Below are 129,126 nucleotides of genomic sequence, written 5' to 3' on the forward strand. Positions count from 1 at the left end.
TTGTCAAACTTTCATTAAATGTTCTTCAATAGAACTTTGATTACGTTTATAATGTTTTCATTTCAAATCCACAAGAACAAATCACAGGTTTGTAGATTTCAAATGAAGCTCAGGTTTAATCAGGAAGACTCGAGCAGCAACCGGCAGTGACGTCATCCGTCGGTTATTGAAGCCTTCATCTCTTTTCCCACTATGATGAATTTCCACAGGTTGTCTAAAGGCATTCTGGGAAATGCAGTGGTCACATACAGTTTTGTACATTCAGCCTACATGTTCCCGGTGATACACAAATGAAACGGATTTGATCTGAAATTACTGTTGAATGAATTTATGCTCAGAAGTTTGTGATTTCAGTGAAAGTTAACAGAGCAGCAGCGCCTCCTGGCGGCTGGACAACAACATTACATCAGGACATGTCGGGCTGTCGAGATGTTTGTGAATCTGATCCAGAAACTAGTGTTCACTGGAAATACTGAACATTTACAGGCAGCGTGTCATTTATTGTTTATTAAGTTAAATTTATTCATGTTTTTTCTTGGACTGTATCTGACAAAAAAAAAAAAGCTTTTTATTATCATTTATGAGCCTTGTATATATATTTCTATCTGGTCTACTTTAAATTAAATGATGTAAACAAGAAAGTGTATGTTCATCTTACTGTTTGGCATGTGTCCAAACATTTCATGATCCTTTATGAGAAGCTCCGAAATGTATAAAAAACCGCTGAAGGTTAAACTTATACATAAAAGCTGCTATTGATGTTTAGCAGGAGGCTGATGGGAACGTCATAAAACAAATTCATCTTCAGGACCTGATGACTTTATTAATATTATAATTTAAGCTCCAGACACCAAAGAGGTGGAAGGACTGAACATGAACTGCAGCAACTTGTGTTCTTGGTGCAAACGGATATTTCAAATGTTTTCTTCTCAGCTTCTTAAAGCTGTGAAGAAGTCCGAGCGGCTTTAAACAAAATCCTCAGTGACCAAACAAACCGCACCGACGACGCTCAAAGTAACGCAGCTTTCATTAGTGTCACGTTACATCACAAGAAGCTCCAATCTGAAGCTGGAAAACGTGGTTTGTTACTTCTAGTTTAGAAAAAGTTGAAGTGTAAAATGTGATTAAAAACGGATGATTTGCAAATCATTTAAATCGATATTAAAGTGGAAACGGACAACGACAACATGTCAAATGCTGAAAACAGAAATCTGGTTGTTTTATGACAAACGTGCTTATTTTAAACTTTTATTTTGAAAGGGAACAGATGCTGCAGGTCAGCGGTGGAAGAAGCAGCGGTAGATTTGGCTCCATGTTTCGGGGATGAATGAAGACGCGGAGGTCGAGCGCCGTTCCACCAGCGACAGGTTTAATATCAGATCAACAACAGTAGAAAAACAGAGGCAGAGGCTACCAGACAAAAAGAAGAGTAGGAAATCCAACATCCTCCAACAGGCTCTTAAAATAATTCCTCTGTACAGTATTTACACACACACACCCCAACACACACACACACACCCCAACACATACACACACACACACACACACACACACACACACACACATATACACAGAGTACATTACAGCAACACACTGAGGAGGCGGAGCCTGAGGCCGCTCCACTTCCTGCCTGTCAGTCAGTCGGTCGGTCATCCCGACGCCGTCCTCTGATTGGTTCGTCCTCCTCTGTCCACAGTGTTTGTTTTATTTTCTACGAGGCCGGGTGGAGGTGTGACGGGATGTCCGGTGGAGGCCGGAGCCGAAGTCGCTGCTTCCCAGAGAGGTCAAAGGTCGCTGCAGATAAAGTCTTGGGGTTAAAGGACAACGCTGACATGAGGATGAAATTAAAAAAACTGGTGAGATGACCGCGTGCTATAAAACGACACCGACGTGACAGACGGGGGAGCGTCCGTCTCCTCCTCACTGCAGAGAGGCCCCGCCCCCTCCCCCCACCATAACACCAGCTGCTCCGTCTTACGTCCCAAACAGCTCCGTCAGCACCTTTGTGTGTCTCCGCCCACCAGGTCCACTCGGTCCTCAGTCTGTGAGCACGGACCTTTGCAGCCTGCTCGCCTCAGCGCCACCGGTACCCGCCCGGTACCGCCAGGACCAGCAGAACCAGCAGAACCAAGGCTTCAATCCCCTCCGGGCCGGTCCGGTCCAGCGAGGGACGCAGCGGCCGGCCGGACATCCAGGCAGAAGATATCAAACATGCACAAAACACCATTGAACTGATGTTACAACAGATGCCTCTTCATGTGATCCGGTCACATGACTCAGAAGGGTGGAGGTCAGCCAATCAGGTGTGCCTGCAGGAGGAGACAGGACGTGATTGGAAGACCTGCTGCTGGTTCAACACGTCATGACTCATTGTGTTTAATTCAGCTGCTGTGTTCGTGTTACATATTCATATTAAATCTCATCATCAATGTTCATGCACATTTTTAATTTGATATTAAAAACCTCAGAAGAAAAGACCGCAAGCTTTTTTCAGGATGTCGTCTCGTCCTCTTCTTCTTCTTCTGTGGTTTATTGGCAGCAGATCAATAGTTCCCGACACTTCCTGTTTACGACCGTTTATACGTGCTGACGGCAGCATAAACAACGTTTACTTCATTTATTTGTTGTGCTCCACTGCAGCACAGCTGGCCTCGCAACGAGTTCGTTTTAGACTTTTAAAACCCACACGGGGTCCTTTTCATTCAAAACACAATCACATCATTTCCTCTCCGGATGATTTTGGGACATTTTGAAGCTCCAAATGTTGAAAACATTTAAATTCACAGTTCTTCAAAATGGCAGCAAAATCTGAATCAGACTTATTTTAACGTGTTTCGTGCCAACGTGATCGGTTGAGTTGTGTTGGGGCGTAAATAAACATGTGAATAAACATGTGAATAAATGTGAATAAACATGTGAATAAACATGTGAATAAACATGTAAATAAACATGTAAATAAACGTGTGAATAAACGTGTGAATAAACATGTAAATAAACGTGAATAAACATGTAAATAAACATGTGAATAAACATGTAAATAAACATGTAAATAAACGTGAATAAACATGTAAATAAACATGTAAATAAACGTGAATAAACATGTAAATAAACATGTGAATAAACATGTAAATAAACATGTAAATAAACGTAAATAAATATGAATATAATCATGTAACATGCAGGTGTGTGCAGAGTGTGCAGGAGTGTGTAGGAGTGTGCAGGAGTGTGCAGGAGTGTGTATGAGTGTGCAGGAGTGTGCAGGAGTGTGTAGGAGTGTGCAGGAGTGTGTAGGAGTGTGCAGGAGTGTGCAGGAGTGTGCGCGTATGTTAATGTAAAATGAAGGTGTGTGTGTCTTACCGTTCTCACCTCCGTGCGGGGGGGTACATGGACGGGGCGGACGCTTGCTGACTGGCTACGATGGCTGAGGAGGAGAGGCCTGCAAGAAGGAACGTTTGGACGTATTACCCAGAATGCATCAGTGCTACGTCCACAGACTGTAAAATGTGTGGACGAGGAACATCTGTTAGAAATATGACACCGTCCCCATCAGCTGGTCGGCTTTTACCTTCTAGTCCTCAGTTTAAACCAGGAGGTGACGAATAAAACATTTAATTAAAGAATGGATCGATATGGTTTAGTGGCACCTCATCGACAGCGTGTTAGCAGCGTGTTAGCAGCGACTTTTCAACACGGAAGTTGTGGCAGACGGTTTATTTCGTGGACCGTTGTTGTCGTCGTCCTGATATCTCGGTATCGATTCTGCTCATTCTGTCTCTGAAAAATGACATCATCACCGTGCGACGCAAGAAATCCGATCTGAGCCAGCAGAGCGTCCGGACTGAGACGCATCGGTAGAAATCTGACTGGATTCACATTTCAAACCTCCAGATGTGGTTCTGGATCAGAATCACATTTCATGTGGGTTCGTTTTGCTGTTCAGACTTTTTTAAATGAAATGTGGAGACGACAAATCAGATTTTTGCAGGCAGTTTGAACAGAAGAAAAGCAGATGTTCTCCTGAACTGAAGTCTGCTGGTTCTGAAGCTGAACGCAGCGTCTCTACACTCGGATGAAATAGTGCCGAGTCGTGAGAATTCCTGATGAACCGAATAAACTCTCCTGCAGCGTTTTCACGACGAACAAACCGCTGAACACGAACCTGCAACTGGAATCTCGAGTCTCTGAAGCAAACAACAAACAACAAACAACAAACAGGTGTCGTCCTTGTGAAGTCTCACCTGAGGCGTAGGACAGGTCGTACTGTCCCGACAGCAGAGGGTATCCCAGGTGATGATGGGACGGCAGGATGCGCTGGGAGGGTGAGGCCCGCGGCCGCTCGCCCTCCCGCTCCCTCTCTCTGTCCCGCTCGTGCGGGGTCTTGTTGTCCGGGATGGACGGGGATTTGCTTTTGTAATGGCTGGCGTGCTGCTGCAGCAGCTCCAGAGCTTTGGCCTCGTTCGGCGGCTTCACGTTGGGACTGGACCTGGAGGGTTTCTCCCCGTCCTCCCCCGACTGCATCTTCCCTCCGTAGGCGGCGAAGGAGTAACCGGGCGGCAGGTACGAGCCTGAGGACGAGAAGTCAGAGTTCAACCGTCTGAGCGTCGACGGGAGGAACGTGAAGCTTTTAAACCACCAAGTCTGATTATCAACCTGCTGAGTCGGCACACCTTCATCAGTCCCTCCAGGAAATCACTCATCAACACCAATTCATACAATCTGCACAATACTTGCAGGAGCTTGCAATTTATTTTAAAGTCTCTGCTCCTGTTTTCATCACCAAATAAAACTCTGTCCACCGGAACAAGAGGAGAAACAGGAAGTGAAACGTGGTCTTTGTGATCAAAGGAAGTGATTAAATGTTTATGATCAAAGGAAGTGATTAAATGTTTGTGATCAAAGGAAGTGATTAAATGTTTATGATCAAAGGAAGTGATTAAATGTTTGTGATCAAAGGAAGTGATTCCATATTACTGGATGTTAAATGAGTTTTCTCCACACGTCCAGTTGTCAGAGACGTCTCTTTGTTTGTTTCATCCAGCAGGTCTATGTGTTGAATGAACATGAATTAAACAGCATCTAAAGCTCTTATTTTGAAAGGCTGATGTAGTCCTTGTTTCTATATTCCAGTCAGACGATCTGTTCTGGAAACATATGCAGCTTATAGGACCTTTTATTCAGTAGATAAATAAAAACTGATTAGAACTAAACTATTTCTGTGATGTGCAGCAGGATTATTATCACAGGAAGTGATTACAGATTTATTCCTTTATCAGGTAATGCTAACTTGTTTTTTTTTTAAATCACTTTTTTCTAATTCCTGCAATTTTACGCAAATAAAACCTCACTTACAACTCTGCTACTTACGTCGCAATTTTTGAGTAATCCTCTGAAAAAACAAACATTTTTAAACAACAATCACAACAAAAATCCTGGAGGGAGCGATTAATACGGCTGAAAACTGGATGCACTTTTCTCAACTTTTTAACAACTGCTCGACTCCTGAATGGGATCCTTTAGGAAGTTGGTTTATTGCTCAAAGAGAGAGCCGAACGACGTAGAGCCGAACGAGGTGACCTCTCCTCCTACCTGGGTAGTTCTGCATCATGACGGAGGGCATGCCTCGGTACCCGGGGTGGCCCGGCTCGAAGCCCTGGCTGTAGGCGTAAGGTCCGTGCATGTAGGGCATGTAGCTCTGGTGCTGGGCCAGGGGCGAGGGGAACTGCATGTGGGGGGGCCGGACCTCCTTCCCGACCCCTCGGTGCTCCTCCGGGGGCAGCGGCGTCCTGCCCTCCGCCCCCTCCTTCGCCTCCTCTTTCTGAAGCCCCTCCTTCGGCCACTGCCGCTCCTCCCGGCCTTTCTTATCTCGCTCCCGCTCCCTCTCGTCCTTCCACCGGTCCTCCTCCTGCGGTTTGGGGGTTTCGGAGTATTTGCTGGGGTAGACGTAGGGCCACAGGCGGGAGTCCGGTTCCTGCAGAGAAGAAGACATGTGGCCGAGGACCGTGAGGACGAACCGAACCGCGAGGACGAACGTCTCACTGCTGACGTGCAGATTAGAAACACTGAAGTTGTTGAATAAACTGAGACTTCTACGTCTCCATCGGGTTTATCAGAGCTGTTAAACACGTCACAGTTCAAACGAGGAGATGGTGAAACAGAAACATCTCAGGAGCCGGAAATTATCTGGTGAATAGAGATCATATCATAAAAAACTAAAAATGCTTTTATTGCTAATCTACCTAAAATGTATTTTTTTTTAAAAGATGGACTCACTCTTTCAAAACAAACAAAAATAAGAATTTGAGAGAATAAAACTCACTTAAGCAAAAAACTGTAAAGTAAAACTTGCAAACCAACTGTGTGTATAATTGTGTAAACTGTTGGTCTTTTTCTTGATATTAGTTATTTGTCCTTTTGTTTAGTTCCCTCTGATCAGAACTTTCTGGTGCGCTGTGGGAGTTTACCTCCTGGGTCAGCGGGTTTTTCAGGAGTATGTGCACATTGGCAGATGACATTTTGAGTGACAGCTCAACGGTTCTGGTGGAGGCGCAGCAGAAGACGTTTTTAAGATCACTGACGACGGGAAGTTGGTAAACTGCGTTGCGTGAAACGGTGAGACTGGTGAGCTTTGTGCTCGTTGTTCTGTTACGATACGTTTTCTCTGAGCAGCTGTTTATAATCTCAGATATCTGCGTGACTCCAAACCTGCAAAGGGAAACAAGTCTAAACATGAAAATGTGTGTTCACTGCTGTTTGCTAAACTGTATAAAGGTGTAAAAGAGAGATTACCGAGTTCAGATGACCTTCACTCTGACAACATGCAACAGTTTGTCCTCCAAAAGAGGAAAACAAAAGACATTAAATCAATTTTAATTGTTCATTGTAGACGGAGATTTAAACTCATTTCTTTTTTCACACGAGCAACAGCTCGGTGAGATTTTGTAGAAAATGTGTAGAATCTTTATTGATTCCTTCCTGATCATCAGATTTACTTTTCAACATTTGTCTAAAACTCTACGATGAGTGGTTTCCAGTGTTGTTATATTTGTGTAATAAATATAATATATATATATATATATTATAAATGTGTCAGCTGAAGAACAGAAGAACTCCTTCTGAAAGTTTTGCAGTGATTTGCTGACTCAGCTGGAACGGACCGCCACATCTTATATTCAACATATGACGTAGTTACCTGTCTGTACCACATGGCGGGCTCTACGCCAGCCATCCTGCCCGACTCCACCCCCGGCTTGGCCTCCTCTTTCCCATGATGCCCTGCTTCACACAGCTTCACCTTTAGACCTTCGGCCTGGGCGGCGGGGGCCTTTGACTCCTCCCCCTTCGCCATGATAACTGACTTGGCCTGTTCTGAGGCGGCTGTCTCTTTGGGCTTGGCCGGGTTCGGCCCCCCTTTGGCAGCCAGGTCGGTGAGGCTCGGGGGTCGGGACAGGGTGGGGGGCACCGACATTTTCTGCTTCCACTCCTCCTTCCCGTAGGCCTCGCGCTCTTTGCCCTCCGCCTTCTTATCCGCCTGCCGCTGCCTCTCCTCGTACTGCTGACGGTAGGCGGGGTTGGAGGCCAGCAGGTGGGCGTGGTAAGCCTGGTCGGGGGGGTAGGTGTAGGGCGGGACGTAGTACTGGTTGTAGTAGAGCGGCTGGGCGTACATGTTGGGGCGCTGCTGGATGACGGACGGCTGCTGGTGGCTCGGCTCCATCTTCCTCTCCTCCGGAGGCTCCGTCTTCACTTTGCTCTCCTCCGCCACCTCCAGGTCCTCCTCCTTCTTAATGTTCAGCTGCAGTCCTTCCACGTGGGGCGGAGCTGCCGGCGCCGCCCCCGGGCTGGGGTAGCTGGGGGAGTAGTAGGAGTCGTAGGTGGGGTAATACGGTAACTCCTTGGAGGGGGCTTGAGGGGGAAACAGCGCCTTCTTGGCGGTCTCTCGAGGCCCCGAATCCGGCTCCGTCTTCACCTTGACCCCCTCCGTCTTCCCCTCGCCGTCCTCGCCGGCGTCGGAGATGTCGGAGTAGGCGGGGCTGCCGGTCTTGACCGACGTGTTGTCGGCTCCGTTCTGGTTGAGGTGGAGCGGGGGGGCGAGGCCGGCCTCCATCCTGCTGGCGACGCCGATGGACGGGCTGGGCGCGTTGTCCGAGAAGCTGTAGACCTTGTCGGCCTCGGCCTTGATGCTGGCCAGCCGGCTCTGGTGAGCTTCCGTGGAGCCGTTGAGCAAAGCGTCGTCAGAGTACGGACTCTTGCCCTCCTCCGGCCTCCCCGCCTTACCCGCTGCTTTCGGACTGTCCCCCTCCTTCCCCCCCTCCTTCTTCTTCTTGTCTTTCTTTTTCTTGTCCTTGGCGTGGGCGGGGCTGGAGGCGGGGTCAGTGAGAGGCTGCGGTTTGGGCTGGATGCTCTTCAGCTGGGGGCTCTTCGGTACGGACTGCACCACGGAGCCCAGAGCGGGGGAGGAGGCCTGCAGGGAGTAGGGTGAGGGAACCCCCCCTGCGGCGGGGCGGGCGGGCTTCAAACCTTTCTGATTCATTTTATCAGGTTTCCCTCCGGACGCCGTTTTCTTGGTCTTTCTGTCGTCCATCCCGTCGTTGCTGGCCTCGTCGGTCAAACATCCCCCTTCCTCGCCGCCGTCCGTCACCTCAGGCTCCGCCTCCCCGGCCTTCTTTTTCCCCTTTGATGCCTGCTTGCCCGACGAAGGGGAGGGAGCGTCAAAGCCCCGCCCCTTCGGCGTGGTGGAGCGGGCCGGGGAGATGGCGGCACCGTTGCAGGAGGCGGGGTCAGGATGGAGGGCGGAGTCATCTCCATATTCACTGTCTCCATCTTGGTCCAATCGGACCTCGTGGTCGTTATGGGCGCGGGCCTGGTGGTACTTCAGCCCGTTGATGTGCTTGTACCGCTTGTTGCAGCTGGGATGGGGGCAGTCGATGAGGACGGGGGAGGAGCAGGTCTGGTCCAGCTGCGGGGGGGGCAGGGGGTCCGTTTTACCTCCGGAGGGAGGAGGTCCAGCACCGGTGGAGTTAGTTCTCATGCGCTTTGAGGCTTTGGTGTCCTCAGAGCTGGAGGTGGGTTCGATGTCGGAGGCGGGTTTGGTTTTCCTCTTGGCGGAGGACGGGCTGGCCTTGGCGTCGTCGGCGCAGCTCGTCGTCTGGCTGCCGCGCCGACCTTTGCTGTTGGCGGCGGCGCCGCGTGTCTTGCTGCTGCCTTTGCTGTCCGAGGAGTTGCTGTTGTCGTTGAGCGGCGTGTTGCTGCCGGGACGCATCCTCTTTCCCCGGCCACGCCCACTCCGCATCTCCACGTCGCTGGTGGGAGACTCGCAGAACCTGGAAAGACACGCAGAGGAAGATCAGAGAAAACCTCTTCAACAGCGTCACAGTCGAGGTTTCCACCTCATGTTTGAAGTTCAAGTTGAAATGGTTTTTTTTTTATACTTAATATTTTATTAAGGTATTTTTACAGCAATAAGAAACAAATCCCTTAAAAATAAGACAAAATGTAAATAATTAACCATGCAACTGACAAAGAAAGACCAAAAAGAAAAAACAGATTAAACAAATAAATAAGTAAAAATAAAAAGAATTCATCAAAACAACCATAAAACACGACAACAACGTCGTCAGACAATCATGTCAAACATAAATTCAGCCCAACAAACAGATAGAAAAAAATATATATTCAGAGGGTTCTTTACACAGCATTTCTTAAACTTGGATCTAGACTTCCATACCTGGAGTAGCATCCTGCTTGAAGAGAGTACTTGTCTTTTTAAGAGATAATGAGCATCTACAGCAAACTAAATCCATAAGCTTGTGAGGTTAGGGAGGACAAGTCTCCTGCCTATTTCCTTGTTCTGACAAATATTTGCTCCATTTTGTCCACCTTGCTATGAATGTGTCCTTTCTTAGTCTCAGCAGGAAGGTCAATCTTTCCACATCGTGGATTTCTTTCATGATGTCAGTCCAGTTTTCTACTGAACGTGGGTCGGGTTGTAACCATTTACAAGTGATTGCTTTTGTTGCCGCTACTGTTAATATTTCCAGGAGGTACCTGTCATTTCCTGTTATTCCTTCTGGTAGATCGCCCAAATAAAGTGGCTTGCGTGTGAATAGGATCTGCTGCCCAAGAATATGCTGCATAATTCTCCAAATGTTTTCCCAGAATATTTGTATCTTGGGACAGCACCAGAAGATATGGTGGTGGTTTGCACTTTCCTCCCCGCAATTTCTCCAGCATGTATGGTCTGTTGTAGTTAAGTATGTCTTCATTTTAGGGGAAATAAAGAAACGAACAAGGTTCTCCCAGCCAAATTCACACCGATACATAGAACAGGAAGTAGAAAACGCGGTTTCACACATATTCTCCCATGCTGACTGGGTATTTTATCTTCTAGTTCTTTCTCCCATCTCTCCTTGATATATGTTGTGGTAGTTCCTCTGCCCTTTGTAAATCCCTGGTAAACTTCTGAAATTACTGATTTGGGACGACCTATATATGCCCGTACAGTTAATTTCGTTAGGTTCTATAGTTACCTCATGTTTCCCAATTTATTTTAAAAAGTACTGCTGTAACTGTAAATATCTGAAAAAAATCATACTTTTCCAAATTGTATTTTTCCTTCAATGCCTGAAAACATTGTAATGTGTTTGTCTCCATTATTGTGCAGAAGGCAGTAATACCTTGGTTTGTCCAGTACCTGAGTCTAGGATCTATACTATTGGGTTTAAATTCTGTATCATATACAAGCCATCTGAGTTTTCTTAACTGGTTCCACAAATTGAATTGCTTTATAACTTCAAACCAGGTGTGAAGGGTAAATGAGACGATGGGGTTCAGGTGGTCACGATAAGTTAACACTAGTTTGCGGTCTGCGATCTTCGCTCGTCCTGGGATACTTTTGCATTCATTTTCCATCTCCTTCCACTTAGCCTCGTAACCATTATCACACCAAAGAACTATACTGTACTACAATTTCATATTTTTTTTTTAATTTTTTTTTTATACAAGTCACTAGTACAGTGAGTTAACCAAATTCCAAGGTATTTGATTGCTTTCTGAGACCAGTTAATGAGTATCCTTTGCTTTATAAGGGGTGATGGATTGTAGTTAAATGGTAATATTTGAGTTTTTTGCAGGTTTAACTTGTATCCTGAATATGTACCGAATATGTCGAGGAGATCTAAAAGGTTAGGGAGGCAGGCATCTGGGTCACGGATGTATAGTAATACATCATCGGCGTATAATGCCATTTTATGTTCCTTATTATTTATCAGAATTCCTTTTATATCACAGCGTTCTGTTATTACTTGTGCTAAGGGTTCCATGTAGAGTGCAAAGAGGGTTGGTGAGAGCGGGCACCACTGACGAGTGGATCTTTCCAATTTTATTTGGTCAGTAAGACGTCCATTTATTTAGATTCTTGCTGTCGGGGCAGAATATAGAGCTTTAATACTGTTAATTGACTTTTCAGCAAAACCAAATATTCCCAGCTCACGCAATCAAAAGCTTTTTCAGCATCTTGGTTGACTAACACGGCATTTGATTTGGTTTTCCCGATATTTTTTATAATATGAAGAGAGCGTCTAATATTATCTTGTGTTTGCTGGACAAAACCAGTTTGATCGCTGTCAATTAGGTCAGAAATGAAGGAATCCAGTCTCCTGGACATGATGGATGCATACAGTTTGTAATCTTGATTTAAAATCGAAATCGGTCTACATGAACTACATAACATTTTATCATTTCCCTCTTTTGGGATGACAGAAATTATAGCTTCACTCAAAGAGAATGTTCAAGTTGAAATGTTTAAGTGAAGCGCTTTCTGTCAGATAACCCCGACTTGAATTAAAACAAAAGCTCGAACTTATAGCAATCTCACAACGTGAAATAATATTTATCGTCATAGAACATTCAGTTCTTATTTCTGACTGGGAAAACAAGTCCTGTTCATTTCCCTTTGAAGTGGATAATTATTATTTTCTGTTCATTCAACAGAACCAACAGGAACATCTGATCGTCCCTCGTACAAGCTCTTTAAATCAAAAGATTGTTTTATCACATTTTGTGTGTGTGTGTGTGTGTGTGTGTGTGTGTGTGTGTGTGTGTGTGTTTGTGTACCTTGGAGGCGCCCAGTCGTGTCTCGTGCAGTCCAGCAGGGTCCCGACATACGTCTTGTTCCTCCAGGTGACGTTGACGACCAGCATTCCTACAGACGGACGGACGGACGGTTAAACTCCACATCAACAGCTCTCAGACCCGTTTAGGGTCTTTGAGGAAGTGAGTTTTCCTCCAATTCACTTCGGCACACATATTTTTCAAGTTGCTCGGCAGGGACGACGTTACGAGCAGAACGTGGATTTATTCAGCGACGCGACGTTAAACAGCGACGCGTCTTTTCAGCTGCAAACAATCAGACTCGATGTGAAGCCGATTCAATCTTCTGAATCGTTGGCTCACTTCAACCAGAGAAAGTAACAGTGAGGAGCAGCTGATGTCACTGTGACCTGGTCTTTACTAAAGAGGACAGTGTCCTGAAATTAAAGGTTGGATAAGAGGCTCATTGGTGTCGGAGCTGAATAGTATTCAGGTTTTCTGCAGACTGGGAACTGAATCCAAACGGCTGTTGGACTGATTTCTATCCGAGCGTCTCACAGTTGGTTCCGACCTCCACGACCGCTGCCGGTTGTGTTGGTGGTCCGAGACCGGAGGACTCGCGTCTAATTAAACTACGTCCAATTCCAAACCTAAATCTGCTTTTGCGGCAGATTCAATGATAATTTACCAGTTTTAAGAAGATGCCGTCTCCAACAGTGGAAACCAACACGCATGTTAACTCTTGTAGAGATTCAGCTGCCGATGCGTCTCAGAACTTATTCTGTCTGTCAGACTGGATGCTGCCACAGTTTCTGTGTATTTTTGAATGAATTTATTGGAAGTTAAATACAGTTTATCTCAAACTGATTATGAGAAACTTCTATGAGATAATCATTGTTATTTGCAGGTTTCTACTTGCAAGTTAACAATGAAATGAACAGAACTAATTTAGCTTGATTGGTCCTGAGAGTCAGCGATATCCAATTATCCAACTTCAGCAAACGATCAAATGAGGACTAAAGTCTGCCGAACAGATGAATGAACCGAACACATATTTGTAGTTCTTCCCCTTCAGCTGGTTGTGGTCAGGTAACTCGGGTCAGGTAACTCGGGTCAGGTCAGCGGTCGCTGGTCTCACCGTCCTCCGTCTCCTGCCACACGATGCCCTCCAGGTTGACGCTGGTTCCCGGCTCACACGGTCCCAGACACTCCGGCTCGGTTCCCAGCGCGGCGTCGGCCGTGTTCACCGCCACCGAGCGCGTGCGGACCATGATCTGCTCACAGGGAGACGAGATGTCGCTGCTGTTGGCGACGGGGCCGAGGAGGTGCAGAGGAGGAGGAGCCGGGGTGGAGACCGGAGACTCCATCTGGAGGAGAGCAGAAGAGCGACGGGCCGAATGAAGTTCTTTGTAACAGAAACAAACGGGTGAAAACAGAAAGCAGAAACATGTCTGATAGAAAACTGTTTCACTCCACTAAAAAAATACTTTGATTTCCAAGTACTTTGTGACAAATAACTCACTTGACACTTTGTCAAATAATAAACAGGTTTCTACTGCTGCACTTTAACAGACTGCAAAGCTGGCACTCATCTTTTACAGGATTTTCTGAACAGATATTGAATGCCACAAACTGAGTACACAAAAATTTGAGTGAGTTTTGACTCGGCACTACTTGTTGTCCATCACAGCATGCTAGCAGGGTTAGCCTGGAAAGCTAGTCAAACACGGGGTCCGTTTTATTGAACATGTACCGGGATTGTTCCTTAAATTTTAACACTTAGGATCCGAATGAGCACAGAACACAATTTCTGTGAGAGTGTGAGAGAGTGAGAGTGTGAGGATGATGGTGACCTGCCAGCAGGCAGTTTGTCTGTAAATAAATGCTCCTCGAGCCCAAAGCCAAGTTCCCGTGTGTTAACGCCATCTAAAGAGGCATAACAACAGCAACTGGATCGTCTGCAGAACTTCTCGATATTAAAATCTGAGAAAAAGACCAGAGTTTTTTGTCTTTTAGAAGCGACCCAGTCGGGGAGACCCAAACGGATTCTCACTGGGCTGCACTGATTTAAAATGTTCATATCTGTAACATTAAAACTCAATAGCACGTTTCAATCTGGCTTTAAATGATCTCGGAGACAAGGGAAGGAAAAAAAAAAAGTAGATATACAAAAGGAGAATATCGTTGAAATAATGAAATCCACAAACGGACCTATTTTACCGTTTGGTATTTAGGTTGTAAGAGCTCCTTTAAACACCTCTAACAATGAATACAGAACTGAACAGGACCAATTTCACCTTTTAATTAGGATACAAATGGAGCAATTAAATTCTATAAACACCTAAAACAAACCAGCTCCTCCCGTTACAAACTCTCCAGTGCCAAGAGGAGAACATAAAGAGCTGATCATGAGGCCTCCTCACAGATGACGCTCATATAATCTAAAGAAAAATGACGTTAACCATCGGACACCTAACCTCAACAGACTCTGCGATCGCAGCCCGACAGACAGACCGGTCCGCCCCGAGAAGACGAGCCGTGTCGGACCGTCCACACAGCAGCACTTAGGAAAACATCACAACTAAGATATTTACAAAAATTAAATACAAACCCCAAAATTTGAAATGAATTCTCCGCAACATGCAACATTTACTCAGTGAAAAGGCAGCGAGATGTGTTACAGCCTGCTTTACTCTAATTTCTCTTGTGTACGTTTTGATCTGTTATCGCCGACGTCTCCGGAGCAGGTTAGAGCTGCAGCATACGTTACCATGGCGATGCATCCCAGTGAGAAGTCAACCAGCTAAATTCAAAATATTGGACAAGACGGCTGAGCAGCTTACTGCGAGGTTTTATAACGACGTCCTACCGCCGAGGAGGCCGCTCAGTGAAGCTGGTTTTACTTCAGGGTAGAAACTGATGTACAGAGATCGCAACTAACAAATGTGCTTTTATTTTTTTTTATTGCGTTATTTTATATTTTAACTCTATTTGTGTTTAATTTTATTTCTTTTCTACGTTTTTGAATGTTCCTCTGTGAAACACTGCATGTCATTTTCTTGCTGTGAAGCACTTGGAGCTGCATTTCTTGTATGAAAGGTGCAGAACAAATAAAGTTTGTTACTATCATTATTATTCACAACTTTTTATTCAATCAACTAAAATCCTTAAGTCAATAAAATGTCAGAACGTAGAGATAAATAAGTCCATTCCAGTTCCTAATAACATCCAGAACAGCGTCTCCAAAAGTCTGATTTTGTCCAAACAACAAAGACGCTCAGTTGTTCTGGAAAATAATCAGAAAACTTTAACAATTCGATTATTACAATTGTTGCAAATGATTTACTGGCTTACTGAGGGATGTTAGATTTACTGTAAAACATGCTGTAGCCTTTAACTGTTACTTTAATCTCTCTATTCAGGACAAACATATCTGTTTGCATGTAAATGATTTTGCAGAGATCTTGAGAAAAGCTCCTCCCGTCACGGGGTGTGAGAGCTGCCGCTACACCGCAGTCTAGTTGTACTTTCTCAAAAACACAAGTTGTGGTCCATAAAGAGGAGGTCGGAGGTCACGGGTCACAACACAACTCCTGAAAAACCAGAGGAACTGCGTGAAGGATCTCCATCCAGACGTACGACCAGCTACTGAACACACGCACCTTCTTCCTCAGGTTAAATGTTCTCCTCCATGCAGGATCGATGGAGGACTGAAGTATGTACCAGACATCGGTCTTTACATACTGACAAAGTTTTTTCAAACATTGCAACACTTTTTTTTTTTGACACGTTGAAAACAACTTTTGAAACCGTGACGGAGCTTTTTACAACACTGAAATGTAGAAAAACATGTTTTTAGGTCATTTGAAGGTTGTTGTTTTTTTTAATAACACTGAAACTACTTTCAAAAATATTGACACTACATTTTGCAGGATGTAACTAGTTAGGCATCACAGTTCCTGTTCTCACTCTTCGTGTGAGGGAACATTCGTAAATTGTAGCATCTAGCGATAACATGCCTGTGAGGCCTTCAGGGGACATCTGTAAATTGGAGACAGAAAATAATCTGGGTTACACTGCCCCTCTAAAGTGCATTAAAACTGAAGATTCCTACAGTAATGTGTAATGTAATTTCATTTTTGTTGAAAGGAATTTTATAAAGTTGGTATTTTAAACAGCGATATCGTTTCAATATCGATCCCAATCCAAAAAAAATCTTCACTTTCGTCACCATCTCCAAGACCTTAAAAACACCCCGAGGACTACTTGGACATGTCTCCATGTCCTCCTTTGTCTTCCACACACTCAGACAAATGTTATCAATGAAGAACAGGTTTGGCAGTTAGCAGCTATGTCTCTACAGGAAGACACACTGAGGACACTAGAATAACTCTGAGGTCTCAAGGTTTAATAATGTGCGTACACACTGCAGGACTCCACAAAGCAGAAACCTAAAAGTCTTCTTTATACCCTTTAAAAGCTGCCTGGAATTCAATCTAAGACTTTTAGAACAAATGAATAAGGAGAGGAAGAATATGTTTGAATGGATTTGACAGTTTTGAACCCGACCTTGGATCATTACTGAGACAGGAGGTGACGTTCTGGTCATTCATTACCTGCAGTTAAACTATGAAGGACAATTACACCAGTTTTCAGCCTCCTGCTGAGGGAGTATGTTCCAGAAGAGGAAGCAGTCGTCAGGTTCAGACGTGTGACTTCTTCTGCTTAACACACTTTCAGCAACTCTGGTTACAGAGCTGAGGAGTCAGGGGGTACGATAGCCGTTTCAGATGCTTTAATTTACTTTTTCAAACTAAAGCACTTTCACCATCTACTGTGGTTTCCCAGAAAGACTTGTAACGTTCTCTGTTGGTTTCTGCTGTGAGATTTATGTGCAGTTGTAAAGCAAAAACAGGTTATTTCACAGCAGTAAACATAGTAAAGTCCTTACTGCAAAAGAAGGAAGGAAAAACTCTCTTGACAGGAAGAAACCTCCAACAGAAGGAAGGAAAAACTCTCTTGACAGGAAGAAACCTCCAACAGAAGGAAGGAAAAACTCTCTTGACAGGAAGAAACCTCCAACAGAAGGAAGGAAAAACTCTCTTGACAGGAAGAAACCTCCAACAGAAGGAAGGAAAAACTCTCTTGACAGGAAGAAACCTCCAACAGAAGGAAGGAAAAACTCTCTTGACAGGAAGAAACCTCCAACAGAAGGAAGGAAAAACTCTCTTGACAGGAAGAAACCTCCAACAGAAGGAAGGAAAAACTCTCTTGACAGGAAGAAACCTCCAACAGCAGGAAGGAAAAACTCTTAACAGAAGAAACCTACAACCTCCCATTTAATGATTTCTATTTCATGTTTTTTGAAATGACGGATGTGTTAGACAAACAGGTTTTAGGCGTTACGCCACATTATATGAAAGCAGAGCAAAAGAGCCATTTTCATGCCCAATGTTGCTCTCAGACGAGGTGAGCAGCTCTGTGCACCACAAACTGACACTTCCTGTGAAACATCAGGTCAAAGGGGAAACTCCAATAAGAAACTGTCATCTTGAGGAAGTGACGTTGACCACTAAAAATAATCACTGAAAGAATCGTTGGCCATCAAACTCCACGAGCAGCTGGAAACACCCAGATATGTTATTACCTGGTGAGCTCATCTCTCTGTAATCGTTCCTCTAATGTAAACCGTCCAATGGGAAGAGAGCCTCGCTCCTTTTCCAGCCTTTCCTCTGTTTAGTCTGAGTTGTCCACCTGTTTCTGTCTGTGGTGTCGACACACTCTCCGGTCATTTGGCTTCACTGGTTTTCCAGAAAGTGTCTCTCGGAAACATTTTGCAGTCTGAAATCAAACCAGCAGTCAGCTGACGGCTTCTTGGCTTCAACACTCATTTATGTTTCATAAATCAAACTGTTAATCAAATGAAGATTTTTGAACTTCTTTCTGGGGGCTGCACTTTGTTTAACCTGAAATCAACAGCCTGTTTATCTTTAAATCAACAGTTCATCTTAAATTAACAGAAATTTAACCTTTAAATCAAGAGTCTAACCTCAAATTCACAACTATTAAACCTTTAATTAAAAGCATATTAAATCCTTTCATCAACAGAAATTGAATTCTTTATACGACAGCCTGTTTAACCTGCAATCAACAGCACATTCAATTATTTTTGACATCTTGAAAATCGTTTAAACTCGTACGACCTTCAATCAACCAATAAATCTGAATTTTCCCCTCGAGTCAACAGTCTGTTAAACTTTGGATCAGCAGCCTTCATCTGAATCACCTTTAACTCACAACAGCACTTTTAGCCTTGAACCAACAGCCTCCTTAAACTCCACTCACAGTCGGCGTTTACTTTAAATCAACCGTGTTCGAACCCTGGAAAGAAGAAAGTGTGACCTTGATGCACTGGTTGGTGAGGTGGCGTCTTCACGGGGCTTCAGGTCAAAGAACGATCTAAAAACAGAACTGCGTTTTTCGCAGCTCGTTCTCAGATGATGCTCGTTGGCCAGCGAACACGACCTCATCTGTTCAGCTGCACTGTGCAGACACACACGTTTAAAAAGGAAGGTCTGCGCACGGACGCTCGTAACATCAGCGACGCAAAACCACAATCACTTGACATTTATTAGTTAAAACTTAAAACTGCTCATAGACTGCATATAAAGATCGGGAACAGAGACGCAGACCAAATCTGTCAGGAGTCTCTGGTGTGTCGTACCGGTGACGTCATCCTCACCGATCGTCTGCCGAGCAAAGAGAAGAAGAAATCTCAGGTGGGAAAAGCAGGTGAGCTTCACCTTTGAACCGCAGGTCAAAGTGATGATGTTCTGCACACCCCCGTGTCTGAGATGACAACCAGTTATTTAATATGGAGCATACGTCTGCTCTATACTCTGCTGCTATAAATGACCAAGCTGAAAAAGGTAGAAAACAGCTTTCCATTTGTAAACTTTCATGTCAGCAGACCTAAACAGAAAAACCATAAATGTGAACCTGTGCTGCCACCTGGGAACCAGAGAGCCGAGTCAGCAGGTCTGAATTAAAAAACAATTCCAGGTTGACTTTTCTCATTTCCTGCTTTACATGACTGTGTGGCGGTTTGACTTTTATTACCAGATTAATCACTTTCTACGCTCGGACTGTCTTTATGTCACATAGATCAGCAGCAGCTAGTAGCTGTGAAGCTGGACAATTTATCCAATTCATTGTAATTAGTCAATTTTGAACATCGTAAACACATCTGTTTGCAGTTTATGGGCCCGACGTGACGGCCGGCGGCCAGCTGGTCGCAGCGGTCGACCGGGCAGCTGATCCTTCCAGCTGTAGTGTCTTCCTCCTCGGGAGCTAACGTAACATTCAGGCTGAGGTCTCGTCAAGAAACACCGGAAGGAGATGAAATTAGTCTGCAGACAATTCAAAACGTATTGAATATATATAAAACATAGGAGGGAAAATTGAATAAAGCGGGAAATAAACTGTAATTACTGCTGCACAGCCAAAACCAACGTTTCCTGGTGCGTTGCTTGTGTGACTTAAATGTTCAAGGAAGAGTTTATCCTGAAATTCACGATGTAATAACCCAGAAAAAGCTTGTTAGCCTAAAAAATAAAAAAAAAAAATCACTGAACCTCTACAGAACCGAACCAGACCCGATACACAGTCTGCATACATGTTGAAACAGGTTTACTGCATCAACACATGAGCAGCAATTTATTCAGACAATAACAACACCGATGTCAGCATATTTTCCGAGGGAGGAGCTGCATGAACCTACTGATACGAAGCTTTTTCCCACGAGCTCTCCACACCGCAGACTCATGACTTAAAAGGGAAAATGGAGCACAAGCTGCTTTGTGTCTTCGGTGTCTCGAGGAGCTCCAGCAAGCTTTCAGAAAACCTACGTGATGTCACAACGAGAGGAAAGTAAAGGATCATCTGGGCTTCGTATTTAATAACGGCCTCTGGGGTGAACCTCAACAGATGTGAGCATGAAACCAGTAACATGCGAGGAAGAACAAAGACAGGCCAAGGACCGTCATCTCCTGACAACGATTATAATCCACAAAGCAACAAATCTGGTGGAAACAAAGGGAAAGTAGAAACGGACCTGCAGCAGCCGGAGTGTGCAAACGTTTTAATGCGATAAACATTAAAGCCTTCATCTTCTTACCTTCTCACCGCCGCCGACTTTCTTCATGTTCCGACAGTCACCGCTGTCGACCTCTTCCTGCTCCGTCGTCATGGCGACAGCCTGGCCAATCCCCGCCGAGTCCAGCGCCATATTCCCGAGGAGCTCGGCCGGGGCCGAGTCGGGGTTCTGCTGGCCCTCGAACGGGTTGCTGCGCGGGGCCCCTAAAGGCAGGACGGGGGCCCCGGACTCCTTCTCGGCGTTGACCGCTCCGGTGGCCACAGCCTCCATTTTATCCTTCTTCGTTTTCCCAGACACCCCGTCCTTGTCCTTTTTCACCACAGGGAGGATCCGGGAGGGTTTACTGGACTTGTCAGTTCCCTTGGTTGGGGTAGAGGTGGGGTTCTGGGGGGGCGGGTCCCCGGGGGACCGACCCTGAACCTCCTTCTTAGCTCCGTCTGAGACCGGCGCCTTCACGCTCTCCTTAGAGTTTTTACTACGCTTCGATTTGGATTTGCTCTCCTTGCCTTGTGCGCTGGCCACAGGACTAACAAACTTTATGTTGTCAGGTAAAGCAGCCACGGCGCTGGGAGGGGTGGCCATGCCCCCCCCCTCCTTACTGCTTGACATCTCTAGTTTGTCCTTCTCTAAGTCAGCATCCAGGTCAATGATCAGATTGCCAACACCGATATCCCACTCATCACCGCTGTCGTACGTGTCCACCGCGTTGGAGTCCACACCTTTCCCGCCTGCAGGGCCGCTGCTGAGGGACATCTTAGTAGGAGCGTCCCAGAGCGCCACAGGAGGGCCGCAGGAGGGCCGCGCTCCTCCCAGCCGCAGGACGCCTCCTCAGGGCTGGACCCCGCGCCTCCTCCCTGCTCCCCGCATCGCAGCCTGGACACAGGAACAAGGACGTGTTAGACGGAGCAGCAATAGGCTGACCAAAAGAAAAGGACTCGTCTATCATCCGTTATTGTCGCATGTTTTTGGTTCATGATGATTGAAAAGGTGTCAGAAAAGAGTGTCACATTCACGTCATAATTTCCGACAGCTCAGGATTCAGTGTGTAATGAACCAAACCAGGTATTCTCAACACTAAATGTTTACATATACTACATCCCTTTTGCCAGGTATTTAGTAGCCATTAATTTCAACAATATAAGAAATACAAGTTCAAGTTAATATTCACCCTAAAAACCAGATTACAGTAGTAAACGCATCCCAGTGAGCTGTCGCTGTAAACGTGTGTATAGATTATTTTTGAAGCCTTTCAGAAAGCGTCCTGCAGACTTCCAACATCCTTCTGTTGTGGTCAAAGAACAGATCAATGAGGACATGAAGGGGAAATGAGGGCGACTCGAGCCGGAGCACATGAATCCCGACTCTGAAAGCCACTTATCACATTGAACAGAGGGGTGTGACCTCTGACCTCTGAGCCACGGGAGCCTCCTGATGTCGGACTGTGGGTGCAGACGAGAGGAACTTCACACTGCCTCTGTTCTTCACGGGCTACTCTACTATTTGTGGGACTTTTTATATGAACAACACGCCCACCTCCTCTGAGCCGGGTCCTGTCATGGTTATACGGTTTATTCGTGGCCATGACGTTTACATGGATCAAAGAACAGTCTGGTTCTGATTACTGTTTACACAGGCGCCTGTAAATTTAGATAATCAGTGAAATGTATTGCCAGGTGAAGGTGCTCCCACGTCCAGTTAATATTGTCCCCTATAATATTCTATATTTCCAGATAGGAGGTGCCGGCCTCCTCCGTGAACCTTGAAGCAGCAGACTGTCTCCGTCTTTAGCCGTAACAGACCTTCACTTCTGCACCACAGAGTTCAGAGGGACACGGTGACCTGATGAGCCGGCGAAAGCCGATGAGACAGAGACCTGATTAATGAATTAAAAAGTCGGGATACCGGGAACCTGCTCCAAAAAGCAGGTTTAACAAACTTACAAACAAACAAACAAACAAACTCAAACTAACCCTAATCTCTGAGGTGATTAACCCGGAGTTTGAAGTTCCAACAGAAGGTCAAAGTTAAATGGATCAGTATTAACTCGGAGAGTTAAGTGCATGACAAAAAAAAAGCTGACATTAACACTTTGTTGGCAGAATAAAGTTGACATAAAGCTGACTAATAACAGCTGAAAAGACATTTTATCTTTAAGAAACGTTGAACATCTCAGCACAGACTCCTCCTGAGAGATAACACGTCACTGAAGCCTTAAACATGACGTGCTGCTGGATTCTGATCTGGTTCGACACATTTCTACATTTCTTAAGTGTTCTTTATAATAGTAGTTGATCGGTTTTAACCTCCATCGCCAGCCCTGATACACTCACTACACACACACACACACACACACACACACACACACACACACAGGGAGGCATGTTTGCTTTCACCATTGAGCGTTTCTGTCAGTGGAAGCAGTTTGAACCATGTGAACAGATCACCATGAAATTCCTTTGATAGGAGGCTTTTATCAGAGAAAGAGATGATTAGATTGAGGCCTGACTGGGATTTCCACTGTTTGACAAAGTCCTTTATTTATTTATCCCAAGCAGACAAAGATCTGATTCTGAATCCCGAGGGACCGTTTGACAAGGACAAAGAATCCATTTTGAATACTAAGTGATGGCACTGATGTATTCGGCGGTCCCTCCAGGGTTTCAGTGATTGTTGAAATCAAAAATGTTTCATTTTGCAGTGGATTTTCTCAAAAACTGATGTAATTTGTGGAGTTTTAAGTGAGTTTTTTGCGTGAAATTGCAGGAATTAGAAAAAATTGTATGTCGAGAAAGAATAATGTGATTTTTTTTTAAAAGCAGTATCTGATAAAAGAATAAGTCTTTAATCACTTCCTGTGATAATAATCATGCTGCACATCACAGAAATAGTTTAGTTCCAATCTTTTTTATTTATTTATTTATTGAACTTAGAGAACCGTGGAGCTAAAAGTTACAAACAATAATAAAAGCTGCGTATGTTTCCAGAACAGACCGTCTGACTGCAATATAGAAACAAGGACTACATCAGCTGTCAAAATAAGAGCTTTAGATGCTGTTTAATTCATGTTCATTCAACACATAGACCTGCTGGATGAAACAAACAAAGAGACGTCTCTGACAACTGGACGTGTGGAGAAAACTCATTTAACATCCAGTAATATGGAATCACTTCCTTTGATAAGTATTTATTTAGATAAATAGATTTTGGTAAGTAGGGAGATATTTTTGTTAATAAAGCGAGTTTTGATTGAAAATTCATACTTTACGCAGTAAAACTCCCACAAATATTGTGGAGTTTGCGTTAATTAATTCCAGAATAAATTCCACTGATGAGGTGGAAGCTCATGAATTAAGGAGCTCATGAATGCGTAAATCTTCCCAACTATTAAATGTCTACTTCTGATCAAGTTGTGGGTACTAAAAACACTTTCTGCAGTCTGAATGAACTACTTTCCACAGCAGACCGAGCAGGTTGACCTTTGACCTAATGTGTCAGGAGCGTTACTTAACACTTTAATTGCCCGGCCAGTCGTGTGCTGAAGTCAGCTCTGCCTGCACCTGAGTGGCCGAGGAGCCAGATGGTCAAACAGGAGGGGGGGGCAGCGCTAATCCTGCTGCTAATAACACGACTTGAAATGCTCTGACAAAACACACTGAGCAGATACTGAGAACACGGACACAAACTAAACACACACACACTTCAAAGACAAAGCAAACACAGCATTATTCTCTCCTTCAAATCAAGAAACCAATTAATCACTCGGGTCTACAAAAATAACAATCTCCAACTCATTATTATATTCAGCTTCCCATCAATGCAAATATTCACATATGAACAGCAGATTTTTTTTTTTTTTTTTTTTGCACGATTTTGTTTGAAAAGAACAAATTATGCAACAAAATTGTTGCCAATTATTTTTCTGTCTGTGGAGGAATGATTGACTATCAAACTGACTGAAATGTTGGGCGGCACAATTAATTGTATCTCAATCACGATCTCGATTCATGCCGCCGTACGATATCATTTCTAAATGCCAAAGATTGTGCTGGTTTTCACTGAGGACGTCAGCTGCATCAAAACAAGCACTCCTGCACTTCCCCATAACGGATGACGACGCAGCGTACCGCCACGCGATGCGGAGCAGCACAAACCGGCGGGACGGAAAACAAACCGAGTGGGAGCAAAGGAGACAAAACTAAATCGCACAGAAAATACTTGAAAGGTTGTGTTTGATCAAAGAAGACGAGAGACTGAAGTTTTTTTGTTTTTTTTGTTCCCTGAAAGCTGATGTTTCTGCGTCGGGCCGAGTTCTGCCCGCCCGCTGAGAACTGCATGCACCCGCAGGACCGCGCAGCCACAAGGAAAACCACTGATGATTTGGCAAAGTAGCAGGTTTACTGATTAAAACTGAAGCAATCTCTTCGTCAGGTTCACCAATGATGATAAAAAAAACATTTCATTGCATGAAGTTGGTTTTGAAGTGTCATTATTGATTGAGAAGGGAGAAGATCTGGTTGTAGCTGCTGGGTAATGCAGCCACGTGTATTTCAGATCAGGTCAGAATAAAATGTGTGAAATTTATGCTGCCTCGACAAAACGGCCCAAAATATAGGAACATCTCGCCAGGTGGATGAAATCAGCATAACACTGGTCCGGTATCAGGCACTATTAGATGTCCGAGTTTTCTTTTCTATCAGATAAATGAGTGCACTAAACATTTTATTAAAAAAAAAAAAAAAAATCATCTGAGAATCATGATCTCCGTTTTAAGCAAAAAGAAAAAGGTGCAGCCGTATAATGAAGTGTGTACTTTATTTAATAGCTGCAACTATTGATTATCGTCATTAGCAACTCATCATCTAATTACTTTCTGAATCAATTCAATGAATCTATAAACTGTCAAAAGGAATAGAAAAATAATGTCTGGGACATTTCTAAAGATCTCTTTAAATGTGTCACCAAGCCACAGTTCAAAACCCAAAAACATTCATCTTATATCCAAACACCAGAAAAATGACAGCCAGAGGTGGTTTGATATTCATGCTTAAAAAATAACCCAAAGTGATTTGATCAGAAAAACTAGTTTGCAGAATCAAGAAGTGTCTGTTGACTGATGGATGAAACCTGAAAACTGAATGAGGAGCTCAGACTGAATGTCTGATCATATTTCTAATGTAGTTCAGCTGGTCTTATGTCACCGTTTTAATTTTGAACTATTTAAAAAGGGTTAATTGTAGTGTATCTGTAAAGGCAGCTGTGCGGTTTGTTAACAACGAGCATGACCAACTCTAGAGTCTCCCTGCTGAGCCTTCGGTGCTCCAACCAACGCACTAATTCCTAATCTGCTTGTGTAAAAATTACTGAGTGGATTAGCTGGTGGCTCCTAGACTGCAGAGCTGTTCTCAGATCAGACGTGCTCAACTGCCTCTAATGCCACACTTAATTAAAGGCAGCGTAGTGGCAGGAAGTCCACCTCCCACCCCACCCCACCCCCGCCCTGCTGACAGCCTCTGAACATGACCCCGAGATGCTCCGACACAGCCCGGTTTCTCACCACCAGCAGGACACATCACCGCGGCGCTGTGATGGAAACAAGGCCAGGACGGGTCCACAACTCAACACCGACAAGCCTGAACGGTAGCAAGCATCCTCTGATTCTGCTGTAATCAGCCACATCATTAAAACCACAGACCAGTGAAGTGAAAAACACGGATTATCTCGTTAAAAAGACACCAATCACGGGTGGAATATTAGACAGCAAGCTGATGAAGATTGTGTGTTAGAAACAGGAAAAGCTTTCACTGTCTCTCCTCAGAGGAGCAGCAACTCATTGAGAAGGTGATTCACTCATGTGCTCAGTGAAGTACTATTTTCTGTCTGGGTTAACATGAAGGACATTAAATGCGTGTCCACGGCTGCACGCTTGAGGAAGCACACACGGCACGCCACTGATAGAAAGCTGGAGGTGATTCACTCGATTTCACAAACACGGCAGGTGAAAGGCTGCACTTCAAGAGTCGAGCTGTAAGCCAGGTGTATTTACAGACGAGCCCTGAACACCTCCAGGGTTCCCACTGAAGTCAAATGTCCGAGTCACAGACTTTTTCCTGACTTTCCGAGTTAAAAAGCTGAAATTCGATGCCGTGTAGTGAACAGGAAAAACAGGCTGCCGTTGTGCTGAGCAGCAACATCTTTTAAAACCAGCTACATACATGGAAAATACTACATTTTGATAAATGGCAACTAAAATATTCCAGGACAAATTCCCTGACGTACCGGTCTGGAAAAGAGTTTAGAAATGTCCCTGACATGCAGGGTACTACTTGCTCGGGGAGGCGTTTAGGCACAACTGATGTGTGGCTAAAAAACAGTGAGTTGTAAAGAGTGAAATAAACGTTTTACTTTGATTTACCTGGAGGTGAAAACAAGTGATGTGATCTATGTGAGCAGAACCCTGAAACGCAGCCTCGTCCGTGTTTCCACTGAGGTTTCCTCTTCGGTCCATGTTGATGCGACTGGTGGCAGTGAAGCCCGTCTCCGCAGGGCAAACCTCACCGACCAAACAGCTGCTGTCTGCCACTCAGGACGACCGGTGCGCCCACTAAAGTAGAAAGTCCACAGCCTTGTGTTTTTACAATGTCCTCTAAGGCGAGAACACAGATCAGTGCCTCGTTCAGCTTTAAAGCCAAACTGGTTATCAGTGGACTTGATTAAATAATTCAACCCGTCCAGCAGGATTCCTTCTGAGACCGTTGACAACATGCTGGCCGGAGCTGCAGGCCTGCAGTTATCCAAGCTGCCTCCTCTCCCATGTTTGTCCTTAACGATCAACAGTACAGACAACAATGAGAGTTGTAACCGGCCGTGATACACCAAGCCTGTAAAACAGATCATAAGAAGAGGAGCGGTCCTCACAATGGCACACTGAAGGTGTAATATTATAAAACCACACTCTTTGTTATCAGGCAGCTTGTTTATGGCTCGGTACACCCCACGTGACATAATCACCAGTGATTCATCACTATCATTATTGCCCACAGTTTACAGATGACTCCTCACACAGTTCACCAAGGTGCTAATAAAGCTGTCAGCAATATAGTCACTCACTTCTTTCCAGGAATAATTAACATTATTACTTAGACGCTTCTTATTCATGGAGTCAGCCCTCACGGCTTTCTCATTTTTACAAAGGAAGCTACTTATGATAATTTATATCTTGCATTAGTGAGCTTCTGCCTCCCTGCAGGAACAAATGACTGAGTAGCTTGACAGGCTTCAGGGTGAAACTCCGCTGATGTTTGTGCTCATAATGGGGCCTACTGGCATCATTCAAAGGATGTACTGTGAGATCGGTGCTGCTTTTCATCCTTACAATCAATATTACTGCACATAACTGCATCTCTAGATAAACGAGTGCTGCTTAGTCATCTATCTGTACGATCAGAGCAGTTCAACATTTATCGTCATGGCGATGATCAGCCATCGCTGCTCCAAACATAACACTCACCCAAGTTTATATTATTCTTAAATTGAAAAACATTTCCTCTTGTTAAACAAAATCCCACCAAATGTGCCAATTTATATTTGGAAAATTAATGATCTATTAATGGAGTCTTTCACCATCTGACATTAAACTATACACAAATAAGAAAACGAGGACATTTAGTGAAGAAAGATTGAGGAAGAAATCTTTGTTTCCTGTTTAAATACCTGTTACACATTAAGTTTCAGGTGCTGATTTACTGCTTCTGTGACTCCCAGATAATCAAGTAGTGCAAGTTCAGCTTCTATAACTGTGACCATTACAAGCATCAACATAACTAAATTCCCCCACTGTGGGATAAATAAAGTGAATCTAAAATCCACAAACAACAACAACCTCCATCATGAGTTTACTCGGCCTGCCCCAGTCTCAAGGTTCCCCTTTCCAGCTAGTGGTCGTCACTTCAAGCCAATTCAATTATTTAGATAAATATTTGTTGAAACATCAGAAAATAATTTGAGTTCCAGGGCTGAGAAAAAAAATACAACATTGTTTAAACAAGGTGCTAAATTACAGAGAAATACAAAACGGTATTAATAAGCCTTTCAAATAAAACCTTCTCAAGCGTACACTGAAATCGAGCCGTCTCCTGCTGAAGCAGTAATGATTGTGAATATGTCGGAACAAGCCTGACAATTTAGTACATTTATTTCAAGCGTGTACTGTAATGTGGCGTCTGGGTCTAAACTAAAAAGGACCCGAACAATCCTGGAGGCTGTTTGTGTTTGAGAGGAAGGGACAGGAAGGTGTGCTCACTTTGGAAATCCCAACCACACAAACGAAGAGTGCGCAGCACGCCGTGTGTTCCCTCTGCAGACGTGCAGCTTCCAAACAGGCCGAGTGCCTTCAGTCCTCCGCGGCCTGGTTTCAGGTTGGTAACCAGCCTTCACCGTCCTCCGTCACTCTGCAGTGATGAGGATACGTTTAAATCATACCATTAACAGATCAATACTTTCAACAAGTACTGACATGTTTTAATGATAGTATTTTTTTACCTTTTTACTGTGGAATTTTGTTTATTTTTATTGCGTGTCAGCAGAATATAATATACATTTAAAGAGAGAGAGGCTGAAGCTGCACAGTGCAACCAATTTGATGCACATACGACAAATGAATTTACCGCAGTATCACGGGTGCAATACCACCACCTCCCGTTCACAGGCTCTGCTTGGACAGCCTGTCCTGTCACAGACACATCCATTTATAAAAGTCTGAACAAAATGTAATTCTTTTTTCTTTTGCAATCGACAACGTCATTTTCAGGAAGACAGAGTGAGCAGACTCGATGCTGCCGCTAACAGAGCTGTCAGAAAGGGAAGATTTATGCGCTGTAGAGGACGGTGATAACAACAGCTTCCATGTTGGAAAGTCATGACAAAAGTGTAGCTGCGCTACGTCCTTACCACAGCAACCCATGTAGATAGGTTGGTAGCGCACCAAATCTGATCTGCTCACGTGCAAAAAAAACCCAGTGCAGACAGTCTGTCTTCAACATCTGATTTGAGAAAAAAAAAATCTGTCCAGGCAAAAAACAAAATAAAAAAAACAAACTGTAGCATTACTGATAAACTGCCTTTAAGTTTTCACTCTATAAAGTCTGTAACACCCAAATCTGTCAACACAAAAATAAATCTTCTTTCCAAATCTGACTGCCATGAAAACACTCACTAGTACACATTATTAACTCACCGTGAACTATTTTACTCACAAAATAAAAGTCATCAGAGTTTCCTGCCATCTTGTAGAAATATCAGAAATGGTTCCAGATGCCTGCCTGAACGGGAAGCATCATTTCTCTTTTCTTATTTTATGAACACCTACTGTCGTATGTTCCAGCCCAGGTTTTTGATGCTCTATCCCCATATTTTTCTTTTGTCTGGACCGGCATCATCAGAGCACATCATACAATATACACCGCTCCAAAAAAATAAGGGGAACACTTAAACAACACAATGTAACTCCAATCAATCCCACTTCTGTGAAATCAAGCTGTCCAGTTTGGATCAACACTGATTGAGGATCAGTTTCACCTGCTGTTGTACAAATGGAACAAACAGGTGGAAATGAGGCAATTATCAAGACAACCCTATAAAGGAACGGTTCTGCAGGTGGTGACCACAGACCGTTTCTCTGTCCTCGTCCTTTCTGGATGATTGTTGGTCCCTTTTGCATTTTGCCAGTGTCCTCACCACTAGAGGGAGCATGAGGTGTCTCCAACCCACAGAAGTTGTTCAGGTAGTGCAGCTCATCCAGGATGGCACATCAATGCACGCTGTGGCAAGAAGGTTTGCTGTGTCTGTCAGCACAGTGTCAAGAGGACGGAGGACATACCGGGGGACGGGCCGGTCCACCAGGAGACGTGGAGGGGGCCGTAGGAGGACAACAACCCGGCAGCGGGACCGCTATCTGCTCCTTTGTGCAAGGAGGAGCAGGAGGAGCGCTGCCAGAGCCCTACAAAATGACCTCCAGCAGGCCACTAATGTGCATGTTTCTGCTCAAACTGTCAGAAACAGACTCCATGAGGGCGGTACGAGGACCCGACGTCCACAAGTGGGGTCTGTGCTCACAGCCCAACACCGTGCGGGGCGATCGGACTTTACCGGAGAACACCGAGATCGGCAGCTTCTCCGTCGGCGCCCTGTGGTCTTCACGGACGAGAGCAGGTTCACACTGAGCATGTGACAGACGTGACGGAGTCTGGAGACGCCGTGGAGAACGTTCTGCTGCCTGCAACATCCTCCAGCGGGACCGGGTCGGCGGCGGGTCAGCGACGGTCTGGGGAGGCGTTTCTTCGGAGGGCAGCGCAGCCCTCCGTGTGCTAGCCAGAGGTACCCTGACTGCCATCAGGTCCCGGGATGAGATCCTCAGACCCGTTGAAGACCATATGCTGGTGCAGCGGGTCCTGGGTTCTTCTGATGCAGGACAATGCTCGGCCTCGTGTGGCTGGAGTGTGTCAGCAGTTCCTGCACGATGAAGGCATCGACGCTACAGACCGGCCCGCCCGTCCCCCAGACCTGAATCCAATCCAGCACATCCGGGACATCGCATCTCGTTCCGTCCGCCGACGCCACGTCCACCGCAGACTGTCCGGGAGTGGACCGATGCTTTGATCCGGGTCTGGGAGGAGATCCCTCAGGAGAACATCCGTGGTCTCATCAGGAGCATGCCCAGGCGTTGTAGGGAGTGATACAGGCACGTGGAGGACACACACACTACTGAGACTCATTTGGACTTGTCTTCAGGAATCTCCACAGAAGTTGGATCAGCCTGTGATCTGATTTTTCCACTTTTATTTGGAGTATGATTCTGAATCCAGACCTCCATGGATAATGATTCTGATTTCCATTGATCATTCTGATGTTATTTTGTTCTCAACACATTCCACTATGTAATGAATCAAGATTTGAACTGGAATATTTCATTCATTGAGATCGAGGATGTTGTTTAAGTGCTCCCTTTATTTTTTTTGAGCAGTGTACTTATGCACACTACAATCAGACGGAGTGCTAAACGGAGTCAAGACCATATTCACCGTTAACGGAACGACAATAACTATGAGAACTTATGAGTGTTGGCTGCGGTGGGGTATTTTTTGAAACTATTACTTCTTTGTATCAGAAGGTTTGAAGAGAGCAGATATCTGTATTTGTGCACGCTGCAAAAAGTTTCACTTCCTGACTGAGCTCGTCAGAACTGCAGATGTTTACTACACACAACTTGGTTTTATTAACGTTCTTTTTAAATGCTTCTTAAAATATGTGGAATCTTTTTTTTTCATTCATATTTAACAATAAAATAAATGCGCATCGAAAAAGTATTTTCCTGTGTTTCTGCAGCCGATCACAAACTCCACCAGCCCTCCACCGACCACTCCAGCCACCTCCGTCCTCATCTTTTTACATTTGTTTTTTTTTCGCACCTTTACCCGCAACTCCATCTTAGGGAAACACTGGAACATATAATTGCAACAGAATACAGGTTGTAGTCTTATATGTCAGCATAAAGGTCAAAGTTTGTCTTCATACATTCAGTAAAAACTAATTCTCCGCTCCACTTAAAATATGTCCATATTCTATATTTGATTGAAGCTGCGTTACGTTCCACAAAGCAGATCATCCAAACAGGAAGTCGGACAAAGTGACAGCAGTCAATTTTCTAAATAAAGACACACCCAATGCGGACTCCTAATTTGCATATGACATCACCGTCTAGTCCCCCAAATAAGCATGTCAGCAAAATCCGGTGAACAAAACACTCCTTCTGACAGAAGTCACTCGGACATGGAGACCGACGCCCGGACAGCTCCGATGAGGCTGAAGACACTTTACTGGAAAATAAGTTCAACTCCAGTTCAGACGTCTCCATCTCCGAGTTCATTTTTACCACCAGTAGGTCGACACTAACTGTCATTTTCATTATCGATGAGTCTCCCTACTAATTTCTCAACTTTCCCGAGCTCTCCAGCTCTTTAACCGTCCTGTTCACCATTTCAGCTTCACCCCTGATTACCGACTGCTTTATTTGTTGTCGCATTATCAGCTGTTTCAAGCGGCTCCCGCAGCAGCCGGAGGAGAGTTAACATGTCAGGATGTCTATGAACACGTGTGATCTGATCTGAAGTTTAACAGAACCTGAGCTCGGTCTTTAGCGACGAAGCCTCACGTCTACCACACAGTCAGTGTAAGTCTGTAAAAGATGCAGCCTCTGAGTGTGAAACAGCAGCTTTATGTTGTTGTTATTTGGCCTTTCTGAGGATACAGCAGGGTGAAGCCAGGGAATTTAATTTTAAGTAAAAAAATAAATACAAAATTTAAAAAAAAGAAAAAAAAAAGGGTGGTATCGGCGGAGAGAAGAAGTACTTTTGGAAATTTAGTTTGGTGCTTTGGGAACATCTGGTTGAGAACAATCACATTGCAAAAAAGCTGCAATGAAAACCACCTCCACTTCTTTTGTGGTTCACCACTTTGTTTACATTTTTTGTGTAGTGGTGGAAAACCTGCTTCAAAATACAAAACGTCCTCTCACCATTCACACCATTAGAACTGCTGATCTCTCTGCGCTGGTTTCCACTGGTGACACTTTCTCTTGGTTACAACTGCCGAGTTCCTCAATTTTCCACTGAAATGAAGATGTGAAAATAAAGTTATGCATTTGTGCACCTTTTACTACACAGTATTAAATTGAGACCACACGTGACTTTATTGTACCGGATTAGAAGATTGAATCATGCGGTTCAGAGCAAATTAATTGACACTTAAAACCAACATCTCCTACAAGATTAAGAAAAGATCAAATGGATTTACTGCCAAGATTTAACTGCCATCTGAGCCACGCAGCGGGACGGAGAGCGGGTTGGCGGTTCAATCCCGGGTTCTCCTCACTGTCCTTGGGCAAGTCTCTGAACCCCAAGTTGCTCACCATGGATGTGTGAATGTGTGATGGAGCACCTTGCATGGCTCATGAGTGTGTGAACGTGTGAACGTGTGAACGTGAACAGTGTAAATGATGGATGTCTACACAGGTGCAGACTTCACCATCATCCAGACACACCTCTGGTGCTGCTCCACTTAAATGGCTGTCAGTGCAGCTGGAGCAGCACAACAAGTGTTGTCCATGATGAGACTCCGTCACCCTGCCGGAGGTCTCCAGCCCAGAGCCCGGTGACCGGAGGCTCTGAGCCCGGTGACCGGAGGCTCTGAGCCCGGTGACCGGAGGCTCTGAGCCCGGTGACCGGAGGCTCTGAGCCCGGTGACCGGAGGCTCTGAGCCCGGTGACCGGAGGCTCTGAGCCCGGTGACCGGAGGCTCTCCTCCCGGTGACCGGAGGCTCTGAGCCCGGTGACCGGAGGCTCTCCTCCCGGTGACCGGCGGCTCTCCTCCCGGTGACCGGAGGCTCTGAGCCCGGTGACCGGCGGCTCTCCTCCCGGTGACCGGCGGCTGTTCGCCTGAACGAGGCCTTCGAGCACTTCCTCGTATTATGCAACAACATGGTGCAGCAGCATGTTTCCTGCCGACCACGTCGTGTGGACCGAGGGGAGCCTGAAGTCCAACATGAACGCGGTTCCGCTGATGTCGGTTTTGGGTTTTTTTGTTGATATTTCCACGATGTTCAGCGACGTTAGCACCGCGACCGACCGACCGTTGGACGGGCTTGTTTCGGTTAGCGAGGGGCGCTCTCCAGACCCTATACTGGAAATAATAGCGAACTTAATTTAACAAAGAGATGTTTGTAAAATGTGAAGAAAAGGAACAAATGAAATGAAACAAGCACAAACCGAACCCGCGGAGCTTTGTCACGGAGCTACCCGTTAGCTGGAGCGGAGCGGCAGGGCTTTGCTAGCGGTGGCTTACGGCTCGGCCGACGGGTCCAATAGCACCGGGGACACCGGGGACACCGGGAACAACACACCGGGAACACCGGGAACAACACACGGCGGCTTCAGATGAATAATACCGGCAGCAAACACACACTTCTGCGTCCGCAGAAAAGTCCCCCGCTGAATATTATACGAGACATTCGAGCACAACTTGTGCAGCTAACCCCGAGGCCCACCGTGGCCCGCTGAGACTCACCGAGGTCCATTATCGGACGCAGGCTGCTCCGAGCAGAGGTCGCGATGTTCCGGTGTTTCTCCGGTTCACACGGTTCTCCGGAACACCGAAAGACGCCATTACACACGCGGACCGGTTCTGAAGCGGGTTTGTAACGTGTGATGGACAATTACGGATGCGTCGCTTTCAACCCGCTCCCCCCCCTCACGGGATCCATTATCGGACAAGTGATTAAATCCCACCTCGGTGTTAAAATGTGTTTTGACATTAAACAGCTTTGATTCCAACAAGTTCTTTAATATTGTGGAGAATAACCACCGATGTGAAGGAGAGCACCGATCGGGAGTTCATCAAACACACAGCAGCTTTAAAACCCGCTGAACGGACGGTACAACAAACAGTGAAGGAGCGGTGTGAAATATCCACACAAACACCGGAAAACCCGCAATAAAACCCGCTGTCGACGCGGTCATTACCCGCTGGATGGAGAGGAGCCGACGTGGATCCACCAGGTCGGTCAGGAGGACAACGAGCGGGTCAGCCGGGGACGTGTCCGATGATGGACGCCTGCACCTTAGCTGTCCGGTCTCTCCAGACAAAGACAACAGCTAGCCTGCTGAGCTAACCCCGGGATAGCTAGCAAGGCTATCCCGCGTTGTAAGAAAAGTGGAGCCCGAAAAAAGACCCCGAGAGCCCGCAGACCGCGTCCACTTACCCCGGTAGGAATCCCGAGCCGAGAAATAGGCATCTACACTCCACAGGCGCCGATAATCCCCGGTAAAAAAAACAAAAACACACAATTAAGTGAAGCTCCCGAAGTGGTGGATCGGAGCAGGCGGACCAGTCAACGTGCTCCAGCTCACTGGACCGCAGCCATCACACGCTCACAGCCCGCAGAACACCGCGCATCGGCGGGCACGAACGAACTCATCTCGGGGTCAGTTCTCGCGGCTGGACGGAAACAGAAGCAGCTGCAGGTACTCCATGGCTGGATGTGGTGGTCCCGGATCGGATAGTACTCCTGTTAACACAGACCAACAGCACCGCGGGCTAAATGGCTGTTAGGTTTACAACAAGACCGGAAATCCCGGAACACTGGACGGATGGAGTCACTGGACCCGGAGCGGGCTGACTGGATCACCGCGGAGCTGGAGTCACTGGACCCGGAGCGGGCTGACTGGATCACCGCGGAGCTGGAGTCACTGGACCCGGAGCGGGCTGACTGGATCACCGCGGAGCTGGAGTCACTGGACCCGGAGCGGGCTGACTGGATCACCGCGGAGCTGGAGTCACTGGACCCGGAGCGGGCTGACTGGATCACCGCGGAGCTGGAGTCACTCAGGAAGGCATTGTGTATGAAAAAATAAAAAAATAAAAAAAGTGGTACATTTCATTTACAAAAAGTCTTGGATAACATAATCAGCCCTTTAATTTCATAATAGTTCTGTAGATTTTCAACTTTAGCTCAGAAGTGCCAATTTTTACAAAATACTTAAATGAACATTGATTATTATATCAATAGATTATTAATATCTTGAGAATTTATTTATTTATTTATTCAGTTTCAGTGATTTCAATTCCTTTATTTTCACATTTCCTTGTTAACTAACGGATAAAGAAAGGTAATGAATTGTAATTAATTGCGCCAGGTTTGGGGAGGGTATGACAGCTGTAAAGAAATTTACAGGAAAGCATTTAAAACTGTAACTCTGCCTTTTGGTCCCAACTCTGGATTGTCAGAGTTTCTAATGAACACAACCACAGATATGAGATGTGAGGTAGGATGGATGCCGCATTCAAATCTGATGTTTGGTGTGATATTTAATTGCATCAGAACTTTAAGTCAGACATTTTTGCATCTGTAATTAATTTTTTTTTTTTTTTTTTTTTTTTTTTTTTTTTTATGCTATACACTGCAGATTCACCAATAATCACTGTATAAGCACTTGTATTATGTTGACAATGATGTTTAAAATAAAGATATGAAGCAACGAATTAAACAATGGAAGGTCCTTGTAAGTTATGTAAAATATGATATTTTCTGCAGGTGCCTCTGAATTCAGCCAGTCCACATTGACTCACATTGTCAGGACTGTTTGAGGGTTAAACTCATTGTTAAGATTAGGAGAAGGGTTCAGGAAATGAGTGGGTCCAGTGGCTTTAAATTGACTCATAGCGCCACCTGCTGTTGTAGGGGGAAATAATTACTCAGGATATCTGAGGAAGACTGTGCCAAAAGTAATGGGAAATGTTTTTTTTTTATTTTTTTAATTAAATTTTTTTTTATAGGAGATATTCTTTGTACAAGGACATGCTGGATTTCTTTGTGAAGAATGTTGTGTTAGAAATATGTTGTCTTTTTGTACATTTTGTGAACATATAAGTAAAGCTTTCTTGAAGAAATTGTATTTACTTGATTCTTGTTGTTCTGGGTTTTGTACCCTCATGGTTGAAATGCACTTATTGTAAGTCACTTTGGATAAAAGTGTCAGCTAAATGAAATATAATGTAATGTAACGTAAAGAAAGCACAGGAGAATAATGTGCTTCTTTGTTCAGTGTTAATGTGTGAAGACTGAAATTAATAAACTGCCTCCTGAAATTAAAGTGTGAATCAATCCGGAGTACGTCTGTCCGGTAATTTAGCACTCTGTCAGAAGGACTTCAGTGTGGTGAATCAGAGATGGACTGAGACATAGTTGATTCACGCTCATCAGATCTGGGATCAGTCTCACACTCTCTGGGTTACTCGGCTGTTTAATTAGTGTCACAGAAAACTGGTTGCAGCATGACTCCTCTCAGTCACATTAATTGAGAGTCATGAAGCCAAAACTTTACTTTGGTAACGGGTTTTTTTTTTTGCGTGTGTTCAACGTTAAATGTTATTTGTTAAAGGAGAGTTTGTTGTTGATTTTGAAAAAGACAAAGACTAAACCTGCAACGTTCTCCGTAAATGTTTATCACAATGAACGACTTCTATTCTTATAATTGAATCTATCGTGTTCTAATGTTATCGTGGGTGCTTCGTGAGGAGATTTTATTCTAATGTCACCGTACACTGAATATCATTTTTTGCTGTGATTTCAGAGGAAATATGGCATTAATTTTATAATCAAAAGATGTCTTTGTTTCCACCAGGCACATATTGCCTTATTATATACTTTGAACTTATGACAGTGGTAAACTGGAGCTGCATGCAGTTGCATGATTCGAACCAGAAAGAGCTTTGTTGTCCAGTTAAATTCTTGAGGTGAAGCTTCTTTATGTGTGATGGGTTTCTCACAAAGAGTATCAGTGTTACATTACACTACATTTAGCTGACGCTTTTATCCAAAGCGACCTACAACACACCGATGGTACACCATTGGGAGCAATTCTTTTTAGGGTTCAGTGTGGTATCACATGATGGAGCGGCAGGGCCTGGCTGGTTATAGAGCACAATACACAACATGACACATAGAAGTCTGAAAAAAATATCAAAGCTATTATCTCTACACATTCTGCAAATAATTTTAGTTAATTTGGAAATGTTTTAAACTACAAATCTTCCATGCTGCACCTATAAGTTAAAAATCACACTCAAACGCCCACACAGGGGAAAAGGCTGAATGTTGTGTCTTCAGATGTTAAAAGTGCTTCACTAAACACTCTTAATGCTACAAATCAGAGCAACTGGTTAAAGTTTGAAACTTCCCGGGACTTTCTATTAGTGCTGATAAACAGCAGTTGATGTTGAGGAGATAAAAGGCAGCAAATATGAATCTACACAATGTGGAACAACCTCCAGTACAGAAAGAAAAGTAAAACACAAAACTGAGAAGACGCAACATTTCGTCGCGTTGAAACGCACAACTCATAGCCGTGAAGGTGTGTATGAGTGTGTGTTCACAGGCCACCTGAGCAGAGTTAAGAAGACAAACTCAGTAATAATTAATAGGAAACTTATCTGGCTGCAATGAAACAAAGACGGATATATGTCTCCATGGCAACTGGAGGCAAACAACAAATGCAAACACCTCCTGCTGGGTCGGATGGACGTGAACGAGTGAGCGTGGTTATCATCACATGGATGCAAGATGCACCGGTCATACCAGCCGTTTAAACCCGTCACCAACCGCTTCCTGCAGCAGCGATGGGACCAGAGCGACTACGAAAACCACCGCAGCAAGGTAGGAGGGTGGAGAGAGGGGGTGGACGACTGATAGGATCTTTCTATATGTAATATATGATGCAGGGTATGTGTAAAACTACAAATTAATCTATATAAGTGCAATAATTACATTATTTGTTCTCCTAGTTCGACACTTGTTTGGTTAAAGGTCATTTATTGTTGGCCTCCATCAGGGTGGCAAAACAAACTCACCACAATATTTGGCAAATATAAGAACAGTTGTCTTCTTTGAAATTATTAAATTACTTTCACAAAAACTGTCTCAATTAAATTATGGCAGCAGTGTAAATACCACATTGTGACATCACACAGATTCTCATCCAGACCGGGTTTAAGAAACACTTTGGTTAATGTTAGGAGAAGAAAGTGGTTTTGATTAAGTAGAAAAAAAGACTTCTCGCAAGCTGCTGGTCGAGTGTGTCAATCAATTTGTTATTGTTCCCATAAAAGAAGCTGATTCAGCTGCTTTGGTGGAGCTCAGCCATGTGAATGAACATCAAAGTAAAGCTCTCAGAGGAAAGAAGGTTGTAGATGGAAAGTTATGTGGAAAAAGATGGAAAAAGGAAAAAAAAAAAAATCACAATATATGTGGGCATGAAAAATTAAACAGAAGATTGTCCAAACTATTGATCAGTTACAGATGGGACTAAAATCTAATAAGCGTTGGAAAAAGAGTGGTTGGCTCCTTTAACAGCATCTTTGTTTAAAAACTAAAAATAACAAAAGCACATTTATTTTAAAAAAGGGGAAACATTTGACTCTTATTGAAAATAGGTTTGATTATTTAATCTACAGCAGCTATTCACAGATAAACAACAAGAGAATGAGGGAATAGGACTCACTAACAGACACAAATCAAGTTACTCTAAAACACAGGAAGATGACAAGGACACACAGGACACGTCCACAGTGCACTAACCTGGGTTTACCTGTCCAGGTGAGCTCTGCTCTGCCTGCGGTGGACACCAGGGGCATCAGGACACCTGCTCACATCCAGCTCAAACTGAAGAAGTTTCAGGTCAGTGGACACACACACTCTCGCAGGCACGCATGGTCAAATATCAGAGCTACCAGTAGAATCATCTTGATTATTGCAATACATTTTTATCAGGATTAAAAAAAACTCTCAGAAATGACATTTGAAATGTAAAATATAGTTTTAGTCATGATGCCTTCATTAAACTCATCTGTAGGAGTTTAAGCCTTTCAGTGTTTAAAATGTTGCCCTTTAATTGAAGAGTCAGCAGCTCTTATTAACACCAGAGGTGTCACGTCTGAATGGCTCACTGCTCCACAGCTCTTATATTGAAGTCTAAAATGAGTTTGAACTTCCTGGTTTCTGGATTTCAGCTGCAGGATGAGCGGCTGTCGGTCGTTGACAGAGACAACCGTCTCCTGGCCTCCAAACTGGCTGACATCGTTTGCTCTAAAGGCCTGGTGGACCACAGGAACCAGTACCAGCTGAAGAGGTGAGCTGTTACTGTGACAGCGCAGAAGAGGGAAGCCTTTTTCAGATTATAACACGTCCTGCTTGTGACAGATCATCTCATGTTATGTAATGTCATGCTGTGTCCTGTCCTGACGGCGCATCATGTCATCTCACAACAATCCACTTCCTGTCGTGGAACGTCCTTCTACCCTCAACGAAACATTTTGGTTATTTCACCCGTTAAAAGACTTCTTTAAGACACACTGAAGGTTTATTTCTCTCAAAGTTGGTTCATAAATGTTTTTCAATGCCACAGTTCAGCCGTTGTTGATGGTTTCAGGTAGTGAAGCTGTTGAAAGAAAACGTGTTTAACATGCAACAAGATGTACTCATCTTTCTGTCTCACTGCCCTCTGTGTGTCTTCTTCAGTCTGAACGCCAACAAGAGGAGGCAGGAGCTTCTATTGGTCAGCCATCAGAACCAGGCAATATACCAGCGAATCACATCTCGCCAGTCGGAGTACCGCCGCCGGCTGTGGTTGGATGACTGGGAGAGGACTGAACGCCGACTGGACGGCATTTCTCGGTACCCCAAAGCCCCGGCAGATAAACAGGTGAGTCCAGGTGTGGAAATATGTGACGACAGGGTGATTTAAACACAGTTCTGAATATGAAAGGTGGCGGTAAAACATGAAGACACGAAAGATAGGCATCAAAATGCGCAGCTGATATTTCTGCACCTTAAGTTTTTATGCTGACTCATTAAAAGCTTCTGAAATGGAGTGCACCAAAGCACTCCTGATTGCTGTGTGCCGGGGATATTAGGGGATGTCTAGGTGATGGGTGATCAGCTCTGTGACTTTGTGTCTGCAGAGGTCGCACAGGAAGGTGGAGTTTGCAGCCGTGGAGAGAAGTGAGCCGTCTACGAGCAGCAGCAACTCCAACACTGAAAGCACCGACAGAGAAACCTGAAACACAAACGAACACCCATGAAGCTTCTGAATGTGTTTAGACAATCTATTCCTCAGCTAACCACTTTAATAAAAATGATCCTAAATCTGACATGTATGACCTCAAAGCACATAGATGTCGCAATCTGGTATCACGGCAAAACGTGAAATAGACACGCCGATACACTACAGCAAAACGTGAAATAGACACACTCTGGGTTGTCTGGGTGTGAAAGTTACATGTTTTCCTGTAGTGGATGAGAATGAACCCTACTACATGTGTAGAGTCATGTGATTTACAGGAAAACGAAACCTACAGCTACAACACGTGGTCGGGGATACTGAATAAGCATGTTGTGATGCCTCATGTCTTTCAATCTTGCATGTTACTTTGTATATGTTTAAGGTGTTTTGCGTCTTGTTCCGTGTGGTTCATGCTCATTAAAACCGAACAAAAAGCTCTTGGATAACTGGTTATTTATAAAACATCTATCATCATCCTGAGTGTTGGAGCGTCTTTATTACCTCTCTTACTTTCCATAATGATTATAGTATTATTATCTTGGGAAATTAACTTTAGATGCTCAGTCTGCACCGCCTATCTGTGAACAACCTTCCTGGCCTATGAGTTGAAATGTCTTATTATTTTGGGTATAGTGTGCTTGAGAAGTGTTTCAAATGAAACTGCTCTATTCTTTTCTCCACCAGGTGGCAGTATACACACATCTCTGCTCTGATGATTGACTGGACTTCTGTCTAAGAAACCTGAACGTCTGTCACAGTGAGTGAGTGAGTGAGTGATGAAGAGACACCATCAGTGGGCTGAATGTTTCACCACTGAGTTTTCAAAATAAAAGTTTGACGTTTTTAAATTAGAGGCCCTCTAGCATGACATAGCTACACGCCCAGCTGTAAACTAGATTTTAGTCAAAGATAAAGGGGAAGAAGCCCTCAAGTGTAATATTGCGATTATACAACAAGTTACCAACTAAATAAAACATGGAATCAAAACGTATTAATATTGTGGGGCAATTTGCTCTCAAAATATATAACTTTTTGTTCGTGATCATTTCCATGGCAATAAATGGGGTATGACTAACAACTGGAAGCTTCAAAAAGACCTGTTTTTGGGGGCGTGTCTGTTTGATTGACATCCTCTGGTGCAGTCAGGTTACAGCTATCGGTGGGCGGGACCAATCAGATCAGTCAGATCCACCTCTGGCTCCGCCCCCAGCTCGTCCAAATATGGTCACTTCCTGCTCCAAACCGCTCCAAACTGGCAAAGATGGTAACGGACAGAATCTGAACTGGAGGATTCATAATGTTCACAAACCAACGATGACATCACTGATGGTTGATGACATCACTGATGGTTGATGACATCACTGATGGTTGCTGCTTGGTTCCATCTATAACTATTGAAAGTTGTTCATATTGTTTCTTTGCCCTACAAGAGGAGCCTGTGCTGTTTTACTCCCTTGATTCGTTTCTCCACCTAATTTCCTTTTTATTTGTTTATCTTTGAATAGTTGATGAACTCGATTTTTTTTTACCATCTAAATGGCCAGACTTTTAGATTACTGTTGGATTTGTGGTTGATTTTATTTGTCTGTGTTTTAAGTGCTGGCGTGAGTATTTGCATAAACTGCTCATTGTTAAGAAGGGTTTGTTTTTTTTCTACTTCATTTTGTAAATCAGCTGCTGCTGGTAAACAACATGGGTCTCTTTAATATTACAGGATTTCTTATTCTTCTGCCAGTTAGCAGGTCAGTTGGGCTGCTGCATCCTTACAGACAGCTGGTAGCTGGGTCAAGGTTTCATTCCTCCTGCCCTGAGTTGTGTCTCTAACCCCTGTTGTTGTTGTGTCTTGCAGTGTGATTGTAAACAGCTGTCTGCATGTGTTTTCTGTGTTGGTGGTGGTGAAGCACTCTGGGATCTCCCTCCTCACTCCTTACCTCCTGCGGGCATCACTGGCACCCTCCTCCTGCACTGGTAATGTGGTCAGCGTAATGGTACTCAAATTGTAATAAAGCTTTTGTAATAAAGAAATCTACTTTTAACCTGCGTTTTATTGCAACTTTTACTGCGTCAGTTTGTGTCTGTCATAGTTTAAAATTGGATTTCGTCTCGTTGTGGTCATTTTCTGATTTTCTGTCACTTTGCACGTGTTTTATGTCACCAGTTATTTTGTGTATTTGTCATTTTGAAGTTGTTTTGCACAGCTTTTGTGTCTTTTTGTGGTTGTTTTGAATCTCTTTTTAGTTTCTTCCTTGGTCTAGTAGGCCTTGTTTCTTTACTTCACGGTTGTATGTTTGTGCAGGTATCCACAAGAAGCCTTTGATCCTTTAAGATATAAATATTCAGCTTTTTCTACAAATGAACATTTCTTTGTTGCTTCATGTGAGAAAGCAGTGAGTGAAAGGACAGGTCGTCTCCCACCGGTGCTCCAGCCTTCACGTCCATTTGTTTGTATGTATAGTGTATACATTATGTTGGACAGAAACAGGGTGGGGGTGTGAGGTGTGGGGGGAGGGGGGTAATGACTGACCCTCGAGCTGATTCAAAAGCAGGTCCACCATCTGTTTCACTTTAATTCTGCTGCTTTGACTGTGAGTTTCCACTTGTTATTTCTAGCAGAGTGACAGCAGCCTGCCGCCGTCCAGCTCGCAGCACTGCAGTATCTTTTTATTGACGGGGAGGGAGCGTGTGTGTGTGTGTGTGTGTGTGTGTGTGTGTGTGTGTGTGTGTGCGCGTGCGTGTGTGTGTGTGTGTGTGTGTGTGTGTGTGTGTGTGTGTGTGTGTGTGTGTGTGTGTGTGTGTGTGTGCGTGCGTGCGTGTGTGTGTGTGTGTGTGTGTGTGTGTGTGTGTGTGTGTGTGTGTGTGTGTGTGTGCTTGAAGTAATAACTGTGGAAACAAAAACATGTTGACACAGTCGGAGTGTGAGGATTCCTCCCGTCTGAGCAGAAGAAGGACGTCTTCTTGTGGTTAACTTTAAATTCAAAGCAAAATATTTTGATTTCAAGTTTTTTATCTTGAGATAATTTCTTGTTGATGCTGTTGTCAGATGATCTGATGAATACCAGCCCGTAGCTTATTGGTAAATATGAAACTATATGACCGGCAAGCAGCTGTGAAAATGACAAAATCCACCAACCAGCACCACTAAAGCTCTTTGATAATTTATTATACCTCATTTATTAAGTGCAAAATTTCCTGTTTCACACAGATTGTGTTTCGGTCTTTATGCAGAAAAAACTAAAGATTACTTTTTTTCAGAAAACTGATAAATCAGTCCGCTGTTGAATAGATTTAGTTTTTAATTCTGGGTCACTTTAAGAATACTTTCATCTGAAAAGGTCGACTGACTATCGTGAGTAATCACTAACACCGAGCCTGAAATTCTGCAGCAGCTATGTCACAAAAACCATTGGCAACCCGTCACAAGTTAATATTTTACAGCAGGAAATGTTAAACGCCAACACTGCTGTCCAACAGAACCAAAGACGTCAGTTCAACGCACACAATTCTGCTCATGTGACACAAGACATCAGTTGATATGTGTTGACTAAGCAAAGTTTAAATGTAATTTAAGCTAAAAGTCAAGTCAAGTAAAGAGTCTCTGATTAATATCCTGTATTTATTCAATGCAGTATCTTTCACTTAGAGAACTTCACTTCTGTATTGTACTAGGACCCACAATAACACAAACTAGCCCATCCAGGCAGTGGTAGAGTTCTGCCAGGTAAAATGACTGTTTTCCTCAAAGGAGTCTGGTGGTTTTGAAGAGAGCGATGTGATGGCTTCAGTTCCCATCAGAAAGGACCGTCTGACTGTTAAATATGATGGTGAAAAGAGTGAAAAAGTTTCTTTCTGGGCTCCCGACTGAACATCCCAATGAAAAACTTTTAAGTATATAGAAGAAAAAAGAGAGAGGCAATAGTAAGAAAGATTTTCCTGGATCACCCTGAAGGTCCTGAGGAAGTGTGCTGATCCCCAGAGTGTGTTTCAGGAGGAAAGTTTGTCTGTCTTGCCTCTAAGCTGTTCCTCATCAGGTTTCGGTTACAAGTAAAAAAAAATCAGAGCCCGTTCCCACCTTGCAGTATGGGACCTATGCGATCCAATCATAATCTGATCAGCTCTAATAAATTAATAATTCAGAAGCCTCCAGTTCATTATGTTGGCCGTCACCATTTTGCTATTTGCTGTTTAGAAGTGACCTTATTTGGGCGAGCTGGGGCGGATCCTACTCAATCTGATTGGGAACCCGAGGACTCTACGCCTGTCAATCAAATAAACACCTGCAAGAAAATATCGAATTAATGATGGGAATTATTTTCAGATAGACCAACAGACAGAGACAGAGGATTTTTGGCACCAGCCCCTAGTGGCCCTCAGTGGTATTGCAGTGTAAGATACATTGGCCTCACTTTTCATGCTTCACAACACTTTATACACACTTATAATTGCTTTATCAGGTTTACAATGGTTTATAAATGTACACTAGATATTTGAAGTGTGTTTATAACTACCAACAGTATCGGACAGATGTTCACATCTGGTCTCGAGCACTGTGGAACCACAGACACAAATGGAGGCATTTCCTGTTTGTGCCGCCACTGAGACATTAAAGCTCCCGTTCAGAAAAGGGAAGGTGAGTTAAAGGCTCTTTAAAAAAAAAAACAGAGATGTGTGTGTGTGTGTGTGTGTGTGTGTGTGCAGAGCAGACACACGAGGCAGGAGGAGGTGCGTTCACTCCGCCTCCCCTCCTCTTCCTCCCCTCCTCTTCCTCCCCTCCTCTTCCTCTCGTCCTCTCACTCCTTCACATATCAGAACAGCAGAGTTAAAGAATCAACCCTCCAATAACACACACACACACACACACACACACACACACACACACACACACACACGCACACAGTCACACTCGGTCTGTCTCATTGCTTTCACTCATGGATTATCAGCACCTTCTGCTGCTGTGGACCTGCAGCCTCCTGCCAGGTGAGTGAGCGACAACACACAGCACAGCCCGGGTCAGAGCTGCAGAGAGGGATGACAGGACCAGACGGGCGCTGCTGATTTCAAGCTTCTGAATTTGAGGTCCTTATTGGAAACCAGCAGTTGCCATGGCAACAGATCCCAGCGCACAAGAGAGAGAGAGAGAGAGAGAGAGAGAGAGAGAGAGAGAGAGAGAGAGAGAGAGAGAGAGAGAGAGAGAGGTGGACGGAGGTCCAGCAGGTGGACGGAGAATGCAACCAAAAGTTTGAGACTTCTTAAACTTTCTCAGAGTTGTTTCCAGGATGGTTCCTCATCCACAACGTCTGGGTGTTGGCGAAGGAAACATGTTCTGTCAACATCAAAGCGTCGTTTTTAATCACTGTTGGAGTCGTGCTATTTACACAGTAGATGGTGAGGTACGACGGTCTACAGTGGATTGCTTTAATTTGATTAGAGGCAGCTGAGGGTTCAGTATTTGACCACATTTATCTGATCTTTGTTTTCTGACACTGACTTTGAGATCTTAGTGTGTTTTTGTCTGCACACTTTTTTTTTCCCCCTCGTGGAGAAATCGTTATTAGCGGAACATGTGTTAGTTCAAAGTCTTCTCAGTAAATCATAACATTATACAACAAGTTTAAAGCGAACTCTTTCAGGAGTCATCAACACCACATTGGTCTCAAGATGCCTGTAATGCTCTGTCAGATTTTCCATTAATGTTTGCTATCACGTCTCTATGGATCATATTAACTTTGCACTCTCCACCTCGGGAGTGCAAACTCCTTACAGCTCTCCAAAAAAACATGATTTTAACACAAATAACATGAAAAGATGTTTTTTGAGTGAATAAATTGCCAACAAACTGATGTGAAGATAAATATGCAGGATGATTAGGAGCTTTGATTCCGTCTGCATTCAGGAAAGTTCCAGGTGTCTGTTTCCTTGTTTACTTTACTCAAAAAACAAATTTAGATTCCAGTGTGAAAAGTTGGATCATCACCAAACACTCTGAATATTCACATCAATTACATTCTGTTATTAGACCATTTAAATGGCACTTATCAGTTGTCATCATTCACATAATCATGCTGTGTGACCTGTAGATGTAGGAATTATAACAGGAACAAAGAGGGTAGTCCGCCGGATGAAGCAGGGTGAGAGTCTGCTTTGGGAGGAGGTCGGGGTGGACGGACGGATCAATCACGCGACTCACAGCATCTGTTTGTGTCTTCTGTGAAGTCAGCGTTGATTTATTTTAAGTTATGTAACGTACATAATGTAACTTACATGACATTTTAAAAACTAAACCAGGATATTTTCCTAAACCTAATCAAATGATTTTGGTGTTAAAAGCAAACCAAACTGCAACCACGTCACACTGTTAACCATATTTCCCTTAGTATACTAACAAATAGTGCTCTTCCATGTTAGGACTCTTACTTTGGAAGTACCGCACAGTCTGCTCTGCACTGACAGGAAATGACCTCATCATGTGACCACATCAGTCTCCAAAACATCTGCAGCTTCAATTATTTTACCCAGAAATCAACGTGTTTTTGTGTCCTCTGTTTAACACTCGATAAACACACTGATTCTTCTGTCCAGCAGCAGCAGTGGAGAAGAAACACATTGTGTTCAGGAACAGCTGCAGCTTCATCACACGCTTTTAATCTGAAAGTTATTCATGGCCCCGCCCCCTTCCACTACAGAGCCAAGATGGCGACCGTTTAGGGTGAAAGTGTTTCTCACTTCTTCTTTGGAGCGTTCTGAGTGATTCATCCTGGAACTGGTAGTGTTCTGATGGTTCTGTACTGACAGAGAGAACACACTGATGGACTCAGAATAGTTGTTGCTACCATGACGACGAAGGTCCAGTTGTGATCTCTCCACAGAAGTTCAAGGAGGGACAGAGTCGACTGACTTCATCATCTGCTGCTAGCAGAGCAAAGTCAACACTTTATTCCCAGTTGATGAACTCAGGGATCATTTTCCTTTTCTTAAACTGTGTTTGCATCCGTTGAAGCTACAGTACTGAGGTCCCAGCGCGCCCTCAGATGACCTTGAGTAGAGTTTGGTGTGATGGCTGTGAGCTCCTGGATGTTCCCCTCCACGTTCTGCCTGCAGGTCAGAGATGATGAGTGTTTCTCCAGAGACCCAGAGGCTGATGGGATTCGTTACAGCGTGTTGTGGCTCTTTTAACACGATCATTAAACTCCTGCAGCAACACATCAGACCTGATGTTGTTGCTCCCGGTCAGTCGTTAGTTCCCACCTGCCTCACGCCGTCCAAACACACGAGCTTCTCCCAGAACTCGGTCCAGTTAGTTTGAACCTCCTGACGATGTAAACAGCTGGAGTTACAAAAACATCTGGAAACAGACATGTGTCCCGGCAGGTCGTGAATCCAATTAAATACGAGTTTAATGTGATTTGTTGGATTTTTCTGACACTCTGTGACCTCGTTCTGCCCTAAACTCCACCCGGGTGAGACTTCACTATAAGAAAACAAACCATAATAGAAATTCTCCTACTCCTGGTTTGGCATCGTCGCTGCACTTTATAGTAACCACAGAAATTCATCATGGTTTTATTCTGTCTGTAAGAAAGAAGCAGCTCTGCTGCGGAGACAAGACATGCTGACACATTAAAATGTTTTATATAACTAAAGACAACAAAATAATTCATTTCCCTGCCAAGACTGGAAATAACAAGATATGATAGACAATGATCAAGACAATTGTTGATATGTGGCGTCTTATGTGAGGAGAAACTTTTACACCAAACTTCAGTGTGGGATTCAAAATTTTTGAATTATGGCTCACTTCTTATGCTCAGTGTGAACTGGAAATTGTAATGTTTATAGTAGTTGTGAAGCTTTCATATTGCACAGTTATTATTGTTATTATTCCAAATGACATACTTGTGTATTAGTCTGAGTGCATCAGTGTGTTCACACTGTCAGTACAGAAACATCAGAACACTACAAGTACCAGGATGAAGCACTCAAAAAAGGTGTGCAATTCTGGACACTTTCACCCTAAACGGTCGCCATCTTGGCTCCGTAGAGGAAGGGGGCGGGGCCATAAAGGATTTTCAAATTAAAGCTCTGATGAAGCTGCAGCTGTTCCTGAACACAGTGTTTCTTCTCTGCTGCTGCTGGACAGAAGAATCAGTGTGTTTATTGAGTGTTAAACAGAGGACACAAAAACACATTGATTTCTGGGTAAAATAATTAAAGCTGCAGATATTTTAACACTACTCTGTCAAAATACCTGCACAACACAAATAACATATAAGAGCACTACTTGTTAGTGTACTGAGGGAAATATGTAATCTGGAACACAACAGCTGTCTGATTAGGAGAAGCTGCATTCATCCCACTTCAGATATCGTCGCTCTAGAAACACTGGAGTTCATTATAAACCCTAAAACATGACACTCCACAGTTTCAGTCTTACACACTTCGTTGCGGTGTCTTCTGAGCTGTCACTCCCCCTAAATCTCCCAATAGACCATAGAGTCACAGCTGAGAAGAAGGAAGGACCCAAAAGTCAGACACAAGCAAAACAAAGATCCAGGACAGGGAGAAACACAGTGGGAGGTGCAGAATTCAAAACAGGTAGAAACTCTGAACAGTGTCAACAACTAGGAGACACTGAAGGGGGTTTATATACAGGCTCGGTGATTGTCAGGTGACAGCAGATGGGGCTGATTGGGAAAGTGGGAGCAGGTGAGGTAGGCGTGGCCGGCAGGTGAGCAGAGAGAGAGACAGGAGGGGACACATGGGGGACCCCTGGTGGTCAAAGTGAGAAACACAGGGAACAAACTAGACTTAAAAGAGGCACAGAGACCAAGAAGTTAATACTAAAACCAAACTAAAAAAAAAAAAAATAATAGTACTTTAGCAGGGCAAAATACCTCAAACAAAAACAGGAGAATAAATGTCTCTCTTGTCTAAATCTCTTCTCGTAAATCATTTGATAACTGATCATCAGATTGATTCAATTTGTTTGGCAGCTGCAGGAAGAGTATGACAGTCAAAATGAATCTGCTTCTCCCAGTCATGTTATTTTTCACATTCAACAAAGGCCGAAGAGGAAAAGGAGGAGGAGGAGGAGGAGGAAGAGGAGGAGGAGGAGGAGGCAGCAACCTTCATCTCAATCTTATCAATCAACCCTGAAACATTCATACTCATTTAAATGGTTTATTCTTACCCTCTGACACCCAAACTGTAAAACACAACGAGCAGTTATGATATATTGTTGTGTTTCGCCCGCCTGCTCCTCAGCACTGTTTTTGATTTATTATTAGACTAAATTGGCTTTTTAACATGTTTTAATAAATCCACTCACTGCATTTGTCACACTTTCAAACTTCTTCTGATATAAAGACGATGCACTTTTCTTAAAAACCCTTTTTTGTCTGACCATTTTTTTTTTTTTTAATAATATCTGAAATTATAATAATGGACGACAAAAAAAAAAAAATCTATTCGTGTAAATGTGTATCTGATCATGCTGTAACCAAGTTTATGGTTCCTTTATAACTGTATCTACTTCTACAATGGAAGTCATCAACCTCAACTTTACTCCCACACTTGTTGAAAGCGCTACAGCCTCACTGCAGATGAACACTGCTGCATCTCTTTAAGAAGTGGTGCTCCACCATTTTAGAAGAATTTCACCTTGCTTGGAAAGAAAGTCTATTGACCATGTCGATGCAGATGCAGATGCAGATAGATTTGTTGGTACAAACAGCTCATTAGAGCAAAGCTTCACACCTCATTCAAAAGTGACGAAATTAAAAGCAGTTATCTGTGTTTACCTGCAGCCTTTGACGTGTCATATGTCGTAAAGAAAGTGTGAAAAAGGATAAATTATTGCCTCTTCTACAAAGACATTCTCAAATGAGCTGCACAGATTCGTTGGCACTTCTGGAAAAGATGATGAAGATTTGAATTAAAGTGATATTTGAAAGTCTTTTCTTTAATTAGCATTACACTTGTCTTCTATCTCGTAATCAGTCATTCAGCCTGTTTGAATTGAGATATAGAAGCTGGTGGATTAGCAAGACAATCATAAATGCTGCCTGAGTTGAAGCTGAAGAATCACCTGGCTGCGGCCGGCGTGATCTTCAGGCTGCATCGACTGAGCCGGGCGAGTCATCTGCCGGCCTCCTGGAGGAAGCGATGAAGACGGCGTTTGGCAGCGAGCTGCTCAATGAGCTGCGTTCATTAAATCAATACCATCTTTGACCTGATTAGATTTATTTCCTACTGCTGCATCTGATTTAAAAACTGGAGATTTTGCAAAAAGAGCACAGACTTCATTTCTCCTGCAGCAAAAATATCACATCTCGCTTCAGAAACTGCAGTTTGGCATTAATCTGTGTTCAATTAGACGCATGGGAAACTCCCCCAATGAACACAATAACACAGAAAAGTCACCAAGTCTGCTCAGCTATGTGAAGAATTGCCAGCAGTGCCAGAGAGGATCATCCGAATCAGTCCAATCCTTCAGCAGCGACAGGAGACTGCCAGACCTGGATCAGGACCTGGATCTCTGCTCTGGCAAGTCTCCGTCTGTCCGTCGCCAACATCTCTGATGGGTCGAGCTGCTCAGACGGGAGCAGATTCCTCTCGGCCTCATGGAAACAAACACGTCTTAAGGCTGCGACGACTCTTCTCCTTTCCTTGTGTCTTTTTTTTGGTCCTCGGCGGCCAAATTCATCACTGCTGGCGAACAGTCCCACACAACATGCCGAGCTTTCCGAGGACTCGGCTCATTTACACAGCTGGAGGAGATGAACCGCAGCGCTCGGAGGAAATACTTCAGCACGCAGGCAAAAACTACCAACGCAAAAGATCGAGATGGGGTCAAAAGGTCGCAGTAGAGTGGTAAATTAGGGCTCATCTGAGGAACACTAAACAGAAGCAGCTTCCGGGAGGACTGAGTGAAGATCTACTTCCCTGATTAGATTACATTAGATGAGACAATCGATTTGATTTTATAATTTAACCTCAAATTACACAAGAATACAGAATCCTTAAACACTCTGCTCCTGAGTGAAGATGTTGGATAACGGCCGTAAATGTGTTTTTTCAGACCACTTTAATGTCACAGCTGTGTGAATCCTTCTCCACCAACCACCTGAGGAATCACAGAAAAACCTGTTGCACCTGTTCATATGATTCATATTTTTCTTTTCTGTGTGAATGTGAAAAAAAAATCAGTTGTGAAATCCTCCTGACGGGAGATCAGCAGAAGAAGAAATGATGTAGCTGCGTTATATTTTTGGTCTCGATCCTGGTTCCTAGAAATGAAAGTGAATTGTTTGTTCTGGTTCTACTGAGCAGTGGAAGTCAGTTAACCTTCCCACGAGATATAAAGTGAATAAAATCAAATCTTCCTCTTTGTTTCAGACTTCCAGCTCTGTTTCAACTTTGACTCGAAGAACATTCGGATCTTCTCCAGCTCTAAAGAATCCCAGTTCGGATACAAGGTTCAGCAGCACGAGGCGGGAGGACGCCAGTGGTGAGAATCCAGTTCACCGATCTGTCTTCCATCTTTATCCAGAAAAACTGTCTGTGCTGGTTTATCTTCATCCATAGACCCCCCCCCCCCCCACACACACACCTCCCAACCCCCCACCCACTAGCTAACAGAAGGCTGTTTAGATTTCAAACAGTTTTGGGATTTGTGTTGGATATTTGGCTCGTGCCTTTTGTTATGAAAGACTTTTATTTGCATGAAACTTCCTGTTCCCGGGGTCGAGTGTTGGGGTCCTTCCTGCCTTTAGTCTTTATTTATGTCTTTTTTATCAGGATGACACATTTTCCACCGATGTGTCTGATATGTGGAACATTTCTGCAGAGCAGCTGGACATTATTTATAGTTCTTCTTTCTGTATATGTATCTCACAGCATCACATCACCCAGCCGGTCTGCTGAACTGTTTGTTTCTCATCCTTCATCTTTATGTATTTAACCCACTGCTGGACGCTCAACAAGCACATCTTAAGATGAGATAAGATGCAATAAAGTGAGATGAGGGAAGATTAAAAAAATAATAATGTCATGAAAATTGACATGATTTTACTTGAGATAAAAGTAAATGTAATAAGATTCAAATAGAACAATGAATGACAGAGATGGAAAAGTGAGATATCAGGTAAGAAATTGATGACATCATATAAAAGATTAGATGAGATTAAATCAGTGTCTCTTTGACTAACCATATGCTTTTCTTGCGTTCATATGATTCAGTTTTCTTGGAGCAGGAAGACATTTACATCATGTAGGACAGCAGTTTCTTCCCAAGAGGAAGAATTAAAAGCCTGAATCATGCAAAGTTACGATGTGTCTCTCTACTGCTGCAGAGGACGACCGGACAGCAGAAGATTGATACCACCTACTAAATTAAGAATATTTGGCTTTTTATCACCTCGTGGTCATTTATGTACAAAATGTTCTGTTTCAGCTCTCCCTCTGCTCCCTTGTGTGTGTGTGTGTGTGTGTGTGTGTGTGTGTGTGTGTGTGTGTGTGTGTGTGTGTGTGTGTGTGTGTGTGTGGTTGGTTAATTTAAAATTAAGTGATGAGCAGCCATTGGCGGAGATCAGCTGAGTGATATAAAGTCCCTCTTCAATTCATATATCGTATTGAATGATTGTTGAATAACTAAAATGTTCCAAATGGCAGAAAAAGCAGGAAAACAAGTGAAAAATGTAACAACATAAAACAAAAGAAACTCAAATTGCGGAGCAGATGCAACGTGTCGTCCTAAACTGACTTCCTCACTGATTTCACACTAATTCACAACTTAATTCAGATGAGTCACACATGATGGGACCTTAAAGATCTCTGTGACATCAAACATATCAAATAGATCTAAAGTTTTAACTTTTTATTTGCAGATGAAGCGCACTGAATTGTCCTAATCTGTTAAAAGATGCTGCTGGATACGGTTTGATTAAATGAGCAGTTGGTGGAAGTAGAAGCAGGATGAATGTTTTCATCTTTCACGTAAACTTCTTACTTGGAAATCAGTAATTTACACAAAATCATTATGTTGTTTTCCTTCTTGTGTTTGTCGGCGGTTGCAGGTGAGATTGTGCAACATTCCCAGTTTCTGTGGTCTCTTTTTCTTTTCTTTTTATTATCTGGAAACCTTTTAGCCATGACGAATACTTAACAATCCTCCAGGATTACAAAATCCCTCTTCCTTTGAAGTCTCAGGTAAATCAGTGGAAAGTATTTCCATTTGTCTCCTGCATCTTGAGAAAGTACGTTGTTAGCTGGAAACTATGTGTTGTGGTTTGTTATTCCCCTGCCACCCTCTGGGAAGCCCATCACTCTGCCGGTGTGTGTGTGTGTGTGTGTGTGTGTGTGTGTGTGTGTGTGTGTTGTTTAAAGGGGGGATTTGGCATCATTATTGTGGAGAGTTGTTTTTGTCTGCAGTCTGGTGACATTTGCAGGTGTTTGGATGCTGTCATCAAGACAGATTCACCACAGAGAAATAACCTTTGTCTACTGTCTTTCTTCAAGCTGCTTATTGCTTTTTCTCAGCACATGGGAATATTATTTCTTCCAATAAACCACCAGGGTCCTGTGACCTCTGACTCTTGACCTGTTTACAAGTTAATTTTGAAGGGTTATTAGCGAGTAATTACGTTGGTTAAACTGACCAGTTTTGTTTCAAAAGGTCAAAAAGGTCACTGCCTCCATCCTCCAGTGTTCAGGTCTTTAACCACCTATTTACTTCTGTTTGTGTGGTGGACTTTCTGGACTGCTGCGACCTGCTCCCTGGGTTTTTGTTTGCCTACCTGATTTCTTGTGAAGCAGCATTTTCATGATTAGAAGTTTGCTTCTGCTTTGACTGCCTGCCACAGCGGTGAGCGTTTGGCTCTTTCCCTTTATGAACACGTGAATATGAGGTTTTTAAATGTCTTTTAGCACATTGTTTTGGTTTATCAACCTCAATGTTCCTGTTGGTACACTTAGTGCTCAGTGTTGTTTCCAGAAGCAGGCAGCTGTTTTCATCGAGTAAACTCTGGGGCGACCAAAGGACTGCTTGGTTTGGGCACAAATAAAAACAGAATGCAATGATTTGCAAATCATGTAAACCAATATTTAATTGAAAATAGACCAAAGACAACATATAAAATGTTGAAACTGAGAATTTGTATTATTTTATAATAATTATGTGCTCATTTAGAATTTGATGGCAGCAACACGCTTCAAAAAAGTTGGGACAGGTTCAACAAAAGACTGGAAAAGTTGTGTAAATCTGGTTTAACATCTGAGAATTAATTAGGTTAATTGGCAACAGATCAGTAACATGATTGGGCATAAAAAGATGATTTCAGAGAGGCAGAGTCTCTCAGCAGTGAAGATGGGGAGAGGTTCACCACTTTGTGAAAGACTGTTTGGGAAAATAGTTCAACAATCTAAGAATAATGTTCCTCAACGTAAAACTACAAAGAATTAGTGGATTTCATCATTTAAGGTTCATAATATCATTAAAAGATTCAGAGAATCTGGAGAAATCTCTGAACACAAGGGACAAGGCTGGAAACCAATATTGGATGGTGGTGATCTTCAGGCCCTCAGGCAGCACTGCACTAAAAACACACTATTCTGGAGTGGAAATCACTGCATGGGCTCAGGAACACTTGTGAAAACCATCGTCTGTGAACACAGTTCATCACTGCGTCCACAAATGATGTTAAAACTCTCCAAAGAAGAAACCAGATAGAAACATGATCTAGAAACACCGCCGCCTTCTCTGGACCGAGATCATTGAAGATGGACTGAGGTGAAGTGGACAACTGTCCTGAGGTCTGATGGATCACAATCTGAGATTCTGTTTGGAAATCATGGACGCTGCATCCTCCAGGTTAAAGAGGAGAGGGACCATCCAGCTTGTTATCAGCTCAGTTCTAAAGCCAGCATCTGTGATGGTACAGGGATGCATTAGTGCACATGGCATGGGTAGCTTGAACATCTGGAAGGAAGCATTAATGCTGAATGATATATTCAGGTTTTGGAGCAACATATGCTGCCATCCAGACAATGTCTCTTTCAGGGAAGGTCTTGTTTATGACAATGTCAAGACAGAGATATGTTGTCTTTAGTCTATTTACAATAAATATAGGTTTACATGATTTGTAAATCATCCCATTCTGTTTTTATTTACATTTTACGCAGCATCCCAACTTTTTTGGAAACGTGGTCGTAAATTTAAAGATTTACCAGAATATAAATTACAGCATTTGTTCAGGAAATAATCAGCAGGATGGAACGCTGTCAGGTATTAAAAGGAGGGTTTCTGTCTGCTCTGTGCTACTACGGGATGTAAACTCGGTCCGTTAACTTTTCGGGATGTGGTTTGTCATCTCTGCTTACCAGCCGTTTGATGTGGATGGGAGACGCAGCAGATTGAGGGTTAGCGCGTTAATGTAGTGTTGCTCTGGTATGTGAGTCACCCCTTTTCCCAGAACTGTCATCCAGGCCTCATGTGGTGGTGTTTCCTCTGGTTCACTAATACACTAATAACCTGCTCGCTGTAGCAGCGGGATTTGCATTTAACACAACGCAATCACTGATCGCTTCAGCAGCTGCTGAAAGCTGAATATGTAAAGATGTTTCAGTTTATGAATGAACACTTCTGCTTCAAAATGTATTTCTCTCCTGCTCAACTGTACCACTTATATGTTAACAATTCTCTGCTTAAAAAGGAAGAAACAAATGAAAGGAATTCATGAGAAAATATACAATTGAAATGACTGAAGTCTTTAGATTACTCTGAATAACACATGGAGACAATAAAGAGAAAAATCAAAAAGCGAAAATGAAAATATAACCAGAATGTAAATAGGTATAAGAAAGATGAAACATTTTGGCATCTTGCTGCCTTTATTCTCATGTACACCCAAATATGTTGACCACACCATATTTACCATATCACAAATCTGTAATATTTGATATGATTATATTTTAATGATTAATCATTTAAAATGTGTGGCAAAATTTTTTGTGTACCTGTATCTCAACTTAATTAAAATATTACTCACACCACCTGGATGGCTTTGCTACTTCATGCACATATCATATATTCACCATATTTATATCATTTCATATCTTTTTTACTCTCTGTGGACTGCGTTTTCTTCACGAGCCCAATTAAACGCACACTTTTCTTGTTTTGTCATATTTAATAAATCTGAATGAGAGGCTGGTAGTACCAGCACCAAACTGACAGTTTAACAGTTTTCTCTTCATTCATGAAGCCCAGCTGGAGTTCTTTAAGTTGCTGAAGGGAAAACTTATCACTGTGTGATTGCAGGTTGCTGGTAGGAGCTCCCTTTGAATCCACAGGGAAGCAGCAGACTGGTGACGTGTACAGATGTCCGCTGGATACCAGAAACTCTGCCAACTGCACCCGGCTTCACCTGGGTGAGGAGACTAACAGTTTCATGACCAATGTGTAAAATATCTCTGAGATCAAAGAGAAACCAGAAAGTCCTGCAGGAAGATCTCTTAATAGGCTTCTTTTTTAAATTTATTTATTTTTTTACTATTTTTAGAATAACTTTTTCATTTATTTTTTTGTTTGTGTGTGACTGCCGGTTTCATTTTCAGCAAACAATTCATCGTTCTTTTTCATCACCCTTTTTGTAGACTTTACTGCTGTGTTTGGTTAGATGCAGGAATTACCTGAATACTGACATACCAGTACAGTTGACTGAGATTTTTCCAAGAACTACTTTGGTGTTATTTAGCACATAAAAAAACTTTCTTTAACATTGTAAGATAATTTAAAAGGAAACACGACTATCAAACAATATAAAAACAAAATGAACAACCAATTCTGTTTAATTTAAGATGACTGAAAGCACCTGTTTTGATTGTGATCAGGAAAAGTGTCTTTGGACAACGTGTCTGAGAGGAAAGACAAGATGAGGCTGGGAATGACGTTGACTTCCAACCCGACAGACAGGAGCTTTGTGGTGAGACACAAAACAGATAAAACTATATACGACAGTTTTCTCTATTTGAAACTTAAACTAAATTTAGAGGAAAGAATTGTTTCACTGCAGAAATTCAGATTATGTATATTCCAAAAATGACTTTTTTTTCTCTCTCAGAAAAAAATGGCTGTTGCTTGTATTTCACATGTTTTTGTATGCTACACTGAAATATGAAACTTTTTATTCCACTCTGTGTGCCTGTTGTGTGTCAACGTGTCCTCAGACCTGCGGTCCACTCTGGTCTCATGAGTGTGGAAGCTCTCTGTACAGCACAGGAATCTGCTCCAGAGTCGGCCGCAACTTCAGACTCTCCCACACCATCACACCTGCCCTGCAGAGTAATCACCATCCCATCCTTTATTTATCCATCCATCCATCCATCCATCCATCCATCCATCCATCCATCCTCCATCCACATCCATTTATCCATCCATTTATTTATCCATCCATCCATCCATCCATCCATCCATCCATCCATCCTCCATCCATCCATCCATCCATCCATCCATCCATCCAACATGTTTTTTAAATCTTGTAGGGTGTGAGACGTTCATGGACATCGTGATCGTTCTGGATGGTTCCAACTCCATCTATCCCTGGTCTGAGGTTCAGGACTTCATCATAAACATCTTGCACAAGTTCTACATTGGCCCAGGTCAGACGCAGGTTAGTTTATCATTCAGTTATAACCTGATCAAGTCGAAGGGATACACTTAAGATTCCTCCCTTAAAAACCTACAGAGGATTCGGAGTTTGAAGTGAATTTAACTTATTAGTTTGGCAATCTGGAGACAAAGGGGAACGCACAATGAATTTTATGATTGAAAGACATTGTTTATAAGAAAAAACAACAACATTTGAATCATGACAAAATTATCGGACCCAGAATTTTGTCTGTCAAATTGGATTTGGGTCTTCAATACAAACATTGGGTCTGAGGCATTTCCCCGCTTTATATATTTTTTATTCGTTAGCATACTAATTTCACTCACTTTTGACAATACGAAACGAGGTCCAGTTCTTTGGTTCATTGAGATTTAGATTTAAAAAGCAAACCTTTCTCACTGAACATGAATGAACTGATTCTGGTGAATGCTTCTGATTCACAACCTGAAAAAACACGCCTTTTGTTCTAAAGAGGAGTTTTTCACCAAACATCTGTAGCTAATTCAGGGGAGAACAGCAGAGTATCTTCAAAAGTATTCAGATCTCTTCACGTCATTGTGTTGTGCATGCTTATTGTTTAACAAGGATTTGCGAGGCTCATTTGAGTGTAATTAAAACTTTGCTCACAAGAATCTTTAAGAACTCAGAAACCTGCTTGACAGGTTGAAGTTTTGCCTTTGGGCTTTGGAAAAAAGGAGCGACTGAAAAATACCCTTCCAACCTTCAACAACACTCACTGACGTACCCATTAGCAAGGAACTCAACCAATATCTGGTTTCACTGGATGTTGCTTTAAAAGTCCAACATGAGAAAATCTCTCCGATGTTCAATCGAGTTGAACGTTTGGACCGAGCTGTGTTTTGGCTGCAGGTGGGAGTGATTCAGTACGGCTCCACGGTGGTCCACGAGTTCAGTCTGGGGGAGTACCAGACGGTGGAGGACGTGGTCGAGGCCGCGAGGAACATCAACCAGCGGGGTGGAGAGGAGACGAGGACAGCTCTGGGCATCAACGTGGCACGGTTTGTAACACCAGATTATGTTCACTTTTACATTCAGTGTTAACCATCAAAGGTACGCGTCAGTTCGGACTGTCATGCTGCGGTCCAGCTTTTAAATGATCTTAACTAAACCTGTAACCAGCTCCAGCGCCATTACACAGTTACTATGACAACGAGCCCAAAAAAACCCCAATTCTGTATCTTTGTTTCTGGGTGAGACCATAATATTGGCAGATATTAAAACTGGAAATTACAACATATCTCTGTTCCTACATAACTTGGGGAAATAACGATGTTATACATTTTTTACATAAAAACACAAGCAAACTTTTTTTTTAAATCATTTATGACATTTTGGCACCAAAGAAAACAAAAGACAAATACCTGTGAGTTGAGTGCTTTAATAAAAACGTGATCTGATCTTTCCGTCCAGGTCGGAGGCGTTCCAGCGCGGCGGCCGACCCGGAGCTCAGAAGGTGATGATCGTGATCACAGATGGTGAATCTCATGACAGTCCACAGCTGGTGCAGGCCGTCACTGACAGCGAGAGAGACAACGTCACCATGTACGCCATTGCAGTGAGTCCATCCATCTTCATCTCCAAAAATACCTTCCTGACCTAATTTGTTTTTCTGCTCTTGATAGTTTGTCTGTTTTTGTTCTTAACTACAATCCACATTACCTCACTTTCTGACATATTTTTTTCCTCTTAGCCCATCAGCAGAGCCCCGTTGTTGTTCTTTGTCTCTAAAATTTTAAAACTTGTGACAACCATTCTGTTTCCTCTGTGCCGCTTCCAGGTTTTGGGTTACTACAACCGTCGGGGAATCAACCCTGAGGCCTTTCTGAAGGAGATCAAGTACATTGCCAGTGACCCCGACGAAAAGCACTTCTTCAAAGTAACGGATGAGTCGGCACTGAAGGACATCGTGGACGCTCTAGGAGAAAGGATTTTCTCTCTGGAAGGTCAGTTAACCTTCAGCATGTTATGACTGAAATAAATGCAATAAGCCTTTACGATTAAAAGTCTATTTCATTTCCAGATTATTACTTAAACATGAAGACACAGACTCAGCTGGACTCTCGTGTTGAAACAAAAACATAAAATGAAAAATGTATATTGATGTGTCTCAATGCATAAGGGAGACCTTCCTTTAGAGCTTTTTGGAAAGACACATCCTCTCTATTCTCGCTGCCAAAAAAGTAAGCTGTCCAAGAGCATAACACATACCCACTGTGACAAATGGAGGTGGCGCGGTTCTGTTTTAGGGCTGCTTGGCTGCGTCTGGCCCAGGGTGCCTTGAATCTGTGCTGGGTTCAATGAAATCTCAAGACTTACAGGGCACTCTGGGGCAAAACGAGCTGTTACAAAGCTCAGTCTCAGTCACAGTCTCCAATGGGACAATGACCCAAAACACAAAATGGAAAGCAGCCAATAATGGCTAAGAACAAAACCTTGGACAGTTCTGAAATGGCTATTGATGAGCTCTGAACTAAATCCTAACAAATATACGGAGATAGATATGAAATATGCTGTCAGGAGATGACAGGCTTCAAACCCGAGAGCGGGGGAGCAGTTTTCTCTGGAAGAGTGAATGAAACTACCTGTTGACAGGTGCAGAAGTCACATTTAATGCTACAGGAATGTCTTTCGCAGTGATTGCCTATTAAAGGTTGTGCAGCAACAACATTTAAAGGATCCCATCATTTTGCCATTAACTGAACATGGAATAAATAATTATGGAATTACTTTTGTCAGTTTCCGGCTATTCACATCGTAGTTACCCTCGGCTTCCAGTGCTACTGGGAGGAACCTTGAAGAACTTTTTAATCAGGATTAACCTACTTAATTAACGAGTACATCCATTCGCTACTTCTAGGCTGGACCTTTGTAATTCCTTGTTATCAGGTTTGCCTAATATCTCTTGGAAAAGCTCTCTTAGTTATGCTACAACAGGCCTCAGCTGCTGGGGAACCTCCCATGATGCACTGGGCATCTCTATCCTCTTTCACTCTCTACACATTTATATGCCACTATATTGCATGTTATTAACTTTGTGTCTTCTCATGTTTTCTGCCTCTGGCTTCATATTTCCAGGGCCATGTTTAGGTTGGGCCACTCTACGATGAAAAACTAAAACACATTTAGCCCAGAGTTGTCGTGGTTTGATTGTCAGTGGAATCAACACCAATAACCACTCCATATTAAAATAAACACTAATATTTATATTCATTGCACTGTTATGTGGGTGGTAGGAGGATCATAAATCTCAGCCTCTGTTGTTTGTCTGTTTTGCAGGAACCAGCAGTCAAGGTCGAGGGTTCGGTCTGCAGATGGCTCAGGCTGGTTTCTCCTCACATTTAGTCAAAGTGAGTGGCTCACGTTAACTCGTACTTTTTCATTCAGTGTTCTATCAGCACAGTTTACACTTCTTAAATCTCAATTTTACATCCCAGAGATGTGTGTTAGTGGTCTGAGAAAATGACACTGACAAGTACAACTTTCTCTTTCACTGAGGTTTCACTTTGGACTCTTTAGTTTGGATGAGACCAATGACCATCGTGACACCAGAATTTATTGTGGACAGAAATAGATTTTTTTTTTTTTTAATTTTTTAATTTCCTGTTGAAAATCAATTACTGGATAAATTGCTATGTATAATTTTCCTTAAAATTACAGCTGAAAAACATTCTTATCAACACTTTATGTATAAATTAAGGTCTTGACAGGTATAAATCAGAAAAGATTTATATTTCATGATGTTAATGATGACAGGATTTCATCACATTTTCTTCACTAAAGCAAATCACAAATACTTAAAATTAATTCTGTATCCAGTGACATCAAAAAGTGAAATACTGGTATCATCCTCAAACATCCAGTATCGACGTTGTTCTGGTCCTAACAAATGTCTGAAGCTGCAGGAATAGACACTTTGAGAAATATTACTCTTGTTTTTCATCCAGGGAAAACCATTTTCAACTGAATTCCAGCATCAGGGAGTGAGAGTGCTGCAGTGGAAACTGTCTATGAGTAACACAAAGCAGATGGATTTTCCGGCACGTAGAGCTGCCAGAAAAACATAGGAGAACAGATTTCAATGCACCCATATATGCACTTGCATTCATCAACATTTATGCACAAATATGCAAAGAGTTTCCTGCTCCTCAGTTTTAGGATTAAGAGGTACAAATATGAAAGCAGGTCACAGGCGCACTAATGTGGAAAACAGACACCAATATCATCTTTAACCGAGTTCTCCTGCAGGAAAACCTTCCTCCTCTCCCTCCTACAGGTCGACAAAAGCAGCATTGTGACATTTAACATTCGATCTGCAGATCTTGTAGACGGGACACTTTGTCGCATTGCATAAAGGATTTGGTCATTCACACCCCGACTCACTGGCCTGCAAAGACAATGACTCAACCTTTTACTAAATTTCAAATCTGAACTTTACGTCAGCCAGAGTTCGTCTGAGTGTGTATGTCACGCTGCTCACACGTTGTGAAACAGTTCAACAGAGTTGGAAGATGATTCATGAAGCTTTTTTTCCTCCAAAATTGCCAACAGGTTTTTCATTGTAGAGTCCACACAGGTCTGCAGCTTAAAGCAGACACATGAACTCAGCCAAGTCACTTTGTTACTGAGATCCAACCAGACTGAGCCAAACTGGGATTGAGGAAATGAAGCTGACCAGATGTTATAATTTTAGTTATTCTGAAGGGGAAGCAAGAGTCAGACAGGATGAAATAAATGAACAAATAAACTAACCTCCGTGACCAGCTGTTTGTTACCAGTATTAGATTTTTATACTATTCTACTCAGGGTAAAAACAGGTGTGACGGGCATGTTTACCACTAGGTTGCATCACCTCTTGTTTTTACAACACTCGTTTGGGAACTCAGTTGCCAGTTTCTAGTGTTTTGAAAGTGAAATGTTGCCCCATTCTTGCCTGATATAGGATTTCAGCTGCTCAACAGTTCAGGCTCTCCTTTGTCACCAGTTCAGCTCGCCGCCATGCTGTTGTGATACGCGCAGAATATGGTTTGGCATTGTCTTGCTAAAAAACACACAGACAACCATTCACGCTCACCTTCACATCTACGAGCAGTTTAAATTCACTAATTAATCTAACATGCATACATTTGGATTGCGGAAGGAAGCCGGAGTTCCCGGAAAAAAACTTGTGCAAGCAGGGAGAACATGCAAACTCCCACAGAAAGACTGAGGTTCGAACCCAGAGCTTTCTGGATGTGATGCAACAGTGCCAATTTTATTCATATAGAATTTGATAGAGTAACCTAACAATTCAGCAATTCCTTCATGAGCGATAGCTGGAAGGAAAAACTCAGTTTCAACAGGAAGAAAAAAACAGAACCGTGTTCAGAGGTGGACGGCCATCCCCCCTCAACCGGTTTAAGAGAGGGAGAGCAGAGGAAGAAAACAGCAGCATAGAGATACAAGAGAGAATAAACATGGGGTGTATTGGTGGGGCTGGCATTCGCAGACCGGAAACACGCAACTCCAGAAACAGGAATTGAAAACAAACAAAAGTACAAGAGAGAGAAGACATAACGATATGCAGTGGTGTCATAAATGCATGAAGAGTGAAAGAGGAGTTGATTGTATTATTGGTCCTCCAGCAGCCTACGACAGCATAAGTAAGGGAAGTTTCCAGGTCATCTGAGCCAGCAGTAGCTATAAGTTTACACGAGAAGGGCCTGAAATACAATAATTAATGCTGAGATGGGTATCTGTTGTGCTTACAATACAATATACAGCCCCTCCGTCTAAAACCTTGTTTTCCCTTCAGGATGGTATTCTGCTCGGAGCGGTTGGCGCCTACGACTGGAACGGGGCGGTGCTCAAAGAAACTAAACATGGGAAGTCTATTCCACCAAAAACATCCTACCAGGATGAGTTCCCGGAGGCGCTGAAGAACCACGCGGCCTATCTCGGTATTAACACTGTAAAATGTGATAATAAAGAGCCTGTTTTATCTCTTTAGGCTCCAGGCTCATTGGTATTTTGGTGCGGTGCGACGGGCTTTTTCACGCACCAATTTGCGGTTTTCGTAGACCAAGGTCTTCGGCAGCGCCAAGATGGGTGGAACGGGGCTTCAAGCTCTCGATGCACTTTATTTATTAACACCACAACATCAGTGATGTTTGGAGCACATTGCTCTTCATCAGTGTCGTTGATAAATGAATCGCATCGGGAGCTTTAAGTGTGAATAATTTACTTCTGCTCACTCCTCAACGTCGTTCCAGCACCTGATCCCAGTATATTGGATGAGCGCTCTTTGTTCACTTTGACTTTAAATCAATACCAGTGTTCATAAGATGCAGGTTTTTGTCTTATATCGTTGAACAGCTTCCTTGCTTCTCATAATACCAGGGGAAGAGTTATTTATAAACGACCAGGCAAGTCGGTGAAACTCCCGGACGAGTATGACAGCTTCATCCAGCGTAAAGTTTGGATGTCTGCTTCTTCTTCACTCATTAGAAACTGACAGTCCGCTGCGTCACAGCGGTCTAAAAGGAAATGAGAGGAGCTAATTCGATTGACAATCATTGGAGTTGGCTGTGACACGCCTTCTAATTATCTTCAAAAATAGGCCCTTCATTTGTGTTTTTGTTTTGAGTTTAATGATTAATGCATCTGAAATGTACCGAACTTGAAAAGCTGTCTGTAGGAGCTTTAAACTGAACGGTTTTTAGTTGTTCACGCCGTCAGAGCTCCTTAGAGGTGACAACAATCCTTAAACTGTCACTCAGTTCAATAGTGTTGGACAGAACTAACAGCTCACAGATGATTCAGTTATTCAAAAGAAAGATGATGCTCATGGTCTCACAATTTCAACAGGAGGAAGGACCCAGATTTTCAACTTTACTCACAAACAGGGAAAAGCAGAGACGACGACGACGAGACGACAAGACGACGAGGACTTGATTGAAGGCTTTCTGACTGAAGGGGAGTTAATATACTGACTGTGATGGCAAAGTGACTGCAGCTGAGGCTGATTGGGGAAGTGGGAGCAGGTGAGGAGGGAGGAAGGAGTGACCCGGGGACTGACTGGCATGGTGAAAAACAGAGTGGGGACCTCTAGTGGACGGAGGGAGGAACACAGGCGTAAAAGGAAAAAGAGACGAGACACAAAGACACGTGGGAGCATGAATGTGATTGATTGTAAATCCAATTGCAATGCACCCATAAAATCTTAATATTAATCATTTTGAGTGACCAGAGTGTCGGACAAACAGGCTATTCTACTAAATAACATCCAAATCTCTAATCTGTGAAAAATCCAACAAATAAAAAATATTTCTAGATGTGTGACTTCCACCGATGAGAATCTGTTCCTTCTTGTTTCAGGTTACTCGGTGGGTTCACTTATTTCCTCTCGCGGCTCTCAGCTCTACGTGGCTGGAGCTCCGAGGTTCAACCACACCGGCAAGGTCATCGTCTTCACCCTGAAGAACACTGGAAACCTGACCATCCTGCAGGCGCTGCTGGGAGAGCAGGTCTCACACTCACACACACACACACACACACACACACACAGACTCTCTCTCACACACACACACACACACACACACACACACACACACACACACACACACACACACACACACACAAACAGCTTTTGATTTATAGTTTAGCATTAGAATTGACGCTTTGATATTACCTGTGTAACGTGTTGTTTGTGTGGTGCTCTATATCCCAATCAGTAACTGTTTTAATGCTTTCATTTCATTTGCAAACATTTTTATCCTGTCTCGTTGTTTAGTAAGAGACTCCTGATCTTAATCTCTGTTAAATCATTTATTCATACAGAGGTCAATGCCAGTCAATGCTAATTCTCTCGAATGTTTGACCCTCACTGCACACGATGATCTGTGCAGAGTTTGACACTTGAGGGACGGTCTTCTACTCAAAGTGGAAAGTTGTCGTAATCCTGGTCTATTACGCAATGTAGACAGATGTGATGTGGAAACATGAATCCTCCTGTAAACAATTCAACTCAATTTAATTTCGGTCAAAATGACCATGGCACTTTACAAACACAGAGAACAGCCGCCTTCAAATATTTTGGAAATGTTAAACAAACAGTGGTGAAGGAAAAAGTCAAACAACATACAATCGTGACATTTGAATTTTTTTTGTTTTGTTGAGTTTTTTTTGTTTTTTTTTCAGATTGGATCATATTTTGGCAGTGAGTTATTATCGATGGACCTCGACAGTAATGGACAGACTGACCTCCTCCTGGTGGCAGCACCCATGTACTACAGCCGAGGCTGGGAGAGAGGGAAGGTTTACGTCTACACCGTCACACCAAAGGTATATACATGTATTCTGTCTTTATCCTCGCAGCTTGTTCAGCTGCTCCACGCAGCCGAAGTCTAAATAGCTTCACTCTAGCTGGAAATAAACACGCCTGTCCACTACAGCAAAACGTGAGATAGCTACGCTTGGCGATGTCTAGGCGTGACAGTTACACATTTTGCTGTAGTCGACCGGTGTCTCTATTACACGCTTTGTAGGCGTGAATCTTACTTGACGAAGAATCATGTGACCGTGGTGCCAGTACAGAGGTCTTGAGACCAAGTACAAAGGACATTTTTTTTGCCTTATTAGGAGGCAACCGGATGGATTGGAGGTGGAGTTTTTCTTTCGTTGTTTATTTTTTCCAAACCTCAACAATGTTATTGCTCATCCTCTACAGCAAAACGTGTAACTGTCACGTCTAGACATCGCCAAGCGTAGCTATCTCATGTTCTTCTGTAGTGGAGGAACGTTTACTTCATGCTTTGCGGTGATACTGGGTTGAACATTTTTCATAGTCCAAAGTGGTGGGAATGCAGTTTTGTATTGGAACAATGTCTCGTTTAACAAAAGGACAAGTGGAAACTGACTAAAATAAAGTAAACAAAACTATTATTTCTCTCTAGACATCATTCATCCTGCAGGGGGCGCTGGAGGTGCCTGATCGCTCCCAAAACTCTCGCCTGGGTTCGGCGTTGGCAGAGATAACCGACATGAACGGGGACGGGTTCAGGGAGCTGGTGGTGGGAGCGCCGCTGGAGGACGACCACCAGGGGGCAGTCTACGTCTTTTATGGCAAGGAAAAACCCACCCAACTGCAATACAGACAGGTAACCACTTCAGTCAGACAAATGGAGTCTGAGCAGGAAAGGAAAACACAAAAAAAAACCCTGAGAGAGTTAATTACAGAGAAAGCTAATTCTCTGTCACTTTGCTTCTCCAGCGTTTGTCGGCCGCTGGGTTTTCTGCAGGTCTGAAGTATTTTGGTCAAAGTCTTCATGGCGTTCTGGACTTAAACGCAGACGGGCTTATCGACCTCGCAGTGGGAGCACTGGGAGCTGCCGTCATCATCTGGTCAGACCATCACATGCAAACACACACAAATAAATCTAAATCTGACAACACCAAAGCTTAACCTCAAAATGAAATACTTCACCTCACAAACACACTCTTCCCTGACGTCACTCCGTCCCTCCAGGTCTCGTGATGTGGTTCAGATTCAGGCCAAGCTGACCTTTGAACCCGAGAAGGTCAACATCTTCAACAAGGACTGTCAGCGGGGAGGGAAGGACGTCACCTGTATGTCTGTGACCGTCTGTCTGAGCCTGAACTCCAAGACGAACACCAAGACCAACGCCAGAACAGATGTTGGTACGTGGTTTCTCGTACGAATGAATAAAAGGATCCCGGTTCCTCGGTACAATTCGCAAATGCATTCTTTAAAGCAGACATCAAGAAAGCTGGAAAGCTCAGAATAATTTCACCTCGCCTGGAAAGGTAGTCTGACAGCATATATATATATAAAAAAACTCCTTAATTCCAAAAGCTGGAACAAACTCAGATTATTTCTGCCTCTGTAGGTGCTCAGTCCGCGTTTTGGTCAATCTCGGTTTTATTTAAAGACAACTGGAGTTTCTTAAAGACGATTCGTTCCTGTTTTAACCAAACTTCACCAAAACCAAGAAGAGAAACCCAACAGACGGAACAGCGCTGTTGTTCTGTATGTTGTACATGATGTCACATGATGGCCAGGTGAGGCAACGACCCCGAGACCCGGTGACCTCGACGGTCTACAGGACAGCCGGTTGGGTCCCACATGGTGCCAAAAAAAAAAACTGACGATTTTCAAGTTGTTAATGACCCCGTAAGAAGTTAAAACCTGTAACTCTCCTCTCGGTCAGAAATGAAGACGCCTTGTGGACGGCTGCTTTAAATCATAGTTATCAGAGAGGTTCCAGTTTGGAACGAGGACTCTTTCATGCTTGTTTTCCTTATTTGGAAATACTGTATAATTTGTTATGCAGATGACACCCGGTTATATTTATCTATAAGACCAGATAAAACAAATCAGTTGTATCTGATTTGATGAAAGGTTTGATGGATGAACTATATCTTTTTTCCTTTTATACATTTTCAAATATAAAATACTGTTTTTACGATGACTCGAATGTTTGAGAGATGTAAATTAATATTTCCAGGGACGCCGAGCTAATCAACAGTTTGAATCGCATTATTTAATCAAAAGTCAACGTCAGTTAATTGCCTTCCATCTTTCAGTCCAGACTTGTAACAATATTTACATATATTTATTAATTGTAAAACCGATCACGCCTACAAATTGTCTGGTCACATATCAAAGTGTCAAAGTTGGACAACTGAACTTAAATTTGGACTCACAAAAGAGATCGTGCTGGACTCGCTTCCTTTGTCCGGTCACGGTGTGACGAGGCTCCAACATGTCCTCCTTGAACCCGACAACTCAAGCTGATGTGCCTTTGAGCAAAGCATTTAACTCTCACCTGCTCAGTAGCAGCTCCCGCTGTAAAGGAGCAGGTGAGTAAACGGAGGAGTTTTATTCTGCATAACAACACGTGTCCAGCATTCCAGCTGTGTGCAGCCAGATGTTTGGTGTCTTTTGACCATCGGTATGTAGAACGTCTCCTCATTCCCCCGTAAGACTTGGTGAAGCCACGCTGCTGTCGTGTCTCGGTGTAATTAGCTGCAGATGTGCGGGCCGGCTGCATGGAAACCTCGCTAACATGCTAACAGCAGCCAGCTGCTGTTGAACTGTGTCATTGCTCCTCCCTCCATCACTTCATACCGTCAGACCTTCCTCTCGCCTGCCTCTTCATCAGCTCCTGATCCGCACAGTCATCTGGACCGGATTAGACACACACACACACACACACACACACACACACACACACACACACACACACACACCCAGAGGGCAGCTCACTACATGGCATTAAATGAACATGATTAAATAGAAAACAGGATCTGAAGCTTTGTTTGAAGATTTATTCCAACTTTACCTCGAGCGAATGTCTGACAGTGTCGACGTGGCCGTTGCAACGTGAGCTGTGCTGGACTGAAGCAGCTTCCCTCAGCTCACTGTGCACTCATCAATCAAAACCCAACTTCAGTTGTTAAACAGATGAGAATGAACTCTGGAGTTGCAACCAACAGCTCCCAACAATTAATAAGTGAGCAGGAAATGCATCACTTTATTAATGGATTAAAAATAAGAAGTTATTACCCTATTAGAGGAGTAATGAGGAACAACTTTTACTGTCCTGGATCCTAAATGGTAGAATGAGCTCCCCACCGACATCAGGACAGCAGAAAGTCTGAACATCTTCCTCCACAAACTAAAAACACACCTCTTCAGACTTTAACCTTGAACAGTAGAACTTTAGTATCTTAAAATAGAACTTACTGATAGAACTTTGTAGTTTGGCTTTCTGGAAGAAATTCTATTTTCTTGATTCTTGTTCTGGTTTTGTATCCTCATGGTTGAAATGAACTGATTGTAAGTCGCTTTGGATAAAAGTGTCAGATAAATGAAATGTAATGTAATATAATGAAAGAACTGCAGTAAATTAGGTCCTGTGTGTTGCTTAAATGCACTTAAATGGAAGACGACTATGACCTGACAATGAAGAACACACACACCTTCATGCACAGTGACAGACACGAGTGTATCTGCAACCGTGGGAAGACCACCAACCTCTCTACCTAACTGAGCTCCAAAGAAAGAACTGAGGAATATGCAGAGCAGAGCTGAATACTTTTCTTTTATGTCAGACACACCGGGGCCTTCGGAGTACAGTTTCCATAAATCTGAAAGATTTAGAGTTGAAACCTGTGGAAATTTTTAAGTCTTCCAATGAATGAATGCAAAGGCAGGAAGCCAGTGAGCGACCGTGTCCGTGTTGCTGCACCAACACATTTTACAGTAACACTTTAATACCACTATCTAGCTTTTAAGGGCACATACACACATGTAATAGCTGAACAATCTATAACTCACTGTAATGTACAAAATATTACTCAGGCAAACTGGAGCTGGATAAATGAGCAGCTACTGGCAATCTCCAGAAAATTGCATGCAAAAGATGGTAAATGGTCTGTACTTGTACAGCGCTTCATCACCTTTTGGTCTCAAAGCTCTTTAACATGTTTTCCATTCACACACTAATGAGACAGATCACCATGGAGGGTGCTGCCATCAGGAGAACATTCACACACTGATGGTTCGCCATCAGGAGCAACTCAGGGTTCAGTGTCTTGCTCAAGGACACTCAGGCATGTGGACAGGAGGAGCTGGGGATCGAACCACCAACCTTCTGATTAGTGTTCAACCCACTCTACTGTCTGAACCACAGCCTCCCTGTGAAGAGAGAAAAAAGAGAAAAAACATAGAAAGGACAATCATATTCCATGATTGTCAATATCCTCATTTATCATTTATCAGCAGATTACAGGTTAATAAAGCTTCCTAATTAGACCAAGTAGTTGTTCTGTGTTTTCCTTTAAAGCAGAAGTTGATTATTTGAATGAAGAAGTCACAGCTATCAGATTAATCTGGTTTATGTGATATTACTTTCTCTCAATAATCAAGCAGCGGTGCCCTAAAGTGGGTTCAGGTTATATGTCATCAAAAAATCTGTCCTGGTGGATGTGACTGGACTGTTTTCCCTCTTCTAAGCCTTCGCTCTCCTCTTCATCACCCAGGTGTCTGGTTCAGTCTGGTGTTGGACGAGAGGCGTTTCCCTCCCCGAGCCGTCCTGGACGAATCCGACCGACAGCAGCCCAGAAGTCTTCTTCTGCAGACGGGACGTCAGAAATGTCAACGGATCGGCTTCTCCGTCCAGGTCAGAACACACACACACACACACACACACACACACACACACACACACACACACACACACACACACACACACACACACACACACACACACACACACACACACACAATCAAACTAATCTGCATCCATCTCTGATCACAAAAACGTCCCTCACACAAGCAGGAGACGACAGATTATGGGCGTCCCATTTCGGTCGTCATGGAGACGGGGTTGCAGAGCCCAGACCAGGGGCCGGTGTTGGACCCAGACTCCCCGAGCAGCCTGAGGTCCGAGGTGAGAGTTCATCACGGTATTTTCCTCTGAATGACGCCACACATTAATGAGTCCGTCACTGAGTTTGTGTTTTTGGTGCACGTGTCTCGACTATCCTGATTTTAGCAAAGAGGTTTAATAACGGCAGCATGACATTTAAAAAAAGAAAAGAAACAGAGGAGCTGAGGCTGGACTGACAAAGTGAGATTTGACCAGAGAGTTTCTCGACCGAGGATTTGAGTCACTGATTTTTAGGGGGAATCAAATGTTTGCATGTTAACACGCTACATTAATATGATAAACATGGCACACGTGATCTCAATGCTGATGTTTACATTAGTTCATGTGTTCACCTGCCTCATCAAAGACTAACGTGATAATCTTTGTTTCCTGCTGTAGCTTCACTTCTGGAACGGCTGCGAGCAGGAAGACACGTGCGTCCCCGACCTCGTCCTCCACAGTCACACCGACCTCACGAGTGTTCAGTGAGTCACCTGCTCGTTAGAAATGCATGTATTCATATGAAATATTGAGAGACTCAGGTCATTATTTCCTTGTTTCACCTGAAGGCAGTTCTGCAGCTCGAGAGAACGACCTGCTTCCTCGCTCTGCGTCCACCAGGGGCCGCCGGAGGACCTGATGTTCGTGGTGGAGTCCGGGCGGAGGAGGGTGGTGGTGTCGGCCTGGCTGGAGAACCGTGGAGAGAACGCATACAGAGCCGGCATCCACATCTCCACCTCCTCCAACCTGCTCTTCTCCAGCCTCTTAGTCAAGGTACTCAAACTGGCTTCTGTCAGTCTTTGACAAGTCAAAGTGTCTGACCACCTTATCGTCTAACCCCCCCCCTTCTCTTTCCCCCCCCCCCCCTCCCCCCCAACAGGACCCATCTGACATCCAGATCGAGTGTGTCTCTGGGGACAGACTGGCCAATCAGAGGAGCTGTAACATCAGCGCTCCATTTTTAAAGTCGTTGTCCCAGGTAGGCGTGATGATTTATGATTTATTCAGTTTCTAAAAGTAAAACAAAATATCCCAAAAAAGAAAAAGGAAATACAACCCTGTTGGGACGCTGTGTAAACTTTAATAAAAACTGAAAGCTACTCCCAACTTTTTCTGGCGTCAAGTTCAAAATACACACATATTTTTCATAAAACAATAAAATGTCTCCCTTTTCAAGATTTGATGTTGTCTTTAGTCTATTTTCAATTAAATATGGGTTTCTATGATTTGCAAATAAATGCATCCTGTTTATGTTTTATATATATATAACTTCTTGGGAAACAGGGTTGTAAATAAAAATAAAATTGATGGCAGGAGTTTGACAGAAAACAAAGAGTATAAGATAACAGTTGAAAGTGCAGACAGATTAACAGGTGTTGTTAGACTGCCATACAGCTGTCAGACTAATGATAGTGATTAAACAGAGCAGGAATATGCTTCCAATGACAGCCATCGACTTAAATCCTTCATTAGCCTAATGAGCCTTCCTGTAAACACGATCACGTCCCTGCCTCTCACTGCACGGCCCCTCGGGCCTCCACAGCCCGTCTGAATGAAGTCCAGTTTACTGATCCAGGCTCTGGTTGAGATTACTGCCAGCTTCCTTTAACGAGGCTCTGAGCTGCCGGATCAGGTGAGACGGAGCCGGAGGGAAACACGTGAAGAACAGCTTCAGTCTGACCACAGAGACGGAGGACGAAAGAAAACACAAAAACAAAGAGCTAAACATGGTGGTCCAAATATTTAGAGTTCTGTCTGTTAACACGTTCTCATTAAAAGCATCAAGAACTGATGAGATCTGATGGAGGAAGAAGAACTGAAAGAATATGTGCTGACACTGAATGTAATCTGATCAATATCACGTCGGTTTTTCAAAACTTTTAGTTTTTTTGCAGGTAACTTTCCGTCTGGAGTTCGAGTTCAGCACTTCCGTCTTCCTGGATCACCTACAAGTCGTCATGGTAACCACCAGGTGAGGAGACTGATGCCATTTGTAAAGTGATGGTTTAAATACGTAGATCATCCATGTGATTTTATGTGTGTTCAGTAAAACAGACCTCCAAACAAACCCTGCATGAGCAGATCTTCCCCGACGCGCCCTCTGTTGGGCTCTTCCACCATATTTCTCTTGTTTCTTTTGGTTAAAGTTGAACACAGTTTCCGTGTCTGTGTGTTTTTCAGTGAGGGAGAGGAGGGATTCCCAGATGACAACATGAACGACATCTTCCTCCCTTTGAAGTACCAAACGGACCTCCTCTTCACCAGGTGGCAAAAACAGATTTGGAACATTTTGTAATTTAAAAGTGAAACTCTAGTATGTGTGTTAGAAAGTGGTGGAAGAAGATAAATGTTTGCCAACAGCTATTTTTAGCAGAGTTTATTTGCAGGTTTAAAATGTGTCTGACACATTAAGTAAGTTTATTAAAAGTCTTGTCTGTTATATTTTATCCAAACAAATCCCTGAACAAACACTTTTATAAATGAAAAGTTTGAATTAAATATTACAAATCCCAGTAAAAAAAAGAAGAAAAAAAAAAGAGCCATGTTTTGGATCCTTTATCAAAGGAAATGTTGAATTATTGATTTAGTACATGTCTAGCATTTTTTTCTCTGTGAGAGATGTCAATCAATTTGGGATCAACAGCACATTTACGTTTTCTGCCCTTCAGTTATGTTTGACCCCATAAAGACTTGAGAGGTTTATGAAATATGAAATGATATTTCACTTCCTCTTCCCTCCTCCTCTGATAGAGAACCGAACCCTCCTCGTTTTGAAATCAGAGCCGACTCCTCCTCTTCATCCTCTTCATCCTGGGACCCACCAGACAGCAGCTCTCACACCTTCAACCTCACTTATTATGCAAGTAGAAGAAAACAATTATTAATTTACTCACAGAGTCCAAAGGATTTACAGAAAATACTGCGTTGTTGACAAATGAGACACAGCGAGCTTTTCTTATTCAAGAAATATCGAATATAATCTGTGGAAATCTCCGCCCAGAAACAAATAACTCTTATAATAGTGACATAACTTCTAGTTTTTTTTGTTTTGTTTTTGTTTTGTTTGTCTGTGTAATATCAAAAACTACTGACCAGATGTCAGGGGAATGGTAGAAACAATAATTATAGAAATTATAATGAGTTTTTTTAATTACGTTATTGTTTCATCATAAATATCTTTGACTTTTGTGTGCAGATCCAGAACCTCGGCGTCTTCCCGGTGCAGGACGTCGTGTTCAGGGCGGATATCTGGGCTGTGACCAGGCAGGGGAACCAGCTGGTCGACATCACAGACTACACCATCGAACAGGTAATCTTTGAATAATCATTTAAAAAGGAAGAACTCTTATTCACAGGTGGATGTGGCAGAACAAAATTATATTAGAGTAATGTCATTGTTCATTTAATGCTACAGATAACACCAACAACGACAATAATAAAAGTAATAATTAAAAAAAGAGAGCTCAGGTGCGGATCTGTGCATTTCTGAATGGGAACATGTTTCTTCCCATTTCAATGATTTTTAGCAGGTTATGGGAAATAACAAAAGCTGTCTAGTGTTTTTCTGGAGGAAGAAAAGCTCATTTTAAAAACTTCTTCAATAACAAAAGAGAGCAAATCTCAAGGATTTATAGATTTAGGATTTAGCTGCTGACAGTTGTAGTTCAGAAGTAAAAGGACAATGTGAGTGAGGAAGGATACGTTGCATGCTTTAATCTTTTAAAGATTAGAGATTAGACACAGAAATTATAAAACACAGTCACGCCTGTCCTCGTCTCCCTCTCAGCAGGTCGCTGAGTCCGACTGCACGCTGCCTCATTTCAGAACCGCTAATCTCATCAAAGCGGAGGACCTGAGTCACCTGTCGCAGCTGGTAAGACCTGTCTCCTGCAGTTAGAAAGCACTTTTCTAACTCTGTCCCCATTGGAATAGTAAACCGTGTGTGTGTGTGTGTGTGTGTGTGTGTGTGTGTGTGTGTGTGTGTGTGTGTGTGTGTGTGTGTGTGTGTGTGTGCAGAACCACAGTAACAGTGCGAGCGTGTCGGCCCGGTGCAGACTGAGCCTGTCGGCCTCCAGAGAGGTGAAGGTGGTGCTCAGAGGAAGACTTCAGCTCCCTGCTCTGCTCGCTGTGAGTCACTCTGAAAACTGTTTTTATATTAAAGTTTTTATAAAAACAATTTAAAAGTAATAAAACCTCCATCTTTAGAGTTCAAACATTTTAACCCCCCGACAGAGAAGAAGCTCTGGTTATTAATGAGAAACCTGAAGTGTTTGATTGGATCCCATTTGGTTGATTTGTAACATCCAGTCTCCATCTTTATCTCCATGACAACCACCCGTCTTCCAGGTAAAGTTCAGGTCTCTGGAGCTGCTGACTGCTGCCTCCATCCAGCTGGAGGAGTCCAGTCCCACCTTCCTCCAGGAGGACAGACTCATCAGACAGGTGACACTCTCCGCTGTGACTGACCGACTAATCAATTAATACTATTTACTATTAATTCATTATAAACTTCACAAACAGAAGAGCGATAAGTGGACTGTTGGATCAGACTGTTTTAGTTCGAGCTCAATGGGAAGGCCAGGCTGCACCATAACTACAACACCACACCTGAGATACCCGAACACACACCTGCTGCAAGCAAACCGCTGACAATAACCAGAAACATATCCAGAAATGTTTATTCTGCCTTAACTTAAAACATTATTCTGACGCAGCAGCTGACAAATGAAAAAGTAACTTACAAATTAAAATACAAACTTATCAGCCAGAATGATTTTTAATGGTATTTTAACTCAGGGATAAACACACTAACTTCATTTATATAAGAATTGATTTTTTTTTTGCCACCTACTCTGAACTACCAGACAGTATTGCCACGTATAGAAATGATACTTGAACTGTGCTGCCACCTGCTGTCAGAAAGTGATATTACACTCAGTTCTGTCTCACGTTGGCAGCAGGGTTGTTAAAACTTGTGATTCACTTTAACAAGAGTGGTGGTGTTTGTATGAAGAAATGCAGAAGGATGTGTAACTTTGTTTTCTGTGATTTTGTGTCAACTCACCTGTTTCAGTCTTTCAGAGTGATGACAGTTGTTGTGTTTTGTGCTGCAGGTAATCCTGGACCTGAGGAAGGAGGAGGATCACTCCATCCCCATCTGGATTATACTGGGCAGCTCGCTGGGAGGCCTGCTGCTGTTTTCATTGATAGTCCTGGCCCTATGGAAGGTACACACACACACACACACACACACACACACACACACACAGTTCAGTCACAAGCTAGTTTTTACATAAAAAAACGTAAAAAAAAATCTGCAGCTAATTTGAAATCTTGTCAAAATTTCAACACAAAACATCTTTAATAAATAACAATGAAACTAGTGAGCACATGTTTGTGATTTTTTTTTTTGTATGGTTTGTGTTTTTAAAGGTTATTTTTGGTCCAGTGTTGAAGTCATGGTTTGGTTTAATTTACCATCAAAATCTGGTTTGGTCCATTTAGGCTGCAGTTAATTTGATTTGGATTCTGTCTGGTATATCTACACAATTATTAAGAGTTATTGTCTTGTGATTTCATCGTTATGCTGTCAGTAGTTCAGTGTGTAGTTACAATTGTGTGTCTGTTTCATTCTCAGCTGGGCTTCTTCAACAGACGGAGAAGAGAGGAGAAGGAGGAGCAGCCTGTAGCCAATGGGAAGGCAGCGCAGGAGCTGTAATAAAAAGTGGGTCTTCATTAACTTGCAAAGTAAAAATATATAAATATATTTAAAATATAATCAAATGATGTTGTTACTGAGAAAGACACTTTTAATCTCGAACCCGCCAACGTGACCACATCGCCTGAACGCATCGTGAGCGTCTCTCGGAGACCCCGATGATTCACCCCAACTAATCACCAACTTGTCAAATCCACATTTCTGAGCTGATTGTCGGTGACGGTCGTCTCCAGCCGGACCTCGTGAATAAAACACTGATGAGGAAACCTTTTGATGTTGGAACAAATTAGTCTCCGAGGCTGAACTCAGTCAGTCCTGCAGAAAACTAACTTCTCATCAGCACCAGCCACGATCCTTCAAAGTCCTTCTAATACTCCGGTCTAAAAGTTGAGTTAAAGTTTATTATCACGTCTCCACTAATCTCCAAACTCATCTGATCACACGAATCACTTATTTGATTTGTTAGAGTTAAACATTTAAAGACCAAAGCAGTGAAAGATGAAGTTTTCCATCCCAGCTCGCTTCAAAACTTTTGTAATTTCTTTTTAACACATCTAATGTTACGTTTGGAAGATTAGATGTCCAGTCGCAGAGTGGAGCCGTCAGGGTGAGCAGCAGGAGGCTCAGGAGGAGGCCCGGGAGGAGGTTGAGGAGGAGGCTCGGGAGGAGGAGGCTCGGGAGGAGGTTGAGGAGGAGGATCGGGAGGAAGTTGAGGAGGAGGCTCGGGAGGATGAGGCTCGGGAGGAGGTTGAGGAGGAGGCTCGGGAGGAGGAGGCTCGGGAGGAGGTTCGGGAGGAGGATCGGGAGGAGGTTGAGGATGAGGCTCGGGAGGAGGTTGAGGATGAGGCTCGGGAGGAGGTTGAGGAGGAGGCTCGGGAGGAGGTTCGGGAGGAGGATCGGGAGGAGGTTCGGGAGGAGGCTCGGGAGGAGGTTGAGGAGGAGGCTCGGGAGGAGGTTCGGGAGGAGGCTCGGGAGGAGGTTGAGGAGGAGGCTCGGGAGGAGGTTGAGGAGGAGGCTCGGGAGGAGGATTGGGAGGAGGCTCGGGAGGAGGTTGAGGAGGAGGATTGGGAGGAGGTTGAGGAGGAGGCTCGGGAGGAGGTTGAGGAGGAGGCTCGGGAGGAGGTTCGGGAGGAGGCTCGGGAGGAGGTTCGGGAGGAGGATCGGGAGGAGGTTGAGGATGAGGCTCGGAAGGAGGTTGAGGATGAGGCTCGGGAGGAGGAGGCTCGGGAGGAGGTTCGGGAGGAGGTTGAGGAGGAGGCTCGGGAGGAGGTTGAGGAGGAGGCTCGGGAGGAGGTTGAGGAGGAGGCCCAGGAGGAGGTTTAGGAGGAGGCTCAGGAGGAGGTTGAGGAGGAGGCACGGGAGGAGGTTGAGGATGAGGCTCGGGAGGAGGATTGGGAGGAGGCTCGGGAGGAGGTTGAGGAGGAGGCTCGGGAGGAGGTTCGGGAGGAGGCTCGGGAGGAGGCCCAGGAGGAGGTTTAGGAGGAGGCTCGGGAGGAGGTTGAGGAGGAGGCTCAGGAGGAGGTTGAGGAGGAGGCTCAGGAGGAGGTTGAGGAGGAGGGTCGGGAGGAGGCTCAGGAGGAGGTTCAGGAGGAGGCTCAGGAGGAGGCTCAGGAGGAGGTTGAGGATGAGGCCCGGGAGGAGGTTTGAGAGGAGGCTCGGGAGGAGGCTCGGAAGGAGGTTCGGGAGGAGGCTCAGGAGGAGGTTGAGGAGGAGGCTCGGGAGGAGGTTCAGGAGGAGGCCCGGGAGGAGGCCCGGGAGGAGGTTGAGGAGGAGGCATCAGACTCTCAGGAGCCCGACAGCAGGCTGGATAATTCAGCACCGAGTCAAACAGAGTTGGGAACAGAGTAAAAACTAAGCGGCCGATCGGCGTCACCACAGAAGGAGACGCTGCAGGTCCGGGGTACTTAAGCAGGAGGAGGTTTGATGGGCTGATTGAGTCCAGGTGTGTGACAGGTGATCAACGGCAGCTGGATTGAGTGACAGACAGACAGACAGGATACACAAGGAGAAAGAGGGGAAGGGAAGCGAAAAGGATGAAGGAAGTAGGTGGGGAGGTGATGTCATGACAGGCTGGTGTAAACACCAATAAACAACCAATACAATCAAAGATTTACAGCTCACACTTTCACCGTCTTTAGAAAGCAGTCGATAAAACACGGTGGTCTCAGCTGAGACCTGTTTTTCAACTCCCATGTCCCGAAGCGACCGAGTATGGCATTTGGCCGACCGGTGGTGTAACATCGTTCATTCGTGCCCTCGGTAGGTTTCTCCGGGGCAACGGCCAAAAATAAGATTCAGTCTGTAAAATGAAACAGACTTTTATTTTGAAGGTCCCATATCGTCTAAATTCAGATTCCCATGTCTTTTTTTTGTATTAGTGTTAAGTGTGGGTGCAGTATAAACAGAACAATGCACACAACCACGCTTCAGCAACTATGCCTGTAAACGAGTCATTTGGACTTCTGTAAGTTTGTGATGTCACAAACTGACACTCGTCTCATATGTCGCCCTCAGCACGGTCCAACCTTTAATGTGGAAGAAAACACAGAGCGGTGGATCGTGGTGGAGCTAGCCCGTGAGAACCGGTGGTTGGCCTGGGCGTGAGCGAGTCGGCCAATCAGAAGAGGAGGTACTTCATATCAATGCACCTTCAAGACTAAACAGCCGGTTGTTTGAGGAGCTCCAGAAACAAGCTGAAGAGAGGAGGAGGTGTAAAACTATACCGAGGTGCTTTTCGGTACTTTAAACCAGAAAAATATCTTCTCATGATCGAAAGTCTGTAAATAAAACACCAGGAAAGTGTAAAATATGGGACCTTTAAGATCCAGAGGATTTTGTTTAAACTGCTACACTGTGTTGGGATAGAAATTATTTTAATTAAGAAAAACATGAGATGACAATAAACTACCTAATCTGGCTGATTTATTTTTATTGTTTCCTTTTTTATACTAATGGAAATTGTAAATGCATTTTTATATAGACATTTTAAGTTGTTATTAAATGTATAGCTGATGCACTTTTGTTATATAAAGTCAAACTTGTACTTTTGGATATACACTTGTATGATTAATGAGGAATGTGGCATTATTGTTGGATATGAAGTTGTTGTCTATAAAACTTTGCACTGTCGTTGTTGATGTACACAATGTGTTCTGGTCATTTTGTGTTGATAATGGAATAAAGCTGAGAAATTTAAAGGATGTGTGTTGTGCTTTATAACATGCCGTCACCATCTTGCTAGTTCGGAGCGGTTTGGAGCAGGAAGTGACCATATTTGGACGAGCTGGGGGAGGAGCCAGCGGTGGATCTGACCGATCTGATCGGAAACCTGACGATACTACGTCCCGCCCACCGATAGCTGTAACCTGACTGCACCACAGGCCTGTCAATCAAACAGACACGCCCCCAAAAACAGGTCTTCTTGAATCTTCTTTTCTAATGAATGAGGGATTATTTTCAGATGGACCTCCAGAAAACTAATAAGAAGGAGTGACTTTAGCTAACAACACCGAGATAACTGATGGACACATTTTATTCACTTTGGATTTGATGAGAGAAGTTGAATGGGAGTCTATGGAGCCGGAGGCTTTTTGGAGCCGACCTCTAGTGGCACTCGCTGGTATTGCAGCTGAAGACACTTCTGGATCAGAACCATTTTACAGACCTGAAGCTACAAACTCTTTAATATTCAGTCTGTGATTAGAACTCAAACTGTCACTACTTTAATAAATATTGTTTCTCACTTCCTCTGTTGAACTGTTGCTGCTCTCACTCACTGTCAGGATGTGTTTTGTTGACTTCGGTTGAGCCTTTAAAACCTGCGTCCTCAGCCCACTTCTGTAATCCCACTTCACTCTGAACTCCAACACTTTAATCACAGTCGCAGGCCTGATTACCAACGATGAGCAGAAGGTCTCCAGGTACTGTCGGCATGCTGCGAATACCAAAACAGACATTATTGACTTTATAGGAACAAAAAAACACACCTCACTGTGTGACACTACCACACAGGGTTCATTATCACATGAAGGTCGGTTTGTGTCTTTATTATGCAACTAACAGTTTTCAGAGCAAACGTCTCACACTGCAATCAAAAGTCAAGTTTGGAAATAAAAACAAACATGAACAGAATAAAATGATTTGGTTTTCAAACTTTTACAGTTTTGTTAGTTTTGGTTGCAGAATTCAGAAATGTGCTGATGAGTTTTTGATTGCAACCCACCAATAGAAACTCCTGTCTCATCCATCAGTCCAGCCGTCATCCAACTCAACTCGCAAACAAACCTTTTTCTTTTCCGATCAAAGGTTTGAGACATGGAAACAGAAAGATTTGATTTGCAATCAAAACTTCTCACAGCAGAAAAAATACGAGCAAATTTGTTTGCAATCCAAATAATGTTATTCCCAGTTCGTATATTTTGACTTTTGACAAGCTGCGGACTCGTGGTGGATGTCCCACTGAGGCGAAGACCCTTTACAAGCTGGAATGCAAAATGAAATAGCAAATGAAATGATTTTGACTGGTTCATTTTTGATTTCAGTGCCAGAAATTTCCTCTCAAAACTATTCTTTTCTTGCATAATAAAAATACAAATCTTTGCTTTATAAAGGTTATACATGTGAAACAGTCTGTCTGACATTCGTCCTTTTAAAATTGTAATTGTATCTCCACTGGTGATCAGAAGAAGCATGTGGGACTTTTTACTTCATAGAGCGATCTGATTACAGCTAAAGGTTTATTTATATCAGGTATTATGGAGCTCGAGAGGATCTGTTTTCACCCGGCATCATCAATCCTGCCGTGATTGAATCACAAACAGCCATGTTTACGCCGTCGACTCCCATCTGGCACTTCATATCTCCACAGCGTCCTGAGCGAGGACTTGAGATCGGATCAGATCAGATCAACCCCCCCTGCACACACACACACACACACACACACACACACACTCTCACTCTGTATGCAAATGACCACGTCAGGCTACTTCACCAGTTGAACCTCAGCGATCCAGTCGGATGAATTCATCGTTCCAGCATCTCTGCAGCTGCTGTGGATAAAAGGGGCGGGGCTTCCCACAGCTGTGTGTCTGAAATGACACTAAATAAACTAAACCCAGCAGAGCCTTTGTTGAAACAAGTTTCATGTAGCAGGTTGAGTTTTCAGTGACATGTTTCTGCTTTCTGGAAGTTGTTGGCAGATGCTGTTTCTGATTGATTTTCAAGCAGGTTCTGGGGTCATAGACAGATTTACATTTACTTCTGATGGACAGAATGTAAGTGAGAAAGTGTGAACTATTTTCTGAGGATGTACTTTTCCCAAAAAAGTATGCAGCTCTCATCTCTGCATTTATACTTGAAGGTTGTAAAGACAAATTGCAGAAGTCAAACTGTGAGGGTTTAAAAGTGCCTTTCATCTCCTCCACGTGGTTAAAAACCCTCAACAGGTCCGTTCTCCTCCTTTTTCTGCTTGGTTCTGTAGATTTATGAACTGAACTCATAAACCAACAAGATGGTGTTCCTCTAAAGTCCTACAAGTTGAAATGATTTAGTCATAAAATGTGTTGAAGTCGGTCGGTCGGTCGGTCTCGGTTCTCCGGTGGACCAGCGTGAGACCCCGTTCAGGACCAAGCAGGAGTAGACAACAGAGGGACGGATCACACGTTACCTGAAAACACCTGCGAGAGTGAATCCTGCTGCTGTTTGAGACTCTTTGAATATTCACAGCTGGAGAAAAAAATCAATAACAGAACACGACCCATAAATAAAACCCAAGGCTTTTAATTTGACAGAATTTATTCTGCAGGAAGTTCACAACAGATGACTTCTTCTTTTTTGGAGAATCTTTGGCTTCATTTCAGCCACAGAAACCTGGTTTACAACTCCAAGCTCCCTGTCAGAACATCAACACTCCTGCAGGAGGACATAAAAACTGATCCACTGAAAAATAAAATGAACACTCACATGGCACAGCCAACGGCAGCTGGAAGCCTGAAATCATCCCGTATCACCCCAACATGGTTAATAAAATCAATGGACTGCTAGAATCTGGAGAGACGCTCATTATGGCAAAGTTATCATCAAACCCTGAATACAAATCATTTTCATTTGCACTTTCCATCACCTGATTGGGAGATAATGCATCAACTGTCAGGGCAGAAGGAGCCTCTGAAGAAAACTGAGGCGACACGTTGACCAAACAGCTGCAGAGTTACAGAAGAAATTTAAATTTGTGTTTCCCAGAGTCCTGCTGTCACTCAAACACTTCCTGCTCTTTGCTTATTGATCTGTTTATTTCCCAGACAAAAGGATGCAGTCAGGCTTTGCAACCCTCTGATGTCCTGCAGCTTTAAAAAGAAAAAGAAAAAATACAAACAAGAAATAAATAATAATCCGTTCTCTGTGGATGCAGTGAAACAGACTGCATGTGATTTACAGGTTTCCTCTGAGGATCAGACGACTCAACCGTGAATATCGTCAACAAGTTTCAGCAACGCAGTGAAAGCTCATGTTTTAGTTTCTCTGTTGTATAATTTGTTTTAATCGAAGGACATCAATAGAAACGGAGGAAAAGACCCGTCAGTGTTCCTTCTCTTTAAATGTCTGGTTTTTTCTGAACAACAGTCACAAAAAAAAAACATGGAAGGTATCAAAAATAAAAAGAAACACAGCAGATGAGGAGCCAACTGTTGACAAGACAGAGCACTCGTTCCAATCTGCAGAACTTTACCCATCAGCCATCTGGATAACAGATGGTTTCCTGCTTCGCTCCCTTTAACCTTTAAAATAAAAAAACAAAAAAGTCAAACCGGGCTGTGGGAAACTGACAAATATTTGTTGTATTTGTGACTCAAATAATTAAAGGACGAGTTTCACATTCAGTAAAATCCTCTTCTCTAATATAATCACAGTAACTAGAAAGCTGGTTAGTTTAGCAGTATTTAATTTGATGATTTAACTTTCCATCATTTTCTGGTTCTGTGTTTCTGATGGTGAATCCATCATGTTTGTGTTACGACTGTTGATTGGAACAAACGGGACATTTGAAGAGGTGATTTTGGGCTGTAGGATACCATAACAGGCGTTTTTCACCGTTTCCTGACAGAAAAATAATAAACGCACTCATCAATAAGAAGAGAAAAAAGAAATCCTTGGATGTGGGCCGGGATGAAAAGGTCTGCACGGATCATTCATCTGAGCCATGAAACACCTCGATAGAAGCGACGGGCAGTTTTAAAGGGTCGAGAGGACAGAAAGACCCGATCTGAAATCTGATCCGGATGAACACGCAGAACACCAACACATTATTACGGAGTGACGTCCAGAAAAGCAACGATTCATCTTCGAAGAACTCATTTCTAAAGCTGTTTTTCTAAAGCTGAGACGACATTCAGAGTTTCAAAATAAAACACTCGGGTCTGAGCTGCTACACAGAAACAATCCCAACCGTAATCCTACCGAGTCCTTCTGAAGAAACCTCGTCCGTGTTTTTATCATTACAAAAACTTGAACAGCTTCCATCATGTTCGACAACAAACTGAGAGAATCGCTGTCGCGGGAAAACTGCACGTCTGAAACATGGACTTTTCTTGAGATAATAGAAGAAGAAGAAGAAGAAGAAGAAGAAGAAGAAGAAGAAGATGCGTCGTAGGTTTCTGCTTTGTGACGATGAAGGTTTAATGGAAAAATACGATATCAGAAAATGCATCAATATGTTGGTGCTCTGCAGACTCCTCCTGAAACACATGTTCATAGATACTAATTCAAAAAGGTTGAAATACTTTAGTCTTAAATATCACTGCAAAGACCCAGACAAAACAAAAAGAAAGAATAAAGACGGAGGCAGCTGCATAGTTTTGGCCATAAAGTGTCACAAAAGATATTCACCTCTAACTCTCATCAGATAAAATGATTTAAAATATTATGAACCAGAAACTTGACTGTTCGTGTGAATCCATGACCTCATTCTGTCCTCCGCGTTTCTTCTCTTGGCAGTCCAGTAAAAATAACTTCAGTAAAAACTCTTTTTCATTGTAAAAAATAATCATGTGAGTGATTCGCATGGAAAGCAGGTGAGTTTGGTTTTCTGTTGGCTCGTCCTCAGGCACTCATTGTTCCTCCTCCTCCTCCTCCTCCTCTTCCTCCTCATCTCAGACAGCAGAATCATAGTAACATGGCGATAAGGCAAAACAGGAAGCAGCACGGTCTCCTCTGTCTGCTCTCGCGCCTCCGAGCGGCAGCATCGTCTGTCTGTCCAGAGACACGGACGGACCGGCTGCCCTCCGTCACTGCTGTTACTCTGCAGTTAAAACTTAAAATGGAAAGGAACACTTTTTTTTTTTCTTTTAATGAAAACGCTAAGAAAACCTTTGACCGTCGTCCCTCAGCACCATTTTGGATAAGTTAGAAAATTCTAGGAAACTCTTTAAAAAGCGCGAGGCGTGTGTCCCGGGCCGGCGTGTGTCCCGGGCCGGCGTGTGTCCCGGGCCGGCGTCGACCGGCAGCTCGCCGCTGTGCTTCAGTGGAACTCCACGAACTCCTCCAGCGTTTTGGGGATCTGGTTGCGGTAGGTGATCTGGTGCTGCCGGACGGCGCGCGCCGCCAGGCACTTGAGGCTCATCTTCATCTGCGTCTTCAGCAGGATCTCCGACACGCCCGTGGTGCTCTTGTCCAGCGGCGTCTTCTTCTGCTTGTTGGTCATGTCCGTGTGGGCGCCGGCCTCCACCAGGTTGATGATGATGGCGTGCAGCGTGAGGAAGTCGCTGATGGGCCGGTTGTACTGGACGATGACGTGCAGCGGCGTGTTGCCCTCGTGGTCCACCGCGTTGACCTGCGCGCCGCAGTCCAGCAGCAGCTTGGTGACCTGCGCGTTGGGGAAGCTGCAGACGTCGTTGGTGTGGAAGTCGTCCACCGGCGTGGTGGAGCTGATGGCCAGGTGGAGCAGCGACGAGCCCTCGCGCGAGCGCGGGTCCAGCTGGATGAGGTCGTAGATGTGCTTGTTGATGGCGGCGCGCTGGCCGTCGCTGCAGCTGGTCTTGGTGGAGATGCAGGCCAGGTAGAGGAAGGTGAACACGTTGGACTCGTAGTTGTCCAACGCCTGGGGCAGCTCCGACTCGGCCGCCGCGTCCACTCGCGTCATGCTGCGCTGGATCTCCAGAACGCTGGAGCTCAGCACCTGCTCGACGGCGTAGGCCGACACGCTCTCCTTCAGGTGCACCATCTGGGAGAACACCTGGGCGAAGCGCAGCAGGTCCTTGTGCGTGTTCCTCTTTCCTTTCTGCCGCAGGTGGAGCGCGTGAAGCCACAGCTTGATGCACTGCTCGAACTCCATGTTGTCGGCGTAGACGGCGCCGCGGTAGATGATGGGATGCGACACGTCGATGTTGTCCGAGCCGAGGACCCGCTCCCGGATCATCAGCCCCTCCATGTGCAGGGCGTCCCGGTCCACGCGGATCACCTCCAGCTCTTGCGGCGTCCGACACTCGCCGCGCCTCCCGTAGGCCTCGATGGGCGGCGGCAGCTCCTTGACGATGACGTCGTCGGGGTCGCTGTACCGCTCCGCCATGGCCATGTTCAGGTAGTGGTAGGTCCTCTGGATGTCGTAGTTCTCCCTGTCGTTGGCGAACGAGGCCCCGAGCAGCTCGAGGGCCTCGATGCGTCGGCGAGGGTCGCAGTCGGCGTGCGCCAGCAGCAGCTCCACCACGTCGGCCTTGCAGCTCTCCGCCGCCACCTTCAGAGGCGTCATGCCGTGTCCGTTCACCACCATGGCGGCTTTGCAGCGCATCAGTTCCTTCACGATCTCCAGGTGACCCGCCTCGGCCGCAAAGTGCAGCGCGGTGGCCCCGCAGTGGGCCTTGGCGTTGGGCACCGCCCCTTGCTCCAACAGGAACGTCACCACGTCGGCGTGGCCCTTGTAGGCGGCGATCATCAGGCAGGTGTTGTTGAACTTGTTGGTGATGCTGATGTCGGCGTTGTGCTCCACCAGGTAGCACACGATGTCCAGGCGCCCGTCGAAGCAGGCGGCCCGCAGCGGAGTGGAGTTGGTGATGGTGGTGTGGTTGACGTTGGCGCGGTGACTCACCAGCAGGCGCACCACCTCGAAGTGTCCGGCACCGGCCGCGCACCACAGAGCCGTGGCGCCGTCGATGACGTAGCTGCGGGACAGACGGGAGACGAGACGTCGGCCGTTACGAAGGAAAACGCAACACTTCAACTTCTGATCGGGACGTTTCAATCAAAACACTTTTCTGACTGTTTTCAAGCAGAACTGCAGACTGTATTTCAGAAAGACGTTTCTAATAACTTTTGAAGTCATAAAACGGTCCGAGGAGGCGGACGGAGGTCGACCGTTGTCCCCGGTGACCGAGGACCTACGAGGACGAACTCCGCCGGCCTGACGCTCAGTTTAATTACTTTCTTTTTAGGAAGTAAATCTCCTCCCGTGAAAAAAAACAACAACCTTCAACGTATTATTTCGCCAACCGGATTACAAAATGTGGGTTAAAACTCTGCAGTCGCAGGATTGTTGCTTTTGGACTGGAACCGTTTATTTTACAACTTTTCCCAGATTCTTGTCTACAAAACAAGACGGCGGATAAAAGAGAGGAAAAATAAACAAAACAATCAGCCGCACATAACTGTCTATTCATGAAATGAAAAGTTCCTTCTGACCCCTGGAAACATGTACGAACATCTGTGTTACGTAAGAGCAGCTTCCACGAAGGCTGAAGATCCTCCGAGTCGTGTTTGATCAGAATAAACTCACAAACAGAGCAAGTCTCCAGGACGTCTGTGTGCGCGTCTCCTCCAGGCTGGACGACTGTAATTCTTTATTATCTGCGTGTACCATTAACTTTATAAAAAGACCTCCGTTAATCCAAAACGCTGCCGTGAGAGGATTGATGGGATTTTAGAAAAGCAGATTATATTTTTTTCCCACATTAGTTTGCGCTCAACTAACTCCCAGAAAAACATTTAAAACAAAAGGGAAACGAGTATAATTTAAAGTCCTTCTCCTCTCACATAAAGCCTTTAAGGTTGATGTTAAAGGTGGGACCGGAGTGTCCCAACAGGACCGGAGTGTCCCAACAGGACCGGGCCTCTCGGGGTCACGTGTGAGTCCCAGAGTTTCCAAAAGAAAGTAGACATTGAAGGAGTGTTGCGCAACTTCACCTCCAACTTAAAGGAACGGGAGTGTGACTCGGTCTTACCCGTCGAACCGAACCGTGCCGGTCTGTTCCGTGTCCACCCTGTAGTGGTCCAGGAGCAGCCGGACCACTTTGTCGTGTCCGTTCCGCGCTGCGATGATCAGGGGGGTGGACCTCTGCCCGGACAGGTGCGTCACGTAGTTGAGCAGGAACCGGGTCTCCCCCTCGGAGTGGTTGAGAAGCAGCGCGGCCAGGGTCAGGACCCGACCCTCGCTGGCCGCTTTGTACACGTAGCCGGCGAGAGACTCCATCTGAGCCCGGCAGGTGGCCCGGCAGGTGGCCCGGCAGGTGGCCCGGAGCCCCGCTTCCTTCGCAAATGACGCCCGCTGTGTCCACTCCGCCAAAGCAAGCCGCCTCCCATTAAAATATCCAAAACAAGCCCAAATGATCACATGAAAAACGTGTCTTCTCCCCCGCAGCCTCGAGAGAAATATTCCGGATCCCAGCCGGGTGGTTCTGACGGGACCCAAGCCGGCCCCGGGGCGTCCCGCTGCCGGGCTCCTCTCTCCGGGAGGCGTCAGCTGAGCCAGCTAGCCGGTTAGCTGGTCTGCTAACGTTAGCAAGCTGGCAAACAAACTGCCTCTTTTATAAATAAAAATAAAAATACAGATGTTACCTTGTTGTTCGCTCTAATAAAACCTCCCTTCATGTCCCGGCCTTTCTGTCTGGAAAGTCTACAAACCCTCAAAGATTTTCAAAAACAAACACAGGTACGATCACTACTATCACCCTTCGCCATCTACTCATTTGCCGGAAGTTGCCGTTCAACTTAAAAATGCCCCCGACTGGAACTTTCTCCAGCACATCGGGGTTCCTTCCTCTTTTCCGCGCACACACACACAGAGAGAGTCGAGTCGTATCCTGCGGACCTATCATCTGTTTTTAGGGCTAAAGACAGTCGGACCTACTTTTGGCTTTTAGTTTCTACGTTCCAAATGTGTTTCTTGAGAACGTAGTGTGGTTTGGTTTCCTGTGATGGTGCTGGAGGAGGGTGGTGTGACTAACACCACCCTCTGACACAGGGACTCTTCTTGTCTTACACCCGTTTCAGATCATGATCAAACGTGTAATAATACATTTATATGTAATAATACATTGGGGAAATTTAAGTCAACTGTTTTCAGAACTTAAATATTTTAATTAAATCCTACCGATATGCTTATGATTACAGTTAAATTAAAGTTTTTAATAAGTGAACTTAATCCAATGAAAGAGGAGAATCATAACTTTAAATTCCAGGATTTAAGTTACAGAATTTAGAGAAATAAGAACACAGAAACTTTCTGCATCAGGAGGAAGCTGGAGGCCAAACTCCAGCAGAACAACCTGAGGGAGGTGTGGACCGGTATGAAGGAGATTACTGGGTTCAAGGGGAGAGAGAGACAACCAGGGGGAACCTGGAGAGGAACAACCAGGGGGAACCTGGAGAGGAACAACCAGGGGGGACCTGGAGAGGAACAACCAGGGGGAACCTGGAGAGGAACAATCAGGGGGAACCTGGAGAGGAACAATCAGGGGGAACCTGGAGAGGAACAACCAGGGGGAACCTGGAGAGGAACAACCAGGGGGAACCTGGAGAGGGACAACCAGGGGGAACCTGGAGAGGGACAACCAGGGGGAACCTGGAGAGGAACAACCAGGGGGAACCTGGAGAGGAACAACCAGGGGGAACCTGGAGAGGAACAATGAGCTAAACTGTTTCTTCAACAGGTTTAGTTCACCACCCTCATCTGTCTCCTCCACACCTCACACCTCCCAAACACCTCTGCTGCCTCCCCCCCTCCCCCCTCTGTCTCCCCTGGTGAGCTGCATGGACACAGTGTCCTCAACTCCAAAGGGCTCTTCCACCATCGACGCCATGACCCTTCCAGTCCCTAAGAAGACCATCTGGCCTCAACGACTACCGACCGGTTGCCCTCACATCTCATGTGATGAAGGTGCTGGAGAGGCTGGTCTTGGCCCACCTCAGGCCGCTGGTGAAATCTTCTCTGGACCCTCTGCAATTTGCGTACCAGCCTCATGTGGAAGTGGACGACACCATCATCTACCTGCTGCAACGAGCTCAGTCTCACCTGGATGGAACCGGTGAATCTGTGAGAATCACTTTCTTTGATTTCTCCAGTGCATTCAACACCATCCAACCACTGCTACTGAGTGAGAAGCTGCGGGTGGTGGTGGGGTGGTGGGGGTGGACACGTCCACTGTCTCCTGAATCACTGACTACCTGACAGGCAGACCACAGTTTGTCCGTCTGGGCAGTGTGCTGTCTGATACGGTGGTCAGTGGTACTGGAGCTCCTCAGGGAACTGTTCTGTCTCCTTCCTGTTCACCTTCTACACCACTGACTTCCAGCACCGACTGGGTCAATAAAGAAGACGAAACAAGGTCTCCTGCTGGACCAGCATGAGATATATTACAGTGTTGATTAGACACACACCTGATGAGCTGCAGGTGGAGGCGGAGCCTCATTAGACCCGATGAGCTGCAGGTGGAGGCGGAGCCTCATTAGACCCGATGAGCTGCAGGTGGAGGCGGAGCCTCATTAGACCCGATGAGCTGCAGGTGGAGGCGGAGCCTCATTAGACCCGATGAGCTGCAGGTGGAGGTGGAGCCTCATTAGACCCGATGAGCTGCAGGTGGAGGTGGAGCCTCCACACACCGACCAGATGTCAGACATCCTGGTATTTTTCGCTCCTGAACTCGTCTTAGTTATTATATTGGTAAGTGTTGCTTACATCCATAAAATACTTATATTTATTCAGAAATTATTGATTGATTGGTTGATTTAACTCAAAAGGAGGAAAATGTCACAGGAATAAAAAATATTTAAGTTAGTCGATTTTTTTAGATTTTTTAATTGAAGTTTGAGTATTTGTGTTTGCAGTGCAGTTGAGAACGGTTGGTCTGAACATTTGAATCATTCGTTTACCCAGTAAGCAGAACTGATTCCTTCAGCTGCATTTATTATGATGAAAAGGAAAATAACATTGAACCTGAAAAATAAGAAGTAAGTAATTTTGAAAGTTAAAAGTTACAGGTATTTCTATAATATACTAACTCTGACATTATGAAATTAAATAGTGTTTCTTATTTTTTGCTGAAGAATAATCACGAAGTCAAACTATTTGTTTGACCTGTGAGTCAGTTTAGACCAGTTTGAACTGGATCCTTTAACATTAAAGTCACAAATATAATAACGCCTGTATATACAGCAATAAAAGAAGTTCTTTTGGTTTACAACTTAAAGATTCATCCTCCTGATGAAGTCCTGACTGACTCATTACTGAAAAATGAGGACGAACCGGATTCCCCAATGAAATCTGAATCAAGAGGCATCAGAAGAGTAGCCTGTCCTCTGCTGGACGTGACAGACGACAGGTGGGCGGAGTCATTTTCATCTTTAAGTTTGGGTTTTTAAAAAGGAGAGCAGGTGTTTATTCTGTACAAATTACATATACTTATATTTACAAACACTGATTGACCTGGTGAAGGCTTTACAAATGTTTTAAAATGTTGAACTGTAAAAGAGTCACTAGAATTTTTTTAATTTAAACAGGAAGAAAATTAGACGGGAAGTGTAGCTGTTAGCACTGTGGCCTCAGTGAAAAGGTTCTGGGTTCGATTCCTGGCCTTTCTGCGTGGAGTCTGCTTGTTCTCTGTGTGCCTGCGTGGGTTCTCTCCGGTACTCCGTCTTCCTCCCACCATCCAGAAACATGCACCTCAGGTTAACTGGTGGTTCTACAAACTAAACTACCCAGATGGTCTTTGTTTCCATCTGTCTATAAGTGTTGGCCCTGTGATGGACTGGCGACCTGTCCAGGTGAACCCTGCCTTTGCCCAAAATGAGCTGGGATAAGCTCCAGCCTCCTCCAGCCCCCCGTGACCCTGTTCAGGATAAAGCTGGTATAGATAATGGATGGAAAATTAGACACACAGGACTGGAGCTTGTGATCACAACAACTTCTCTAATCTAAAGTACAAAACCAGTCTTACTGCAACTGTTTTCTATTTTTTATTGTCCAGAAATGACTGTTAACTTAAAAAAAAAAAAAGAATTTCACTGATCATTATTTTGTCATATCTATGTGAAGGACAACTACAATAGGTTCTCAGTCAGAGCAGACAAATATAAAATGATAGTAAAAATAAAACCACTGTTGTTTTCTTGTCAGAGACAGAAAACAGAATTCAATAAGCTTTTCTTTTTTTTTTTTTTGCTGATGCTCCATTTCTATTTCAGCATCGTTGCATTTTGGAGTGTTTTTCTGAGCCGCTAATCTTGTTCACTACACACAATATGTCGAAGGCAGCCAGAGTCTCTGGTTGCATAACTGTCTGCTGCTTTACTAATATAGATGCCAGTTAAGTTGAATAAAAGATCTTTGTCCCCGTACATATTCGACTGACTCTGAACAGATGGAAGAAATTCACTTTAAGGAATGCCATCACATATCAAACTTATATGATCTGATTTATAGCCGCCAAAAATAAAGAATAAATGGTGAAATCAGGAAGTCCTTCAACATGCTGCTCTACTATTTTTCTTGTTTTCAGACAGCTATCTGCTTTACTTTCTCTGCTCCATGTTCAGTGTCACAAAACTGCAGTGACCACATTTCTCCATTTAATGAACGAACGATTAAAAGATTGAAGACGTGTGATACTAATTAAAGAAAACAGTTAGTTTGAAATATCACTGTAAACCAAACATTTGTATTTTTGCAACCTGCAATTTGAAACCTGTTTCCAAAAACAGTTGGGACGCTGTGTAAAATGTCAATAAACACAGAATGCAATGATTTGCAAATCATATCAACAAATATTTAGTTGAAAATATACTAAAGAAAAAATATTAAATGTTGACACGAAGACATTTTATTGTTTTATGAAAAATGTGTTTTTATATGTGAAGCATCACTTCTTCTTTTAACAACACTCTGTAAACATTTTGGATCTGAGAAGACCAGTTTCTGGAGTTTTGAAAGTGAAATGTTGTCCGATTCTTGCCTCATATATTCAATAATGTTACTTATCTGTTGCCAATTAGCCTAATTAATTTTGAGATGTTCCACCAGTTTTTTTGTTTTTTTTTAAGCTTTAGACAACTTTTTTAGTCTTTTGTTGCTCCTCCCAACTTTTTAAAAACGTGTTGCTGGCATCAAATTCAAAACAAACAATTATTTTTCATAAAACAATAACATTTCTCAGTTTCAACATTTGATATGTTATCTTTGGTCTAATTTCAATAAAATATGAGTTCATGTGATTTGCAAGTCATTGCATTTTGTTTTTATTAATATTTTACATTGTCCCAACTTTTTCGGAAATGGGGTTGTATTTAAAATGCTAATTTGACAGAGACATTTTAAGACATGCATGTGTGTTATGTATAACACGCTTGCACAGTCACACTGTAAGATAGTGTCGTGTGGTGCCAAAGTTCAATTTACAATCAAGTCAGGATGTTGTTTGCCTGGAGTCACAAAGCCAAGAAATATTTGTAAGTAAGATAAAATGAATATACAAATTAAATGAACAGTTTGTCTACCAAAATAATGTGAAAATCTCTTCACTTAAACTTTGTATTTGAGTTTTGTTCAATTTTTTCCTTGAAGGTTCTTTGCAAAACTCACAGGAGTCTCCCATTGGTTCGTGTTGCATTCAGGTCAAAGTTCACATTAAAGTACACTCTGTAATCCCGCCCTCCTCCCCCCACCAACACTACCACTTCCTATTTAAATAAATCTGAAGGGAAATTCTATATGCTGTAATTAACTGCCCGCAGTTTAGTTTCCGATAATTCCTCTTATTCTACATGTTTAAAGTGTCACCTTCTTATCTAACAGCAACACTCATTACATTCAGTTGAATTGCTTTACTGTTAGAACAGTTTACTCCATATTCACTGTTATTATCTTTTCCCCCTCACTGAATCACCAAACGTCTTCTGTGGTGACCTCGTTTCTTTGGCTACTGTTTGGACTGTGCCAGTAAAGATAAATATTTTCCCAGAGTTACGGGCCAGCGACAAGGGGCTCGTCCTACAAAGCTCCCTCAATATACCCACATTATCTCTCCGACATCTGGCTTAACAAACGTGGTCACACGAAGGCGGTTATCAACTCCGTAAGTCAACGTGGGGTTTCCAATCCGGCACATAAAGGAGAGGTGTTCGTGGCACGATCCAAGTGCTTCTTGGTAAAATGTTAATTAATGCATTGTTGGTTTGCGTGGAGATTTAAATCATGTCCAACATTTTGGACGTGTGAACACATAAAGGCACAATATTTTTAAACCCTGGAATATTTGAACTTTATCGACCTGGTTTTGAATGAAGATGTCGTATTTGGAGCAAGTTATTCAATAAAAATGATGACTTTCAGTTCAACGGAACGAGCATTTCATACCTTCTGCCGCCCATTTCATGGTCGTGCAATATTCAATATTGCAATAATTTTCTGTGTTACAGCACCTGACACTTTTTTTTTTCACCCCAAGGTGTATTTATCTATTTTGTATATATAGTGTGTGTGTGTGTGTATTTATTCATTGGTCCTAATTCTTTTTTTCTTTTCCCAAAGAATGTCTTATTTTGATTGTATACATATTTTGTAAGTTTTTCTTGTTGTTTGCACCTTTTTTTTTTTTTTCCTAAGTGTGTTTCTATGCTGTTGTGACGAACACATTTCCCCACTGTGGGATTAATAAAGTCCTATTTTATCTTATTGATGAATCTTTATTCTGGTTTTTGATTTGTATGATTTGTTGAATTGGAAAGCAGCAAAACGTGTATTTGAAACAACCATGGATTTTTAGTTTTTTAGGGTTATTGTTCCAATTTTATTTGACTCAGTGAAGAAATCCACATAATTCTACAATAAGATGCCTTCAAGTGACTTCAGCATGAGGTGAGTTTAATCAGACTGACTGAAGATGAATGCAGCTCAGTTTGGCCGAGCGGAACAGATGAACTCTGTTTATGGGTGAATTGCCTGACAATTAGCATTAATGAGGGCAGAGGCAGCAGTCACGGCTGGAGGTGACTGTTAGCGCTGAAATGTGATTCATCGTGGATGACGAGGCCCAGAAATATACAGCGCCAACAGCTCCTGAGGGCTCAGACATAACAAATATATTTGACTTGAAAGAAGTCCAGTTTCATCATGCAAGGATCTTTCAGAAATAGGTCCAAACCGTAGACTGTATATGAAACTGGAGGTATCCTCTGGGTCTGAAGATGAGAAGCCCATGCCTAAGTACTGTGAAATACAATACCACAGAGGACCACTAGGGGAAATTTAAAAAAAAACATCTGGCTCCAATGGACTCCCATTCAAAACTCGTCAGTAAATGTTTTTCACAAGTCATTATGGTGTCATTAGAGTCATTCCCTCCTTCTAATCAATGTTCTGTTGGTCCTTCTGAAAATAATTCCGACATTATTTAGATATTAGGCTTCAAATAGAGGTACGTTTGGAGGCTGTGTTGGATTTGAACAACATATCTGGGGTGCAGTCAGGTTGCCGGTACAGTGGAGTCCCCAGGTTGTCCACATGTGGTCCCTTCTGGCTCCATAAAAACAAGATGGTGAGCAACAAAATGCCAGACTCAACATTTCAAAACAACACTTCCCAAACTAGTGGGTGACGTCACTGTCGGTTCTCAAATCCCTGTTAACAATCCCCTTAAATCTCCTTAAACGATTACATGAGACCGTAAAAGATCACTGACATTACTAAAGGAAGGTTCCAGTGTTTTGTATCTTGACAGCAGCCAAGTCCAGACGCGGCCGATGGGTTTTCCAGGCATCAAGCGGCTCTAACGGGAAATAACAGGCTGGCTAACTGTGAAATAATCTTCCTCTAAGTAAAATAGTCAAAACTATTTTCAGAGCAAAAATGTTCATCATGCAGAAAGAAAAAGAAGAGCCAGGTTTATGAAGTTGTGTTCAGACTAAACGCGAAGTTCACATAGCACAGCTTAAGTTATATTTTTTAATTTGCGTCCTTTCCTGTCGATCGGTGTGAATTCGCAGATATTTGCTTTCTTTGTATTGAGTTTGTATATAAATGCATGTTTGGTCCCTATATTAGTATTTACATTCTTAAATATGACATCATTAAAAAACTACGTTCTGATACGCACATCTGTTTTCAGTTGTTAGACCTTGATATAATATATAATATAATATTAAACTAAAATTATATATATCCTCTGAACTTCTCTCAATAGATACAGACATATACAAACATGCATATTTATATAAAGGGTTAGTTATAATTTGAACAGAGCTTTGAGAGCCAGCTACATCCGTTCTGAGCACAGACTCAGATCAACACTTTGTCAGTTTATATTCTGGTTTATTTCCTTTTCAGACACATTAGAAACTAACTGTGCTCTCTTGACCCGGTCCTAAGTGCAGTTTTCTTCTCAGGCTGCGTCCACGTGCCACATATCTTCTCTTTTGCGTCGGGTCCGAGCACATGACTGTTTAAAAGGTAGAGAGGGAGTCATGTTAATTAGACTCCCTCTCTCAGAAGCAGCTCAGCTGAGACAACTGGCGTACTTTCCTCGGCACACTCACACACAGTACTCGAATATTCTACACATACTTGTGTCGTACTTGAATTTTGACGAGGTGATATTGTCTCAAATCGCACGCTGACGTTCTGCACTTACCAGAAATAGACGTAACATTCAATTCATCACCTGCCAACATATCTGCCAGCTCTGTTTGGTTATTTGAACCAGAAACAAAAAAAATGTGGTGCCCATTGTTTTGTGGATGATCACATCCTTTAGGTGTCATTAGAGCGGCTTTTCAGTCCTTTAGTTTGGTTTGAGAGTGGCTTAAATACTCTGCAGAGCAGCTCAGCTGAAAGATGTCAATAAAAGTATCGGATTCCATCTGTTGTAGTTTTTAAGTGAAGTTTAGTAGTAAATGTTAACATGAAAGACGTAAATTGGGTGTAACTCTACCTGGCATGTCCCATCAGCCTCTTTAAAGTCAAATCTGCTGCTCAGGCTCGGTGTTAAAGTGAGGTTATATGAGGCAGCTTTGCACAGACAGTGTTTTACCTGCAGTTTGAAGAAGCAGGTAATAGTAAGGTTTATTATTTAAGGTGGCTACAATACATTTTGTTATAGCGGTGCATCACTTTGACTCATTGTCAGCATATCTGCCTTCAAAATGGGGCCATCCTGACTGACATCTAGTGCAGGCAGTGAACTGACTGTGGTTAAGTACCTCATATAACTCCACTTCAAACAAACCCAACTATCCTTTTAATTCTAAATTGGTTCCACTGAAGTAAAACAGGCTGCCAGGAGAGCACTGCCGACCTCGTTAAACTCAAAGCGCTGCACTCTGAGTGTCTTTGTTCGTCTTCTCGGACGTCGGTGTTGCGGCTGTGTCTCCACACACCAACAGTTTTTGTGTTTCTGGGACGTTCGCAGTTTTATGTGATTAAAGATTCATTGTGAGCTTGTTTAAGGAGGAGCAAAGTCCACCACAGTGTTTATAGGCAGCACTGTCATTACATAATGTGTGCTGCTCTTTGTTCTCGCCTTGTTTTATTCATCTATATTTGGTTTATCTCTTTTCATTTAAAGCCCAATTCATACATTTTTTGCTACCTGGGTTGAGTTGTTTTTAAGCTATAATCCAAACACTCTTTTATCTAATTAGATACCAGAAGAAATAAATCAGAAAATAACAGCCTATTACTGAATGCATAATCTGCCATTTAGCCTGAATTTGAAAAGAAAATTGTACTTATTGTACGTTTTGACAAACTTTACCCCTAAAATAAACTTACACCAACTAAAATACAGTTCTCTATCATCTTGAGACTAACTTTCCAACTCCGTACATATGGAATATATTCTCTCACTCAGAGAACCAAGGTAACAATGTAACCACACGATTTGTAGAAATTCATGAAGTAAACTTTTACAAGTTCAGTTTCACACCTTTTTTTTTTTTTTTTTTTTTTTTTTTACAAATATAGAAAACAAAAAAAACATAGGTAATGTAACTTTTTATTTCCTTGTTGTAGGGATGAAGTTTTAAGCAGATTTATTTGATCAGACATTTTGTAAAGAGGTTTTTTTATAGTGGTGAAGTTGGATTGATTGCAGCCTCATGTTTCAGCCACATCCAGTAGGTCTGTCGATTGATCATTTCCAGACGGTAAGAATAGAGCTCACCAGGGCTGCATTTCTGTAGTTCACGAGAACGATGGTTTTGAAAATGAACCAAATTAATAACCAAAAAAATAACCTTTAAGATGTGTAAATTAAATATCTTTGACCTTTAAGAAGACATTTCCATTTCCAAAAATAGCCCATTTAAGTGCTTTGCACAGACATATGTGTTTTTCAACATTTCAAATAAACATTTATCTTCATCTTTTAGAACAAAACTCGACCATGTTATGATTATATTTACGATACACACACAGTTGAGTATATTTACAATAACTTCTGCCCGCAAATCTGATTCACACGCAGTCGGGCAGATTAAACATCTGACAGCATCACAGCCTTTTGATCAAATACAAACAGAAACCTCAAACAGCACTCACACTTTAATTAATGTACACAAATGAGTTATTTTATTCTCCAAACATTGTTATAGTTGCATTGGGTGTTTTTTAGGTTTTTTTTTTTTTACATTCATTTGTGCATTATACATACCAGCCACATCAAACGTCAACAATACTCCACAGAATGATGTTTGAAGCAGCAGCAGCAGGATGAATCCTCTATAGGACATACCGTCTGTTGGAGAGCACTTTAGAGAACAAAGCAACACTAAATGAGACGCCATGAGCCTGAGTTTCATGTAAACACAAAGCAGAGTCAACTTTACAAAACCAAGAACGGCATCGGGGTTACTGTGCTGGGAAATCGCGTTAGGATGAAGCGAAAACGCACTAGATGGTTTTACGCACTGTGCATCCTCGCGCGTAATTACGCACAATCATTGTTTAATATTTCACACCTTCAGATAGTGATAAAATGTATGAAATCCTTTGATGCCAAGTCAGAAACATCTGATGACGCTACGTAAAGCTGCGATGATTTGTCCTTTCATGCACTGTTCACACGGAGGTTGAATTCGGCATCAACTAAACGATGTTCTCCAAAAAATAGCGAGTCCTGATGTACTCGTAGTGTTCCGCGTCTTTTTTGATACAAGAGGTCAAAACTCCAGCAACACATAAAGCTTCGCTTTACTGTGAGAAAAATGGAGACAGATCACCAACATTGTTACTCGTGCGTAAAACCTTGTCCGTCATCATTTCGAGGTTGATGTCAGCAGGATTTAAGTTCAGACACTTTTGTCTTTTCTATCTAAGCTTGGTTTGTCTTTGCTGCCGTCCGTGTCGCACTGGTCCGTTAAAACCGAGAGCCTGCAGTTCTCCGTCTCTACGTTGTTCAGCGGGATGGCGACCTGCGTGTCGTCCGGCTCCGCTCTCACCGTGCCGGAGAACGGCCGCAGGTGGCAGCTGTTCGTCCCGGTGGGCGACGAAATCCTCCAGAACAAATCTTTAATCTTCTTCCTGAACTCCCGGCGCATGAGGCAGTACAGAACCGGGTTCAGGCAGCTGTTGGTGTGCGCGAGGCACACTGTGACCGGGTGGATGTACGTGTGCACCATGTAGTACGTCTTATCCCAGTTGACGATGTTAAATTTGACCAGAACGCCCCAGAGGGTGATGGCGTGGTTGGGCATCCAGCAGATGAAGAAGCAGAGGACGACGATGGTGACCGAGCGGGTAACTCTGGACTTCCGCTTCACCTGGTTGTTGTTCATGCTGCGCAGGCGGACGACGCGCAGCAGCATCAGGTAACACACGGTGACGATGAGCATGGGGAACACGAAGGCCACCAGGATCTTCTGAAGGTGGTGCAACGCCAGCCACGACTGGCCGTCTGGGAAGCCCAGCAGGCAAAGTCTCTCCCCGGCCACGTTCCTCACCGTGGAGAAGATTGCTGTGGGCAAAGAAGCCATCATGGCGGAGACCCAGAGCCCGGCGATCACCCAGCGGACCGGGCACACCCGCCGCCGGGTCCGGTCTTTCAGCGCCGAGGCCACTGACCAGTACCGGGTGACGCTCATCGCGGTGAGGAAGAAGACACTGGCGTACATGTTCATCACCGTCACGGAGAGAATGATCTTGCACATGGCGTTTCCAAAAGGCCAGCTGAAGTCCAGAGCCGTGTCCACCGCCCAGAACGGCAGGGTCAGCACGAACTGGAAGTCCGTCACGGCCAGGTTGAGGATGAACAGGTTGATGCTGGAGCGTTTCTTCCTGCCCCGGCGCGCCTTCATCAGGAAGAACACCAACAGGTTCCCCACCAGCCCGGCGGCACACACCACCGAGTACACGATGGAGATGAGGATGCGCAGGGTCGGGGAGCCGTCCGCCGGCATGTCGATGTCATCCAGGCTGCAGAACCGGTTCTGTTCCTCAGCGGACCGGTTCCATGATGACGCGTTATTTAGGAGCCACAGCTCCGCCATCCTCTCCGGTGACAGACGCGACCCGAGTCGGTTGAGCGCATCACCTCCTGCGCTCCCGGAGAGAAGAGTCCTCCAGCATGGTGCGCAGTTTCCTGCTGCTCAGGTTCACCTCGCGGTGTATTTCCTGCTGCTCTCTCACCGTTGCTGTCACTGCTGGACTGCTGAGCCCAGTGCGCGCGGCTCACTTTATATCCTGCTGGTGCCCGAGGAGGCGCGTGCCCGACACAAAACTGAAAAAACCAGGCGAAACTAGAGATCAACTGCAGCCTCAATGTCAGAGAGCAGGGCTGGTCCCAGGGAGGGGTGGGACGGGGTGGGGACTCTTCATGGCCCCACTGCCTGCATTTTCAGCACCATCTTTACGATGGTAAGTCTGTTAAAGAATGACTCAACCCAGAGGAGGCACTCATCTTCATCTGATGAAGAGTGGTTTGATTTGCCCTTATACGTCCTAACCATCTCTCCACCCTTCCTTCTCTCTTTTTTTCCGTTGTCCTTCCTAAAAACATATTTCCCCAACTATATTACAACTTTACAGGAGAGGATGTGATCTAAAGTCTTTATTGGCACGACAGTGATGCGGTCAGGACCGAAGCCTTGCGGTTATACAAGTTACCAACCAACCATCTGATGAACAAATATATCCATGGACTCGTGTTTTTAACATTATAGCTGATTGTATTACTTAAATAGGCTGCAGTTATTTATAGAAGTGCTGCTGATGATTCCTGATTCCCATTTGTTCCTGTTAACAGTTCCTTGTCTATCAATCTGCCAACCAGCCTTTAGGCATAAATAATAATAGGATAAAAAAAAAAAAAAGAAGAAAGAAAATCATTGAATTCAGACATAAACGAATCATTCGAATTATCCATCTGTTATCGCCAACTCACAGGTCCAACTCAGGAGGCAAGACAAGCATTCATGCTCACATTCACATTTACATATGTGATAGGACGCCAGAGCACCCGGAGAAAATAAACCACGGAGGTGCAGCACGGTTTTTCCTGGCTCAACCTGAGGCGGCGGTGGCAACATCCTGATCATGTGTACCTTTCTATCAAACAGTTCAAGCAAACACTTTCCACAATGTATTTCAGGAGTTCAAATATATGATTAAAGAAAATGACAATTATCATGTTTAACCATATTTCTATTAAATAAAAATAAGGGGCTCTGTTCAACATACATAAACAAAAAAGCTTACAGCGTTAACAGTGCAGTCGTTCCAAATCAAACCACTTATAATTTAAGCTGTTCTGTACAACATGACCTTCAGAGGCCTGCTAGCAGTGAAGTTGAACATAATTTAACTTTAAAGCTTTTGCTTTCATGCAGAACATTTCAGCCTCCTTTTGTCCATTTTGTAAAAACCTCTTCACACACTCATTGTAGTCCAAAGCCTCCAGGTTGGGTCAGTCAACAGCCACCTTGCATCACACATCCAAGTGTCTAAGTTAACGAAAAAAAAGAAAATCATGCATTCAAGTGTGAAAAAAGACCAAAGTTTTCTCTAAAACCTATACATTGTGGTGGTGATGTAAATAATTCATGTGCCTTCAGATCAGGACTTGTCAGTCCATCACATGGTTAACACAGAGACACACAACCACACCTTCAACTAATTTAAACTTTTGTCCTCACCCCGGTCTCACTTCTCAGCATCGCCTCCTAAAATGCAATTGTCATCAATCCCCAAGTCACCTGCCAAACTCCATCACCTTCTAAAATCCTGGCTCTTAGATGGGCTGTTTGCCAGCTTGATGTCCTTCATAAAGAAGCTGAGAGAAGCTGAACAGAACACAGACCGGAGCCATTTGGTCAGGACATCAAGACAAGGCCACTGAGCGTAGTCATTTTCCCCTGACAATTTATTTATCAATTCATCACATTGCCTTATCCCTTGAAAACATCCAGTCCGCCTTTAAATTCAATCACTGTTATTTACGACTCTCAACGACTCCAGGGAAATTGATTGCGTTGTTGGTCTGAGTTCACAACATATTAAAAACGTAAAAGTCACCTTTGCCAAACAGCTGCTCTGTTGTAATTAAATACAAAAAAAAAATTAGGACCTACTAATGTAGCTTGTCCTTTCTGAAACGACTCAGATTATAAGGAAGTGAGTCAGAACTTTAAACAAACTGGCCTTTATTAATGGTTTTGTAATTTGTATTTGACATATCTGAGTCTTTATCCTTCACTTCTGGAAATTCTTGACCTAAGAAAAGCTGTTTGTCTGCATCTGATATAAACAACCGTGATTCAAACATGTACACTGACTCAAGTCACGTTTTCTGCCTCATTTTCAGTTCATATCATTTTTACGAATCCTCTTCTCTTGTTTCAGGTCTCTTGACTTCCTGCTCTCGTACATGCAGTGCAAAACAAAATCCTCAAAATGAAGTAAAAGCACATGTTCCTAAACTAAGGCTGTGTTTGAAATGTGTACTCATACTCTATATCAGGGGTGTCAAACATACGACCCGCGGGCTGGATCTGGCCCGCCAGGGGGTCCAGCTCGGCCCGCCGGATGACTTTGCTAAGTGTGAAAATTACAGAAAGACATGAATTGCATTTCTATGAGAATATGGAGGTTTATGAGTACAAACGTTTTGTAATTTTTTTAATCGATCCAGACTTCAAAAACAGCGTAAATGCGACGTCTGCTCCGGAGGCAGAAACGCTCATTGCGACAGGCAGCAGCGCTCACTGCGAGGGAATCTGCAGAGGAGAGCCGGGGCAGATAAACAGTGGGCTGATGTCTGAGTTTTTGGTCTTTCTGTTTCTAGTTTATTGTAGAAAGACCTTAAAATAGGGTTTATCATCCAAAAACCTTCACCAATGATTTAAACATAGAGAAATATTGTCGTTATGTCTGCGTTATTATGCTATGATTTCACTGGTCTGGCCCACTTGAGATCAAAGTGGGCAGTATGTGGCCCCTTAACTAAAATGAGTTTGACACTCCTGCTCTATATGGTCCACTATATAGTATGTCAGCCATTTTGTAGTGCTGTTCTAAATCTCTACGGTAAATTTTGTTAGTTAAATTTTGAGTGACACCATAGAAGGAATAACATGCTTCCAATCCAACCTATCAACCAGGAACAGAAGGATCAGATCACTTTTTTTTTAATTTTTTTTTTTTATTTCACTTTATTAATCCCCGAGGGGAAATTTCTTCGCTACAGCAGGGGGGCTCTCAGGGGGGAGCTGCTGCAGCAGGCTGCCACTAGCGCGGCGCCAGGTAACCTGACCTGAGGTGCATGTTTTTGGATGATTTTTATAGAAAGATATTGATCACCATCCCATATGTAACCCACTATTGGGGAAAATTTGGGGAAAATTTGTGTCAAATATCCAGTGGATAAAAGCATGGACCTTATCTTCAAGATACTCAATCACAAACAAAGAGATATCTGTTGCAAATAGACCAAAGACAACATATCAAATGTTGAAACTGAGATATATTATTGTTTTATGAAAAATAAATGCTCATTTTGAATTTTACGCCAGCAACACGTCTCAAAAAAGTTGTGTAACACCAAATAAAAAAACACCTGGTGGAACTTCTCACAACTAATTAGGTTAATTGGCAACAGATCAGTAACATGATTGAGAATAAAAACAGCATTTAAGAGAGGCGGAGTCTCTCAGCTGTGAAGATGGTGAGAAAGACTGCGTGGGCAAATAGTTCAACAATTTAAGAAAATGATGTTCCTCAACATAAAATTGCAAAGATTTAATCATCTATGGTTCATAATATCATTAAAAGATTCAGAGAATCTGGAGAAATCTCTGAACACAAGGGACAAGGCTGTAAACCAATATTGGATGGTGGTGATCTTCGGGCCCTCAGGCAGCACTGCATTAAAAACACACTATTCTGGAGTGGAAATCACTGCATGGGCTCAGGAACACTTGTGAAAACCATCGTCTGTCAACACAGTTCATCGCTGCGTCCACAAATGCAGGTTAAAACTTTCCAAAGAAGAAACCAGATAGAAACATGATCCAGAAACACCGCCGCCTTCTCTGGACCGAGATCATTGAAGATGGACTGAGGTGAAGTGGACAACTGTCCTGAGGTCTGATGGATCACAATCTGAGATTCTGTTTGGAAATCATGGATGCTGCATCCTCCAGGTTAAAGAGGAGAGGGACCATCCAGCTTGTTATCAGCACTCAGTTGAAAAGCCAGCATCAGTGATGGTACAGGGATGAATTAGTGAACATGGCATGAAAAATAAAACGGATCATGAGGTTGTGAACTGTGAATTGGTCCCACAGGGTCAGACTGTCAACACCATCTTTACTGTGTCCTGACGCTTCTGAGGGAAAGATTTGGTGTAAACAACCTGAACTGTGGTGTGATGACACTTTTGGCACAATTTGTCTCTGTAACTTCTTTCTTTTCCCCAAAATATTCACACAAACTTTAGTGCGCTTCTTGCTCAAGTTTCAGGTCAAGTTTCGGAAATGCATCTAAAGCAGTGGTCACAAAAACGTAACGTAGAAAGCAACGTAACTTGGAGTACTTACTTTAGAAGCTTATACTTCTCCCGTGATGTGACCATCACAGTGCTGCACCATGTAGGAGCAGTCTGGAAACTTTGTGATTGCCCTTTGCACAAAGCCAATAAACAGTTTTTATAGTTTCAGGTTTGAAACACAGTCATTTAATTTATCCTAAATGTAGACGGCTTATTACCATTCAATTTCTTTTCTTCTTTTTAATTCAAATATTAATTACATACAGATATAATTCTGACTGATAAAATTAGTTTCCCGAGCAAAAAATAAATTGAAATAATGATCATCAGTAAATTTGTTTTGATAAAAGTATAATATAACACAGACTGCTTTATTTTAAATCAAAATAACGAGGAAGCAAAAATATATATCCACAAAGTATTCACTGCCAAGCTTGAAACATAATCCCTTTATTAATAACTTTATCTTGTCCACTCTGACTTGCTGTCTACATTTCCTGTGCAATATGAATAACAAGTAACTGGATTAGGGGAAAAAATAATAATTCAGGCTAAAATTCTGCTTTCCTTTAGTATTATACAGAATACACATATTTCTTTCTTAGGGTTGAAATACATCACATTAAGGATGGTTCACAAATCAAATATAAATTGTTGCATCCTGTTGTAATAGATGGCAGCTGTTCCCGTGGTTACAGGGGAACTCCCAGGTTACAGCAGTGTTTTGCTGTTATCCGTGTACTCTTGCTGATATGAGGCTTTAAGTGTGCCTTTTCTAAATATTGGTTCTTGTAGTTTACTTGTCATAATGAAATGAAAATGTAGAGCAGATAACAGGCAGCAGCAGATCCTTTTGACGAGCTCACAGGTTACGTGTAAATTAACAAACCTGCTGGTTTACTGCTGCGTTCCCCTTAACTTTGTGTTCACTTCAACTTGACTTTAATTACAGGGAGGTCATCACAGAAAATGTAATGCATACATATATTTATTGTAAAGTTTAAAAGATGTCCAATCCTGCTGATGAAATACATTTTGTAACCAATGTTGCCAATTAAACAAATGTTCTCTGTTTCAAAACTTCACATGTTGTCTTTGGTCTATTTTTTGGTCACAGATATTGAATATTGGATCATTTTTTTCAATAAATTATCAAGATTAGTTTTTTTTATTTTGTTTGTTTCACTGGGTTCTCTTTATCTCTTTTTAGGACTTGAGTAAAATCTGATGATGTTTTAGGTATTTATATGTTTATGCAGAAATTCATAAGGCTTCACCATATTTCAACCAACACTGTATTGTAGTGTATATTTTATAAGAGCACAAGAAATAATTGTACTTTACCTTTTTGTACTCTCACAAAATGATGGAACAAAAGCCAGACGTAAATTTTAGCTTCAGAAAATGAATGTTATTTCATGACTGCTATTTATTAACTGGGTTTTGGGCAGATATTAATGTTCAACATAAAGGACATTATATCGTTATATTGTAAATAAATTATAATTATATCTGAATGCAACAATGACAAGTTCATTTAAAACTACTTCAAAACGATAAAGCAATGCTCTTACAATGTTTTGATCTGCACAGAAAACATTCCAGCTTCCGGACCCTCTTTCTTCTGAATTATATGCTGCGCTGTTGTTTCCAAATTTGACAGATTTAGATCTTCTTCCTTCTTCTTCCAGGCTACAGACCCATCTTGGATCTTGGTTTTCTTTTCCCTAAAAGTATTGGTAATGGGATGTTCCAGGCCTTGTCTTCTGATGCAGGGGTTTCCAATAACATCTATAGTTTTGGCCTGGTTGATTGCAGTGTCGTTCTTCTACCTGCTTCCTGAAGAGTTGGTCTTGAGAGTCCCTATGATCAATTGTCCTCCAGAGTGTAACCCAAACCCTCAACTGCTTTAGATCCCTCTGATGCCAAGTCCCCTTTTGCCCATGAACTTCACAAATCCACTACAGTCCAACACCTGCCGTCTCTTCGGTGTTTAATCTTTCTGGGCCACTATTTGGGGACCATGTCGGGGCTGACTATACCTGCTTTTGATGCCCTTCAAAAATATGCTTAAGCACAAACCCCTGACCAGGTGGGGACAAGTATCTCAGGGTCTTGTTCATGAGTGAGGGTAAGATGGAGTGGGACATTGACAGGTGGATCGGGGCGGCAGCAGCTGTCAAACAGGCCATTTTGGTAAAGAAGGAGCTGAGTCGAAAGGTGAAACTTTCAATTTACCGGTAGATCTACGTTCCGACTCTCACCTTTGCTCACTAGTTCTAGGTAGGTAGAACGAGATCGCGTTTACAAGCGGCTGAAATGAGTTTCCTCCGCAGGGTGGTCGGGCTCAGTCTCAGAGATCGGATAAGGAGCTCGGACATCAGGAGTGAGCTCGGAGTGGAGCTGCTGCTCCTTTGTGTCAAAAGGAGTCAGCTTGCAGGTGGCTCTGGCATTTGATCAGGATCCTCCTGGAGGTTTTCCAGGCACGCCCAACTGGCAGCGGACCTCGGAGCAGATCCAGAACATGCTGGAGGGATTATATATCTCATCTGACCTGGGAACGCCTCGGGATCCCCCAGAATGAGCTGGAAAACATCGCCAGGGAGAGTAAAGTCTGGGCCAACTTGTTCGAGCTACTGCCAGCGTGACCCTACCCCGGAAGAAAATGGATGGATGAACAAACCAATGACTGTTTTCATGGTCCTCTATTGTTTGACTGACATCCTTCCAGTCCTGCATTCCACTTATAAAGAACTACTTTCACCTGGCTTGGCAAATGTGAAACCAACTGTACACTATAATGTATGCTGTTGACTTTCAGCATCACTCTGTCTGACTCTTAAGATTGTTGAACTATGGAGCGAGGCCATTGGCTGTTGACCAGATAAGCCATTCAATGTTCAGTCCACATATGAGCTTTGTTTGTTGCTCATTTGTTTCTTTAATGGCTTAAATTATACAACACAGTCTTATCAAAGCACAGAATCCTTTACAATGATAAAGAATGGACAAAAAGGTTAATTCAAATGCAGCTGTTTTTGCTAAGTTACCATTGGTCAAACAAATGGTGAATGTTAATTTCAGTGGGGTGTACTTGAGACATTTTGATCACATTTTGATCATTTTTGAAAAAAATACATTTGTGTTCATGCAGCAGCTTTAATAAATTGGTGGTATTAACAAATGAAAGCTTGGTCTGATCCACAGTGTGTTGGACACCAATGAGAAGGTAGGAGAAGAAAACACCCTGAAATGTCTTTGGGCATTAACCCAACTGTGAAAAATGGCCTTAATCTGATTCAGAGTCAGCTGCACGAAGGGAGTCAGGGAGGGTAATATATACCAGTTCTTACGCCTCTGTGATTATTAATCAGCTTTTGGAGCTCAGGCAAAAATAATCACATTTACTTACAATTACATTTCATTTAAGTTTAAATCAAACATTCAAACAAACTGCTTCTTGCTAATGGAGTTGGAGTCCTGCGGGGACTGTTGGCTCTTCTGTGTAGTTGCCCTCAAGTCAACACTCAACCTGTCAAAAATAATTGGTTAATTCAACTTTTTCACTATATGCCTTACACCAAAGGATTCAAGCAGATCAGCCTACAGCCAATCCTGGGCCTTTAACACAAACAGGCTTTTTACACTTAAAAGGCCAAGTTGTGCTATTTTGAATTTTAGGGCGTTTTGTTACCTGAATGTCTGAATGACTAAGATCATTGTCATTGTTGCATTCTAAATGTGGCACACCCAAAAATGTAACCACATTTCTGTTAATTTGTATTTTAATTTGTAAAGGTTTAATTTTTAGCAATCTAATATTCCGTCTTAGGGAGAAACTATAATGCAAGAGATCTTTCTTATTGTACATATGTAAGCTTGTTTGTTTGTCCCTGGCATATCTCGACAACTGTTTGTATCATCTGCTTCAAACAAAGCCAAAAAACAATATTGGATGGCTGTGATCTTTGGGCCCTCAGGCTACACTGCATTAAAAACAGACATGATTCTGTAGTGGAAATCACTGCCTGGGCTCAGCAACACTTCCGCAAACCTCCGCCTTTTCTTGGCCCAAGTTCATTTAAGATGTGCTGTGGCAAGGTGGAAAATGGTGCTGTGGTTTAATGATTAAAAATGTGAATCTTTTCTTTTAAATCATGGAAGCTGCATCCTCTAGGTTAAAGAGGAGAGGGACCATCAAGCTTCTTATCAGTGCACAGTTGAAAAACTAGCATCCATAACGGTATAGGGGTGCATTAGTGCACATGGCATGGGTAGCTTGCACATCAGGGAGGGCACCATTAACTATGAACGATATATTCAGGTTTTGGAGCAACATATGCTGCCATCCAGACAACGTCTCTTTCAGGGAAAGTCTTGTTTATTTCAGCAAAACAATTCTGTTTCTGAAACTGCATTCTGCACAAATTTCAACAACATGGCTCTCTAGTAGAAGAGTCGGGGTGCTAAACTGGCTTCCTGCAGTACAGACCTGTCACTCATTTAAAAAATGTTGACGCATCATGAAATGAAAAATACGACAAAGGAGACGCTGAACTGGTGAGCAGCTGAATCTCTATATCAGCCAAGAATGGGACAGCATTTCACTTTCAAAACCCCAGCAACTGGTCTTTTCAGTTCCCAAACGTTTACAGAGTGTTGGTAGAAGAAGAAATCATGTAACAGGTACACGGGAAGCTTTTTGAAAGTGTAAATGATCCGATCTATGAAGTTGAAGTTAAAAACCTGAATGCTTATATATGAATATTGATTCAGGTTGTGATGTTTACATTTGTAACTCGATTTTGCAATACATGTGTTCTTGATAGGGATATGAGATCCCAGAGAGAGACCAGCATCCTTTGCTGTAACACTGTCAGTAGGCCAAAGCCTCGTCTTTATTGCTCTTTATTGTGGTTTGGTTGGAGGGGTTAAATTGCTCTTGATTCTTGGCCTGGTTTTTATGGACTGAACTGTGTTAATTCCCCTTATCTGTGATATACTCTCCCAAGCACAGAGACTACCAGGCAAACACAGGACTGATAGCTAAATGTTCCAATGCCAGGTGTTAACTTGCCTGATCTTTTTCTTATCGGTGTTTGTTAATTAACTCAGTGATGGACACTCAGCACAGCCAGGGGATAAAACATAAAAAACAAAAAATGAAATAAATGAATATGCAGTGGAAGTGCACAGATATTCAGAGCTTATTGGTGGAGCTCTCTAAATTGCTTTGTTTATCACCGTCTGTTGACACTCGTGGCTGTTTATTCTGGCCATCCTGCTGTTGTAACGGTCTTAAGAACTAACGCCGTACAAGGAGTTATCGGCTCTGACTGCACGACTTTATCTTTTTCCTTCTCTTCACTGCCGGGTTGCTCTGGCCTCAGGAAATTAATCATCACAAATTGAAATTGACTTTGTCTTCACTGTTTATCTTCCATTTAATTTATGTCACTTTTGGAGAGTCTCACAAAGAACTTGGTAACTTTGTGTTGGAACTTTTCACCCACTTTCTAATTGCTCCCCTCATTTGCTGTTCGTTCTTCCATTCTGATTTATAGACCACCATCCTTCATTTTAAAGTAATTTAAGCCTTTTTATATTTTATGTCTTTTCATGAGATTGCCGATTTTTGTCATTATATTTTTTGGGCCTTCCTTCAGAGCTGTAACAGGGGTCATGGAAATAGATCGAGCAGAGGGAAGGTACATGCCTTAATTAAATTGCAGTGCTGGAGTTCAGCGCATAGTGTTTAATTTATTTGATTTGGAGTTTAATCTATTACGAGGGAGATTTTATGGGAAAGATAGAGGGAATTGTGCACAGTGGTGGCGGAAGCTGAATACTTCCAATACTTTATCCAATGCCTCTGACTATCTCAGATATTGGTGCTGTTTGCACTGTAACCTGTGGTGTACATATAATAACACATAATCTGGGCTGGTGTATAGATAATTGTAAAAGTCTGCATTATATAACATGTATGTTTCAGAATGGAGTGAAAATAGTGCAAAAATTATCTACCCGTGGAGACAAAGATTTTACAAATTTATATGAAGTTTTTTACATTTGTACCTGACTATTTGTGCCAAGATTCACATTTGTGAATCTGTTTGTTCAAATTGGTATTGCAACAAACCAGGTGCCTCGATTTGAGTTGCTAATTAATGCAGGTGGATGGGAGACATGCTGTGAACCTATTCTGGGATCCGATAAGGTCACTCTGTGAGGACAGACAGGAGGTACAGAGGCATTGACTAGCTGGAAGTGACATGAAAGCAACGACTGTTGAGCTCATCCTTAATGTCTTCTCACAGCTGTGAATCATTTAAGTTTCCTTAAATCCTATTGGCTGATGCAGGGGAAGATTAATCCCCTTGTGACCTAAGGGTTGCAGGTTTGAAACCTCACCTCTGCTTAAGAATTTGCTGCAAGTGGGAACTGCCAGGCACAATGCCAGCTGTATCCAGGTAAAAAATGATAAAACCGTAAATTCTGAAATTTAACACCATGCTCTGGTAGGCGGGAAAAAACTTTGTGGTCCTGAACATTTTTATTAAAGCATTTGTGTGATTTGACTGGGGACACCTGCAAAAACATTTTTGGGCCGTTGGGCTCTAAGAAATGTGTCAGGTGCAATTTCCTTCTCCATAAATCATTTATTCTTAAATCCAACATTTTTCACATCCACTTTCACTACCTGAACCATTGCAGTATATCTTGCATGTGTTACTGCCACCTGTCTATCAGTATGGCGTCATCAGCGTCTATTTATTGTGCGCATGCCAAGCGGCAACCAGCAACGACGTCACCCATTAGTTTGTGAACGTTATGAATCCTCCAGTTCAGATTCTGTCCGTCACCATCTTTGGTAGTTTGGAACGGTTTGGAGCAGGAAGTGACCATATTTGGACGAGCTGGGGGAGGAGCCAGCGGTGGATCTGACCTATCTGATCGGAAACCTGACGATACTACGTCCCGCCCACCGATAGCTGTAACCTGACTGCACCACAGGCCTGTCAATCAAACAAGACACGCCCCCAAAAACAGGTCTTCTTGAATCTTCTTTTCTAATGAATGAGGGATTATTTTCAGATGGACCTCCAGAAAACTAATAAGAAGGAGTGACTTTAGCTAACAACACCGAGATAACTGATGGACACATTTTATTCACTTTGGATTTGATGAGAGAAGTTGAATGGGAGTCTATGGAGCCGGAGGCTTTTTGGAGCCGACCTCTAGTGGCACTCGCTGGTATTGCAGCTGAAGACACTTCTGGATCGGCCTCATTCTTCAGACCTGGAAGCTACGAACACTTTGACATAGAGTCTGTGGCACCTGCACAATAAACAGAACAGGGAAACGGGCCACCTTTATATTGATAATGTGAACTTGAAAACAACGATTAATTACACATTCAACAGATATTCAAGCTGATGGATGTTAGTCCAATATTCACTTCTTTTATTTATGCATTTGGTCTCTACCAACCAGTAAAACAAATATTCACCAGCTCATCTCCAACTGTGTCTGTCTGCTGTTCGGAGTGATCCTAAACTGTACATTGGTGATCAGATGGCTGAACAACAAGCTGCAGATTCAGACGATAATTCTGTGGAGGTTCGTCACTCCCAGAGACTCCTTTCACATTGTTTCTGTCACTTTGTACATTGTTGTAGCAAAAATACGTCTTTTTATTGTAGCTACTGCTAATGCTTCGGTACGGCAGCACTTGGATGAACAGTGTGGCGGTGGAGAGCAGGCAGATGGTGGGTGGAGGAGTCGGAGCTCTGTCTGCTTCCAGCATGTTTCCTCCATCCTATTGGCTTTTATCTTCCTATTTGCATGTGATTACTGACAAGGAGGCTGTTAAAGCAGAAAGTCGGCATGCTGCTTGTGGTTTGCTTCATGCATGTGATATGTGCTCTGACAGCAGCCTATGCGAACAAATTGTCCTGGTTTCAGAGCTGGTGGAGGTCAAAAGCATGCTCTCTGCACAGGAAGTCGTCATTTCCTCCTCAAGCTTAAAGCAATTACCGGGTCGTGCGTGTCGTATGTGCATGATGTGATTTCAGTAATGTAGTTTTTTCCTTTTTTTTTTTTTTTTTTATGCTGATCATATTTTTATCCCTGAGGCCTCCAAGCCAAGAGAAGAGATTTCTGTTCATTCAGTGAGAGCGTCGGTCAGGTTGACATTAATCATCTATAAACAGTCTGCAGAGGATGACTCCTAATTATTTGGAGACTATCTGACTTCTGTTCTTCTCTGTAGAATCAACACCAGGATTTATAATTGTATACGAAAGCATTAAAATGTAGGTGGCTCCTGCCACTGCATCTGCTACTACAGCTTTCTGTGTAGAACTGGACATCACGTTTGAAGCTATGGATGCATCACTCGCTACGAACTGTTTAGACAAAAGAAAAAAACATTTTTAAACACCACATCCATGTTGGAAATAAACCGGTTTGTAGGTGCTCTGTCAGGATTGAAGAGATCTGTCTGGCAATTTTGTCAATTTCTGAAAGTCCTGACAGTGACGTCACCCGCTGGTTTGTGAACGTTTCAAAGCCTCGAGTTTGACTTTAAGCTTCGTCCTCTTTTATATACAGTTTATGCTACAATATAAGTTGTGGTGTGACCTCTGCCTTTGCTTCTCTTTGTCTGTCGGTCTTGTGTGGGCTCTGATCACAGCAAGTAAAATCTGGTGTCATGCAGCAAGCTGCAAATCATCACTAGTCTCCTGTGCTTTAAGTACTACACTTCATTTCCACCACACTACCAGATCATAAACTCAACTACACATTTTTCAAATCTCCAGCCTTATTTTTCATCATTCTGCTTTTTGGACTTTTTGTTGACGTCCGTCTCCCTTCGCCTGCATCGCTCTCCATCCCGACTGCTGCCCCATCAAACTGCTGTTCAACCCTCTGCTGCCTCATTCGTGTCCTTCCAATATCAGTTTGAGAATGAATCATTCCATCTCTGTCTTTGTGTTTGTACTCGGGTTCACATGTTTCCTCCACCAGCGTAATCACCCAAAACAAACATCTGAAAGAATCAAGATTGAATGAAAATAAAACAGTAGCCTGCAGTGACAGTCCACCTGGACATATATGGCAACAGATGAAATTGGAAATTGGGAACTCGTCAACAAGTCACTCATCAAACACTTCACTCATGAAGGGAAAAACTATCAGCTGAGAAGTCAAAAATGGCCTGAATGATCACAGAAAAATATGGATGCGTCACACAAATCGTCCCCCCCGACATCAGAGAAGATGGACACCCGAGATCAGTGTCAACAATTCACCACCGACCAAATGTGAAATAGGATTTCTATCTGTAGGATTTTCTATCCTTCGTTCTTCTTCACCAAAAACAGCTCGTTATAACTTGACCTTTGACCACCAAAATCGAATCAGTTCATCTCTGAGTCCGAGTGAACGTTTGTACCAAATTTGAAAGAATTCCTCTGAAGTTCCTGAGATGTCACCTTCAGGAGAATGGGACCTACAAACTCACAATCCAGCGACGTCAGGCCTCGTCTGCCAGCGTGAAGTCACAACAAGGGAACTATTAGTGTTGTCTTATATTTATCACATTTAAACGACACGTCAGGTTTTGTAATGAACGGACATCTATTCATGAATAATGTTTCCGTACCTGCATGTCCAGTGTGTCAGGAACACACTGATATTTAAGAGAAGCTGCTGCTGTGATGAGGTCATCCTGCTGAGTCAGCTGTTAACCTCAGCATGACTGAGTGTTGCTGATAAGAACGTTTTTACTTTTTATTGAACTTTTGTCCCCAACGAATGTTGAACTTTGTTGTTTTGTGCGTCATTAAAGTCGACGGGAGCTGCAGTATTCATGGCTGAAAGCGTCACCTCCTGTCTCCTCCTCTGAGTGTATTTATCAGACGGAAACCTTTCATCCTGCGAATAATCTCCATAACAACTCAAGTCATCTTAAAATGCGCATTTTAAATATTTTAAGTTTGTGTTTTGAAATTGATTTTTCTGAAAACTTTAACAATTAAATAAATCAACTATGTGGTAAAAGGATGAATGAAAATTCATCCCTGTTAATGATGTTTTGTTTTTGATATATCTATATTCTTCAGAGCATCGTTGTTCATGTGAGATGTCTCTCTTCCATCAGCGGCTGTTTATCTTGGATCTGTGGTTCAGTTGTGGGAGACTGGAGCTTCCAAACTAGTTTGTTTTCAGAATCTCAGATTGTTTTCTGGAACTAAAACAGTTCTTATTAATGCTGTTTATGAATGCTGTTTATTAATGCTGTTTATGAATGCTGTTTATTAATGCTGTTTATTAATGCTGTTTATTAATGCTGTTTATTAATGCTGTTTGTGTGAGTGGAAAGACAACAATCACAGCTCTGTCTGCTGGATTAAGAACGAAAACATTACATCAAGTTTGGGGAGACTTTAAGCATGATTTCGGTGTGAAGCTGAAGCAGTCGATGCAGGATCGTCTCTCTTTTTGATGTTTTGCAGAGCTGGACGAGGTCGCGGTGATTCTTTATGATTACTGACAGTGCAGCGATGTAAACAGGACACATTATCCTCTCATCTGATTTACAGCTGGTATAAATACTTTCTGGGGAATTGTTCAGTGGATTGATTTCATTTGGAAAGAAAAAAAGAGCTGGATAATGTAACTGGTCATTCTCAGGTTTCACCTCCAGGTCGACATTATCAACATGGATCACAGCTGTCAGTCCTGTTTTCATCCCACCCAGGTGAAAAAAAATATATACTTAGTGGACTTCATTCATATGCTTCAGAATACTTCATTAAAACTTAAAATGACTATAGTTCAAGTTGTGTTCAAATGAAACCACTTAAGAAGCATTTAATATACTGACAGAGGGACTTCATTCTGCTTTAATAGATTAGAATTATATATGTTCTGTATTTGTGCGTACCTTTGCTTCCCAAAGTAGTACACTAGTGTTAAAATATAATTTCAGCATCTGAAGTATAATTTTGCAAATGTACAAAAGGTGTACTGACATTGAACGTATACTGTATTACCAATATATTGTGAAAACAAAATAAATCTACTTATAATATATGTGGTAACTGCATTTTAAGAGTTTTTTCTACATTTAAAATACAATTAAATCATGCTTTAAATCAGGAAAAAAAGCATACTGAAATAAGTTTCTGAAGGTTTTTTTAATGTACTTTAAATAACTAAAAAATAAGTGAACTTATGCTGTGTTAGGTAGCATTTACTTAAGTAGAAGTTAATGTATTAAAAATGTATACTTGAATACAATATAATTATATTTGATGTATATTTTTAGGTACTTCCAACTGCAAATATACTAAAAATATGCCAGTACTTTACCTTCTATGTATTGTCAACATATTATAAATATGCTGAGTCTGAAATAGGTATTTATCTTTAGCATGTGTATATTTCATTTATAATGTATTATAAATACTACCAAATTACGTTTTACTATAATGAACCAATTATGTGCTAAAAGATCAACTTAAATTGTATAAACAAACTGCAAAACACAACAATCAACAAACAACTTATTTATCTAAATTATTCAGGAAAGTGATTTTAAACACCAAAATGAAAATAAAAGTAAACTTGCTCGATATCCTAAATCCATCCCACAAAGAAACATCAGTCTGAAATACAGCAACGGTCTGCAGCAGCATGTCGGGACGTTCGCGGTCCGGTTCTGACTCTTCTGTGTTTGATGTAGTTGGATATTTAGTTTTACACATTGAAACGCTACGTCACATCCCGGACGAGTGTTAAACTCACTGCAAACAACACGGTGTCGGAAATAAAGATTCCCAGCAGAGAAGTTGTCTTTTTAGTCTTTTATTACACTATTACGTAAAATGTGTCAGCCTGGACAGATGGACAAACATCACTGATTACCTGGGAAAGGTGCCAGGTGAGGCGTCTTATTATGTAACAGAGACCTCAGATAAGCAAAGTACAAGCGGAAACCCCCTCAATGTGTACCAGTATTATGGTCCTGTTTTTCAAGCGCATGATATTAAATGATATGAAAATCTTCCATTTTTTCATTACAACAGCAACATAAAACGTCACAAACACTAACGTGGATTCAACACCCACAATAGTCTCAGTGAATGAGCGGTTTAGAAACTGAATTCGATTTGTTTTCCAGAGAAAATAAGTCAAAAACCTGATAATTTTAGAGTGGAAGCTGCTTAAACTCGTCCTAATATAAAATCTGGCTGATTCAAATAAGGAACCTTTGTGGAGGACAGAGCTCCAGCTCAGGAAGGAGGGACACCAGCCTCTGGACAGACGGCGGTGTGATGGGATGAGCCGTCACATAACGGGCAGTGAGGAGGACATTGTGAGTGATGGACTAACATGTGACGCTTCTCATGAAAGACATGATATGTTTTGAGGCGGAGCATCCTCTGTCGATGAAGACGACAACTGTCACACAGCACCGAGATGTGTTTGAGTTCCCATTGATGCCTCCAAGATACGGCGACGGGATAAATGTGGTCCACAGATGGGACAGCATCCATGAAAAACATCCATGAATCAGAGGAATGTTTAACTCCATTCCAGTGATGGAGCAGATGAGAATAGAAGTGCACATCAGAGCAGCCCTCTTAGTCTCAACGGGATCATGCAAATTAGGCAGATGAGGATGAAGAAAAGGTTTGGAGGGCTGAGGAGGGAGAGGAACTGTTGTTCTCAGACGTCTTTGGCAGCACAGACAGACCGTGTGATGTCACGGACGGGTGGAAAGGTGAGTTTCTGTGGAGTCCAGTGTGATGCAGAGCAACTCCAGCCAAGGTCAGTGGACCTGATGCGTTTCTGTCACTGACAAAACTTTTATTTCGGACAGAGAAGAACTGAAAGGACCCTGAATCTGTTTCACAGAAACCTAAAAAAATGTTTCGGACATTGGGTTGAAAATATAAAAAGTAATGTTCTGAATCCCATCTGATGCCAAAAAGATAATTGAGATGGTGAAAAGGGACAATTTTGAAAGCGTCGCTGAGCTCTTTGACCTGCCAGCTTTTTCCATTCAACAGTGTTATCAGATGATGAAGAAAGAAATTAAACCGTTAACACTCGAAAAGGAGCTTTTCTTCCCTGAATATTTCCTTGTAGCTGAGCCTATGAGGCTGGTGCCAGAATGGGCAGATAATATAACTCTTCCTTTATCTCCCTCTCTAACAAGTCCAAATATTTCTGTCTGCAGATTGAAGATTGTTTTGCTGCATATGAATGAGTTGGGGAATTAAGGACCAAAAAATGAAACGTGCTTTCTAGAGAGGGACATATCTGCAGTGATGTTTCCTGGCCATGTGTTTCTGATCTTAGAGGACAGGCTGCAGAGAGTTGGGTGGTGGATTGGAGGTGGACATCCATGTTTAAGGACAGAGAGAGTTTGAACTGTTGTTCTCAACTAAAAAGTAGTTCAACAGGAATTCTTGTACCAAATAACTGTAAATGAATGCACATTTATGCAGCTGATAACCGGCTGGAATCTCCTCCAGGACAGAGTTTGTTTGTAATTCTGTTAGTTACATATTTTCCAGCCATTAATGTGTCATCTGTCTTCATTGCTCGGAGGACAAAATGTCTTCAAGTTGCTTCCAGACCAGTTTAATGTTTCAATTAGTCGCCTTCCACGAAAACAACCTCAGCAAATATTTCTTGAAGCAGGTCAACACTGAGCTGTAGAGTTGAATAATAATAATAATAATGTTGTTTTAAAATGGTTTCACCTTAATATTACTTTCTATATTTATTATATTGTGTAAATGTTCAGCTGTATTGTTGACCTCTACCGTTCTGTATATGTGTGCATGTATTCAATTGTCACTGGCAATTATTATGAATGTACAAATTGAACTTATTATAGAACAGTAATTAATCTCCAATCAGTTTAGGTGGTACGGCTGAAATTGTTTCTCCTGTTGGGAAGTGTCACTCTGCAGCCTGCAAAATAATTCAAATCCGGGTTATCTGGGGAAAGTCACGGATATATAACAGCAATAACACTTTTACATGATTTATGGATAAACAAAAAAATTAAAATAATGCATAGTGCTGATCACCTGTACTTACTTCCTTCAAAATACTGTTTATTGCTGCTGATACGTTACCGGTCCTTCTGGTCTGACAGGTTGCTGCTTCTTTGCAGAGAACACATTCTGCCTCGTACAAGCAGACGCTGAACAGCCTCAGATACTCAGTGTTGACTGTATCGCTATCACTGATACCAATATTATACCGACAAAAGCTTCATGTGTTCAGAAAAGCGAAATAATAATAATAATGCATGCAGCCTCTTCTTTATGGTTTCTGACTTTGTTTTTTCCCTGCGTCACTCCTGCCGGCCACCAGAGGTCCAACTCTTCATCTGTGCTCAGTCCTCTTTCTGCCACGCCCACTTCACCTGCTTCCACTTCCCAATCTGCCTCACCTGCGTCCACTCTGTGATCAGTCTGTCAGTATAAACTCTCCCAGTTCTTAGTCCAGTCCCGGTCCAGTTTATGGTTTGGATTTTTTTTTTCTTCCTGTAAGCATGTTTATTGCTGAACCCGCTGTCTTGTCGATTATTTGTGTCCTCCCTGACACTGAACCTTGACACACTCAAAAATACTGTGGAAGAGAGGAAGTCACAACTTTACAGAGGCTAGTTGTTTTATATAAAAAGCGTTTTTGAAATGAAATAAATGCCATAACAAGTATAAAAATCACTTAGAGCCAAGGATACACTGATTTGATTCTGGTGGCCAGAGGTCAAAGGTCACGGTGACCTCATAAAACCTGCATGTGGCCATAGCTCAATTTGTACACTGATCATGTCGGCATACCCAAAAGAGGAGTTTCACTGTGACGTCATAATGGTTTTTAAAAAAACTTTTTTTTTTCTGGCCGTGATTCAAAGCCAGAAACACTGATTGTTTTCACTAATCGTGTGCTGATAGTTTAGATCTGCTGTCTGTTTGAAGATGATAAAACTTGATGCTTCTTTGCAGCATCATCCAAATGTGAAGCATCATCTGCTGTCAATCTGCTTTATTGTGTTCGCATGTGGACACGTATGTACGGATTCCTTCAAAGTCCTCGCGACATGCGAGTCTGAACAGAAACGGACGTAAACTGCAACCTGATGTGAGGCCGTGATTTTAGTTTGAATCTTGAACTCCTCCCTTTTATTTTGGCTCCTCCTCCGATGGACCGATCACTAACACACAATGTCCCAACACCATCTCTTTGACCTGGACTGATTGGTTGCCATGGAAATCTGTAGCGACATTCATCGTGTCCGGAGGAAGAATCCCGACGGTCCCCCTGATTCCCGAGTACCACCAGCAGACTGAAGCTTGAGGTTTAAGTGAAATGTTTTGACAACTGGTGGGTTAAGATATTCATAGTTTTATGAAAAAACAACAACTTTAATGATCATGTGACTTTACATGGAGATTAAGAAGCAGGGCGACATTTTAACGTCCAATACTTTAGCTTTTCACATATTCCCCATCTTCCCACTTATTTGTTAGACCCCGTCACCATATGTTAGCATGCTAAAGCACTCTCGTGTTCATTTAGTACCATCCGGTGACTCATCCTGATCAGAAGTCCTATAATACTTTGTTCCCCGATAGATTACTTAGATTCATGCTCAGACTCTGAAAAAAATATCTTTACTCATTTTTTCACCGTTAAATAAGTCACACAGATGTCGTTGCTTCTCAACGTACCACAGAGACAAGAAGACGAGGATGAGCACGGAAGAAGAAAGAAGGAGAGAAAAGTGTAGAAGGATAGAAGAGATGGAAAAGAAAGAGGTGACACGGGAAGGAGAGACGAGAGGAAGAGAGAAAGAGGAAGAAGTTAGGGAGAGGACAGGAATCACAAAGATATAAGGAAAAACAACCAGAGGAAATTAATAAAACCTTCAAGGTTTGAAGAAGGAACGCAAACTCAATGGTGACGTACTTCAGGAGAAGGGAAAGAAGAGGAAGCAGGGAGAGAAAGGTGGATGGAAGTTAAGGTTATCTTAAGAAAAGAGGAGAAAGGAAAGAGGAAAGAAGGACATGGGAGGAAACGGGATTTAAAGGTAGAAACAAGGAAGAAACAAGGGAGCAGACAGAAAAACAAAGAGGAGAGGAAAGAAGGAAGGAGCAAATAAGACAACAGGGCAGAAGAAAGGAGGTTAGAAAGAAGAAAAGGACAAAGGGGAAGAGGAGGTGTGGAGACAAGGTGAAAGAAGAGGGAACTCAGGAATAAATATAGGAGAATGAAAGTGGGAGGGGCTAAGGATAAGAAAACAAACTTTGGGCGGCAAGGTGGTGCAGTGGTTAGCACCGTCACCTCACAGCAAAAAGGTTCAGGGTTCGAATCCGGTCCTGGGCCTTTCTGTGCGGAGTTTGCATGTTCTCCCTGTGCTTGCGTGGGTTCTCTCCGGGTTCTCCGGCTTCCTCCCATCATCCAAAAACATGCACCTCAGGTCAGGTTACCTGGCGCCGCCCTAGTGGCAGCCTGCTGCAGCAGCTCCCCCCTGAGAGCCCCCCTGCTGTAGTGAAGACATTTCCCCTCGGGGATTAATAAAGTGAATAAAATCAAATAAAAAAAAAAATTAAAAAAAAAACAAAGGAGGAAGTGAGGAGGAGAGAAGAAAACAGGACAAAGTTAGAATAAACAGGAGAGTAGAGGAATAGATGAGGGGAAACAACAGGGAAATGGAAATGAGGTGAAGAGTAGATCAAATAAGGATAAAAAGAGAGGAGAGGAAATAAGGATGAAGCAAAGATGGAGGGAGATGAGGAGAAGAAGCAGGATTAAAGGCTCAGAAAGGAGAGCAAAGAAGGAGGAAATGGGGATAAAACGGGGAAATACGCAGAGGAGGTTGACATCTTTAAAACACCAAACACAAGGAAGAGAAAAGGCGAGAAAACTAGGTGGCAAGGAAGGACCTAGGAGAAGGAGGCAAAGAGAAAAGGAGGATAGAAGCGAGAAGTGAGGAGGCTGAGAGGCGACAGAGATAGAGGATGAAATAAGGACAGGAGAGTAAAAACCGAAGGGGGGGCGGAGGGGGTGCATGAGTCAATGAGTGTTTATAATCTTATTAAAGCTGGTTGCCTCCAACTTTCACTCCCACTCCGTCAGCAGACGATCAGTGACATCAAAGTTCCTCCTGCAGCGTCTCCGTTTCCTCTCCGTGGACTTTTTTACTGGCTGTTTACCAGGAAACGATCTGAGAATTCACCATTACTAACGGAACATAACACACAACATGCATGTCTCATCGCTGCGTATGTAAAATGGCAGAAGAGTATTTAACTTGCTGATGTGAATTACTGATTGACTGAAATATGTTGATTTTGTACCACTGAACTAGAAAACATATTTTGTCGATCTGAAAAAAGTAAACTGAGTTAGAGAAAGCAACAGTTTAACATTCAGTGTGTGGAAAATCCAAATGTTCATTGTTGGTATGTCTGTTGGTACTCTTCACACACACACACACACACACACACACACACACACACACACACACACACACACATTCAAATAAAATGTTCTGCTGCTGTTATTAATACTCTGCATGCAGGTTGTTGTTGTTGTTTTTTTTTAACTCCTAATGCTTTTTATCAAGTGTTAAAAACATTCTGGGGCCGAACATGTTTCTAACATTTCTATCTAAATTATGTTTGCTACCAATCGGAGTTATTTAAAATCACAATTTACTGAACTGGCTGCTGGAGGAGAATCAGAGTGGGCCATGTTGAAATCTCCAGTTTTTCCCCTTGTTGACTGGCTCACTGTTAAACTGCCTAAACACAGACACAGTATACCAAAGTGTGTGTATAACAGCGTTTTCAATTTCAAATAAAAACTTTATTGTAGACTCCAGATAATGAGATGAGAGTGAGGGTTTCTTTAAAGAATGATGACCAATGATCCCAAAAAATATAGAAATATAGAAATAAAATAGAACTTGTTTGAACACAGCTGCGGGTCATTTTGACCCGAGGACAACACGAGGGTTGAAATAACGTTGGCATTAGGCTCCACGGGGAGGCTGTGTCAAAGGGGCGATGACTCAGAGGTCAGGGTGCCCAAAATAATCCAAACTAATCTTACTGTGGTGAGGAGGGTTTCCCTCTGAGAGGAGGTAATTCATGTTATATGACAGAAACATAAAATGAGGAAGAAGCACAAGACTTGAGGAACCTAAGAAAAGGGGTTAAAGACAGAATGAAAGGAGATTGCTGGCGGAGGCTGGACAGGTGGGTACACCTGAAAGGAAGCAGCCATTAGATGCCGGTAGAGGGATGATATGTGGGTCAGTGATGGAGGCTGGAGGGGTCGTCAGAGACCAGAGGAGAAGCGGGGAGAAGTTTAGGAGGCTGTCGGAGGCCCGGAGCAATGTAGGCAAGCCAGTGATGGAGCGTGAGGCCATTGGAGTGATCTGTGAGTGTGTGAATCCAGGACAGCGAAGGCTGGAGGCCGGCGGAGACCAGATAAGATAGAATTGAGGAGCATAAAGCCAGGAAAACTGATTTACCACGAGATTTAAGGCCTGAGAGATGCCGTTGAAATCGGGACGGATGTGTGAGGCGTAAGTGGCTGAGTGATGCTGAGGGCTCGAACCGCATTTAAGGATCACTTGATTGAAATGCTGAATATATATGATTTTGACATGGGATGGTTGTCAGGTGGTTAAAAGAGAGGATAAAGGAGATCTGAAATATTTCTAAGCTTTAAAAATGTTATACGCATGTATAAGTGGAGAAAGAGGAATTTTTGCAAGCTATCAGGATTGAACAGGCACCTTTTTGTTTTGTTTTATAAAAACACTGGAACTGTGGATGAAAGGCTGAATCGGCAAATCAATTATTAAACTCAGGACAACATTGTCTTTTTTATTTTCACATGCTTTCAGCCATTATTTTCTACCATATATAATGTGTTTAAATTTACTTTATACTGTCTCTAAAACTAAAAGCTAAAACAGTACCGAGTGGACGGAGGCCCAATAAACTCCATCCGTTCAGGTGAAGAGTGGAGCTGAGAAACTGAACCAACAGAAAGGGATGTGTGTGTTTTTGTTTGTTTTTGTGTCAGTGTGTGAAGGAGCGTTATAGCGAGGAGGATGAATTTACAGGACGTGACCAGAGAGCAGATGCACAACTTCAGATGAGATGTAAAACAAGCAGCAGGCCCTGCCCGCAGGGAACGGACTGAGTTTCACTGAAGAGGAAGGCTGACACTTTCAGAAAAGGCTCTGGCACTTTTTCAGTTAATAATGTAGCACTCTGAATAAATCTAATTTAACGATTTAGGGTTTCATGTCATGTATCTGCAGGCACAAAACAAGCCTTACAGCGAACACCCGACATATGTCATTTGAACCGTTCGGGTTTTTCGGGTTCAAAAAGCCCCACAGCTGAGTAATAAGAAGCAGCTCTCATCGCCCAGCAGGGAAGTCACATTCAGGAGAGTCAGCTGGGAGCTTTGAAGTAATGATGTACTTCATATTTACACAAGAGTTTGTGAGTTCAGCCCAGAGGGAGGTGAACTGGATTTTGAAGAGCTTCTGAGTATTGAAGAGTCTCTGATGAGATGTTTGGCTAATAATTATTATGCTGGTTGTGTAACCTGCAGGTTTTTCTGGTTTTACCTTTGAAAACATACTAAAAGCATTTCTGTGCTTTGAACATTGTCAGGAGTTGCATGTACGTAATTCTGTCATAATATTCATCACTGGCCTGAATTTCCATTTAAAAAGGGAGCACTCAGATTAAGGTAATCATTTTTTGAGAAAGATGGTGATTAGACCTGATTGACATTAAGTGCCTTTGTTAAATGTGACATAAAGGTACATTCACATTGACACAAATGCAGGTTTTAAATGGAGCTTCTGACATCCAAATTGTGGCGGCTCTTTTTAGTACAGCACTCTCAACTCTCTCAACTCTGGAAGATGCTTTCAGTCCCGGTCTCGCACTAACAACAGGTTACATCTAAAACATTACAAAATAAATGTAATTTTAATCAATTAGAGAACAAAATATCAATTAAATTAGAGTTAGTATTTTTTTTAGGTAGAAAGCTTATCTGTAAAATATAATATTCATCCTGTTGTTCTGCATATCTTCTATGTTTGACAGACTCCATTCATTTGTCTATTTGTTTTTTCAACATCTGATATGTTGTTTTTGTTTTACTTTCCATTAAATATGGGTATACGATTTGCAAATCATCATATTTGGGTTTTTTTTACATATAAAACACTAAATTCTGACACACTTCCTGTTTTTTTATTCTTTCATTGATTTGAGAGAAGTTTGTCGAAAGGTCTATCTGCACAAGTTAACGTCTTCTTTTCCAATGAGCTTATTTTTGGTGAGAGCTTTAACACAATACTTATATTTGCAGTGTATAAATTGTGACCTTAAACAATATACTTAATCAAAGTAATGTGTTTTAAATGTAAAATGATGATTTGTAAATCCTGTATAACCATATTTAATGGAAAGTAAAACAAAAGCAACGCATCAGAAGTTGAAACTGAGAAATTGTATTGTTTCTTGGGAAATAATGCTCATTATCAAATAGATGCCTGCAACAAGTTTAAAAAAATAAAAGTTGGGACGGGGTGATGTTGACCACTGTGTTGTGTCACCTCTTCTTTTAACAACACTCTGTAAACGTTTGGGAACTGAGGAGAGTTGCTAGAGTTCCCAAACTTCCCAAATTCTCATCACAGCTTTTTTCCTTTCAACAGGTTAAACCCGTCTTCACTCTGCAGGAGGGCCCGTGAGTCATCTACATCTGTACCCCTTCAAGCATGTGTAGTGGGATTGGACAATGTATTTTGTTGCACCAGCAGGCTTTCACGTATCTTATTCATGACGACCAGCACAAAGTTTACTTTTGATTTTGTCTTTGTTCCATCCGTCTTGACATTTCACAACTGCCTTGTCATGCAGACATCAAGAAAATGTCATATCACAAAAGAAGTTTGATTGCAGTTTGGATTCTGCTCACTCTGGCTGTCTTGTTTGTTGCTCTTTGTGTTCGTACAATTGTGCCTCCATTTGTGTCTTTCACCGTTTAAAAGAATTGGAAAACCCATCAGAAGGATTTGTGCTGGTTCACTTGCTGTACAAGAAACACATTGATCAGAATTAGACCACAATAAATTTAAATCATCAGCAATTCTATTAAATCTAACATCTCAAAGATCCACCACTTCATTTTTAGATATCATGCCCTTGTAACATTTAAATGAAACAGAATAAGTCCACATCAACCCGTCACCAGATGGAATATTCTTCTCCTTAAAAATGTAGAATTTGACATCTATCATGACTGACACAAAACAACATTTAGAACTTCACTCGACCTCTAACATAACAAAGATCCAACCCAAGTCACCATCAAATTACCGTCCTGTCTCTCTCATTAATGCATGAGTCATGTATATTGTATATAAAATTGATCAGAGACACTCGCTAACAGATTAATAAAACTCACCGCATCTATAATCCATCCAGTTGCATAAAAGGTAAACACACATCCAGTAACAAACACCGAATTTTTAACTTAACTTTTTGACATTATTCATCACGACAACAAGCAGGAACCATCATCGCCACCCTGGATGCAGAAAAAGCCTTCAAGAGGGTAAACGGGACATTTCTCATTTACCACGAGAGAGATTTAACTGACCGAGTGACATCACAGAGCTTCACTTTACACAGGGGCACTTAACCAGCCAGAACATTCACATTCAGCGCATTCACCACGTGTGTGTTTTAAAAGTTTTTCAGAGCTCATGACCTCAGTAAATCAAACAGATTAAATTAAACATCCCTCCTGACCATTTGTTGATGTTGGTGTCGTATCGATCTTCTTTGCAGATCTTCCCAGATGGTCCGGGAATTTTAAATGTGACCTCAGGCTCATAAACCTGCTGCACGGACCAACTGGTAGATTTGTTCTACAGCTGCAGGAGCTTAGCATGTTGAGGATGCTGCAGCTGCCCCTAAACCACCATGTGGTCTGTTTGAGCTTCGGATAAAACGCTGGCAGAGAGGAGATCTCTGCAGAGATCAGACTCATGTTCAAGAGTTGAAAAGTGAAAAGAGACACACACAGAGAGAAATCTGCACAAAACTCTGCAGCTCTGAGTGTTTCATGAGGGTCTGGGGTCCCGGGGGACGCTGTCTGGGCATTAAAGCGTTGATGGAGATGTCTAGCTGCGCAGTGAGAGCCAACCAACCACTGAGAGCTACTGTCAGACTCGCTGTTTGTCCGTTGCAGTGTTGACAGTCGCTGCAGACATCCTAATGCATTTACAGCACCCGGCATGCTGCGCAGAGACGTCCCAGTGAGAGCTGTGGTCCGCTCAGCTCGTGTAGTCTAATGCTGAGGAGCAGATCGTAGCGTCGTCTCTGCAGGAGGCGACCGAGCCGAAGCAGCAGATCTGAGACCGGAGGACACAGAGGAAGACGGAAAACGGCTCAATTAAAAGGGTACAGAAGAGGTATGAAAAGACACCCAATTTTCTCTGAATACACTTTTAAGATGAAGTTGGTATGTTGGTTGGTATTATTTATGGTTTACATTATCCAACATTGAATGTGTCCCACTCACAGAGCTCCTCTGTGGTCCAAAACCAGTGATGGACAGAAACATGGTGGACAGTGAAAGTGGAGAGAAACTTTATTTCAGATGCAAATATTGCATATTTTTAGTGCGCTGTATTTATTTGATGGCAGTTTCTGAACCTCCTTTGACCTGTGACCTCTTAAGTGTCTGGTTGGGGCTCTTTTTCAAACTTCAGATGTCAAAGTTGTCAGCAGTTTCACAAAACAGTCACTTCCTGTCATGCAGCCACCTCTTCTATTCCCAATATGTAGTTTACGAGACTTTATGTTGGTAGGTTGATTTGAACAACATTCATGCGAGCCGGGAACTTGTGTGATTTGGAAAATGCTTTTTCATTTTTTTTGTTTTTCGTCACACAGGTTTTCTGTAGGAGGATTTTAATTCCCTTAACTGCCTGTTCCTTTAAGCTTTCCTCTTTCAGATGTCTATTTTTTCTCATTTTGTTTTCTGCCGGAGGCTAATTGT

At 43.0% G+C, this 129,126-nt stretch overlaps 6 protein-coding genes across 12 annotated transcripts; 2 read left to right on the top strand and 4 right to left on the bottom strand.

The window, feature by feature from the left end:
- Positions 1-1,348: 1,348 nt before the first annotated feature.
- Positions 1,349-35,495, bottom strand: znf609a (zinc finger protein 609a). 6 transcript variants are annotated; one of them, XM_069162317.1, is made up of 10 exons: positions 35,048-35,495; positions 32,808-32,900; positions 20,261-21,112; positions 13,223-13,451; positions 12,109-12,196; positions 7,190-9,317; positions 5,587-5,968; positions 4,239-4,565; positions 3,367-3,436; positions 1,349-2,309 (listed from the first exon to the last, which is right to left on the bottom strand). In XM_069162317.1, the coding sequence occupies exons 3-10, from the start codon at positions 20,990-20,992 to the stop codon at positions 2,300-2,302; spliced, it is 3,966 nt and encodes a 1,321-aa protein (XP_069018418.1). In that variant the 5' UTR covers positions 20,993-21,112; positions 32,808-32,900; positions 35,048-35,495; the 3' UTR covers positions 1,349-2,299. The 6 variants fall into 6 exon arrangements, with proteins under 6 accessions (XP_069018418.1, XP_069018424.1, XP_069018421.1 ...); XM_069162323.1 differs by having other exon boundaries at positions 3,358-3,436; positions 35,048-35,494; XM_069162320.1 differs by lacking the exon at positions 35,048-35,495 and adding an exon at positions 34,809-34,982.
- Positions 35,496-38,407: 2,912 nt separating this feature from the next.
- LOC138206669 (sperm axonemal maintenance protein CFAP97D1) lies at positions 38,408-41,300 on the top strand. The gene is made up of 5 exons (XM_069163525.1): positions 38,408-38,500; positions 39,440-39,520; positions 39,853-39,971; positions 40,361-40,544; positions 40,804-41,300. Exons 1-5 carry the CDS (start codon positions 38,408-38,410, stop codon positions 40,900-40,902), a joined length of 576 nt encoding a protein of 191 aa, XP_069019626.1. The 3' UTR covers positions 40,903-41,300.
- Positions 41,301-45,721: 4,421 nt separating this feature from the next.
- itga11b (integrin, alpha 11b) lies at positions 45,722-80,919 on the top strand. Of its 2 annotated transcripts, none has more exons than XM_069163488.1 (31): positions 45,722-45,878; positions 52,296-52,407; positions 57,217-57,326; positions 57,789-57,880; positions 58,125-58,239; positions 58,440-58,567; positions 59,438-59,586; positions 59,999-60,143; positions 60,366-60,531; positions 61,865-61,935; positions 64,380-64,524; positions 65,942-66,090; positions 66,764-66,907; positions 67,519-67,722; positions 67,836-67,966; positions 68,091-68,263; positions 71,630-71,769; positions 71,929-72,039; positions 72,418-72,503; positions 72,588-72,792; positions 72,899-72,997; positions 73,914-73,990; positions 74,200-74,283; positions 74,770-74,878; positions 75,215-75,328; positions 75,806-75,892; positions 76,036-76,146; positions 76,366-76,461; positions 77,133-77,246; positions 77,657-77,743; positions 80,252-80,919. In XM_069163488.1, exons 1-30 carry the CDS (start codon positions 45,830-45,832, stop codon positions 77,735-77,737), a joined length of 3,597 nt encoding a protein of 1,198 aa, XP_069019589.1. In that variant the 5' UTR covers positions 45,722-45,829; the 3' UTR covers positions 77,738-77,743; positions 80,252-80,919. The 2 variants fall into 2 exon arrangements, with proteins under 2 accessions (XP_069019589.1, XP_069019590.1); XM_069163489.1 differs by having other exon boundaries at positions 75,809-75,892.
- On the bottom strand, positions 78,312-79,514 carry LOC138205900 (basic proline-rich protein-like). Its single transcript, XM_069162256.1, has one exon. The coding sequence runs from the start codon at positions 79,512-79,514 to the stop codon at positions 78,312-78,314; it is 1,203 nt and encodes a 400-aa protein (XP_069018357.1).
- Positions 80,920-86,161: 5,242 nt separating the features above from the next.
- On the bottom strand, positions 86,162-89,281 carry fem1b (fem-1 homolog b). The gene is made up of 2 exons (XM_069163083.1): positions 88,945-89,281; positions 86,162-87,888 (listed from the first exon to the last, which is right to left on the bottom strand). The coding sequence occupies exons 1-2, from the start codon at positions 89,190-89,192 to the stop codon at positions 86,253-86,255; spliced, it is 1,884 nt and encodes a 627-aa protein (XP_069019184.1). The 5' UTR covers positions 89,193-89,281; the 3' UTR covers positions 86,162-86,252.
- A 9,688-nt stretch (positions 89,282-98,969) lies between these two features.
- On the bottom strand, positions 98,970-101,618 carry rxfp3.3b (relaxin family peptide receptor 3.3b). The gene has a single exon (XM_069163459.1). The coding sequence runs from the start codon at positions 101,471-101,473 to the stop codon at positions 100,277-100,279; it is 1,197 nt and encodes a 398-aa protein (XP_069019560.1). The 5' UTR covers positions 101,474-101,618; the 3' UTR covers positions 98,970-100,276.
- Positions 101,619-129,126: the final 27,508 nt, after the last annotated feature.

The sequence above is a fragment of the Embiotoca jacksoni genome, unplaced genomic scaffold (genome assembly GCF_022577435.1).
Source record: "Embiotoca jacksoni isolate LCO1_2020_lvr unplaced genomic scaffold, fEmbJac1.0.p SCAF_3, whole genome shotgun sequence".
NCBI classification, from domain to species: Eukaryota; Metazoa; Chordata; class Actinopteri; family Embiotocidae; genus Embiotoca; species Embiotoca jacksoni.

Coding starts and splice junctions, on each gene's coding strand:
- znf609a (XM_069162321.1), bottom strand. CDS start 20,992: ATGTCCCTCAGCAGCGGCCCTGCAGGCGGGAAAGGTGTGGACTCCAAC. Junction 13,452..20,260: donor AAGTCGGCGGCGGTGAGAAG/GTAAGAAGATGA, acceptor GCTCTCCTCCAG/ATGGAGTCTCCGGTCTCCAC. Junction 4,566..5,586: donor CATGATGCAGAACTACCCAG/GTAGGAGGAGAG, acceptor TCTCGTCCTCAG/GCTCGTACCTGCCGCCCGGT.
- rxfp3.3b (XM_069163459.1), bottom strand. CDS start 101,473: ATGGCGGAGCTGTGGCTCCTAAATAACGCGTCATCATGGAACCGGTCC.
- itga11b (XM_069163488.1), top strand. CDS start 45,830: ATGGATTATCAGCACCTTCTGCTGCTGTGGACCTGCAGCCTCCTGCCA. Junction 66,091..66,763: donor AGGCGCTGCTGGGAGAGCAG/GTCTCACACTCA, acceptor TTTTTTTTTCAG/ATTGGATCATATTTTGGCAG. Junction 71,770..71,928: donor GGATCGGCTTCTCCGTCCAG/GTCAGAACACAC, acceptor TCACACAAGCAG/GAGACGACAGATTATGGGCG.
- fem1b (XM_069163083.1), bottom strand. CDS start 89,192: ATGGAGTCTCTCGCCGGCTACGTGTACAAAGCGGCCAGCGAGGGTCGG. Junction 87,889..88,944: donor GGCACGGTTCGGTTCGACGG/GTAAGACCGAGT, acceptor TCTGTCCCGCAG/CTACGTCATCGACGGCGCCA.
- LOC138205900 (XM_069162256.1), bottom strand. CDS start 79,514: ATGCCTCCTCCTCAACCTCCTCCCGGGCCTCCTCCCGGGCCTCCTCCT.
- LOC138206669 (XM_069163525.1), top strand. CDS start 38,408: ATGCACCGGTCATACCAGCCGTTTAAACCCGTCACCAACCGCTTCCTG. Junction 38,501..39,439: donor ACGAAAACCACCGCAGCAAG/GTAGGAGGGTGG, acceptor TTACCTGTCCAG/GTGAGCTCTGCTCTGCCTGC. Junction 40,545..40,803: donor AAGCCCCGGCAGATAAACAG/GTGAGTCCAGGT, acceptor TTGTGTCTGCAG/AGGTCGCACAGGAAGGTGGA.